The sequence below is a fragment of the Oncorhynchus tshawytscha genome, linkage group LG07 (assembly GCF_018296145.1).
Source record: "Oncorhynchus tshawytscha isolate Ot180627B linkage group LG07, Otsh_v2.0, whole genome shotgun sequence".
Classification (NCBI taxonomy): Eukaryota; Metazoa; Chordata; class Actinopteri; order Salmoniformes; family Salmonidae; genus Oncorhynchus; species Oncorhynchus tshawytscha.
This window is the reverse complement of record NC_056435.1, coordinates 9,194,830-9,339,008: the sequence shown is the minus strand read 5'-3', so window position 1 is coordinate 9,339,008 and position 144,179 is coordinate 9,194,830. Positions and strand designations below refer to the sequence as shown.

The 144,179-nt window shown below is 42.7% G+C and overlaps 6 protein-coding genes across 11 annotated transcripts in view; 2 read left to right on the top strand and 4 right to left on the bottom strand.

Moving 5' to 3' along the window:
• sts (steroid sulfatase (microsomal), isozyme S) overlaps window positions 1-5,569 on the bottom strand; it is a 12,864-nt gene extending 7,295 nt beyond the window's left edge. Inside the window, exons 1-5 of the mRNA XM_024425797.2 lie at window positions 5,497-5,569; window positions 2,249-2,417; window positions 1,847-1,968; window positions 1,287-1,409; window positions 585-751 (exon numbers count right to left, since the gene is read on the bottom strand). Coding sequence (XP_024281565.1) covers window positions 585-751; window positions 1,287-1,409; window positions 1,847-1,968; window positions 2,249-2,403 — 567 coding nt within the window. The 5' untranslated portion in view covers window positions 2,404-2,417; window positions 5,497-5,569. The remainder of the gene's footprint in view (window positions 1-584; window positions 752-1,286; window positions 1,410-1,846; window positions 1,969-2,248; window positions 2,418-5,496) is intronic.
• Window positions 5,570-38,701: 33,132 nt separating this feature from the next.
• On the bottom strand, window positions 38,702-56,879 carry LOC112253802 (anosmin-1). The gene is made up of 14 exons (XM_024425798.2): window positions 56,589-56,879; window positions 52,618-52,665; window positions 47,186-47,245; window positions 46,650-46,872; window positions 46,162-46,346; window positions 45,861-45,990; window positions 45,043-45,254; window positions 44,391-44,523; window positions 42,533-42,664; window positions 41,523-41,611; window positions 41,201-41,372; window positions 40,729-40,949; window positions 40,157-40,298; window positions 38,702-39,380 (listed from the first exon to the last, which is right to left on the bottom strand). The coding sequence occupies exons 1-14, from the start codon at window positions 56,784-56,786 to the stop codon at window positions 39,277-39,279; spliced, it is 2,049 nt and encodes a 682-aa protein (XP_024281566.1). The 5' UTR covers window positions 56,787-56,879; the 3' UTR covers window positions 38,702-39,276.
• A 20,943-nt stretch (window positions 56,880-77,822) lies between these two features.
• On the bottom strand, window positions 77,823-83,127 carry LOC112253803 (ras-related protein M-Ras). The gene is made up of 6 exons (XM_024425799.2): window positions 82,988-83,127; window positions 81,253-81,464; window positions 80,798-80,951; window positions 80,548-80,647; window positions 79,289-79,368; window positions 77,823-79,084 (listed from the first exon to the last, which is right to left on the bottom strand). The coding sequence occupies exons 2-6, from the start codon at window positions 81,443-81,445 to the stop codon at window positions 78,985-78,987; spliced, it is 627 nt and encodes a 208-aa protein (XP_024281567.2). The 5' UTR covers window positions 81,446-81,464; window positions 82,988-83,127; the 3' UTR covers window positions 77,823-78,984.
• An 831-nt stretch (window positions 83,128-83,958) lies between these two features.
• LOC112253877 (tyrosine-protein phosphatase non-receptor type 4) lies at window positions 83,959-124,831 on the top strand. Of its 5 annotated transcripts, none has more exons than XM_042324073.1 (28): window positions 83,959-84,366; window positions 88,712-88,866; window positions 103,330-103,437; window positions 103,525-103,542; window positions 104,138-104,180; window positions 104,277-104,355; window positions 104,493-104,537; window positions 104,631-104,683; window positions 105,924-106,044; window positions 106,338-106,425; window positions 108,121-108,209; window positions 109,089-109,152; window positions 110,067-110,239; window positions 111,404-111,472; window positions 111,709-111,855; window positions 112,075-112,233; window positions 113,732-113,882; window positions 113,994-114,134; window positions 114,262-114,421; window positions 115,290-115,492; window positions 118,215-118,305; window positions 118,453-118,517; window positions 118,791-118,937; window positions 119,113-119,241; window positions 119,419-119,567; window positions 119,893-120,028; window positions 120,661-120,809; window positions 121,062-124,831. In XM_042324073.1, the coding sequence occupies exons 2-28, from the start codon at window positions 88,729-88,731 to the stop codon at window positions 121,939-121,941; spliced, it is 3,795 nt and encodes a 1,264-aa protein (XP_042180007.1). In that variant the 5' UTR covers window positions 83,959-84,366; window positions 88,712-88,728; the 3' UTR covers window positions 121,942-124,831. The 5 variants fall into 5 exon arrangements, with proteins under 5 accessions (XP_042180007.1, XP_042180010.1, XP_042180006.1 ...); XM_042324076.1 differs by having other exon boundaries at window positions 112,072-112,233; window positions 121,098-124,831; XM_042324072.1 differs by having other exon boundaries at window positions 112,072-112,233.
• A 2,646-nt stretch (window positions 124,832-127,477) lies between these two features.
• On the bottom strand, window positions 127,478-133,251 carry LOC112253806 (ras-related protein ralB-B). Of its 2 annotated transcripts, none has more exons than XM_024425804.2 (5): window positions 133,103-133,251; window positions 131,648-131,829; window positions 131,261-131,469; window positions 128,634-128,811; window positions 127,478-128,384 (listed from the first exon to the last, which is right to left on the bottom strand). In XM_024425804.2, the coding sequence occupies exons 2-5, from the start codon at window positions 131,759-131,761 to the stop codon at window positions 128,274-128,276; spliced, it is 612 nt and encodes a 203-aa protein (XP_024281572.1). In that variant the 5' UTR covers window positions 131,762-131,829; window positions 133,103-133,251; the 3' UTR covers window positions 127,478-128,273. The 2 variants fall into 2 exon arrangements, with proteins under 2 accessions (XP_024281572.1, XP_024281574.1); XM_024425806.2 differs by having other exon boundaries at window positions 133,186-133,209.
• Window positions 133,252-138,954: 5,703 nt separating this feature from the next.
• The window catches only part of LOC112253807 (inhibin beta B chain-like), a 12,389-nt gene continuing 7,164 nt past the window's right edge, over window positions 138,955-144,179 (top strand). The window contains exon 1 of the mRNA XM_024425807.2: window positions 138,955-140,180. Coding sequence (XP_024281575.1) covers window positions 139,766-140,180 — 415 coding nt within the window. The 5' untranslated portion in view covers window positions 138,955-139,765. The remainder of the gene's footprint in view (window positions 140,181-144,179) is intronic.

The window sequence follows — 144,179 nt, the reverse complement described above, 5'->3', positions numbered from 1 at the left end:
CGCCCACCAGCATCCTAATAAGGAAATAACAGAGAGAGAATACGGCAGACAGAGTGGGAGGGTCGTCACACCAGCAACAGCCCCAAAACATCACTGCTCTAGAGGAGATCTACATGGAGGAATGGGCCAAAATACCTGCAACAGTGTGTGAAAACCTTGTGAAGACTTACAGAAAATGTTTGACCTCTGTCATTGCCAACAAAGGGTATATAACAAAGTATTGAGATAAACTTTTGTTATTGACTAAATACTTATTTTCCACCATAATTTGCAAATAAATTCATTAAAAATCCTACAATGTGATTTTCTGGATTTTTTTTTTCATTTTGTCTGTCATAGTTGAAGTGTACCTATGATGAAAATTACAGGCCTCTCTCGTCTTTTTAAGTGGGAGAACTTGCACAATTGGTGGCTGACTAAATACTTTTTTGCCCCACTGTACATGCGGTTTAGATTAAACCCTGCATTAAAGACAAACATGAATTGTCATTATTGTCAGCAGAACATATATTTTTGATTTTAATTTAAAAAGGTTCAACCAAAATAGTGTACGTCATAAACATGTATTGTACACTGTACATCACCTTGAATGGTATGTGTGCTTGGACATTGGTAAAGATGGAGCCGTGGCCGGGCTGACAGTCACGTAGGTTGGTCAGGGTTATACCGTAGAAGTGGTCGAAGCCGTGAGCACTGGGGTGGTGACAGAAGTCGTCGTTCCTCTCACAGTGAAGACCAAGGTGCCATTTTCCTACAGTGGAAAGAAGCGGCCAGGTGACGGACCATATAGACTGGAAACTTAAGGCATCTTCAAAGAACAACGACCTTGAAAGGCAACACAAAGTGTTTTCAACAGTGGAGAAAAAAGCTCAATAAAGCCAATTATTACATTTAATAATATGTCAACTTGGGTTACTGAAAAGCCTGTGAGGCATATTGCACATCAAAGAACAAGACCTTGAATGTCAACTCACATGTAAATGTGCTGTAGGCTGTTGTCTGGGCAACCATTGAGAAGCCAATACGAGTACGAAAGCTATTATACTGTTCAAATCAAATCAATCATGTAGCTATAGCTATACAGTCAGAATTTTAAAGACATTCAAACAAAACAGACACATTGCTGCAACCAATCAAATGAACTGTCACTGCTTCTGCGTGTTCCCTATTCCCAAAGTGAGAAGTATTGATACATACTCATGACGATAATAAATGGGTTATATGTAGAGTTTTTCATGGACCTAAAGACGCTTTACATAGTAACAAAGGAGAGGACTTTGGCTCACCTACGAGAGCAGTCTCGTAGCCCAGTTGTTTGGCCACCTTGGCAAAGGTGACTTCTTCACTGGGAAGACCGCCAGATGCAGCAGAGATGATATAAACCCCTAACTGTCCAAGGCCGGCCATACCTGTTCAAGACAAAAAAAAATAGGATCAAAAACGGATATCAAATCACAAAGTGGGGAGAGTAACAAAGTATAAAATTATACAGTGGAATGATGATGTACTATTCAACCTGCTGCATTGTGGTCAACATGCTAGTTATCCTGTCCTATGAACTGCTTTCTCCACATAGCCTAACTAATGCATCCCTAACACCACATAATACTAGTAAGGCCTATCAATACAAGCTAGTGATCTGTTAAGTGATCAAATTATAGTACTAGGCAAAGCTTTGTGTCAAAACACAGGAGGATAGGCTACACGTTGAGCTCTTGCTGTTGTTGTTGTTGTAGTATATTTTATTGCTATTGTGTTATTATTTTGACTATTTCACAGTAAAGTCTACGCCCGTTCGGCGCATGTGACATATAACATTTGATTTGTTGTTTATGACTCGCCTCACCGGATCGTATCGGGTATCGGCCCGTCAGGAAGGCTGCCCTGCTGGGCGTACAGAGGGGGGCCGCAGCGATGTGCTGCGTCAGCCTCACCCCCTCCTGAGCCAGCATGTCGATGTTGGGGGTCCTGCAGACACAACGACACAGCACATTACCACCCAGCTGGGCTCATCATCTGGAAGGAGGCGTTTTAGTTGTGTTTAAAAAGGTGAGCACTGAGGCACAGCAAGAATTAGAAGTCAGAATAAAAGGAATATAATAGAACGTTGTCTTCAGAGAATGTACATTTTTGTTTGGAATCACAGCTACAAGTGAGAAGTCTATGTAAATGCAGGAAAGCCATGCTTAGAAACATGGGAAAGAACATTCAAAAAAAGCCTGTTGCAGTTTATATCACTGTGACTTACCGCAAGGTTGTGTTCCCATAGCAGCCCAAGTCTCCAATCCCCAAGTCATCGACCATCATCAGGACAAAATTCGGCCTTTTGTCACCATTCAAGGCATAGCACGCATCAAACAACAACAGTAAACCTAGACAGCATGGGATCCATGGGGACTTCATTTTTCAAATGAACACTGGAGAAGCAAAGACAGAGGCAATACGAGAGATTGGATAGGGTCAAGCACTTCAAGTTCCTCGGCGTGCACACCACTGAGGACCTGAAATGGTCTCGGCACACCGACATCGTGGTGGCTGAAGAAATTCGGCATGGCCCCTAAGACTCTCAAAAACTTCTACAGATGCACCATTGAGAGCATTCTGTTGGGCTGCATCACCGCCTGGTAGGGCAACTGCTCTGCCCTCAACTGCATCATGGCTCTCCAGAGTGTAGTGTGGGCAGTCTAACGCATTACCGGGGTCACGCTGCCTGCCCTCCAGGACATTGACGGCACCCGAAGTCAAAGTAAAGGCCAAGAAGATCATTAAGGACCTCAGCCACCGGTTCACTCGGCTACCATCCGACAGACAGAGACAGTACTGGTGCATCAAAGCTAAGACAGAGAGACTGAAACTGCTTATATTTACCAGGCCATCAGACTGTTGATACACAAACACAAACCTCATACTCACAAACAAATGCACATACACGCACTCACACACATTGAACCACTCGTCACATCCCATTTCACACTGTCTATTTAAATACTTTATCCCCGACATAGCACATCATAATATTTATTTATCCTATTGTACATTGTTTTTCAGTTACTGTTTATACACAGGGCATATGTATTTATACACTGGATTCTTGACATAGCTTACTCTATATACTATATATATATATATATATATATACACACACACACACATACACAGTGCCTTCAGAAAGTATTCAGACCCCTTGACTTTTTCCACATTTTGTTAGGTTACAGCCTTATTCTAAAATATATATTTTTTTTTAAATGCTCATCAATCTACACACAATACCCCATAATGGCAAAGCAAAAAAATATTTTTAGAAATTTTTGCAAATGTATTAAAAAATTATTATTTCAAATTTACATAAGTATTCAGACCCTTTACTCAGTACTTTGTTGAAACACCTTTGCCAGCGATTACAGCCTCGAGTCTTCTTGGGTATGACACTACAAGCTTGGCATGCCTGTATTTAAGGAGTTTCTCCCATTCTTCTATGCAGATCCTCTCAACCTCTGTCAAGTTGGATCGGGAGTGTCACTGCATAGCTATTTACAGGTCTCTCCAGAGATGTTCGATCGGGTTCAAATCCGGGCTCTGGCCAGGCCACTCAAGGACATTCAGAGACTTGCTCCGAAGCCACTCCTGCATTGTCTAGGCTATGTGCTTAGGGTCGCTGTCCTGTTGGAAGGTGAACCTTCACCCCAGTCTGAGGTCCTGAAAGCAGGTTTTCATCAAGGATCTCTCTGTACTTTGCTCCACTCATCTTTCCCTCGATCCTGACTAGTCGCAGTCCCTGCCACTGAAAAACATCCCCATGATGCTGCCACCACCATGCTTCACCGTAGGAATGGTGCCAGATTTCCTCCAGATGTGACACTTGGCATTCAGGCTAAAGAGTTCAATATTAGTTTCATCAGACCAGAGAACTTTGTTTCTCATGGTCTGAGAGTCTTTAGGTGCCCTTTGGCAAACTCCAAGCGGGCTGTCATGTGCCTTTTACTGAGTGGCTTCCATCTGTCCACTCTACAGTAAAGGCCTGATTGGTGGAGTGCTGCAGAAATGGTTGGCCTTCTGGAAGAGTCTCCCATCTCCATAGAGGAACTCTCGAGCTCTGTCAAAGTGACCATCGAGTTCTTGATCACCTCCCTGACCAAGGCCCTTCTCCCCCGATTGTCAACTCTGGGACATTACTGGTGTGTGCCTTTCCAAATCTTGTCCAATCAATTACATTTTCCAAAGGTGGATTCCAATCAAGTTGTAGAAACATCTCAAGGAAGATCAATGGAAACAGGATGCACCAATGTCGAGTCTCATAGCAAAGGATCTGAATACTTATGGAAGTAAGGTATTTCTGTTTTTATTTTATTTTTATGTTTTCGCTTTGTCATTATGGGGTATTGTGTGTAGATTGATGAGGAAAATAATTCATTTCAATCCATTGTAGAAGACTGCTGTAACATAACACAATGTGGAAAAAGTCAAGGGGTCTGAATACTGTATACTGCTGTACATATAATTCTTAGTTGATCTTGTGTGAATCCTGTGTATATAGGTACAGATTGCATTTGATTACTGCTACAGGGCTATTTGGCTTGCTAATCAGATTTGCCCCGCGTTGTCTTTTTTCTCTCCTTACATTTTAATTGTTTGACATTTTACTGCATTTTTAAGAGGTAGTAACATAAGAATTTCGCTGCACCCGCTAATCTGTGTACGGGACCAATAAACTTTGATTTGAAGAAAGCTAGAGCAAGTATTCCCACCCATAATCGAGATATGTATCTGGTCGTATACAATTGTAAGCAAGATTTGAAATGATTATGTTTTAGACAAATATTATAGGCGTTTGGGCTTCTTGCTATCAATCTGCAGTATACAAATTATTTGTAATTATGTTCTGGCAACCTGACCATCAGCTCAAGAAAGAAAATCGTCCCGCGGCTGAATCTAGTTGATGATCCCTGGTAAAGGCTATGCCCTTCTGTGCCTTAATCAATGAAGGATGATATAATAGCATGCCTGTTTACTGAATCATGCTGTTTCTTCACCATGTCTGAAATCCCTCACCATCTTGCTCAGAAACCAATAACATGATGTGTCTAAGCTACAAAGCCAAATATGCATGCAGACAGTACATGCCTGCTGTCTCCATATACTCTTAAGTAGCGATCAATACTATACTGCCAAACTAGACTATAAATAGAGAGAGCGAGAAAGCCAGAGGGGCAATTGCTGAGCATAATAAGTAAAGTGGTTATTGGCTAAGCATTCATGTGTTTGTTCAAAAGTCAAATGTTGGTTCCTGAGTGTTAGCTGGCTACCAACCGGTAACAGAAAGCATAGGCCAGTCCAACTCTTAAAACAAGGTTTTGACGGTGGCTACTGCCTACTACAACTATCCTGCAAATTCAATAGGAACGCTCCTACAAGTGATACGCGTTTAACAATTTCCAAAAATACCAACATAAAGATATCTGTTGAATTAAGACAGAATACACGTCGTTCAAATCATACCTTCGTGGTTATACATGTCTCGAAATGTTTTACTAGAAACAGGAAGTACGTTTTTTGTCAACTGGCATGTGACTAGGAATGAAGCAGTCTCATTGGATTATGGTTAATCCAAATATTTTAAGTGACCTGTGAGCTGCCTAAACATAGTGCAATCAAGACTAAAATACTGTAGATTTCAACCCTCTATGGTGCAATCTACAATCCAATGTGCAGCCTTAATCCCTGCCCATATTTATTTAACATGTTTAGATACCCCTTGAGTCAGGAACATAAGGTCAGGAAGTCCACGCTAGTGGATCATATTAATAAAGTGAGACAATATTCTTCACATGCTGGTTTATTACAGATTACACCTTTACAATTCATGTTTTAGTAAATGTAATTTACTCTGGCATAGGCCTACAGTAGAACACTGCAACCAGGGGTTCCATCGTGGCTCTATGAGTAGGCCTACATTCACAATATTCACTTTTCAGTTTCAAATCAAATCAAATCAAATCAAATTTTATTTGTCACATACACATGGTTAGCAGATGTTAATGCGAGTGTAGCGAAATGCTTGTGCTTCTAGTTCCGACAATGCAGTAATAACGAGCAAGTAATCTAACTAACAATTCCAAAAAAAAACTACTGTCATACACAGTGTAAGGGGATAAAGAATATGTACATAAGGATATATGAATGAGTGATGGTACAGAGCAGCATAGGCAAGATACAGTAGATGATATCGAGTACAGTATATACATATGAGATAAGTATGTAAACCAAGTGGCATAGTTAAAGTGGCTAGTGATACATGTATTACATAAGGATGCAGTCGATGATATAGAGTACAGTATCAACGTATGCATATGAGATGAACAATGTAGGGTAAGTAACATTATATAAGGTAGCATTGTTTAAAGTGGCTAGTGATATATTTACATCATTTCCCATCAATTCCCATGATTAAAGTGGCTGGAGTAGAGTCAGTGTCATTGACAGTGTGTTGGCAGTAGCCACTCAATGTTAGTGGTGGCTGTTTAACAGTCTGATGGCCTTGAGATAGAAGCTGTTTTTCAGTCTCTCGGTCCCAGCTTTGATGCACCTGTACTGACCTCGCCTTCTGGATGGCAGCGGGGTGAACAGGCAGTGGCTCGGGTGGTTGATGTCCTTGATGATCTCCGACCAATGCTGTTGTCCCTGCCTTGAAGACAACGTTCCCGGTGTATGTTCTTGATGCCCCTCTCTGCCCCTCTAGCAGAATAGGACATGACTGTGTCATACATAAATAGGAGGCATAGAATAGAAATGCCCTTGATGTGCTGTAGAACCAAATGATGTTATCATCATCTGTGGTTGGATGAACTGAACTGGTCTACAGGCATTGACCAGTTATCTTTTAGATATTGTTGAAAGAGGAAACTGTGATGGTAGGTCAAGTCTGGTTTATACACTGGTCAGAGGATTGACCATAGAATTATAATGACTTCTAAATTCTACTACTTCTGGGATGACTTCACATTCAAATTATCCATGGTTGATTCTCATAACAGACTCTGATCACACTGTGATATGAGTAATATTGAATATTCACACTTGTGCTGTTTTTGGTCTATCAAATATTAATTATTCCCACTGTAAATCCCTCAGCAAAGTGATTAACTAGTATGCATGGTTGCAGATGAGTGTCCCTGAAGTCTAAATACTCATTACAAAATGTAGAGCTTTCGGGTGTGATTTTTGTATTGATGCTTGCAAGCTGATTAGTCGTTTGATGTTGAGCTGCATATTCCACAGGAGAAGCACATGACTGAGTGAAAAGAAAAGAGGGGTGAAATCCTACAAACACATCAATTGCTTGTCATGGAAATATTCCAACCATGTGAAATTGGCAATTGAGGAAATGGTAATACGACATTTCCATTGGAATATATACCCTTATGAAAAGCTAGCTTAGATTTAGATGATGGGGATGGGTGGGGGTGTTTGTTTGTTACACGGCTTTTCATTTATTTATTTTAATTTTTTTACAGCCGTTTGTAATACAAATTTGTTAAGGGATTTTCCATATATCCGTTTATTTTATCTGAAGTTCTGCAACCTATTCCTAGGAGAGAACTATGCCTCTGTGTCGCCTCTCTCCCAGGTCTGGTCTCCTATGGATAAATACTGTCATCTGTTGTCTAAGCCATATATTGCAGAACAGGGGACTGAGTCGGGATCTATATGCACGATAGGCATGTTTACACTAGGAGATGTTTGAAACTGTTAACTGATCATTTAATAGGCCTGTCCTACCCACTACCCAGTAAAACTCTACATTTTCCTGCCCACTTAGATATTGAACAGCAACAGATATGTTCTTTAGTCCATACAGTCAAACTTCTGTGAAGGTTGTACCATCTCAAACTAATTTTCCTATAAGTATCCAAGTGCAACGCATTTCCACCAATGTTAAATGTATAAATTGCAAGGCGTGTGTGGTGTGTCATAAATCACTCTGTATGCCATGCATACGTGAACTAGGCCCTGACAGGTTTGTCTCTCTGTATATTGTCTGCCTTAGGACTCACACCATTAGCTGTGTTCATGAGCATTCAGGGGACATCCTATTGGCTGTCTGGCCCCCACAGTCCAAGCAGCATAACACACGGCAAGAAGCGAGTATCAAAGCATTACGTCTGTTCTTCCTATCCAAGGCCTCGTCAAAGACACAATCACTGTCACAGACCTCTTTTTAACAGCGGTTTTCTCTCTGGCCACAGCATGGGTTATGAAAGTTATTCCAATTCAAGCTGATGTAAAAGCACCTACAGTACAACTCCAATACTGTATGATATTGTCAGTTTTAAGCTGTGTGTGAGCCCAGGTTTGAGCTCCTCGGATTCTGTGATCATCTCTGTTCTTCATGCATCCACACACAGCTTTGGTGGCGGCCACTCGTGAATTCAAAGTACACTCATCTACAGAAATAGAGAGAGAGTCTCTTCTGAATGTGTGTCCATTGTACATTGTTCACATAATGTGCGTCCCATAGAGATGAAACCAGTTCTATCTATGGTGTATCCGTGTACTACAATTCACAGAATCACAGGCCTGATGGTAACACGACAGCACCACAGGGAATCGAGTTCCAGACCAGAAAAAGTGTCTGTAATTAGGCTGTAATTAGGCTGATTATACACTAGCTGTCTGACAACACAGTAAATCAGGAGAGTGATGAACCTGAACAGTCATTCTACATTCACTAAAACATCACTTTGATGCTGTGTTAATTAGTGATTGGAGCATTTGTATTGGTTCTTATTGAGTCTGTGTATAAACAACGGTAATGTTGCTGATATTAGAAAAAATGTTGATTATTAAAAAATGCACATTGTGCACTTTACATTGTAGTCTTCTATTTTGATATTCAACGTGGTATGGACATGTCACCAGCAGGGAGCAGCATTGCACAGCAGAGCTGTGTAAAAACAACTTCACCACAGTATGCAGTGATTTATTTTGTGTTTGCCATTGAGTCAGCTTATGTCTTCCTCTTCTAATGGAGCTCTGTCGGCTTCACCAGCCTCTGTCAAAGACAAACTCTTCTCTACGTGCTTCTACATCTGCATTGCTTGCTGTTTGGGGTTTTAGGCTGTGTTTCTGTATAGCACTTTGTGACATCTGCTGTAAAAGGGCTTTATAAATACATGTGATTGATTGATACTCAAAGACAAACTCTTCATAATGTGGCTTGCAGACATGCCCCTCCCCCCAAGATGACCCCAATATGCAGCTCTATTTCTTTGGGTCTGGGACTCATTCACTCATCACCCTGTGAGGTCCAAGACTTCCCCAGGCCTCCCCCTATCAGCCTGGGCCAGGTTTCATTTGATATGTGATATGTGAATAGTTCATGACTGGGTCTCAGTGACAACAGATGACCTGTAAGAGTGGCTATAGCCCCTGAGGGCCTCTCCTCCTACTGGCTCTGGGGTCCTTCCTGCCCACCCAGGGTGATAACAGACTCAGGGTATGGTTAGGGTTGTGCATCTCTCTCTTGTTTTCGTTTTCTCTGTCTTTCTCTGTCTCTTTCTCTGTTGTCTCTCTCTCTGTGAGTCTCTTTCTCTCTGTTGTCTCTCTGTGTTGTCTCTCTTTCTTTCTGTTGTCTCTCTCTGTCTCTCTCTCTCTCTCTCTCTCTCTCTCTACCCCATCAAGATCTTTTCATACTGGTCATTAAAAGCACACCTGGATAGGAACAGCTCTGGCATCCCTCACTCATGGTGGTGACAGACCGAGAGGTGAGGTAGTGTTTGTGGTTATCTCTTACGGTACACCTCCATGACTCAGAAACATTTGCAGGAATCCTCATCGTTGGCATCCTCACATGTTGCCATATTGAAAACATATGATCTTGTCATTCATGCTCTCTCTTTGATCACAAATAGAGGACGCAGGAGCAATATGCAGAGATCTCTTTCAAATTGCCCCTCGTGTCAGGGGAGGAAAAATAACTAATAGGGTGGAGAAATGTCTAAAAACAAAATTCTATGATTTATATCTGATTCTATTTCTATAATGATCCTTCATGTTTGTTGCCTGGAATTCCACCGACTATACTGTTCCACTGTCAGTCATTTCCATACTTCTGTGGCATACTGGGGCATTCACACTGGAGCTATCACAATAAATTGGGTATCCGATGCTCTTAAGTTTCTCTGCCTTTGGTAGACCCTGAAGAGACTATAATGTTTTTGAGGGTATATCATACATTTTCCAAAAATGTATTGCAACTGAAAACAATTGTCTTCCTGTTGACATGTACATGACTATCAGAATAAAAGTCCAGGACAAACCGTTCAAGTGGTTTCACAGCGCAGTCAAAAGGGTCTGTTTCACTTGATGTTCAAGCCAGCGAAAAACTTTTGATTCGTGCATTCATTTGTCTGCAGCCCTCCGGTCATGCCGCAACCACAACAGATGGTTAGAGTGTTTGATTTAGTTCACAGTTATGCCGTATTTGAACTGGAATCAAACAACCTCTATGAAATCTAATTGGAATTATGAGAACTTACATCCCTATAAAGAACAAATATATAAAACAATAAAAAATAAACATGGTTGGGTGTGGGCAGATAGAAAATGCCAGATATGTGGACAGCAACTATCGATGTGTCATTTGAAGCCATTTATTTTGGAGAGTCGTATTATGTGCTATCCAGTCAAATATCTGAGGGTGTTTTGTGGTTTTCACAGTGGGGCGGCTAAACCTCAACGCTCACAAGCAGGGTTTAGGTCGAAGCCGTGAAAGACACACAAGGCCTTAAACTGTTTGTCAGAGCTGTGTGTGTGATAGATAGACTGTCAACAAAAATGAGCACTGAAGCACAGACCAGGATTGTGCATTAATGAAGATCACAGCAGTACTGCGCACACACACACACACACACACACACACACACACAAATATGAAATATTGAACATTGTAACAGCTTGGTGGTTTAACATTAACAACATCAACATGAAAGTTAACAAAATACTCCCTTGATTGGCAGAAGAGCGTTGGGCCGTTGAACCAGTAACCAAAAGGTTTCTATTTTGAATCTCCAAAATTACAAGTTTAAACATTTTGTCGTTCTGCCCTTAAGCAAGGCACTTAGCCCCAGGGTCGCGATCAATAATGGCTGATCCTTGGCCATGACCCCACTCTCCAAGGGTGTCTCAGGGGGAGTTGGGATATGCAAAAAAAAAACATTTCCATTTCACACCTCACACACGTACAGGTTACCCACTTGTACACGCAGCGAAGCAGGACAAATATAAGCACCCCCTATTTGACCTTTGGCACACAGAGCCTGAACTAACCACTGAACGTGAGGACTGATTTCCCAGTCTTACTTCCATTTGAAAACAAGTAGTTTGATTTCCATCTCCAATACCTCAGCAGCCTGCATCTAATTGTTTCAACTAAGTATTATTAAGTTACTGGTTCCACAGCCTTTTTTTTGTTTACTCAACTTTTCAGTCCAAGTGTTAGCTGAGTGTTACCCAAACTTACAGTACCTTCAGAAAGTATTCACACCCCTTTTTTCCAATTTTTTTGTGTTACACAATGGGATAAAAATGGATTTAATTGTCATTCTTTTGGTCAACGATCTACATAAAATACTCTGTAATGTCAAAGTGGAAGAAATTTTCAGACTGAGAATGAGACAGGTTTTCCTCTAGGACTTTGCCTGTGCTTAGCTCTATTTCATGTATTTTTATCCCAAAAACTCCCTAGTCCTTTCCAATGACAAGCATACCCATAACATGATGCAGCCACCACCATGCTTGAAAATATGAAGAGTGGTACTCAGTGATGTGTTGTGTTGGATTTTCCCCAAACATAATGATTTGTATTGAGGATTGCCAAACGTTTTGCAGTTTTACTTTAGTGCCTTGTTGCTGTCAGCATGCATGTTTTGGAGTATTTAAAAAAAAATGTACAGGTTTCCTTCTTTTCACTCTGTCATTTAGGTTAGTATTGTGGAGTAACTACAATGTTGTTGATCCATCCTTAGTTTTCTCCTATCACAGACATTTAACTCTCTAACTGGTTTAAAATCACCATTGGTGTCACGACTTCTACCGAAGGTAACTCCTCTCCCTGTTCGGGTGGCGCTCGGCGCTCGGCGTCGCCGGTCTACTAGCCACTACCGATCCCTTTTTCTTTTTCTGGTTGTTTTGTCTGTGTTCCTTTTCACACCTGGTTTCAATTGCTTTGATTTCTGTGGGTATATAGGGCACCTGTTACCTGCCGTAATTCGTGCAGGATTAAGCTTGTGAGTATTAGCGTTCAGTATTCTATGCTGTTTATTGTTTTCGCATTGACGTATGTGTAGGTAGTGTCGGAACTGTGGTTGTTCCTCCGTGTACTGACATGAGTTTGCATTCATTCGAGCGCGTTGCTTGGACATTCATCTGGGCCAATTTTGTATTGGTGGACTATGTGTACAGATCTCTACATTAAACACGCTTCTCAAAAAAAATCCCTGCTCTCCTGCGCCTGACTCCTACACCTCTCACCGAAACGCACTTTATCACAATTGGCCTCATGCTGAAACTCAGTTTCCTTCCTCTCTGTTTCCTTCCTCTCTGTCAACTGAGTTAGGAAGGACACCTGTAACCTTGAAGTGACTAGGTGTATTGATACCCCATCTAAAGTGTAATTAATAACTTCACCATGCTCTAAGGGATATTCAATGTACAGTATGCTTTACAAATGTTTTAACCATCTACTAATAAGTGCCCTTATTGGCGAGGCATTGGAAAACCTCCCTGGTCTTTGTTGTTGAATCTATACTTGAAATTCACTGCTTGACTGAGGGACCTTACAGATAATTGTATATGTGGGGTACAGAGATGGGGTAGTCATTTAAAAAATCATGTTAAACACCATTATTGCACACAGAGTGAGTCCATGCAACCTATTATCTGATATTGTGTCTTTGGCATCAATAAAAATACTTGTAAAAAGACATTACAGAAATAAATTCTCTGTAATTATTATTACAATCTACTCAAACCTTAACTCCCTCTGTGATGAGGTACTGGTCTCTACTCAAACCTTAGCCGTCTCGTAATTGAGGTAAGCTTAGTCTGAAGAGGATTTTCGTAGGTGGGGGTTATATTCGTAACAGCAGAATGGGGCTGTCCCATGACACCAGATCAATGTCTGTGCTCAAGGGGCGGGCCCATGATTTATTTAAACTCCAAAGGGAATTGGAGTTTCCTTCATTAAACAGTTTAAACTCACATTACATCATTTCACAAAAAGTTTCATCTTTACTCATTAATTTTATACAACAATTAGATGCAAGCCTCACAACTGAAACTCTTGTATAAACTGAGTTATGGTAATGTGGCTGTATTGTCTCTCCTGAGTTTCACAAAATTGTACCAAACGGACCAGTTCGTAGCTGGCTACTTCACCGACCGTTTATACATTCTCCAGAACATGAATATTGTTCAGTTCTCAAGTTCTGTGATGTGGAAGAAGTTCCTTTGTTCTCTCTATGAAAACTCACTCTCTTATACTCTGGCCATGAGGAGAGAACTCCTCAAGGAATTTATGACCTGTCTAACAGAGCCTGTTGGTAGGGGGTGAGAGAGAGAGAGGGATGTTGCAGAGAGAGGGGGATGGTACTCGCTATCCCCAAAGAGGGCAACGTCATGACACTGACTTGTTATTTAGGCTTGCCATAACAAAGGAGTCGAATACTAATTGACCAAAGACATTTCAGCTTTTAATTTTATATTAATTTGTAAAAATGTCTAAAACATAATTCTACTTTGACATTATGCGGAAATGGGATACCTTGTCAGTTGCACAACTGACGGCAGGCAGCCTAGTGGGTGGCAGGCAGCCTAGTGGTTAGAGCATTGGACTAGTAACCGATAGTTTGCTAGATCAAATCCCTGAGCTGACAAGGTAAAGATCTGTTGTTCTGCCCCTGAACAAGGCAGTTAACCCACTGTTCCTAGGCTGTCATGGTAATAAGAATTTGTTCTTAACTTACTTGCCTAGTTAAATAAAAAAAATGTGTCTTTGGAAATTTAACCCAACCCCTCTGGTTATTACAGGTGCAGGGGGCTGCCTTAATCAATGTCATCGGCACCCGGGGAGAAGTTGTTATTGAAGGTTAACAGCCTTACTCAAGGACATAACAGCAGGTTTTTCCATCTTACCAACTCAGGGATTTGAACCAGCAATCTTTCAGTTACTGGCCCAATGTTCTCAACCACTAGGCTTTTTGAAAGCACTGTAGCTCCAACTTGAGAAAACAAGCAAAAAAAAAAGATGTGTTTGATCAATTTGTCTCATATGTTCATTCAACTATAAATGATTATTTGGGTATCTGACCTAAAAAGGCTGTGGAACTGGTTCCACACACCTTCAATGTTATTATAGTGTGCATGTTCATTTAAACATTATTGATTATATAACACATTCTCACCTGGGATTTGAACTCATAACCTCTTGGATGAATGCAATTCCAATCTCCCTGCTACTCTGCCGCGTGTGTAACCGATCAGTTAGTCTGACTATTCTCTCCTCCTTGTTATCGTATAGTTGTCTGGAGGGGAATATTACTCCTGAATCACTATGATGAATAAAATAGTTTGTCTGGAGTGTAATTTAGCAGAACTGATATTTACTTTGAAGATAAAGTGCAGCAATAAAGGTGAAGACAATTATTGACACAGACATGGTGGCATAGCAAGAAGCTTGATGTGCTATGAACCAAGAGGTGTGACTTCAAATCCCAGTTGAGGACATGTTGAATATAAATGAGTCGATATGAACGTTCCCCTTCTAATCATGTGTGTCAAATATGTAAGTTGGAAACATTGTTAATACCACTGTGTGTGTGCAACTAATTTCACAGCCTTTTTCTAGCAAATAATATTTGCTAGTTGAATGAACATATGAGACAATTTGAGCAAACACATCATTTTAAGTTGACTGGGCTGTTTGTTTTCTCATGTTGGTGCTAAGTTTGGGACAACTAAAAATGTTACGTTCAGGTAACACTTTGACTGAAAAGTTGAGTAAACAAAAAAAGGCTGTAGAACCAGTTACTTAATAATATTTAGTTGAAACAACTAGATTTGTTTTTACAGTGTGGTCCACAGTCCCACTACTTAAATCTCACACAAATGCAGGACTTTACTAAGACAGCAGGCAGACACATATCTGTTCATCCTCTCCAACTAGAACAATCTGTTTGACACAGCTAGTCACACTGTGGAATCCTGAAAGTGTTCCCATGTTATAGTATATTCTCAAAATGCACCACCTTTGTCTGAAAGACCCTGTGGGCGGCCCACTTTCCTAGGTTAACCGATATAAATGTTTACTAGACCACTGCATACTGAACTAAAACTAACAGCAGCACTCTACTGTTAGTAGGTTAAATAATTAATTATAACTGTGACTAACTAATGACTTTTGTTCCATTTGTCCTTTGCTGAGCTGGCCAGGCTTCAGATGCCTGACTGCACATCATGTAGAAATCGATGAACACACACGCCTCTGGTGCTGACGTATATCCAATGGTGCTTGACATATCTATCAATAACTCAGAATTAACTGTCTTTAGGACTGTCTAACAACAGCGATATCATTACTGTAAAACAGGGCTTTTGAGCAATGACAAAGTGAACAATTATAAAAATAGACAATCTAGCTAACATGTACAGTTAAAGTCAGAAGATTACATACACTTAGGTTGGAGTCATTAAAGCTCGTTTTCAACCATTCCACAAATTTCTTGTGAACAAACTATAGTTTTGGCTAGTTGGTTAGGACATCTACTTTGTGTATGACACAAGTAATTTGTCCAACAATTGTTTACAGACAGATTATTGCAACTGCACATGGGGACAAAGATCATGCTTTTTGGAGAAATGTCCTCTGGTCTGATGAAACAAAAATAGAACTGTTTGGCCATAATGACCATCGTTATGTTTGGAGGATAAAGGGGGATGCTTGCAAGCTGAAGAACACCATCCCAACTGTGAAGCATGGGGGTGGCAGCATCTTGTGGGGGTGCTTTGCTGCAGGAGGGACTGGTGCACTTCACAAAATAGATGGCATCATGAGGAATGAATATTATATGGATATATTGAAGCAACATCTCAACATCTCAGTCAGGAAGTTAAAGCTTGGTCGCAAATGGGTCTTCCAAATGGACAATGACCCCAAGCAAAATGGCTTAAGTGCAAATAAAGTCAATGGAGTGGCCGTCACAAAGCCCTGACCTCAATCCTATAGAAAATGTGTGGGCAGAACTGAAAAACCATGTGCGGGCAAGGAGATCTACAAAATTCACTCAACAGTCTTAAATCATTTTCCACACACAGTCTGTGCCTGTATTTAGTTTTCATGCTAGTGAGGGCCAAGAATCCACTCTCACATAGGTACGAGGCAGGGCATTAAAAGGATAACGAATCCAGTTGTTTGTGTCATCCGTTTCTGGAAAGTACCTGTGTAATTGCGCACCCAACTCATTGTCCGTAAGCTTGAGTTCATTTGCACACAAAAAAATATAGTTGCAGAGAGTCCCTGTAATCCTAGATTCAGATCATTCAGGCGAGAAAAACCATCACCCAGATAGGCCAGTCGTGTGAGAAACTCATCATCATGCAAGCGGACAGGCGAGTGAAAATTATTGTTAGTAAAGAAAACTTTAAGCTTGTCTCTGAATTCAAAAAAACATGTCAATAATTTGCCCCTTGATAACCAGCGTACTTCTATATGTGTCACGAATATTACCGAAGGTGACTCCCCTTCTTGTTCGGGTGGCGCTCGGCGGTCGTCGTCACCGGTCTACTAGCTATCGCCGATCCGTTGTTCTGTGTTCCTTTGGTTTTGTCTGATTGGTATCACCTGTTTCTTGTTTGGTTGTTAGGGTAGGGTTATATATAGTTTGTTCAGCCCGCTTCTGTTTCGTGCGGGCTTGTTAGTCTGTTTTGTTGTTTGAGTGTATTTTTGTTTGCATTTGGGTTTCACGCTGTCTGTTTATATTTCTGATCATTTGTTTTTCTACTTTTGGTTCATGTCATGCTTCCGGGACATTAAAGCATGTTTTTTCCCACATCTTTTGCTCTCTGCGCCTGACTCCACACCTCCTCAATCATTTTTCGTAACAGAAGCCCGCACCACGATATGGAGTCAGCAGGAGCAGCGACCACTCCTCTTCCTACTATGGAGGAGAGAGTCCTTCATCACACGTCTATCCTCCATCGCCTAGGATCAGCGATGGATCAGATGATGGAAAGGATGGATCGTTGGGAGAGGAATGGTCTCCCTACTACCCCACCGACCCTCCCACCAGCAACTCTACCATCTCCCCCATCTGGATCCGGTTCCAGCGCTCTGCGCATTACGCCTCCGAGGGAGTACGATGGAGCAGCGACGGGGTGCCAGGGATTCCTGCTTCAACTAGACCTCTACCTGGCCACCGTTCGGCCGGCTCCCTCGGAGGAGGAGAGAGTGTGGGTTCTCATCACATGCCTTACCGGTAGAGCCCTGGAGTGGGCTAATGCGGTCTGGAACGGGCCCGACGCAGCGAAGGACAATTACCCGGAGTTCACCCGCCGTTTCAGGGCTGTGTTCGATCACCCTCCAGAAGGTTCGAGCGGCGGGTGAGAGATTGTTCCATCTCAGACAGGGGAGGAGGAGCGCGCAGGACTTCGCGCTGGAGTTCCAGACCTTGGCCGCTGGAGCAGGGTGGAACGACAGGGCCCTGATAGACCATTACAGATGTAGCCTGAGAGAGGACGTCCGTAGGGAGCTGGCCTGTCGGGATACTACACTTAGCCTGGATGGACTGATAGACCTGTCGATCCGGTTGGACCATCTGCTAGCTGCTCGCGGACGTTCTGAAAGGGTCCTGTCAGTTCTACCTCCTGACCCTCCTGCTCCTATCCCGATGGAGCTAGGAGGGACCGCGTCTAGGGAGATCGGAGGAGGAAGCTCCTCCTGTACCAGTTGTGGCCGGAGAGGGCACACGTCTGGTCGGTGCTGGAGGAATTCATCTGGGAATCGAGAGGGCAGGCAGAACACTCCTCGGTCACCCCAGGTGAGTAAGCACCACACTCTCCCAGAGTTTCCTGTTGGTCACATGTTCCTATTCATTTGTTTCCTTAATTATTGTCCTTCTCTCCAGCATAAGGCACTGGTAGATTCAGGCGCAGCTGGAAACTTTATAGATCGAGGACTCGCTCAGAGGTTGAGGATTCCGTTAGTAAAAGTAGACCCCCCTTTTGCCGTGCACTCTTTAGATAGTCGACCATTAGGGTCAGGGCTGGTGAGGAAAGCCACAGTTTCGTTGGAGATGATTACGCAGGGGAATCACCAGGAGCGAATTAGTTTGTTCCTTATCGATTCACCTGCGTTTCCAGTGGTACTGGGGATTCTCTGGCTAGCTATTCATAATCCTACGATTTCGTGGAAACAGGGAACTCTACAGGGGTGGTCTGATGAGTGTTCAGGCAGGTGTGTAGGGGTTTCCATCGGTGCGACAACGGTGGAGAGTCCAGACCAGATTTCCACAGTGCGCATTCCAGCTGAGTATAACGATTTGGCTATCGTTTTCAGTAAAAAGAAGGCGACCCAATTACCACCCCATAGGCAGGGGGATTGCGTGATAAACCTCCAGGGTAACGCTGCACTCCCCAGGAGTCATGTGTATCCTTTGTCCCAGGAGGAGACGGTGGCTATGGAAACTTATATCACCGAGGCTCTGGGACAGGGGTACATTCGGCCCTCCATGTCACCTGTCTCTTCGAGTTTCTTTTTGTGAAGAAAAAGATGGTGGTTTACGTCCGTGTATTGATTATAGAGCTCTAAATTCCATCACGGTGGGTTTTAGTTACCCACTACCTCTCATTGCTACGGCAGTGGAATCATTTCACGGAGCGCAGTTCTTCACTAAACTGGATCTCAGGAGTGCTTATAATCTGGTGCGTATTCGGGATGGAGATGAGTGGAAAACTGCATTTAGCACTACTTCTGGCCATTATGAGTACCTCGTCATGCCATACAGTTTAAAGAATGCTCCAGCTATATTTCAATCCTTCGTGGATGAGATTCTCAGAGACCTGCACGGACAGGGTGTAGTGGTGTATATTGACAATATTTTGATCTACTCCGCTACACGCACTGCGCATGTATCTCTGATGCGCAAGGTTCTTAGACGACTGCTGGAGCATGACCTGTATGTGAAGGCGGAGAAATGTGAGTTTTCCAAACAATCAGTTTCCTTCCTGGGTTATCGCATTTCCAGCTCTGGGTTGGTAATGGAGGGTGACCACGTAAAGGCCGTGCGTAATTGGCCGACTCCGACCACGGTAAAGGAGGTACAGCGGTTCTTGGGGTTTGCCAATTACTACCGGAGGTTTATCTGGGGTTTTGGTCAGGTAGCTGCCCCTATTACCTCACTGCTGAAGGGGGGGCCGGTGCGTTTACAGTGGTCAGCAGAGGCGAACGGAGCTTTTCATAAGTTGAAGGCGATGTTTACTGAGGCGCCGGTGTTGGCGCATCCGGACCCTTCTTTGGCGTTTATAGTAGAGGTGGACGCATCCGAGGCTGGGGTTGGAGCGGTGCTCTCACAGCGTTCGGGTGCGCCACTGAAGCTCCGCCCCTGTGCCTTTTTTTCGAAGAAACTCGGGCCAGCAGAGCGGAATTATGATGTGGGGGATAGGGAGTTGTTGGCTATGGTTAAGGCCCTGAAGGTGTGGAGACACTGGCTTGAGGGGGCTAAGCACCCTTTCCTTATCTGCACTGACCACCGTAACCTGGAGTATATCCGATCAGCTAGGAGACTGAATCCTCATCAGGCAAGGTGGGCCATGTTTTTTACCAGATTTCGTTTCACTATCTCATATAGACCAGGTTCCCTCAACACTAAGGCCGACGCGCTATCAAGACTCTATGACACTGAGGACAGGTCCATCGATCCTACTCCCATCATTCCGGCAGCTAAGCTGGTGGCACCAGTAGTATGGGATGTGGACGCGGACATCGAGCGGGCGCTAAGGGAGGAACCTGCGCCTCCACAGTGTCCGGAGGGTCGTAGGTACGTGCCGCTGGCTGTTCGTGATCAATTGATTCGATGGGCTCATTGTCTACCCTCGTCGGGTCACCCAGGTATTTTTAGGACATTGCGAGGTCTTGAGAGGAAGTACTGGTGGCCCACTTTGAGGAGGGATGTGCGATTCTATGTTTCCTCCTGTTCGGTGTGCACCCAGAGTAAGGCTCCTAGACACCTGCCAAGAGGTAAATTACAACCTCTTCCCGTTCCACAACGGCCGTGGACCCATCTATCGGTGAATTTTCTTACTGACCTTCCCCCCTCTCAGGGTAACACAACGATCCTGGTCGTTGTGGATCGGTTCTCTAAGTCCTGCCGTCTTATCCCATTGCCCGGTCTCCCTACGGCCCTACAGACTGCATATAGTTTCTGATCGGGGCCCCCAGTTTATCTCCCGTGTTTGGAGGGCATTTATGGAACGTCTGGGGGTCTCGGTCAGCCTGACCTCAGGGTATCACCCGGAGAGTAATGGGCAGGTGGAGAGAGTGAACCAGGAGGTGGGTAGGTTTCTGCGGTCGTATTGCCAGGACCGGCCAGGGGAGTGGGCGAGATATATTCCCTGGGCAGAAATAGCCCAGAACTCACTAAGCCACTCCTCTACCAACATGTCACCATTTGAGTGCGTGTTGGGGTACCAGCCAGTCCTGGCACCGTGGCATCAGAGCCAGACTGAGGCTCCTGCGGTGGAGGAGTGGGTGCAGCGCTCTAAGGAGACCTGGAGGGCTGTCCAAGAGTCATTACGCCAAGCGAGTATAAGGCAGAAGAAGAGCGCTGACCGTCACCGCAGTGAGGCCCCCGTGTTTGCACCTGGGGACAGGGTCTGGCTCTCGACCGAAACCTGCCCCTCCGCTTGCCCTGCCGGAAGCTGGGTCCGCAGTGTATAGGGCCATTTAAAGTCCTGAGGAGAATAAACAAGGTTTGTTATCGATTATTACTTCCTTCGTATTATCGTATTAACCCCTCTTTCATGTGTCTCTTCTCAGGCCGGTGGTAGCTGGTCCCATGCAGGAAGGTGAGGTTCCGGAGGTTCCTCCGCCCCCTCTGGACATCGAGGGGTCCCCGGCGTACAAGATACGAGCTATTCTGGACTCGAGACGCCGGGTGAGGGGCTTGCAGTACCTCGTTGACTGGGAGGGGTACGGTCCGGAGGAGAGGTGCTGGGTTCCGGTGAGGGATATTCTAGATCCATCTATGTTGAGTGAGTTCCATCGCCTCCGTCCGGATCGCCCAGCGCCTCGGCCCCCGGGTCGTCCCCGAGGCCGGCGTCGCGCTGCGGGAGCTGCGCGTCAGGAGGGGGGTACTGTCACGAATATTACCAAAGGTGACTCCCCTTCTTGTTCGGGTGGCGCTCGGCGGTCGTCGTCACCGGTCTACTAGCTATCGCCGATCCGTTGTTCTGTGTTCCTTTGGTTTTGTCTGATTGGTATGACCTGTTTCTTGTTTGGTTGTTAGGGTAGGGTTATATATATAGTTTGTTCAGCCCGCTTCTGTTTCGTGCGGGCTCGTTAGTCTGTTTTGTTGTTTGAGTGTATTTTTGTTTGTATTTGGGTTTCACGCTGTCCGTTTATATTTCTGATCATTTGTTTTTCTACTTTTGGTTCATGTTATGTTTCCGGGACATTAAAGCGTGTTTTTTCCCACATCTTTTGCTCTCTGCGCCTGACTCCACACCTCCTCACTCATTTTTCGTAACAATATGTTGTAAAAGCGTCACATGGTCGCTGCCCATATTATTGCATAGTGCAGAAAATACACAAGAGTTCAGGGGCCTTGCTTTAACAAAATTAACCATTTTCATTGTAGTGTCCAAAATGTCTTTCAAGCTGTCAGGCATTCCCTTGGCACCAAGAGCCTCTTGGTGGATGCTGCAGTGCACCCAAGTGGCATCATGGGCAACTGCTTGCACGCACGTTACCACTCTAACATGAGCAGCAGCTACGTTTGGCTACATACGGACTGTTAGTGGAATTCCCACGAGAGAGTAACGGTTCATGTGATTGGATGTTCATTATTTAACTAGGCTACCTGTATTTGACATTGTTTTGTTATTTCGCTGAATACTAGATGGTTTCATTTTATTTTTGGCAGTGAAACGTGGCTACTCGGGCGAGAAAAAAAACTCACCCAAATGTATAGCCCCGTCGGAAAATAGAAATTGACTTTTTTTTTGTGAATCACATTTTTATTTGGCGTACCCCCGACGATATTGCGAGTACCCCAGTTTGGGAATACCTGATGTAGAGTAAAGTAGCCTAGTGTTTAATGAGGTAACTGGCAGTGGATCATAAGCCTTGTACAAACCTGATGTGTATAACCACATCATTAGCGTTATAGGAAGGAGAGGGGAGAGAAACCAGGCACCCAGCTGTTTCATCATTCATCTCTCCTGAGGACAGATCTGACTCTATTCCACTATGCTTGCAAAGAACTACATTTGTTTCCTTATTGATGTAAAACACTGGTTGTGGCACGTAAACAAAGACCATTGAGGCAAGGGCAGAGACTCACGTTTGTCTTCATATTGTCAATACCGTAACAGGTCCGGGTTTGTTTGTGTGAACTAATGAGTGATTCTCCGAAGATGCCATTAGATAGGAGGCAGAGAGAGTTGGATTCATAATTTATAACAATCTGCAACTAATTCAGTGATTGTCTCTGCCAATTTTGTTTCAATACCTATAATATTATGATCACCTAAAATTTGATAGGCATAATGGAAATGTAGAGGAGAGGCCAGAGATCATGCAATACTATGTGATATTAAAGTCTATCAATATCTGTGGGTTAGGCTGCCTACTCTTCGGAAACATACTCTTCTGAGGCTCCATCCCAAATGGCACCCTATTCCCTATAGAGTGCAGTACTTTTAACCAGGAGTGCCATTTGGGAGGCAGCATGAATCTATCAGCGTTAGAAGCAGCTCTTCCAATGGGAATATCCTCTGCTAGGCCTCTTCCTGACTGTTGGAAGCATCCAAGTTATAGATCCCTGAAGATCACATACAGTAAATATGCCATGAAGCACACATCAGAATTATGAAACCGCCAAATTCTCTTTTCAAAGAGGCTGCGGATGTTCTGAGGGGAATTGTCGCACGTTAGAGTGTGTGTGTGTGTGTGTGTGTGTGTGTGTGTGTGTGTGTGTGTGTGTGTGTGTGTGTGTGTGAGAGAGAGAGAGAGAGAGCCTGTATGCGTGCAAGTGTGTCTGAACTTTGATATCCCTTCAACACTCAAGCTGAAGTTTTCTCAGACTTACTGCTATAACACTTGTAATAGTTCACTAATGAGGAAGGTGGCAAATACGGTATAGAATGTCATGCTCTTTGATTCATCTCGTCCTTGGTTAGGGTACAGTAACGGGGTCTGTGTTGATGTAAACCCCTAAGTCAGGTCACACTTTCATTCTCAAGTATTAGTTTTCCACATCAATACTCTGTCATCTCTTCAGAAATGCTGTCACAGGCTCGCAGCCACAGAATTATTCTAATTTCTATGGTCTATATTCTAATTCTACAGTCACAGTGAGTATGCTTCACACATCCTGTGCTGATACTTGCTCAAAGACATGTTAATCTCCATAAACGTGACAATTGGAGCTCAGATACCCCTTATGTGCAACAGACCCTATCAATCAATATCCATGTTTATTTAATGAGTTGGTCGGATACAACATTGACGTGCAGCGTTGTTGGCTTGTTGCTAAGGGAATAGGAATGCGGATCAATGAGGCCAAGGTCGTGTGGTTGGACGCCGGCACGGTAGACTTCTGTAGTGGTGACCTAGCTCTCACTGTCACCGTCACAAGGACATTCATGACTGGCTTAGTACACATAGCAGACCAAAAAGAATGAGGACATTTGGTTTAAGCTAGTCTCGCGATGCCATCCTTCCAAGTCTCATTGTTGATGAAGCCTGGAAATCAAGGCTAGGTTTAATTGTGCAGAGTATACATACTTCTACATACATATTTTATTATTTAGTTGTTTGTCATCTTGCATTGTAAAATGAACCATCCCTATGTGATATTGATCTATTGTTCCAATATACTTTTCTCTATTTTTGCATACATTTTTCCATCTCTTACAGACCTGTGTTAAACCCTGCTTTTGGCATAACGTCCATTTGTAATGTATTACCTTGAATCCCCCTCCCTTCTAACTGCTGCTGCCAGGCCCTCTGGTTTAGATTAAGTGCCAATGCATGTTTTATCAGCCTATCAGAGCTGCCATCATCTCCCCCCTCTCTCACTCTCTGTCTCTGTCTCTGTATCTGTCTCTGTCTCTGTCTCTGTCTCTCTCTCTCTCTCTCTCTCTCTCTCTCTCTCTCTCTCTCTCTCTCTCTCTGTATCCCTCTCTCTCCATCTCTTTCTGAGGTAATTCATCTCTCTCTTTCTCTCTCTGTTGGCTGATCACAGTGTACATTGTTTGAAAAGAAGAAACCCCCGTCAGGGTGGAAGATACAACACAGCTGAGTTGAGTGAGTTGACGACTTTCAGCACAGCGTTTCAAAACAATGGGAGACAGAGAACGCCTCGAGGTGAAGTCTGCTGTTTCATTGTTTTTGTAGGTCCAATGAAGAGTGAAGGTGAAGTATTTTACTCCCAGCCCACTTAATCAACCCAGCCAGGGTTATTCAGACAACACAGCATCTCCAACACCCACCACTGTTATACGGGGTGTTGCCATTGCTCCGTAGTTCCTAACCGCATACATATTCCATAACAACACAGTACATAAACCTCTTCAAGCTACTATTCATTCTACAGGTACTAAATGCAGTTACCATGGTGGGCTTTAAAAATGTGATCATAGAAAATGGTTTAAACCCTATACGTTATGCATGAGTGCATACCGGTACTATAAAAAATGGCTGCATGTACAATAAATCATTGTTGCCCTATTGCTGAGTTTTTAAAAACAATGAGCTATAAACCATGCCATAAATTACACACAATGCATTTCTCATCCATAACCACCTCCCTGGGATACCCCACAGCATCAGCTCTGCTTTTATTAGAGGGATATGGTGGGTCTGTCTGGACCTTGGACTGTCCCCCTTACTGACAGGCTGTGTCTCTGGATTAGAATTTCCAGCATCTCAATATTGAGCACACATCACAGCAGATCATGCATGTCCCCTAAGAGAGAGGGAGAGGGCAAGAAAGAGGAGAGGGAGAGAGAAGGGTGGTGAAGAGAGAAAGGCGAGAGAAACAGAGAGAGCAAGGGAGACGCAGAGAGAGAGAAAGGGAGAGACAGAGAGAGCAAGGGAGACACAGAGAGAGAGAAAGGGAGAGACAGAGAGAGGTCCCTCTTTACAGTCCAGAGCACATCATATTAGATTACATTGGAAATCACACTTCCATTTCAAGGACATTTTATTAATTAGAATAAACAGGAACGTTTCTAATTTAATCTGCTAGTCCTGCTTGACCTTGTACATTTTGGCGCTCACTACTCAACAAGCAAGACAATCACTCACTCATTCACTCACTCACAAACCACTTGGATAACATACTTGCTGTCTATATGTGTTGTAGGATCAATATTAAACACTATATGATTTGTAGTTACATGAAAGGTTCTAGTGTATAGTGCATTGGATAAAGATATAACCAACATACACACTACAGTAAGTATACAAGAAAAAACAAAAACAGGAAGTACCAGTGACTCGCTCAATACGAAAGTGGTCAGATGACACCGATGTTAAGCTACAGGACTGTTTTACTATCACAGACTGGAATATGTTATGGGATTCCTCCGACGGCATTGAGGAGCATACCACATCAGTCACTGGCTTCATCAATAAGTGCATCGATGACGTCGTCCCCACAGTGAACGTACGTACATACCCCAACCAGAAGCCGCTTTCATTTCAAAGAGCGGGACTCTTTATTATTTTACATTATTTAACTAGGCAAGTCAGTTAAGAACAAATTCTTATTTAAAATGACGGCCTACCCCGGCCAAACCCTAACCCGGACCAATTGTGTGCCGCCCTTTGGGACTCAAATCAAATCAAATCAAATTTTATTTGTCACATACACATGGTTAGCAGATGTTAATGCGAGTGTAGCGAAATGCTTGTGCTTCTAGTTCTGACAATGCAGTAATAACGAACAAGTAATCTAACTAACAATTCCAAAAAACTACTGTCTTATACACAGTGTAAGGGGATAAAGAATATATACATAAGGATATATGAATGAGTGATGGTACAGAGCAGCATAGGCAAGATACAGTAGATGATATCGAGTACAGTATATACATATGAGATGAGTATGTAAACCAAGTGGCATAGTTAAAGTGGCTGGTGATACATGTATTACATAAGGATGCAGTCGATGATATAGAGTACAGTATCTACGTATGCATATGAGATGAATAATGTAGGGTAAGTAACATTATATAAGGTAGCATTGTTTAAAGTGGCTAGTGATATATTTACATCATTTCCCATCAATTCCCATGATTAAAGTGGCTGGAGTAGAGTCAGTGTCATTGACAGTGTGTTGACAGTAGCCACTCAATGTTAGTGGTGGCTGTTTAACAGTCTGATGGCCTTGAGATAGAAGCTGTTTTTCAGTCTCTCGGTCCCAGCTTTGATGCACCTGTACTGACCTCGCCTTCTGGATGACAGCGGGGTGAACAGGCAGTGGCTCGGGTGGTTGATGTCCTTGATGATCTTTATGGCCTTCCTGTAGCATCGGGTGGTGTAGGTGTCCTGGAGGGCAGGTAGTTTGCCCCGGTGATGCGTTGTGCAGACCTCACTACCCTCTGGAGAGCCTTACGGTTGAGGGCGGTGCAGTAGCCATACCAGGCGGTGATACAGCCCGCCAGGATGCTCTCGATTGTGCATCTGTAGAAGTTTGTGAGTGCTTTTGGTGACAAGCCGAATTTCTTCAGCCTCCTGAGGTTGAAGAGGCGCTGCTGCGCCTTCCTCACGATGCTGTCTATGTGAGTGGACCAATTCAGTTTGTCTGTGATGTGTATGCCGAGGAACTTAAAACTTGCTACCCTCTCCACTACTGTTCCATCGATGTGGATGGGGGGGTGTTCCCTCTGCTGTTTCCGGACGGTTCTGATACAGCCTGGAATCGAACCAAGGTCTGTAGTGATGCCTCTAGCACTGAGATGCAGTGCCTTAGACCGCTGCACCACTCACTCTACCCCGGACGCTTATAAGAAATCCGACGAACCATCAAACAGGCAAAGCTTCAATACAGGACTAAGATTGAATCCTACTACACCAGCTCCGATGCTCGTCGGATGCGGCAGGGCTTGCAAACTATTACAGACTACAAATGGAAGCAAAGTTGCAAGCTGCCTAGTGACACAAGCCTACCAGACAAACTAAATTACTTCTAAGCACTCTTTGAGGCAAGCAACACTGAAGCATGCATAAGAGCACCAGCTGTTCCGGATGACTGTGTGATCATGCTCTCCGTAGCCGATGTGAGTAAGATCTTTAAACAGGTCAACATTCACAAGGCCGCAGGGCCAGATGAATTACCAGGACGTGTACCCCGGGCATGTGCTGACCAACTGGCAAGTGTCTTCACTGACATTTTCAACCTCTCCCTGTCTGAGTCTGTAATACCAACATGTTTCAAGCAGGCCACCATATTCCCTGTGCCCAAGAAAACCAAGGTAACCTGCCTAAATTACTACAGACCCGTAGCACTCACATCGGTAGCCATGAAGTGCTTTGAAAGGCTGGTCATGGCTCACATCAACACCATTATCCCAGAAACCCTAGGTCCACTCCAATTTGCATACCACTACAAAGACCCACAGATGACACGATCTCTATTGCACTCCACACTGCCCTTACCCACCTGGACAAAAGGAACACCTACGTGAGAATGCTATTCATTAACTACAGCTCAGCGTTCAACTCCATAGTGTCCTTAAATCAAATTAAATGTATTTATATAGCCCTTCTTACATCAGCTGATATTTATTTTATTTAACCAGGCAAGTCAGTTAAGAACACATTCTTATTTTCAATGACGGCCTAGGAACAGTGGGTTAACTGCCTGTTCAGGGGCAGAACGACAGATTTGTACCTTGTCAGAAACCCAGCCTAAAACCCAGCCTAAAACCCCAAACAGAAAGCAATGCAGGTGTAGAAGCATGGTGGCTAGGAAAAACTCCCTAGAAAGGCCAAAACCTAGGAAGAAACCTAGAGAGGAACCAGGCTATGAGGGGTGGCCAGTCCTCTTCTGGCTGTGCCAGGTGGAAATTATAAGAGAACATGGCCAAGATGTTCAAATGTTCATAAATGACCAGCATGGTCAAATAATAATAATCACAGTAGTTGTCGAGGGTGCAACAAGTCAGCACCTCAGGAGTAAATGTCAGTTGGCTTTTCATAGCCTATCATTGAGAGTATCTCTACCGCTCCTGCTGTCTCTCGAGAGTTGAAAACAGCAGGTCTGGGACAGGCTTAAAGCTCATCACTAAACTAAGGACCCTGGGACTAAACACCTCCCTCTGCAACTGGATCCTGGACTTCCTGGCGGGATGTCCCCAGGTGGTATGGGTAGGTAACAACATAGGGACCTGTCGTGCCAAATAATGTCCCCCGGCCAAATAGTGTCCCCCTCTATGTCACAATGGGATTCGATAAACTATTAGCATCCATTGCTATATCAACGGTGTGATGACCTAATGATTAGAATTTTGGAGATCATTACAGCCTAAATTACTTTCTTTTCATCATCGCTATGCAAACCAGGCTGATGTCTGTGACAATTTCAAAGTTCTGTATAGCTAATAAAATGAAAACATTAATTAACTTCTTTTGGGTCCCTTGTTAACATTACATGAAATCCATGTCTTAAACGTTGTTACGTGTCTGAAATGGCAACGAAAACGTGTCATCTGCTTGACACACTAAAGTGACTTACCTTACAGATCACGAAGTCAGCTAATTTCCACTCCATTCGTATGCAAATGTGTTTGATTCATACCCAGCTTGACTGGCTGTCATGTTTTTAATGTAACCTGCCCTTCCCTTGTCTACACTGAAATCATCTCATTTCACTACTCCTCTATTATGATTATTTATTTGTTCTATCTCGCATAGCTCATTAGTACATTTGTGTGGTTGAATATATATGTATCTATTGTAAGTCCTAGGATACAATAATGAATAATGAGGAACAAATAAATACCGTACAACTTACAATGATGAACACCTTGTGAAACAGCTGTGAAAACCATCCTGGCAATATTTAAGATTTGAATACATAAAATTTGATAGTTGTTTGAAACAGGTGTGTCATTTCATTTATTTTCACAGGTATTTTTGGGTACACTCACATGCCAATCAGACTGAAATACATCATTCTGGTGTGTGGACTAAAGAGGTGGCTGCTGTGTGGTTGGGAGGTTCTCCCTGTCACTTGTTCTCAACAGGCAGTCTCGGAAGGGGGATTTGAAGAGGGAGACTGCGAAGTCCAGGCATTGCAGCTCTCTTTGTTCTGAGTGCTAGTGGTTTTTTAGTTCATCTATGTATCTCACATATTATATGCCCAGTGTGATATGGCTAGCAAACTTTATTAGCAGATAATGACAATAACAGTAGCTTTAGATAATGTAATGAGATGGAGGGGATGGGATGAGTGGGCAGATTGTTGGGCAATCAGACGTCACTACATGCAGAATTTCGTCTGGAGGGAGAGAAGAGAAAGAGTTAAAGGATGAGGAGAGAGGAAACAGACAGCATCAAGAGATGCTCGATCAACTGCTGCAGTTAGTTTTTCCAGCCACTTGTCCTCGACAGGCAGCCAGTCTCAGTCAGGGGTTCAATAACATGGGCCTGGTTTATTTGGAAGCTCTCTCACCATGTCAAGGTATAGGCCGAGAGAAGGATTTTGTTTTTAATTAAGGCCTTTAACCCCCGACTCTATCTTTGTAGTGTTTGACCTGATGGGGCTTGGATAGGTGTAGCAATATGGGGATGACTCAACCCTGCTGTGTATTGGACTCTGGTATACTTCTGCCATATTACATACACAAATCTAGAACCTCCAGATATGCAAACACTAACTAGAAACCAATGTCCAATTCCATACCAAACCTGACCTAAAAATTTGATTTGGTTAAGGAGAGATTAATGGTTAGGGAGACGGAGTTAAGGACCAGTAAGGAACTGGGCAACTGAACTGTCAGTTGTGAGAGAAATTCTGGGGTTGTGTTCTGACCACTGGAGTCATACTCCTTAACAGTACCTATCTGGCAGCGAAGGCTACTTACCGTGACGGAGTAGTTAGCCTTGAGATCGACTATCTGGACAAACCCCTGGGCCAGGGTTGGTACTGCTGACAGCATGGCGATGCCACCCACCACGAGGCCTCCTACTTCTGGATGCTGCACCTGCAAAAGAGCTTGAGCATGATCAACTGTAAAATAGTCTAACCAGGAGTGTGACAGAACAGTTGGAAGTGTCCAACTGCTCCAACTGGAGAAGATAGTTGGCTTCCACTGAGGTAACCCTTATGAAGACATAAAGAGAAAAATGCTAGGAAAACTAAAACTAGCTTCAGGTTATTTTGTGTGCAAATTCAAATGGTTATGAGATTTTTTATATTTCATCAACCCTGACGGATGATGACCCTGGTAGCTCTCCTTCTGCTTATCCTGCGACTTGTTGATGTTCAGTCTCACCGTGATTGATAACAGAAATAAATGCAACTATTTTTCATAATAAAATGTCCAACATGCATCTCTGTCAGCACGGCCTCCTTCTCCTTAGTGAAAATCACCCTCCTGTGTGGCTGGCCATCCTTCCCGTGTAGGTTCATGTGATAGACTTGTCTTCCAACTTGTTAGGCAAAGTACATTTTTGCACTGCTGTTTCTCTTTCTCCATCTCTCTCTTCCACCACTCTCTCCCCCTCTGTCACTTTCTTCCTTTACCTCTTTCTGTATGGGTCTCTCTGTCACCTAGTGACACCTAGTTAAGGGCAGTTGGAGTTACCATAATTGTTTACACCTATCCATTTGATTGATCAGGGTTGACTTATAGCTGGATACCTCACTGTGACAGACATATAGCTGTATAGCTAGTGACATGTAGATGCGCAGAATACAGTGAAATGCTTACTTACAAGCCCTTAATCAACAATGCAGTTTAATGAAAATAAGAGATAAGAATAACAAATAATTAAAGTGCAGTAGTAAATAAAAATAGCGTGGCTATATACAGGGGGTACCGGTACAGAGTCAATTTCAATGTGCAGGGGCACCGGTGTCAAGGTAATATGTACATGTAGGTATAGTTATTAAATTGGCTATGCATCGATAATAAACAGAGAGTAGCAGCAGCGTTCTGGGAGGGGGAGGGCAATGCAAATAGTCTGGGTAGCAATTTGATTAGCTGTTTAGGAGTCTTATGGCTTGGGGGTACAAGCTATTTAGATGCCTCTTGAATCTAGACTTGGCGCTCTGGTACCACTTGCTGTGCGGTAGAAGAAGGAAACAGTCTATGACTAGGGTGGCTGGAGTCTTTGGCTTTGACTGGAGTCTTTTTTTTGACATCGCCTGGTATAGAGGTCCTGGATGGCAAGAAGCTTGGCCCCGGTGATGTACTGGGCCATAGGAACTACACTCTGTAGTGCCTTGTGGACGGAGGCCAAGCAGTTGCCATACCAGGCAGTGATGCAACCCGTCAGGATGCTCTCGATGGTGCAGCTGTACAACTTTTGAGGATCTGAGGACCCATGCTAAATCTTTTCAGTCTCCTGAGGGGGAATAGGTTTTGACGTGCCCTCTTCACGACTGTCTTGGTGTCCTTGTTAGTTAGTTTGTTGGTGATGTGGACGCCAAGGAACTTCAAGCTCTCAACCTGCTCCACTACATCCCTGTTGATGAGAATGGGGGCGTGCTCGGTCCTCTTTTTCCTGTTATCCACAATCATCTCCTTTGTCTTGATCACGTTGAGGGAGAGGTTGTTGTCCTTGCACCACACGGTCAGGTCTCTGACCTCCTCCCTATATTCTGTCTCATCATTGTCGGTGATCAGGCTGTTACGCACGCCTCTTGGAGGAAGGGTCGCAACACCCTGCTACACGAAAGAGGTATGTGACTGTAGGTACAGGTAAGGATGACAGAGGCAGAGAATATTACCGTTAAGGGGGAATTTATTCTTCCTTCACACGGTCATTTGGGGAAAAGGCCTCCTAGGTTTTGTATTGAAGTCAATGTATCAAGAGGAGGACGGAAGCTAACTTTCCTCTGGCTACACAATGGTGCTACCCTACAGAGAGCTATTTGGGCTACTGTAGACCATTGCAAAACAGTATGTTTTAATCAATTATTTTGCGACTTGAATATATTTAGTATAGTTTTATCGAAAAATGATACATTTTTTCATGTTTTTGCATTTTTATATTTATGAAATTCAGAGGATGGTCCTCCCCTTCCTCCTCTGAGGAGCCGCCACTGCCTGCATGAACTAGGTTTCCATCCAATTGGAGACAGATTTTCATGGGAATATTCTCATATCTGCATGAAGAAAATATAGCATTTTCCCACCAGTTGTTTCCATCAAACTGACTTGTTGCAGATAGAAAAAACAGTGCGTGATGACATAGCGCACACAAAATGTACTCTAGCTTTAGTTTTCATGTACCAAATGGAAATCTAGTGTTCAATGTGTTTCCATCGCATTTCAACTCTACCGATAGTTTTGTCACTAACGTTGTTGCGTTAAATAGCAAATGTGCCTACTCTGATCTTGGCACGTGCGATGTAGCCAACAGCTCGCAGATACAGTGCGGATAGGCGATGCAGGTAGGCTGGTCTACACGAAGAGATTATGGATAAGAGCGAGAATGTTTTTATTTGACAAAACGTTTATCAAGCGTCGATCATCATGTCACCAGAATAAGACCCTCGACATGTATTGGAAACGAGCATCAAGCTCATACAATGCACTTTCACCAACCTGTGAAGTTCATTATTATATATACCGAGGTAAACACAGTTTCAAATTAGATATTCGACGGATATTCGCGCTTTCAAACGTGTTATTATACATTTTTTAAATTGTTATTATTATTATATATATTTTTAAATCAACAATCGCGCTTTCAAACTGAGCCACAGACTCCAAATAAGTGTCACGATGTTGGAAAAAATTGCGCACAACATTGCACAGGTCTTATTTTCACGATTTGGACATTAATTCGCTTTCCAAAGCTAATAAACATGTGGAAATGTGAACAGCATTTTGTATTCCTAGTTCAATTAGTTAGGGAGCGTAAACAAAGTACAAACTTTTTTGTATTCGAATTTCAATAGCTCCTTGGTCATGTGACCTACTTGACTCAAACAAGGTTCAGAATGTCCAATGACTATCCTTCTATACTGCGCATGCTTTAGTTTGTCTATTTTCATCTCACACATTTTTACATTTCTAATTTCAATAGCTCCTTGGTCATGTGACCTACTGGACTCAAACAAGGTTCAGAATGTACCGTCAGTGGGCCTACATATTGCACACCTTTTAGTTTGTCCTTTCTCATCTCACAAGATTTACATGAATTTTTCTAACTTAACAATTTCAATAGCTCCTTGGTCAAACAAACTTCAGAATGTCCACGGACTAACCTTATATATTGCACACTCTTGTTTGTGCACTGTATAATCACTCAGTGTAACATACATTTTTCATAGTTTTACATTTTAATAGCTCCTAGTCATGTCAATTACACACTTAAGTAGCATGCAGTGAATATACACCCATACTGCGTAACCTCTAGTCATGTATCTTCTATATTGTTGTACATTAATATTAGTTTGACAATTAGGGGGTTCCGTCCAATATTGTGTTTACCCTTTTCTTCAATATTTATCTATAATAATTGGTAGTTCAAAGTACTTATTTTCCCAGTTTTTTTTATTTTGACACAGTATTTAACAGCAGTAAACAATAAGAAAGAGACAGATAATATCTCCTTTCATCGTTAACATCAACCATAAAGGAAAAGGGCATAGTACGAGAGTCATATAATTAATTGTCCAAAGCAGGGATGGAGAGTGAGCTTGTGAGGTAGGCTGCAGTGGGTTTGCTGGTCAATACATATACTGAACATGTAACCACAGTAATGGTGGCCATGCAATTAATGAATAAAAATGGAATATTGACAAATTAAACAAAAATTGTAGACCTTTAATCTTTTCCAACATGTCAACAGACACTACTTCAAATAAGTACAAAACATTTCAGTGTTAACTTCCTCTTTATCCCTGGTTGATGTACATTTCAGACCCTGTTCAGTGTGGATGGGGTATAGCATACATTTACAACAACAAAGACTGCCCTTCCCGTTTGTGTTCTTCACTCTGTTGAGCTCGTTTGTCTTCATTCCTAGGCACAGCACATGGAACCACCATTGGCATGCAAAACATTCAATCTAAAACAAAACAAAGCATAACACGTTATAAATAATATCAAATATTAATGCGGTATGGTGAATTAGCCATCCATTGTGTTATATCATAAATTGTCTTACATGCCGTCACTGTTGTCAAAAGATTATAAACATGTTAAATAAAGTGACTAACCCAGTCAGTCTTTCGGCCACATCCAGGTTCTTTATCAGTGGCACACATGAAGCAGTTGTTGGCCTTGTTGAACTCTGAAATCATAGGCATGAACTGAACATATGGCTGTTCCACACAACTACATAAACATAAAGAATTCACATTTACTTTGAATGAAATGTCATTACATACCAGACATGTTTAGTATATCCTCAGCCATTTCTTTTCGCAGTTGCTCCATGTGTTTTTGTGAAGGTTCTATATTAATTTGACAGGGGATGTTGGGGAAGTTCTGTCCAACTCCCTTTGCCATCTACACCAACAAATAAAATAGAGTTTTTGACCTAATTGCCATAGAACAGCTAACCAATCATTATTGAAAACATAACTATCAAACCTGCAATACAAAGACCCCGCAGCTGAAGGTGTCCTGCTGCATGGTGGGAGTTATTTCCCCTCCTTTCCACCCCGTCGTCTTTTCCATGGCAGGATCTTCTCATTTTGAAGTGTTCTCTTTTTTTTTATGTAAACATAATGGAATTCTGATTAGTTATAGGCAAACGAATACACATGCCAAAACTATGCTGATTTCCTTATCACTATAATCTAGTAGAGCTAATTTCCTTTATGCCCCATTCTACACAGCCTAAATTATAGGCACTGAACCATTTACAGGAGAATAATACAAGTAACATATTGGATCCAACCCTATCACAGAGTGAATAAATGTAGTGTTTGTAGACTTTAAGAAAAAAAATATTAAGTGACAGGTTCATCAGTACGTGCTTAAAGAAAGTCATATCACAAAGGTCACAGATGACAGTGCCCACCAAGTCTATGACAATATAGAATGAATTGTAAGCACCAAAGTATATTAAAGTGTGTCAAGAAAAGAGCCCCAATTAGGGGTCAGTGTACTCCAGTAAAAAAGGGCTGGTTTAGATTAGAAACTATTGTCCTGTGCCCCCATTCATAGGGGTATGAGAGACTAGTCAGTGGTAGAATTGAGTTGGCACTTTATTGGCCCAAACACCCACAGACCCACAAGGTTGAGGTTACTCATGGACAGTAATTAGTCATTTTTCCTTTTTTTGTTTGTTGCATTGACGCATTATGTCTTCTAACTGTCCAAGAATAGGATCCAAAGTGTTAGGATATATTTGTTCCCATAAATACAAAGGAGGATGTTTCTCCTCATACCTCATTCCTCATACCTGGCACTTTAGTCAGACTACCAGACTGTAAAAAACGTTATGATGGGGCCGGCAACAGAGTTCCCATTGACTAAGCACCACAGAGACCAATCAGGAGAGAATACATACAAGTCAAGGGTGCCAATTGAAAGTCAAGGGGTGTGTCTGTGCCTTTTGGATTACTCTCTCTTTACAGAGAACCCCTGTGGTTCAAGTCAAGAGCTACCCTTCCACTTTCAGTCTGCTCTGCGCATGTCTGAAAGTGACAGAGCCAGCAGCCAAGAGGGTTTTTCACAGTATGTCATAAAAAATGATTACACTTATGAATGTATGTAAAATGCGAATATGTATTAGATCCAGGAAAATTGAAGAAATATAGTCCACTGACTATATAAGGGTAGTCAGTGGACATTCTGAACCTTGTTTGCGGTCAGTAGGTCACATGACCAAGGAGCTATTGAAATTAGAAACATTGAACATTCATTATTAATTTAATCTTTAGCCTAACTTAAACTGCCAGGTTTCCCGAATAGTAGTGGCAGGACCACAAGTTTACTTTCATATGATGGCTATTTTATCATTAATTGCGCATTAGGCAATTTCCACCACCATTTGACGTATAATACATTTTACCGAAACAAAAAGATCCCACCATGTCGAACAAACAAATTATCTGTCGGCATTATTACAATTTTACCGTAAATTCCTGCATCCATCACAGCTGTCATTATTTTTGTATATACAGTGCCTTGCGAAAGTATTCGGCCCCCTTGAACTTTGCGACCTTTTGCCACATTTCAGGCTTCAAACATAAAGATATAAAACTGTATTTTTTTGTGAAGAATCAACAACAAGTGGGACACAATCATGAAGTGGAACGACATTTATTGGATATTTCAAACTTTTTTAACAAATCAAAAACTAAATTATTATTAAATTATAATTATTAAATTATTCAGCCCCCTTAAGTGAATACTTTGTAGCGCCACCTTTTGCTGCGATTACAGCTGTAAGTCGCTTGGGGTATGTCTGTATCAGTTTTGCACATCGAGAGACTGACATTTTTTCCATTCCTCCTTGCAAAACAGCTCGAGCTCAGTGAGGTTGGATGGAGAGCATTTGTGAACAGCAGTTTTCAGTTCTTTCCACAGATTCTCGATTGGATTCAGGTCTGGACTTTGACTTGGCCATTCTAACACCTGGATATGTTTATTTTTGAACCATTCCATTGTAGATTTTGCTTTATGTTTTGGATCATTGTCTTGTTGGAAGACAAATCTCCGTCCCAGTCTCAGGTCTTTTGCAGACTCCATCAGGTTTTCTTCCAGAATGGTCCTGTATTTGGCTCCATCCATCTTCCCATCAATTTTAACCATCTTCCCTGTCCCTGCTGAAGAAAAGCAGGCCCAAACCATGATGCTGCCACCACCATGTTTGACAGTGGGGATGGTGTGTTCAGGGTGATGAACTGTGTTGCTTTTACGCCAAACATAACGTTTTGCATTGTTGCCAAAAAGTTCAATTTTGGTTTCATCTGACCAGAGCACCTTCTTCCACATGTTTGGTGTGTCTCCCAGGTGGCTTGTGGCAAACTTTACACAACACTTTTTATGGATATCTTTAAGAAATGGCTTTCTTCTTGCCACTCTTCCATAAAGGCCAGATTTGTGCAATATACGACTGATTGTTGTCCTATGGACAGAGTCTCCCATCTCAGCTGTAGATCTCTGCAGTTCATCCAGAGTGATCATGGGCCTCTTGGCTGCATCTCTGATCAGTCTTCTCCTTGTATGAGCTGAAAGTTTAGAGGGACGGCCAGGTCTTGGTAGATTTGCAGTGGTCTGATACTCCTTCCATTTCAATATTATCGCTTGCACAGTGCTCCTTGGGATGTTTAAAGCTTGGGAAATCATTTTGTATCCAAATCCGGCTTTAAACGTCTTCACAACAGTATCTCGGACCTGCCTGGTGTGTTCCTTGTTCTTCATGATGCTCTCTGCGCTTTTAACGGACCCCTGAGACTATCACAGTGCAGGTGCATTTATACGGAGACTTGATTACACACAGGTGGATTGTATTTATCATCATTAGTCATTTAGGTCAACATTGGATCATTCAGACATCCTCACTGAACTTCTGGAGAGAGTTTGCTGCACTGAAAGTAAAGGGGCTGAATAATTTTGCACGCCCAATTTTTCAGTTTTTGATTTGCTAAATTTTTTTGAAATATCCAATAAATGTCGTTCCACTTCATGGTTGTGTCCCACTTGTTGTTGATTCTTCACAAAAAAATACAGTTTTATATCTTTATGTTTGAAGCCTGAAATGTGGCAAAAGGTCGCAAAGTTCAAGGGGGGCGAATACTTTCGCAAGGCACTGTATAGTTAGACTTTACTCGCATTAAATCTGTGGATGGAAACGGGGTTACAGACAGCAAATTAAATCAGCATTAACATATCAGTAAGCATGGCTTCGACGCTTGAACCAACAACTCCCTCATAAGATAAAAAATAAACAGGTAAAGGACCCTGAAGATGTAAAAAAGAGAGAGAGATACCATAGTAGTCACATTCAGGTGCATGTGCACACATAGTGTAGTTAGACAGGCAGAAACACAGAGACCGAGTTGGTTGGGTTGAATGGGAACAAGTGTGAAGCCATGCAGCATGGGTATAGAACGCTGACAGACTGCGTTGCCGGGTGGTGTGTGTGTTTGTGTTTCCACACGTCCCCAGCTAACCTTTTGTTTGCACACCAACAAATATATAATGTCAATAGAAACACAATGATCGTCCATTTTCTCTGGTTTATAACTATGGACTTTTGAACCATACAGTATAAAATATGCACAGACACAATGCTTTTTGACATGGAATTTACTTATACATCTCTATACAGGGTATGTCAGGTATGTCAGTTTACAAAAGGGTGAACTAGAAAGAACATACACCGTCAAAAGTAACACAAAGACAACTGTGTACAGTAATACATACAAATAAACCATTGTAGACATAAATAAATTATAGACTTAACTGTATGTACACCATTTACAGTACATGAGTTGGGGCACAAAATGACATCTTCAGCATATTAAAATGTCAAATAAATGTTTTTTTTAATTAACAGTGACAAGTCACTGTCTATTTGTCGGAGAGAGGGAGGTTGTAATACAAACCATTTCATGCCAGAAACACTAGGATTTTACATGCAAAGCCAAGGTCTCTAAGGAATCTTAATCTACTGTATAACGACTCATATCCACATGCAACATTCAGAAGCATTTCCTCATTGAAGGGTTGGGTGAACTGTTTATTGGTGGGCTACTTGTTAGCAATTTATTTAATTGGTAGGGTGTACATACAACAGTAGAGGCATGACTGAGTAGAGCCTGAAAGAGAACCCTTCTCCCTTCTGTTGGTGGCCGTTCTCTAGTGTCCTGAGTCTGGGAGGTTAGTTCTGTGCAGTCTGGTCAGCTGATCTCTCAGTGCCTCTATGTTGGGCTGGTGCTGGTGATGGTTCCTGAGTCTAGGTCCTGAGATAGGACAAACAAGTCAACAATATGGTCAGAGTTAGGGTTGCAAAGCTACCGGTAATTTACGAAAGTTACTAGATTCTTCAGTAATAATGGCAATTAACAGATAATCTATGGAAACTATAGTGATTTATACTTGAATAACCAAAACAAATTTTTATTCATAAATAAAGTATACATGTATTATATTTGTGTTCATATTGTCCATGAGTTTCTAGTGGATAGACCACATGGTCACAGAGAAAATAACCTAATTAATGAAAAAAGCATCTAATCAACAATGGCGTTATTTTCAGTGAACTCTGCAACTCCTCCAACTATTGTATTTTTTTCACAACTACAACCAGTTTGTACCCAAAACATTTACAGCAAAAATATAGTCAAATAAGTAAGTGAGTAAAAAATAGAAAGGATAGTTCATGCTGAAATCCTTACATTAAACACATACATTTACTAAGTTATATTTAGAATAAAGTTTTATAGCTTTGTCATTCATTTATTTATTTTCAAATCATCTTATTGGATTTGTTGTAATATATTTTACATGAGGCCACGCAGAGGGCCAGAGATAGTCAGCAGTACCCCAAAAGGCCACTAGATGTCATATGGTAAAATTCCATACATTTCTTGAAAGTTACAAAATTATAGTAGTTTACTGGTAGACTTTGAAAGTTTCCAGTAATATACTCTCCTTTTGCAACCCTAGTCAGACTGCAACATCATAAATCTCTTTTAGCGTCTGGAAAAGAGCAAGATAATCCAATCCATGATCTTACTGTGCTGCAGGACTGGTGAGATGTCGGGAGTGCAAAAAGTCTTGGTGGTGGCAGGACCCTCTCCTCCGGCTCCAATCACCTGGATCTCCAGGCTGTAGAGGGTGGCTAGCTGCAGACCTGACACTACCAGGACATTACGCTCCTGACAGACGAGGGAAGACAACAATACAGGGGCTCATTAACTGTTAAAAGGGGCTGGTTGGCTTTTTCCTATATGGATGTTTTGGTCACCTTACTCTACTACCCCCCCCTTTGCCGTGAAACTACTTATTTAAACTGCAACAAATCATGGGAATTTGTGAAAATTGATTACTTGGACATTTTTTGGTTATTTATGAAAATTTTGATTTCCTGAGACAAATGGTCAGATTTGTTGCATAACGGTGGGCTAATTCATTGAGTTAATATGGGTTTCCAGTTATGGTGGTACCCCACTGGGGAGACACTGGTTGAATCGACGTTGTTTCCACGTCATTTCAATCAAATTATGTTGAACCAACGTGGAAAAGACGCTGAAATGACGTCTGTGCCTGGTGGCACAGCACTATTTGGTTTTATACTGATGGACTTACTGGTGGTAGTATCTGGGACTGTGAGATTAGGCTGTTGGGAAGGTTGTTATGGCGACTGGCTGAGGTCACTTCCGCCCATGTGACCTGGAACCCGTGGAGCTGTCGGGGTGGGAGTGGCGCAGACACCTCCCATGTAAACACAGCTGTGACGTTACCCTTGTGGGCCATGAAGGAGGCGGTCAGGTTCTCTGCCTTGGACAGCACCTTCGGAGGAGAAGTTCCTATGGGACAAACATACAGAGTGTTTGAGGGGACCAGTTTGAGCAAAGCAGTGCGCAGAATTGCAAATCTTGATCACATAATGACGAGTCATTTAGGATGCAAGGTGATATGGAGATCAGTGATTCAGTCCGACTTCAATGTAGTTCATCTCAAACATAGAGAGGTACACCAATGGACATGTGAACTGAAGGGTCACTAGGTCAATGACAAAGTGTCCAAAGTGGTCTTTGGGTGGTCAGTGGTGTCTCACCTTCCTGGCCGGGACAGGCTATGTGTTTGGGGCTCTTGGCCCTGATGCTGGCGCAGGAGGGGGTAAAGAAGAAGGTGGTTTCTGCTTGGGCACGTCCGTTAGTACCCAGTGGCTGGAGGTTCACTCTGTACTTACAGGAGAAGAGCAGGCCGGGGAGGCTGGCAAAGCCCTCCTATAAGAGGTTGAAGACAGCGGACACAGATATGATGAGAGCAGCCTATACTGTAACTCCAATAGAGATAGATACCCTTTGCCTTACTTGAAGTTTCACCATAACTTGTTTCACCATAAATCGGTTGTATGGCTGAATGAAACTGGTTACCTGTGTGATGATATTGTCCACTCCTTTGGTCTGGTTGTGTCCACAGTACTCTGGTACCCACTGGACACGATAACGAACTACAGTGGGATCTGAGAGAAATTGAAAGTAGTATAAATCAATAATCATTCATCATCATCTGCCGATTTGTCGCATAACACTGGTGACGAAGCACACATTGTCCTTTCAAAATAAGGACAATAAAGCTCAACTTGTTCAGACAGAACAGATTATTTGATGCAAAATGTAAGAAAAGCTGTTCCTCAGTTGGCTCTTTGTGTAGCCCAGTGTGTGTGCTCTGGGTAGCCCAGTGTGTGTGCTCTGGGTAACCCAGTGTGTGTGCTCTGGGTAGCCCAGTGTGTGTGCTCTGGGTAACCCAGTGTGTGTGCTCTTGGTAACCCAGTGTGTGTGCTCTGGGTAGCCCAGTGTGTGTGCTCTGGGTAGCCCAGTGTGTGTGCTCTGGGTAGCCCAGTGTGTGTGCTCTGTAACCCTGGGCTCTAACCCAGTGTGTGTGCTCTGGGTAGCCCAGTGTGTGTGCTCTGGGTAGCCCAGTGTGTGTGCTCTGGGTAGCCCAGTGTGTGTGCTCTGGGTAGCCCAGTGTGTGTGCTCTGGGTAGCCCAGTGTGTGTGCTCTGGGTAGCCCAGTGTGTGTGCTCTGGGTAGCCCAGTGTGTGTGCTCTGGGTAGCCCAGTGAGTCAGCGATGCTAGCTTACTGTGCTCATGTTCCTGCATGAACAGGATTCAGGATATACTTCTGTGCATCTTAACAGCTGGTAAGAAAGCAGCCTTTTGTTTGTTTAATTACCCACAAGCAGCCTGTACATTTACGATAATCTCTCTGTTTACATCACGATAGGGAGGTGGTGGTTAGAGGATTATTTCCTCAGCAGCACTGCTGTTCTTATCAAAGGCCAAATCAAATGTGTGTGTGTGTGTGCTTGCGTGCGTGCGTGTGCGCCTATGAGTGCGTTCATTCATGCGTGTGTGCCTGTGTCTAGGTTTCTCCCTGCATACCTGTGCTCCTCTGCCAGTAGACCCGGACCTGCAGCTGGCCATCCTGGTAGAAGGGGGTGCCCACATCCAACACATCAGGGATAAGGCCCTCGGAGACGGGGACCGGGCGGGCGCCAGGCCTCTGCTCCTCCCCTGATTGTGGAACAATGAAAATGGGAACAAAGCGATGTCAGATCAGATGCAAACATACACTACATGCCAACACTATAGCTTTCCCTTTTTACCCTCATTTTGACAGGGTGTAATGCTGAGACGAAGGTCTCTTTCACAGATCAGCCCTGTATACACACCAATATACACATCAATATTCACATCAATATACACATCAATACACAAAATGCTAAACACATTCATAGGAAACAAACACACTCTTCAGTAAAAAGGTCCTCAATTAGCCTTTTCCGTCAATCCAAATACCCAGATAATTTTTCAGCTGGGACATGATCAATGAGGGCACCATCCAATGTATATACAAAAGTATGTGGACACTCCTTCAAATTAGTGGATTTGGCTATGTCAGCCTCACCCGTTGCTGACAGACGTATGAAATCGAGCACACAGCCATGCAATCTCCATAGACAAACATTGGCAGTAGAATGGCCTTACTGAAGAGCTCAGTGACTTTCAACGTGGCACCATCATAAGATGCCACCTTTTCAATAAGTCAGTTCGTCAAATTTCCGCCCAACTGTAATTGCAGTTATTGTGAAGTGGAAACGTCTAGGACCAACAACGGCTCAGCCACGAAGAGGTAGGCCACATAAGCTCACAGAATGGAACCACCGAGTGCTGAAGCGCGTAAAAATCGCCTGTCCTCGGTTGCAACACTGACTACCAAATTTCAAACTGCTTCTGGAAGCAACGTCAGCACAAGAACTGCTAGTCTGGAGCTCCATGAAATGGGTTTCCATGGCCGAGCAGCCGCACACAAGCCTAAGATCAACATGCATAATGCCAAGCCTCGGCTGGAGTGGTGTAAAGTTCACCACTCCACCAAGTTATTTGGCCACTTTAGTTGTAATACAAACCTTATCAAAACAGGCCTATGGGCTATGTGTGCTACTATGATTAGAAAAAGTCGCAAAAAAAGGCATTGTTTCTTATGCTGGGCATCATTCACAAGTGATAATGTAGAATTCACAAGTGATAGGCTAATATTGTCACCCATCAGACTATTCTTAATTTAATCTTGTCTTTACATGTACTAAATAATATATGTGTGAAATTTGTTTTGATTTAAAATGGTCCATTATCAGGCACCTGTCTCGAAACAAGCTTTTCCCGTGGTTAATTTTCACGCCAGCAAGGAAGGCTATACCCCTGTTGTAAAGATAAACAATGTGCTTATTATTAGGAAAGTTGAGAAATAAATATAATAGGCCTAGCCTATAGAAAGCTGATGGGGTCCTCCTCTTTTTAAGAGGCCATCACTCTGTTTTCTCACGCAATTGCATAGCCTATAGAAATTTTGCGCAATATGAGCTCATTGGCTCTCATGAAGTGTTTGATTAGATCTTTGATTACAATTGCATTGATGCTGAGTACCAGGCAGTTTGCAAGTTTGGTAGGCTAATAACGACCATCAGCAGCATCAGAGCTTGGAGAAGCCTAATTACCGTTATAAACAGTATTAGACTGCAGTCATGATACGTGACTGGTCATGTAGTGTATCACTCTTCCAACCTCAATATACTGGGTAAATATTTAATAGAGTTGCAAAATTCTGTAAATCCTCCAACTGGGATTTCCTAGAAAAACCAGGGAACTTTGAGAATGTTCCCAGAATTTGGGGAACCTAATTATCAAAAATTTTCCTTAACAAATGACAGCTGATAAGCTTTGACTGTTGTTGACGTACTGTGTCGTGTGTTGAAGTGCAGGGTGGCTTTGGGACTCTTCAGTGGGGTCTGTCCCCAGTAGGACACGGCCTGTAGCTCCACACTGTAACTCCTTTTAGCTCGCAGACTCTCCAGCTCCACATAGCTCTGCCCCTGGATACACACACAGGACAGAGGGGTTATGGGGTCAGGAAGACCGTGCTGTGTCCTCTGCATCCACACAACAAAAGGTACAAAGTAGGTCCAATAACCACAGCAATAACTTGCCGGGAAATTTTTCATTTTCCAAAACAGACAACAACTATACAATTGCTTGGTTGGGTGTGTAAGCACTAAGCACCATGCGATTGGAAGGTTTATGCCATCAAAGCCACACACACTGCCATTGTTTATCCTTACAACAAGCCATTTGTTGTGGCTTGAGGAAAGAAAGAACAGGCTTCCACTCTACATTGTCCCAGGGAATGTCCCATGTTAATGAATGCCTACATGTCAGGGTAGAAAAAGGGTTCCAAAAGGGTTCTCTCCTATGGGGACAGCCGAAGAACCCTTTTAGTTTCTAGAACTCGACCGCCAAAGCCCCTCAGACCACATCATTCCATTTCTATTGGTATGACTGACCTACCACATGGGCCCAACATGTCAAGGTAGGGGCCTTACTCTACGACTTACCCCATTGACCATCTTCCTCCTCTTTGTCTTAGGTGGTGCTGTGGCCCCAGTGCTGCCTGTGTCCCAGCTCCAGGACACCTTGTAGTGGTGTACAGGGACATCCAGGTCTGAGGGGATGGACCAGCGCAGCCGGACCGACACCGCCCTCCCGCCAGGGCCAAAGGTCACGTTGGACACCCTCAGCTCAGATGGGGCAGGGGGGCCGGAGGGGTCTGGGGACGACATCATTAATCAATCAGGTGTCATTGGTCTGAAGTAGACATCAGTAGTGTTTCTGGTGTTTCTATGTTAAACCGTTTTGTTATATTTCAGTCTTCTGTGATGTATATAAAGTGTAACATTGGGATGCAAACTCAAAATGTAATACATTTAAACTCTATATCTGACATGGTACATTTGTCTTTTTTTTTTAAGCCCATAACCATGTGTGTGAGGTGTATACTTCAGTTTCAAAGTAGATTTGTACCAAAAATCAGCCTGTGTGACCCTGATTTAACCTACTGCAGTAAAAAGGTCAATCAATCATGGAGGCATTCTCACTGACAAATGCAGCACAGCTAACCCACACCGCACATTACAGCTGCCAAATACATGAAGCTTTAGTAACTGTCTAATAAAGCTATTCATACATTGACTGGAAGGTATTACAGCTCTAGGGGGCTTAAGCACAATAAAGCACTTCGGAAATGGCCAAAAGCCAATGTAATTAGTCTGTATTCATCTTCATTACAGCCAGTGCAATATCACCCCAGATTGTTTAAGCCAGCCTCACACACACACACACGCAAACAGACACACAAACAAACACACACGCACACCTTTCTTGGTGTGGATGTGGCGACTGGGAGTGGTGAACCCTCTGGTCCCGTGGACATTCACTGCTGCCACTCTGAACTGGTACCACCGGCCTGCCCGGATGTCAGCCAGCCGCGCTTTCTCCTCTGTGGTCTAGAGACAGAGAGAGACAGAGAGAGAGAGAGACAGAGAGTTGTTTAACTTCACGAGCAATCAATACATTGCCACACAGTGAACTCTAAGTAGATTACATTAATTTGTCCCCTTATAATCAACTAAATCCAGTATTAATAAGTGAGCATCCCCAAAAAAAGGCTGACTAACCTGTGCTACCACCTCCCACTGCGTAGCAGCATCCTCACTAGGTTGTATCCCGTAGTTCCACCTCCTCTGGACCACGTAGATGACCGGCTCGGCCGACACGTTGAATCGGGAGGACCAGCTCACCTCCATCTGGCCAGACCTCAGCTCCTCAAAACTCAGCTCCTTCCTGGGCTTCAGAGGGGCTCCTAGAAGGGTGAAGTGGGTCGTTTCAAGGTCATGTGATCATTCGATTTTAGTCATTGGGCAGATGTTCTTATCCAGAGCAATTCTTTTTTTTTTTACATAGTTAGCTCAGGGAATCGAACCTTCCACTGACATCAGTGAATTATCTAAGAGAAAGTTCGTTTTTTTAATCTCATCTTTGAATTGGCCGACAAATTGGTTGGAGATAATATATTGGTTAACCAACCTACAAAAAATGTATGTACTGAAGTTTCCCGTCTATTTTACTAAACACTAAATACTGTGTGTACTGGAGGTTGCTGTACCTTTGTTAAGGTTCTTGGGAGGTTGGCAGGTGTGCCCACAGCCGTTGGAACAGCACTTCTTCTGGGCAGAGCACTCTCTGTCCTCCTCGCATCCCTCCACACACGCCGCCGCAAATCCGCTGGCCTTCTCAGGGGCAGGGCAGTCGCCCTGCTTCACTGCCACCACCGAGCGCAGGAACTCACAACTCGTTACACACTCCCAGTGCTTCTTGGGAATTGAGCGCTGGGGTGGAGGATTGGGGGACAGAGAGAGAGAGTGTTAGAAAGCATAGATGCTTTACTAATAAAATAACATGCAGAAAAACTGTACAGAAACTGTAGGAAAAAGATCAGTTTCTGATTACTTACTGATTAAGGAAATTGAAGAAGCACTGAGGTAAAATATGCCTGTGTCAGATTACTTTTGCCAAGAAAATGTCTATGGAGGAGAATCTGAACTGAACTCTACTAATTTAGCCTCTCAACATGAAGCCTCTCCTCAGCGTGTTCCTCCCCCCTAACTTAACGAAGTGGGAGGCTGTCAAAAGTCATCGTACCTCACAAAGCTCCCGACACTGGCTCTTCAGGTCCCAGGAGGCCTTGCAGGGTTCCAGGCACTTTGAAGGTGAGAGAAACAGAGATGGAGGTGAGGGCTTGTTACACCTTCCATGCCACCACAGGAGATTTCTGAAGCAGCTTAATAAATTAAAAACGTGTCACCACGGTATTCAAAAAAAATACTTGAATACTTCTTCTGCCCTCAATCTCCCTCAATATAACAGCAAAAAGTGTTACCACAAACTTTAGCAGCTTGAGATTTATTGGGAGGATTCTTTGTATGCATCTGACATCTGTGGCTTTGTCGGTGTTCCTGACTCTATTGAGGAAAGAACAGCTAAAGAACTTGACAGTCGGTTGCTGGACCCACATTTAATTTGGGGAACATCAGTTTAAGGGAAATAAATAGGATGTTTGAAAATCAAAGAACACCACTCTTCCACAGTGTGTTTGTTATTAACTATGTGCTTCCTGTAGTGGCTTGTAAATCTGTCCTGCTGTCCTTGTCCCCTGAGAGACACTCTTCCTGCATGAGTAACCCAGGATAGGCTGCCCAGGGGAATATTCACATTTCCAATTTCATGCTGCAATGAAACACCGTGGTTGGTAGCCATGGAGGAAGGCAGTGGGGAATGTTGCATCACAATGTACAGTAAGGCTGGTGGCTCTAAGGGTAATTTGAAAGTTACCATATTAGAGTAACAATATCCATTTGATATCCAGGTTTAACTATGCTGAACACAAATATAAAACGCAACATGCAACAATTTCAATGATTTTACTGAGTTACATTTCATATGAGGCAATCAGTCAATTTAAATTTAAAAAATTAGGCCCTAATCTATAGATTTCACATGACTGAGAAGGGGTGCAGCCATGGGTGGGCATGGTAGGGCATAGACCCACCCACTTGGGAGCCATGCCTAGCCAATCAGAACAGGTTTTTCCCCACAAAAAGGGATTTATTACAGACAGAAATACTCCTCAGTTTCATCAGCTGTCCGAGGGGCTGGTCTCAGATGATCCCACAGGTGAAGAAGCCGGATGTGGAGGTCCTGGGCTGGCGTTGTTACACGTGGTCTGTGGTTGTGAGGCCGGTTGGACGTACTGGCAAATTTTCTAAAAAGACGCTGGGGGCGGCTTACGGTAGAGAAATTAACATTAAATTCTCTGGAAACAGCTCTGGTGGGCATTCCTGCATTCAGCATGCCAATTGTACACTCCCTCAAAACTTGAGACATCTGTGGCATTGTGTTGTGTGACAAAACTGCACATTTTAGAGTGGCTTTTTATTGTCCCCAGCACACGGTGTACCTTTGTAATTATCATGCTGTTTAATCAGCTTCTTGATATACCACACCTGTCAGGTGGATGGATTGTCTTGGCAACCTCTGGGATCTTTTTCAGCTCATGAAACATGGGACCAACACTTTACATGTTGTGTTTATATTTGTGTTCAGTATATAAACTCAGTATGCTTATGGTTATCATTTCTTACTTACTTATGCCTTGACACAAGTATAACAGCATGTCCAATACACTCCTACAACCTTCTAGAGAAAACCTCAACCATGTAATGCGTTGTTGAAGGTTTTCAAGGCGTGAAGATCGGAGTTGTCCTGGGGCAACGTTTTGGTCGGAATGAGAGTGGGAAACACATTTACCTTCAGTTGCTGTGAAAACATGAGCGTGTGTGTGTGTGTGTGTGTGTGTGTGTGTGTGTGTGTGTGTGTGTGTGTGTGAGTGTGAGTGTATGTGTGTGTGAGTGTATGTGAGTGTGAGAGTAATTGTGTGAGGGGTGGAATGGGGTGGAGAGTGCTGGTAGTTGTCGGAAACTCTGAATAACGTGAAGGAAGGAGGCACACGTTTAAATGCAGCTGAGGTGCCCACTTTATGGTGGGGAAAATGCGGAGACCCTGCCGAGCTCGCGCCAGGCCCCACTGCTACTTGTATGGAAGGAACATCCTGAAACTGCTACAGGCTGACATTGTACCCTTTCCCATTCACTATCACATGCTCATACATTGCTCATACATTCAACTAGCTCTCTCTTACCCCTCTACTCTCCTGTAGTACCCTGTCCTTGCTTTATCTCTCCTACAGTCCCTCCATACTACAGTGTACTGCATGTCTAAAGCTCTCCCATAGTGTCTAGATCCTCGGCTCCCTGCCATAACCTAGTACCATGTCGTACTATGACTGTCCCTGTCCTGTCATCTCTTATCTCCCTTCTCTGGTCTCCAACTTGAGATTCTTCCTCTAATCCCAACTGACGCTCAGACTCTCTCGTCTCCTCGTTGTTATTGTGCCTCTCGGCTATGCTTCGTTTTCCGCCCCATTTCAAACTCAAACCAGGCATTCCTTTCCACTAGCGACCGACCGCAAATAAAGCAGAATTCTAGGACTCTAATAGAATGCCTAGGAATTTACAGAACACCTAAGGACTCTCTTCCACTGATGGAAAAAGACAAAGGAGTATTACCCCTTGATGGCAGAAATTTGATAGACATTTGAAAGTCAATAATGCTTACTCTTAATTTTGAACACAGGAAAACCTGCTCTGTTTTTACAAAGGAACCAGGGAAAACACGAAAAGCACCAGCAGGGTGCACATGGCCATTTCAGTATGCAGTAGGACAAGACTGAACCGTTTCCTCTCTGAACGACAGTAGATAATGGCCTCAGTGACTTCTGACCGTGCATAACGCTGCTGTTCTGTTTGCGTGGTGAAGACTGAGCCTGCTTCTCAAACGGTACCCTGTTCTCTATATAGTGCACTCATTTTGACCAGCGCCATATGGGCCCTGGTCAAAATAAATGCACTAAACAGGGAAAAAGGGTGTCGTTTGGGATGCACACTGGCTGTACTGTAGCACACAGCAGTGTTTGATACCGTGCCCAGATGACACCCTCCCTGGAGAAAAAAAAGACCCTGCCTTTGTCTCTCCCTTCCTGTTTCTACAAATTGAACAGGCTTTGGGGGAGTTCCAGAGTCTTTCACAAGAGGACAAGCCTGTGCCAGCTCTCTGTAGTGCTAACACTGTTCATTATTTCACATGGTCATGTCTGTGGTGGAAGGAAGAAGATGTGGTGTGTTAGAAATGGCACCCTATTGCCTGCATAGGGCTCTGGTCAAAAGTAGTGCACTATATATGGAATAGGGTGCCATTTCAGCCTTGTTTTTAGTCCTTAGGGCCACATCATCCCAACTGCTAGACCAGTAAGTGTTAGTTGGTACACTAATGACTCCCAAGTGGTGCCTAAATGCCAATCTGAAAGAGCCTTGGCTTGTCGTGAGGTGATAAAAAAATAATGACTTCAACTAAGCATTCATATCTGCAGAGCTGAGAGGCTGACGGGCAGCCCGGTGTAATGGCATGGCAATTATAACCGTCGCGGCTCTCCTAAATGAGGCACTGAAGCGATCCTGTCATCCCCTGCTAAGCCTTTGAATGAAGATGTGACCGGACTCTATTGTGTCAGACTATGGTAATCATCTATAGTAGCCTTAATTGACTGCCTGCCTCGACGAGATAGTGACAGGCAGATTAACAGTCACTCATCATTACCAGGGAGGTCCATAGAGACAACGTGATGCTGAGTGTGCATGGGCAAAGTACAGGATGATCGGACTATTGTGACCAAACATTATCATAGCTCTACTGGATGTAATCACTGAGGGCATTAAAAAATAGAATCACTGTTGTTGTCTCCGATAAGTTGTGGGTGGACTTTTAGGGTAGCCGTAAACACTGCTGCAAGCAATCACCAAATGCAGACATGCGATGGCTTACGCAGCGAAAACAAATCATCGCCTGTAATCAAATACTGCAAAACATGAGGGTCTGACTTCCAATTTTGTGGTTGAGTTGGAACTACAGATTACATAGTAGGCAGTGGCATTTCAGGAAGACCTTAAATCAGACTGAAATCCTTGAGCAGCCAATCAAATCTAATGTTGAGTTCTGGTGCTATACTGAACCATTGGTGATATGTAACTGAAAGCAAAGCAAGATTACTTTTAAAGTGAGACCGCAGAGACATTAAGATCTCCTTAGTGAGAATAAATTGATTCTTCATCTCCACTTCAGAGCCTCTAATTTGGCAATTAGCTACCATGTAATGAACATTCCACAACGAAGAGGATTCTAATTGGCTGTGTTCTTTCTTAACGAGAATAGAATATCATTATTACTTTCTTAACGAGAATAAAATAGCATTATCATCACTCCTCAAGAAAACAAGGAGTGCGCTGAAATGTATAATTGTATTATTTATTATATGCTCAGTTTCACCATTAAAAACAGAGCAAAAAAAACAGCACATCGGTTTGGGCCTAGTGTGGAGAATGCGATCATGCTACAGGGATTGACCTGGTTTAAAGTTTGAGTGAAAACTCTCTCTGGAGTTCTGGAGAAATCTGCTGAGCAGTTGGCCAAATGTTTTCATGGATCCACCAAGAGAGGTCAGAGAGGTCACCCTGGGTTCTGTCTGTCTGTCTGGCTGTCTGTGTTTCTGTCTGTGAGCCTGTCTGTCCTGGGTGTCTGTCTGTCTGTCTGTCTGTCTGTCTGTCTGTCTGTCTGTCTGTCTGTCTGTCTGTCTGTCTGTCTGTCTGTCTGTCTGTCTGTCTCAGAAAGAGATGCGTGTTGTTGTGCTTCTCTCCCACACGGTGACACAAACACACAACTAACCAGAGTATTATACTGTAGTAAACAAAGTAACAAAACAATCACAACAACAATTCAAACTAATTAGGAATGTGGCTTCAGAATAAATAGCTACGAGTGTGAATGTGTTATTGAAAAAAACATTCAATTTATCAAAAACATATGAGATAATATTGTTCATAATGGTGTTTGACTGCTGTTTGCATGATGAGATATGACAACTGTGCAACCATTCTATTGGCGTATACTACAATATACTGAAGCCTGTGGAAAAAGCACACAGGCAACATGTCAGCTTCACTTCTGTACACTGTGGGGATAGTATACTGAAGGGCTGTTAGAGAATGTTACTGTCCTCATTACCAAAAATGAGTGGACCTCTGTACCCAAAGACAATTATGACTTCCAGAAAGGGATATACAGAAATGTATTTGATGAAAATACAAAGTGGAGACTAAGAGCTTAACAGCCAAGCATCCATCTAAAGCACCTGTCGCTATACGTTGCAATCATATATTTTGTAGGCTCTATGATCTACAGAGGAACAGTACATAGCTAGCTGCAGTATATTGGCTGACAGTGATGTATGGTATTGCATGGTACATAGAGTACTGTGTAAGAACCAATATGACAATGATTTATCCTGCTATTTGTTCAGCTGCTGACTTTCCCTGAGAGCTTTTCCTCTCTGAAAATAGAGCATTCAGTTTTGTGCGATTTCCGTCATGTTAGGTATGGTATGCATGTAAACATCAGTACGTTACCTTGGCACACTGTCTATGATTTTGACACCAGCCCAGGGATCCATTGTTCTGAAAGGAAAGAAGAGAGTAGAGGACAGTCAGTAGTATAATTACTAGGGGGAGAAGAGAGTAGAGGACAGTCAGTAGTATAATTACTAGGGAGAGTAGAGGACAGTCAGTAGTATAATTACTAGGGAGAGTAGAGGACAGTCAGTAGTATAATTACTAGGGGGAGAAGAGAGTAGAGGACAGTCAGTAGTATAATTACTAGAGAGTAGAGGACAGTCAGTAGTATAATTACTAGGGGGAGAAGAGAGTAGAGGACAGTCAGTAGTATAATTACTAGGGAGAGTAGAGGACAGTCAGTAGTATAATTACTAGGGAGAGTAGAGAGTAGAGGACATTCAGTAATGTAATTACTAGGGAGAGAAGAGAGTAGAGGACCGTCAGTATTAAACTCTGCAAAAAAAGAAACGTCCTCTCAGTGTCAACTGCGTTTATTTTCAGCAAACTTAACATGTGTAAATATTTGTATGAACATAAGATTCAACAACTGAGACATAAACTGAACATTTTCCACAGACATGTGACTAACAGAAATGGAATAATATATCCCTGAACAAAGGGGGGGGGGTCAAAATCAAAAGTAACAGTCAGTATCTGGTGTGGCCACCAGATGCATTAAGTACTGCAGAGCATCTCCTCCTCTTGGACTGCACCAGATCTGCCAGTTCTTGCTGTGAGATGTTACGTCACTCTTCCACCAATGCACCTGCAAGTTCCCAGACATTTCTGGGGGGAATGGCCCTAGCCCTCACCCTCCGATCCAACAGGTCCCAGACGTGCTAAATGGGATTGAGATCCGGGTTCTTCGCTGGCCATGGCAGAACACTGACATTCCTGTCTTACAGAAAATCACTCACATAACGAGCAGTATGGCTGGTGGCATTGTCATGCTGGAGGGTCATGTCAGGATGAGCCTGCAGGAAGGGTACCACATGAGGGAGGAGGATGTCTTCCCTGTAACGCACAGTGTTGAGATTGCCTGCAATGACAACAAGCTCAGTCCGATGATGCTGTGACACACCGCCCCAGACCATGATGGACCCTCCACCTCCAAATCGATCCTGCTCCTGAGTACAGGCCTCGGTGTAAGGCTCATTCCTTCGACGATAAACGCGAATCCGACCATCACACCTGGTGAGACAAAAACCCAGACTCGTCAGTGAAGAACACTTTTTGCCAGTCCTGTCTGGTCCAGCGATGGTGGGTTTGTGCCCATAGGTGACATTGTTAACGGTGATGTCTGGTGAGGACCTGCCTTACAACAGACCTACAAGCCCTCAGTTCAGACTCTCTCAGCCTGTTGCGGACAGTCTAAGCACTGATGGAGGGATTGTGCGTTCCTTGTGTAACTCGGGCAGTTGTTGCCATCCTGTACCTGTCCCGGAGGTGTGATGTTCGGATGTACTGATCCTGTGCATGTGTTGTTACATGTGGTCTGCCACTGCGAAGACGATCAGCTGTCCATCTTGTCTCTCTGTAGTGCTGTCTTAGGCATCTCACAGTACAGACATTGCAATTTATTGCTCTGGCTACATCTGCAGTCCTCATGCCTCCTTGCAGCATTCCTAAGGCACGTTCACACAGATGTGTACAGTGCAGGCAAGGCTAAAGACAGATAGTCATCTGACCTCTCTGTCATTATCAGGTCAATGAATGTCTTCATCCCAAATGGCACCATATTTCCATTATAGTGCACTACTTTTGAACAGGGCCTATAGGGCTCTGGTCAAAAGTAGTGCACTGTGAAGGGAATAGGATACTATTAGGGAATAGGATACTATTTGGGACTCATACAATTCATCATACCCATGTTATGAAGGCTCCCATGGCAGCCCAAGGGACATGAAAGTCAGAACAGATAAAGGTGGAATAAAACTTTTTTTTTAAAGATAAGGACATTTTGTTATGTCACTTTGACTAAATGAGTGGAGCACAATGTGACCTCTGACGCAAATCAGAACTAGTCTCACAAGTCAGACAATTGTTTTCCGAAATATTACATGTGAAAGACTGAAAATCAATGGTCAATGGCTACACCCTAAATGGCACCCTATTTCTTATATAGTGCACTACTTTTCACCAGAGCCCTGTGGGCCCTGGTAAAAAGTAGTGCACTACATAGGGAATGTGTGTCATTTGGGATGCAAGCCTAAATTTGAACCACCTCAAAGCAGACTCTAATGGTACTGTCCAACAACTATAATCCAGATTGATGGTGGCATTAACATGATTTGAATTCACTGTCTGACGTAGATTATGTCATGTTAAAAAAATCTCAGAAAGGGACTTTTCAATATGGAAAGCTTACGATAGGTTCAACAATCTGTGCCAAGATGTATTTCCATGGCTGCTTCCAGCAGAGACCTTTCAAACAATATGCTTCATTTTAGTCACGTTCACCTGTCCATTACTATGTGTCGAATTGATGAAAACGTATAGCTGAAGCGTACTGTAGCTAAACCCAAGTCTGGCAATAAGAATTAGCCATTTTATAGGCTGACATGACATAGTATCCTATCCACTCCTACAACGGGTAGACTTGATCTACGATCTATGGCAGGAATTCCATCGCAGAGGGAATAGATGGGCTGCCCTTGCAATCTAACATTGACCCTGCTACATGATCCGTGGGAAGTAGTGATTAAACAGGTTAAAGGTCATATCCTGACCCTTAGAGAGGTCACAAGTGCTTAACAGTGTGGCTAATGATGTGATGTCAGTGCAGTTCCAGTCCTATGATAATAAACCATAGCTAATAGCCATGTGTCTCACTAGTTCACCATTCCATATTCCCTATGGAGCAATTCATTCAGTCAACTATATAGGCCTACTATATGGGAGTATACTAGTGGGTATTCTCACAGGACCATCCCTCTGAATCCTGAGGCTGAATAGTGAGTAACTGGGCATGTTCACTGCTAAGGCTTAGTTATCTCCATGTACTGTCTGTTTTATTTGATTTGATTAATTTCATCTTTATTTAACCAGGTAGGCTAGTTGAGAACAAGTTCTCATTTGCAACTGCGATCTGGCCAAGATAAAGCAAAGCAGTGCAACACAAACAACAACACAGAGTTACACATGGAATAAACACATATACAGTCAATAACACAATAGAAAGAAATCTATATACAGAGTGTGCACTTGAGGTAAGATTAGGGAGGTAAGGAAATAAATAGGCCATAGTGGCGAAGTAATTACAATTTAGCAATTAAACACTGGCGTGATAGATGTGCGAAGATGAACTTGCAAGTAGAGATACTGGGGTGCAAAGGAGCAAAAAAAAAAAATAACACTATGGGGATGAGGTAGTTGGATGGGCTATTTACAGATGTCATCTGTAAATCCAAGGAGGAGAACATGAACTTGATCATGTGACCTGGGTGGCTCAGTCACAGTGTCATAGGCTTGGGACTGGAGGGGTAGTGAAGGGCTTGATATGGACGTAATTTGGATAACAAGCTTCTCTCTCTCCATCAGCCAGTAGGTTGCTCCAATTCTCAATGCAGAATCAGATTTAAAAATGGGACATGGTGAAGAGAACGTTCTAATGAGGAGTATAGTGTACAGACAGTTTCCTCTGTCAGAACATGATACTGAACTCATTCCATTGATTGTGTCTAGTTTGCTTGCAAACTTACCAAATCTAAAGCACTTATTGTGAGGCCAAAACCAAACTTCAGTTAGCAGTTAATAATCAACTAAATAAATAAACCAAAAGCAAAACAAGAAAAACAAACATTCTCTTATCAATAATGGGATGGTCTATTTCAAGCACATTCTGCTTTATTAATTCATTTGCGCATAAAAAGCAAAGGGAATATTATCTAATGCAGTAGAAACAAATCGGATTGCCTGCGTTTCATCCAACTTTGACTTTATTCCATGAAGAGAGCAGCATGCTCGCCCGCTTGTTTTGGCCTTACCTCCACCTGAGATTGTTTGGAGAGCGTCGCTATGCGCGTGCTGTGCAAGCTGAGGCACCTGGACGCACATCTCCCTCGGTAGACGTCGTTCATCGACCGGGTCTCGTCTTCCCTCTTCGTCTTCGCATTGACACTCAAGAACAAGATACTCCACCAACAAAGACTGGCAAATACACATCGACTTTTGAATAATGACATGGTCTAGGCCTTTTCTCCTGCGTGTGTTTCCCCTCGTAGCAACCGGACGGGTTTGTGACAGTTTGTGGATGCAGCCCGGGAAACTGAGGAAACTTCTACGTCGAAGGGAGGAGCCAGGGTCTGAGCTCAGCCTGCCATTGGAAGACATCTACCATAAAACGCAAATGATCTCAGGCATGATGTGTGTGATGAGTTTGGACCGTTGCCATCTAGTTGTTTAATTGCTGACATATTTGAAGTTATGACTGGCAAATAGCCTCCAAAAATTACAATCTAAATGTAAGGGCTAATCTACCTCACGCGATAAAACCAGGTCGAGTATTATCTTTAATGATACTGTCCTGCTTCAAATGAAGAAGGCATTTTGATAAAGGGTAATAACACGTGAACAAAATCGACAGATTCCACCCATCAGCGCTCCTGTTCACCTGCCACTCACTACACCTGTTTATGGTCTTTCCCAATACATTTTCTGGGGCCAAAAAAACAACAACATAGAACTGCAACAATCACTTCATAATCTCTTAAATGTTATCCTTGACTGTACTGAAAAACTCATTTTCTACATATTCATTGTGTCTTATTTGGGATTCCTCCCTTCGTTTTCACTAATTCATTCATTAAGTAATTCATCCATTCTTCCATTCATTCATTCATTGAAACTTACCTGACTAACAATAGTTAGTATAGCATAGTAGTTCTCTAGTAGAATGAGTTTGTTGCCTCATGGAAACCTATCTGGGGGGTGGGAAGTTACACAGCTTCCAGGGAACCCCATCATTTTCACCGGTAGCAGAAAACAACATTTTAATGGGCAAAACTATAAAAACTAACCACTACCATATCTCACAAAGTATCTCTCCACGTTTTGGCACCGTTTTCTTGCCCACGGAAAGGAGAGAATATGACGTGTAGGAAATATTGAAGAAATCCTCCCGTAGTTGGTATTTTTTTGGTCATGCTCATTGAAAAATAGTCTCTGCTTGGAGCATTAGCCTCCTGTGGTGATAATGACTGGCCCATACCTCTTCTATGTTAGGTTTTATAGAGTGGTGCTGTGCTGAGCTGTGTGGAATCACAGCAGCTGTGCTGTCTACTAACTACAGTGTCATAATTAGTCTACAGGTGAGGAGTGTTTTCTGACACTGGCTGCAGTTCAGAACCAGAGTCAGGTTCAATCTGTCCATTCACAGTAGCTTTAGTTTACACAGAGGGAAGATTGCGGAGAGTGAATGATGAAGGGTTTGGTAACTCAGTCTGTCTTCTGTCATTTGGACCACAATTGCATGTTTAAATGCAATCATGTATTTAGTAGAAATGGCATGGGGCCCCTCTCAAGTCAAATCAAATCAAATCTAACTGTATTTACCACATGCGCCAAATACAACAAGTGTAGACGTTACCGTGGAAATGCTTACTTACAAGCCCTTAACCAACAGTGCAGTTCAAGAAGAAGAAAGTATTCAACAAGTAGGCTAAAATAAACAGTAATAATAAAAAGTAACACACTAAGAATAACATTAACGAGGCTAAATACAGGTGGCACTGTTACCGAGTCAGTGTGTGGGGGTACAGGCTAGTTGAGGTAATCTGTACATGTAGGTGGGGGCGAAGTGACTATGTATAGGTAACAAACAAACAGCGAGTAACAGCAGTGTACAAGGGGGGGTCAATGTAAATTGTCCGGTGGCGATTTTTATGAATTGTTCAGCAGTCTAATGGATTGGGGGGTAGAAGCTGTTGAGGAGACTTTTGGTCCAAGACGTGGCGATCCAGTACCGCTTGCCGTGCGGTAGCAGAGAAAACAGTCTTTAACTTGGGTGACTGGAGTCTCTGACAATTTTGGGCTTTCCTCTGACACCGCCTATTATATAGGTCCTGGATGGCAGGAAGCTTGGCCCCAGTGATGCAATGGGCCATTCGCACTACCCTCTGTAGCGTCTTACGGTCAGATGCCGAGCAGTTGCCATACCAGGCGGTGATGCAACCGGTCAGGATGCTCTCAGTGGTGCAGCTGTAGAAACCTTTGAGGATCTGGGGGCCCATGCCAAATCTTTTCAGTCTCCTGAGGGGGAAAAGGTTTTGTCGTGCAGTCTTCACAACTGTCTTGGTATGTTTGGACCATGATAGTTCGTTGGTGATGTGGACACCAAGGAACGTGAAACTCTCGACCCGCTCCACTACAGCCCCGTCGATGTTAATGGGGACCTGTTGGGCCCGCCTTTTCCTGTAGTCCACGATCAGCTCCTTTGTCTTGCTCACATTGAGGGAGAGGTTGTTGTCCTGGCACCACACTGCCAGTTCTCTGACCTCCTCCCTATAGGCCGCCTCATCGCTGTCGGTGATCAGGCCTATCACTGTTGTGTCGTCAGCCAACTTAATGATGGTGTTGGAGTCGTGTTTGGCCACGCAGTTGTGGGTGAACAGGGAATACAGGAGGGGACTAAGTACACACCCGTGAAGAGCCCCAGTGTTAAGGATCAGCGTGGCAGACATGTTGTTGCCTACTCTTACCACCTGGGGGTGGCCCGTCAGGAAGTCCAGGATCCAGTTGCAGAGGGAAGCTAAGGACTCCCAGAGTCCTTAGCTTAGGGATGAGCTTCGTGGGCACTATGGTGTTGAACGCTAAACTGTAGTCGATGAACAGCATTCTCACATAGGTGTTCCTTTTGTCCAGGTGAGAAAGGGCGATGTGAAGTGGGATTGAGATTGTGTCATCTGTGGATCTGTTGGGGTGGTATGCGAATTAGAGTAGGTCTAGGGTGTCCGGGAGGATGCTGTTGATGTGAGCCATGGCCAGCCTTTCAAGCACTTCATGGCTACCGACGTGTCCTTGGTCATGCAACGCTGAGTCACAGCGTGTGACTATATCTTAAATGGGCAATCCACAGATGCTACATCCATTTTTGGGCTTATAAAATAAGAAGACTATAACATATACAGTGGAGCAAAAAAGTATTTAGTCAGCCACCAATTGTGCAAGTTCTCCCACTTAAAAAGATGAGAGAGGCCTGTAATTTTCATCATAGGTACACTTCAACTATGACAGACAAAATGAGGAAAAAAATCCTGAAAATCACATTGTAGGATTTCGAATGAATTTATTTGCAAAGTATGGTGGAAAATAAGTATTTGGTCACCTACAAACAAGCAAGATTTCTGGCTCTCACAGACCTGTAACTTCTTCTTTAAGAGGTTCCTCTGTCCTCCACTCGTTACCTGTATTAATGGCACCTGTTTGAACTTGTTATCAGTATAAAAGACACCTGTCCACAACCTCAAACAGTCACACTCCAAACTCCACTATGGCCAAGACCAAAGAGCTGTCAAAGGACACCATCAACAAAATTGTAGACCTGCACTAGGCTGGGAAGACTGAATCTGCAATAGGTAAGCAGCTTGGTTGGAAGAAATCAACTGTGGGAGCAATTATTAGGAAATGGAAGACATACAAGACCACTGATAATCTCCCTTGATTTGGGGCTCCACGCAAGTTCTCACCCCGTGGGGTCAAAATTATCACAAGAACGGTGAGCAAAAATCCCAGAACCACATGGGGGGACCTAGTGAATGACCTGCAGAGAGCTGGGACCAAAGTAACAAAGCCTACCATCAGTAACACACTACGCCGCCAGGGACTCAAATCCTGCAGTGCCAGACGTGTCCCCCTGCTTAAGCCAGTACATGTCCAGACCCGTCTGAAGTTTGCTAGAGAGCATTTGGATGACCCAGAAGAAGATTGGGAGAATGTCATATAGTCAGATGAAACCAAAATAGAACTTTTTGGTAAAAACTCAACTCGTCGTGTTTGGAGGACAAAGAATGCTGAGTTGCATCCAAAGAACACCATACCTACTGTGAAGCATGGGGGTGGAAACATCATGCTTTGGGGCTGTTTTTCTTCAAAGGGACCAGGACGACTGATCCGTGTAAAGGAAAGAATGAATGGGGCCATGTATCGTGAGATTTTGAGTGAAAACCTCCTTCCATCAGCAAGGGCATTGAAGATGAAACGTGGCTGGGTCTTTCAGCATGACAATGATCCCAAACACACCGCCCGGGCAACAAAGGAGTGGCTTCATAAGAAGCATTTCAAGGTCCTGGAGTGGCCTAGCCAGTCTCCAGATCTCAACCCCATAGAAAATCTTTGGAAGGAGTTGAAAGTCCGTGTTGGCCAGCAACGGCCCCAAAACATCACTGCTCTTGAGAAAACATTTGACCTCTGTCATTGCCAACAAATTGTATATAACAAAGTATTGAGATAAACTTTTGTTATTGACCAAATACTTATTTTCCACCATAATTTGCAAATAAATTCATTAAAAATCCTACAATGTGATTTTCTGGATTTTTTTTCTCATTTTGTCTGTCATAGTTGAAGTGTACCTATGATGAAAATTACAGGACTCTCTCAATTTTTTAAGTTTTAAGTGGGAGAACTTGCACAATTGGTGGCTGACTAAATACTTTTTTGCCCCACTGTAAATGCCTCATTTATAATGCCTCAGAACCAAAGCTTGTTTTACTTCAATGTGTGCAAACATTGTAAATGTAAACAAACACTTTATAGCCTCCAAATAACCTATATTTTTTCATTCCTTGCATCAAGAGCTCTGCATTTTTACCAACACAGTGGCAGGGTAGCCCCTTTGTTATTGTTTCAACTACGGGTTACACCTTTAAGCTCTATCGCAGGAAATGCCAGACTTACTTAATAAATTACGCATGTACATTTTATTCACCTGGTGGTCCAACCACACTGCAACTTTCAGGAGGAGGAATACCCCCTGCTCCATTTAAAAAATGGTTAAAGAATATGTGCTTATATGCATGCGTGTGTGCAGAGAGGGGATCCTTGCAAGCATGTGGTGGAGGAAGTAGGTAGTTGGTGTGGGGTCTTGTAGTCTCCTGCAGGCTACTGAATGGTATTTTCCACAACCCTGGTGGTTTCCTTCCCCCCTGACTGGGGGAAGCCTCTGCCAATGGGGTGTCCCCTACAGTATGGGTCATAAAACCAGGGTCGGGGAACCCCTGTGTCTACGTGGGAAGGTAGTAATGGACGTTATACGAGTTGCCTACTTTCAGCCATCGACGTATGTGTGTGTGATTGTGTGTGTGTGTTTGTGTGATTGTGTGTGTGTTTACGCATCCGTGTGTGAGTGTGTGAGTGAGCGGGGGGCTTTCCGCTGGCAACTATCGGTTATCGGAGTGTAATGAATTAAATAATTAACTATTGACACAGACGGAGCTTGTCTCTCAGCATGGGTGTTTCAGTCAATACACTGCTACACAGAGTCTCTTGACTCTAGGGCTGAGTCCCAAATGGCACCCTATTCCCTACATAGTGCAGTACATTTCACCTTATGGGCCCTGGTCAGAGTAGTGCAAGAGCACTATGGGCCCTGGTCAAAATGAATGCACTATATTAGGGAATAGGGTGCCATTTGGGACACAAACAAATCATCATTATCTGTATAGACTTTGAATTATTAATACATTTTGGTTTAATTCATGTCAAATGCATGATCATGATGTATTGTTGGGAACTGACAAATGTAGTTTCTTTCAGCCTATTAATAATGCATGTCTGTCACTGTGGAGTGATCTTCATGCTGTGCCCAGCTAAACCATAAACTATTTGTATTGGACTATACCGTAAGTAGGAGCTCTGTTGACATCTAGTGGATGAAATATGTATCCGTTTATATTCATTGTTGACAAATCGGCCCTGCAACCTAAAAAATATCTGTAACCTAAGACTATAACCTAAAAAATATCTGTAACCTAAGACTATAACCTAAAAAACATCTGTACCCTAAGACTATAACCTAAAAAATAGCTGTACCCTAAGACTATAACCTAAAAAATATCTGTACCCTAAGACTATAACCTAAAAAATAGCTGTACCCTAAGACTATAACCTAAAAAAGATCTGTACCCTAAGACTATAACCTAAAAAAGATCTGTACCCTAAGACCATAACCTAAAAATAATCTGTACCCTAAGACTATAACCTAAAAATATCTGTACCCTAAGACTATAACCTAAAAAATATCTGTAACCTAAGACTATAACCTAAAATATATCTGTAACCTAAGACTACGGTGTAGTGTTCTGGGAATTGTGACATGGCAGGCTGCCATGGGAATTGTTCTAGGATTGCCACCTGGAGCTTTCCTACTTGGTCACTATAGTAACAGCAGAGCAGCTCAAGCCTTGGGTGGTGGCAAATAGTGCTGCTCAGTGCTCATGTTTTATGCCATCAACTTACCTGACCAATCACATGCTAAAGAGTCAGATGATATCTGTATAGGCCCATCTATTTTATCAAACTGAATCATGCTTTCAAGTTAAAGCTGACATCAATAAACAAATGCAAACTGTTGGGGAACGAAGCAACTTTTGTTTTGTAACTACTTCACAACAGTAACGGATGGTAAATGGACTACATATGTGGTACTCTTGCGCTGCCAGACATCACACCAAATTACAGAATCAACTATGGTAGTCAACGGTTGTCTCAGTTGCATAGGTCAGAGGAACAGCACCAGACATGAATGTTCTCACTCGTCTCCAAACATCCGGGCATTCTGACATCTGCATGCATCTCTTGAATGTTGAGGGAGCTGTGGAGAGAGGATTGAAAATACCAGATACCTAAGAGACAACCTGGGCCTGTATTTATAAAACATCTCAGAGTTCTGATCCAGGAATAGGTCCTCCGTGTCCATATAATCTTATTCAGTATCATCTAAAAGGCCAAACTGATCCAAGGTCAGCACTACTACCCCAAAATGTGTGTGTTTTAGTGATAATTTAACCTTGGTAGGTCACACAGATGAAGCACAAGGTAAAGTGGCCAAGTGAAGGAGGGAGCTACATATGAAGTGAGTGTTTGAATGTGATTCTCGAGCAGATGTTTTTTCTCTCGCTTTGGCAGGTCTCCAGTGTGTCTCAGCTATGGTCTCCACAGCCACTGTCAAGATGTTTGTTTCACCTTAGGCCCTCTCCTGGAAATACAGTAGACCAGCATTATCTATGGTGTAGTTTAGTAGCTTGGTTAAACCTGACTGAACGAGTCACGTTTAACAATGGTGAAAACATTTGTTTAGTAGCTTGGTTAAACCAGCCTGACTGAATGTTCCATGTTAAAAAAAATGAAAAAAATGTGTTTAGTAACTTGGTTAAACCTGACTGAATGCTCCATGTTAAACAATGATGAAAAAATGATTTCACAATGGTTCAGTCTGGTTAATAACCAGGCAAGTATTCAGTGAGACAGTTTATCATACCTAGTAAGACACAGAGTACTCTTTTTGGGCAGACTCGCCATAGTTTAAAGCCAGCAGCAGGAGAAGGAGAGAAACACACACCACTTTCATCTTTCCTTCTCTTCAGGTGTTTTTTGAGCTGTCGTTTTAACGATAGAACATATGTCATCAAAGAGTGCTTAGTGTGACTAACATATATAGTCGGTCCTGTTCCACTGCTTCACATGCAGGCTTGTGTATAATGATAGACATGGTGAAACCCAAGTAGCACAATTTAATTGAGACAAATATTTGTAACATTTTACAACTTTTTAAGCATTTTAGTGTTTGTGTTTGTTCTCGTAGCGTATTGTTATAGTGTGTTGTTATGAGCAATAAATAGTGAAGTAGTTGCAGGTAGGCTACAACTCAAACAGACTCTCTGACCTGGTTAAATTTCATTTAGAGACGTTCTTTCTGGTCCAATCAATTGTATTTTGATTCTAGCTTTCCTTTCCTTTCCCTTCTCCTCTCCATATGTCATGAAGCAGCTAATATACTTGAATCTATTCTCTGATATTCATTAGGCAATGTTTCATTTATTCAGGTTTAGCACAGAATTTCCCAGATGTCCTCTTGTCTGGATCTGAATATCAGAATGGGAATTCCTGGTTTTCAGAAGAGATTACGCAAGACAATAACGTTTACAGCGATCAGTGCCACAAAACAGGGACTGTTCCAGATCTGGGCCGAAAATCGTTACATTTGGTACTTTATTTGAAAACACAAATAGTTTTAAAAAGCAGTCATTTTTGGGATCTGTATTCAAATAGTTGTAGTTACCTCCAAAGAAGCTATTTGCTCCACCAGATTAACTTTCCACAACTCAGCTATTCAAGGTCTGCTCTGTTCCACATTGGGACATTCACCGTTGGGACAGAGTGTGTAATGACACTTTTAAGCTGAATGGAGTCTAGTTTATAGCTGATAAATCACATACAAGTCATATACAGGACTAGTTTATAGGCTATATGATGTATTACCCTGTACCACCACAGAAAATATAAACTTGCTCAGTACAGTGCTCATGTTTCACCTGGCTAATCACAGTTTAATTATGTCAAACATAAATAATAATTAAATGCAAACTATTTGGAACAAAGAAGCAAAAGTACAACTTTATTTCTGTTACTTCTTGACAGTTTCAATCATGTGCATTGATTAGTACAATTAATGGACTGTATAGTATACAGTATGGTAGACAGAGGATGTGTCTCTCAGTTGCATTGGTTGGTGGTGCAGCAATAGGCATCAATGTCCTTGTTGCTTCCCAGCAGCATGCATTCTGACATCTTCATGCATCTCTTGAAGTATGAGATAGCTGTGGAGAGAGAGAAGTGAGACAGGATAAAACACCAGATACAGAAGACACAAACCAGCACATTTTCTTGATTGGATAAAGCAAACGTTTTCCTTAGATGTCAATCAAAAGGATCAGGTATTTTGTGTTTTCCCGATTGGTTACTGATCCTAGGGTTAAACACAGTAAAGTGCCTAGTGAAGGGGTATATACAGATGAAACTGAGGGTATACTGCCTAGTGAAGGGGATAATAGATGCAGTACGTACGAAGTGGGTACTTGAATATGACCATGGCACAGGTGTCATGGTCAACACGGCAGGTCTCCACCGTGTTACTGCAGCCATTGCCAATACATCGGTTGCATCTCAGGCCCTCTCCTGGAGAAAACAGAAGAAGAGCATCATCTCTTTTATTGGAGTGTGTCTGGTTATCCATTGTGTATAATGATAGAATGGAGATGAGAATAATCTAGCTTTAATCTGGTACATGTGTTTATTTGACATTGTCCCTGTCAAATAAAGAAATAAAATTAGATGGTAATTGTACATGAAGTTTAATTGGTGGGTGTCCAGTGAATGTAACACGACAATCAACAGTGAAAAGAAGGACGCCTGTACAGAATAAAAATATTCGATAACATGCATCCTGTTTGCAATAAGGCACTAAATTAAACCTGAAAAAAATGTGGCAAAGAAATTAACTTTATGTCCTGAATACAAAGCGTTACTGTATGTTTGGGGCAAACCCAACACAACACATCACTGAGTACCACTCTTCATATTTTCAAGCATACTTTCCTTCGGCAAGGACTAGTGAGTTTTTAAGTGTAAAAATAAACAGAATAGAGCAAAGTATAAGCAAAATCCTAGAGGAAAACCTGGTTCAGTTTGCCTTCCAACAGACCCTGGGAGACAAATGTACCCTTCAGCAGGAAAATAACTAAAACACAAGGCCAAATGTAAACTGGAGCTGCTTACCAAGACAACATTGAATGTTCCTGAGTGGCCAAGTACATTTTTTGACTGAAATTGGCTTGAACATGGCTGTCTAGCAATGATCAACAACCAACCTGACAGAGCTTGTATATTTTTTTAAAAGAATATTGTGCAAGTATTGTACAATCCAGGTCTGCAAATCTCTTAGAGACTTACCCAGAAAGACTCACCGATCTAATCGCTGCCAAAGGTGATTCTAACATGTATTGACTCATGGGGTTGAATACTATTGTAAATGAAATATTTCTGTATTTAATTTTCATCAAACTTGCTAAAATGTCTGAAAACTTGTTTTCACTTTGTCATTATGAGGTATTGTGTGAAGATGGGTGAAATAAAATATATATTTAATCAATTTCGGCAGTAACAGTGGAATAAGTCAAGGGATATGAATCATTTCTGAAGGCACTGTAGTAAAATGATTGCTTTGATTGCTTTGCTAGACGACCATATCAACCATGTTACACTGGATTGCGGGGCAGCTGTATCACAAAAATGTCTGAACTACAGTTGTTGCGTGTGAAAAATAACAGCAGAAAGACAGGACAATGCGAAGATGTCAGAAGGTGGGAATAAAAAGCAGGATCACGTGGATAACACTTAGGAAAGTAAAGCAACTCCAAATCATTCACGCTGTGGGTTTTAGACAAGTCGATGCACAATTTACTTTTGTAAAATGTTCAGTGTGATTGAAGTTTGATTTTAGTTGAATGATTATATAATGATTAGAACGTATTACGATATTATTTGGCGGGAGAAATGTGATGGTGCCCCTAGAGATGACAGCTCTTTAAAAGTATTTTTTCTGGTCATTGAAGAACTAGGTAGAATAGGTTTGTATTCAGGCCTACTGATAGCTAGCTGTAGTTGTATCTAATAAATAAACTCTTTAGGCTAACAGTGATCACTGGAAAGTACATATCCTGAAGAAAATGTGCTGTGTTTGCTAGCTTGTTTCAAAGTGTGTATGGTTTTGAAATACATTATAAACTCAGCAAAAAAAGAAATGTCCCTTTTTCAGGACCCTGTATTTCAAAGAAAATTTGTAAAAATCCAAATAACTTCACAGATCTTCAATTGTAAAGGGTTTAAACACTGTTTCCCATGCTTGTTCAATGAACCATAAACAATTCATGAACACGCACCTGTGGAACGGTCGTTAAGACACTAACAGCTTACAGAGGGTAGGCAATTAAGGTCACAGTTATGAAAACTTAGGACACTAAAGAGGCCTTTCTACTGTCTCTGAAAAACACCAGAAGAAAGATGCCCAGAGTCCCTGCTCATCTGCGTGAAAGTACCTTAGGCATGCTGCAAGGAGGCATGAGGACTGCAGATGTGGCCAGGGCAATAAATTGCAATGTCCGTTCTGTGAGATGCCTAAGACAGCGCTACAGGGAGACAGAACGGACAGCCCGTTGTCCTCGCAGTGGCAGACCATGTGTAACAACACATGCACAGGATCAGTACATCCGAACATCACACCTGCAGGACAGGTACAGGATGGCAACAACAACTGCCTGAGTTACGCCAGGAATGCACAATCCCTCCATCAGTGCTCAGACTGTCCACAATAGGCTGAGAGAGACTGGACTGAGGGCTTGTAGGCCTGTTGTTAGGCAGGTCCTCACCAGACATCACCAGCAACAGCGTCACCTATGGGCACAAACCCACCGTCGCTGGACCTGACAGGACTGTCAAAAAGTGCTCTTTACTGATGATTTGCGATTTTGTCTCATTATGTTCATAGAAATATTTATATATGTTAAGTTTGCTGAAAATAAACACAGTTGACAGTGAGAGGACATTTAGTTTTGTAGTGGTAGTGTCTGCAGTAGTAATGGTGGTACTGTAACTGGTCATAGTTGACAAAGTAGGGTAAAGGAAATGTTAGGATAGCCTGAACATGTGAAAATTGGTTTGGTGTATCTAGCTTCAACGGTTCAAGAGTTACTGTTGGTGGGTTATTATATACAAATGTATATAGTTACAGTTTGTCAAAAAGTCATTATCATTTAGGATAGCCTGAACATGTGAAAATTAGTTTGGTGTATGTAGTTTGAACAGTTAAAGAGTTGCTGTTGGTGAGTTATTATATGCTAAAATAAGACCTTGTTGGGCAGACTCACCAAAGCTACACACCAGCAGCAGGAGAAGGAGAGAAAAACATACAGCTTTCATCTTTCCTTTCTTCAGGAGTCTTGAGATCTGTCATTCCAACAATAGAAAATAATGCATCACCAAAGACTCCCTTTCTATGGAGGGATTATCCTGTCCAACAATTACAACATGTACTGTAAGTCTATGTAGGTCTACACACTGTAGGTCTACCTCTTATTTACTTTAAATGTGCAGAAACATTCTGAAACCAACCATTTCACAACCCAAGTAGCACAATATCACGAGACAAAGTTATGAAGAGCAATAGATTGTGGAGTAGTTGCTCACCTGATTGTATTTCCTTTGGATGTGTGTTGAGCTCTCTTTTACTTAACTTTCCTCTCCCTCTCCTTTTATACAGCATAATATGCTAATAAAGCTGCTATCTGTGAGTCACTTGTGTGAGATAATGGCAATATTTACTTAGGTTTAGCACAAGTAGTTCCCTTAGCCTGCTCTATATACAGTGGCAAGAAAAAGTGTGTGAACCCTTTGGGATTACCTGGATTTCTGCATATATTAGTCATAAAATTTGATCTGATGTTCATCTTAGTCACAACAGTAGACAAACACAGTCTGCTTACACTAATAGCACACAAACAATTATACGTTTTCATGTCTTTATTGAACACACCGTGTAAACACTCTCAGTGCAGGGTGGAACAAGTATGTGAACCGTTGGATTTAATAACTGGTTGACCCTCCTTTGGCAGCAATAAACTCAACAAAAAGTTTTCTGAAGTTGCGGATAAGACCTGCACAACAGTTAAGAGGAATTTTGGACCATTCCTCTTTACAAAACTGTTTCAGTTCAGTAATATTCTTGGGATGTCTGGTGTGAACTGCTCTCTTGAGGTCATGCCACAGCATTTTAAATCGGATTGTTTATTGCTGCCAAAGGAGGGTCAACCAGTTATTAAATCCAACGGTTCACATACTTGTTCCACCCTGCACTGAGAGTGTTTACACGGTGTGTTCAATAAAGACATGAAAACGTATAATTGTTTGTGTGCTATTAGTGTAAGCAGACTGTGTTTGTCTTTTGTTGTGACTAAGATGAGCATCAGATCAAATTGTACAACCAATTTATGCAGAAATCCAGGTAATTCTAAAGGGTTCACATACTTTTTCTTGACAATGTACTTTTTGAAACAGTTGCTTTCTCAGGTCTGTATTCAAATAGTTAAACAAAAGTACTTACTTTCTGAGATGTGTATTTAAATATGTTTAAAAAAGTAGTCGATTTCTGAGATCTGTTTTCAAATAGCTTAGAAAAGTAGTCAATTTCCCGGATTTAAAAAAAAAACTTTACGGAAGCATAGTTAAAACTATAGTTATCCATTGTCTGCTCTGTTCCACATGTGGACAGTCCACATCGGGACAGAGTGTGTAATGATACATTTAAGATATCAAACCCTCAACAGAACAACTAAATGTAGTCTATATTTTCTGTGGAGGTATTGGGTAATACATAATATAGGCTGTATATGACTTATCGTGTATAAACTGAACTTGCTCAGTGCAGTGCTCATGTTTCAGGCCATCACCTGGCTAATCACATGTTAACGATGTCAAACATAAATAATCAATAAATGCTAACTGTTTGGAGAAAAAGTACAACTTTATTTCTGTTACTTCTTGACAGTTTCAATCATGTGCATTGATTAGTACAATTAATGGACTGTATAGTATACAGTATGGTAGACAGAGGATGTGTCTCTCAGTTGCATTGGTTGGTGGTGCAGCAAAAGGCATCAATGTCCTTGTTGCTTCCCAGCAGCATGCATTCTGACATCTTCATGCATCTCTTGAAGTATGAGATAGCTGTGGAGAGAGAGAAGTGAGACAGGATAAAACACCAGATACAGAAGACACAAACCAGCAAATTTTCTTGATTGGATAAAGCAAACGTTTTCCTTAGATGTCAATCAAAAGGATCAGGGATTTTGTGTTTTCCCGATTGGTTACTGATCCTAGGGTTAAACACAGTAAAGTGCCTAGTGAAGGGGTATATACAGATGAAACTCAGGGTATACTGCCTAGTGAAGGGGATAATAGATACGTACGGAGTGGGGGCTTGAATAAGACCGTGCCGCAGGTGTCATGGTCAACACGGCAGGTCTCCACTGTGTTTCTGCAGCCTTTGCCAACACAACGGTTGCATCTCAGGCCCTCTCCTGGAGAAAACAGAAGAACAACATCATCTCTGTTGTACTGGAGTGTGTCTGGTTATCCATTGTGTTGACTGGGAGACTGGAGCATAAAGAATGGAGATGAGAATAATCTAGCTTTAATCTGGTACATGTGTTTATTTGGCATTGTCCCTGTCAAATAAAGACATGAAATAAGATGAAGACCTTGTTGGGCAGACTCACCAAAGCTACACACCAGCAGCAGGAGGAGCAGAGAAAAACATACAGCTTTCATCTTTCCTTTCTTCAGGAGTCTTAAGATCTGTCATTCCAACAATAGAAAATAATGCATCATCAAAGACTCCCTCTATGTGGTGGGATTATGCAATGTTCAACAATTGCAACATGTTAAGTCTGATTTATTTGAAATTGTGCAGGAACATTCTGAAACCAACCATTTCACAAGCCCAGTAGCACAGTATCACGAGACAAAGTTATTAGGTGCTGTAGATAGTAGAGTAGTTGCTCACCTGATTGTATTTCCTTTAGGTGTATTGAGCTTCCTTTACTCTCCTCTCCTTCTCCTTCTCCTTTTATACAGCACAGTATGCTAATAAAGCTGCTATCTATGAGTCACTTGTGTGAGATTTTGGGCAATGGATTTACTCAGGTTTAGCACAAGCAGTGCCCTTTGTCTCTCTGTAAAAGAATGGAAATTCCCGGATTTCACGAGACAAAGGTTTGCAGTGTCGCGTTCCATACTGGGACATTCCAGGACAGGGGGTAAAGAGAATTTCGAAATATTAAAGCGCAACAAAACAACTGACTGGTGTGCGAGGTTTATCTAAGAGGTGGTGTTGGATGATGAATCATTCATATCACATGTAAACAAGTTCTTATTATGACATTTAGACATATTTTGAAATCAGGAACAAAAGGTTAAAATATCCTTTTGCAATACTGAATGTATTTCATTGCCATTTGAACTGGGCTCCAGCCACACGCATACCAATGATACAGAAGGTGAGTAGAGGCCATGGGTCTTATACGTTGCAGTTGTCCCAGTTGCAGCAGGTGACTCTCAGACCCTCGGTCACACCAAGCTTCAGGCACTCCATCATCTTGAAGCAGGACTTGTGGAAGGTGTTCTCTGGAGAAATAGAGAGAGAAAGATAGAGAGGGGGGAGAGACATGATGATGACGATACCCACAGGGCACAGACGTCAGTTCAACATCTAGTTTTGATTTACATTTGGTTGAGTTGTCAACTAACGTGAATTCAACACGAAATCAACAAGAACTGTCACCGTGTCATTGGATTTAGGTTCAAAGCTGGGTGATAAAAAGAGGAAATGCCCTTACGTTGATGACCTTTTTCCAACCCAATCAGTTTTCTATGTTGATTCAACGTCATCACCTAGATTCTTGTGGGGTTAAAATGACACGGAAGCAACATTGACTCAACCAGTTTTTGTCCAGAGGGTAATGACTTTCGACTGAGTGATAATCTTGTAGGCCTAACTAGTAAATAGATTTCTGTTGTTTGTGTGTGTATGTCTTTGATTGATTTCTGGTTGGATTAATAAGGCGTTGTGACAGTGATTGTGGCTGTATGCCATGCCGACTGAATGGTGCTGGGACTCACCATAAGGGGAAGGGTAGGTCACTTTGGCACAGGTGTCCAGCTCGGGAGGACAGGTCTCCACAGTCCCCACACAATCACCACTGCCTGGCGTGGCCCGGACACACTTATGGCCCTGCAGGGCCTCACCTGAGAGAGGGGGGAGAGAAAGAGAGAGAGAGAAATAGAGAAACCTTAACGAAAACCTGAGTAAACCTTGAAAGTCACTGGCCACAGTCATAGTGTGTAGCCTAGTGCACACTACTGACCTACTATCGAGGTTTTTATTTAATTTGAACTTTTGAAAAGAAAAACATTAGGATGGTTCAACATGAAGAGATATTTACCATAGATGACGGCCACCAGGAGCAGGAGACCAAAAGCAAAGACTTTCATGTTTGGATGTAGTTCTAAGAGAAAGAAAGACACATTTCAACAGTGTAACCTATATAGACATGACAGTTAACATATTGTTCAATACCTTACAAGTCTTTGTGTCCTAGGCTCAGACAGACATTTCAAACAGGGTCAAAAAAAGTGTGATGTCAGTGCCCTTTTTGTCCATCTTACCTTCTGTACCTCTGCAGGTTTCAGTGTAACTCTCCTTCCTCCGGCCCCTCCTTTATTCAGAAATATGAGACTGATAAACACAATGCTTTGGGAAAAGAACCCGATAAGAAAAGACATGTTATTTTTAAAGCACGGACACAGGTGCAGTGTCAGACATGAATACGTACAGTACTGGAATGGGTAGCCTACCACTCAAATGAAAGGATCATTGGGTTTTATAATCCTTAACTGTCATCGGCTGTAATTGTGATGTAGCTATGTGATTGCGCTGCGTAGCAGTTACGGGAGCTAAACACACTTCCACCTACTTTTCATTTTTTTTTAAAGGGTTGAAAAAGGAGGTGGGGGAGTAAAAAATAAGATGAACTATTTGAAATGAACCTGTAAAGCTTTGAAAATGACAACAAAAACAATGAATTTTGTTTTTTATAAATGGGGAAATATAAAGAAACATTAGGCCTTCCTAGCAAGCCAATGTGGTGAGTAACCTTGAAGAGAAGCCAAACCAAAGGATGAGGAGGCTGTGTAGCTTGCGCTATGAACCTACCTGATGCTGCAGGTCAGAGATGGGTCCCATTATGCCTGGCAAAAACCAAACACTGCATTCCACAGTAAGCATGGTGGTTGTCGTGTGATGGTTTGGTGATGCTTTGCTGCCTCAGGACCTGGACGACTTGCCTTAATATAGAAGGAACCATGAATTCTTCTCTGTATCAGAGAATTCCACAGGAGAATGTCAGGCCATCCGTCTGTGAGCTGAAGCTGAAGCTGAAGCGCAGCTGGGTCATGCAGCAAGACAATGATCCAAAACACATATGAAAATGGCTAAAAAGAAAGAAATTTGAAGTTTTGGAATGACCTAGTCAAAGTCCAGACCTAATCTCAATTGAGATGTTTTGGCAGGCCTTGAAACAAGCAATCCATGCTTGAAACCCCACAAATGTCACTGAGTTACAGCAGTCCTGCATGGAAAGGTGAAACAAAATTCCTCCACATTGACGTGAGAGACTGATCAATGACTACAGGAAGCTTTTGGTTGGAGTCATTGCAACTAAAGGTGGCACAACCAGTTATTGAGTGTAAGAGGAAAGGTACTTTTTCACATTGAGTGTTGGCATTGAGTGTTGCAGACTTACATAACTTTGTTTATGAAATTAATGAAATAAGTATATAATTGTTGTGTTATTGGTTTACTCAGGTTCCCTTTATCTAATATTAAGTTTTGGTTGAAGATCTGATAACATTCAGTATCAAAAATTGGCAAAAATAGAGAAGATTAGAAAGGGGGCAAATGCTTTTTTACAACTCTATGCTGACAATATGACAAATAACATGGGAGTATACTGTACATTTAAAACAGGTTAAAACAATCATGTTCTCACTTTATTCGATCCCAGAAAACTAGAATATAGAATAGAATAAAATACATATAGAATAACATGGATATATAAGCCTAGCAAGCAAATATGAAAAATCTGATATATTCTCAATGTAGCAAGGTGGTAAAAGCGCATAGCTGTATTCATTTATATCCACTAGATGGCACTGTCCCTTTACGAGATTCATAAATGAGGTGTGCAAGCAGTTATGGGATTGCGCATGCGCAGTGTGTGAGTGAGAGCAAGCAATTAGACTGGAGAGCTGTTGAAATCCATCGTTGGTCGAACATTACTTTAGGTGGGTAAATCTTTTTTTATTTTTTATCTTACTCTTGTACCGGAATATATCACAGTTTGCATGATCTGCAATGTATAAGAGTTTGTTTTGTAATATTGATGCCAGATGGTCATGTTAGCCTGTTGATACTTTCAGATTGACATGGTCATGTTAGCTTCTTTCTCAAGAACTCCTTGACATTATGTTGGCCTATTTAAAGAAGCATGTTAATTATCTACGCTGCTGTTGGTCTTTGTACTGTGTGTCGTGCTCTGCATGATCCATTGTACTACTCTTTGAGCTGGACCATTTCCCCTATATTACACTTTTAGAGGTTGATCACAAAGGATCACATTACTCATCATCAACCCTCTTCACTACGACGCACACTTAGTCACAAGCCTAATTTGGATTATCGTGAATTGAACAACACTGGCTAAAATGCAGCATGCTTAGAAAAAGGGCCACATGAATAGGATTTGATATATTCAGAAGATTTTCAGTCTCTAAATCTAAGAAACAACAAATTGATCCATTACATAAACTAGATTTGGCTATTTCAGTGCTTAGCTTTCTGTGGGATACAGTGCCTTCAGAAAGTATTCATAGCCCTTGAAAATGTAAAATGGTTTAAATCTTCATATGTTTTCTTACCCATCTACACACAATTCCCCATAATGAAAAAGTGAAAACATGTTTTCAGACATTTCTGCACATTTATTGAAAATGAAATACAGAAATATCAAATTTACATAAAATATTCACAGCCCTGATTCAATACAAGTTCGAATCCCTGTTGGCAGCGATTACAGCTGTGAGTCTTTCTGGGTCTCTAAGAGCTTTGCACACCTGGATTGTACAATATGCGCACATTATTCTTTAAAAAACTCTTCAAGCTCTGTCAAATTGGTTGTTGATCTTTGCTAGACAGACATTTTCAAGTCTTGCCATAGATTTTCAAGCGGATTTAAGATAAATCTGTAACTAGGCCACTCAGGAACATTCGATGTCGTCTTGGTAAGCCACTCCAGTGTATATTTGTCCTTGTGTTTTAGGTTATTGTCCTGCTGAAAGGTGAACTTGTCTCCCCAGGGTCTGTTGGAAAGCACTCAACCAGGTTTTCCTCTAGGATTTTGCCTGTACTTAGCTCTATTATGTTTATTTTTACTCTTAAAAACTTCCTAGTCCTTGCCGAAGACAAACATACCTATAACATGATGCAGCCACCACCATGCTTAAAAATATGAAGAGTGGTACTCAGTGTTGTGTTGGGTTTGCCCCAAACATACAGTAACACTTTGTATTCAGGACATAAAGTTAACTTCTTTGCCACATTTTTTTGCAGGTTTAATTTAGTGCCTTAGTGCAAACAGGATGCATGTTTTGGAATATTTTTTATTCTGTACAGGCTTCCTTCTTTTCACTCTGTCATTTCGGTTAGTATCGAGTTAAAAAGGACACGTCTTTGTAGTGGCCAGGGCTGGATCTAGGCTTACGGGCCCTAAGTGAGATTTGGTTGAGGGGCCCCGTCACCAAGAGGGCAAGATGTTTTAGTAGACCCCCTCTTGACGGCAGAGAGAAAAAAATGTACGTTTTAAAGTTCATTTGTAATTCTACCCATTTTGCCATGAAGCGTACAGAAAATGTTGCCGTTTTCAAGCAAGTTTTCTGTAGTTCTACACATTTTGCCATGGGGTGGAGAGAAAATGTGGCAATTTTATAACACATTTCATGCAATTCTGCTCATTTTGCCATTTGGCAGAGAGGGGTTTAGTGGTTCTAAAGCACAATTTCTTCAATTCTACCCATTTTGCCATGGGGTGGAGTGTTTGAAATGGATATTCTGCCACTTTTCAACCTTGTATTCATCATATTCATCACAGTGTCTACATACAGTGCCTTCGGAAAGTATTTAGACCCCTTGACTCTACACACAATACCCCATAATGACAAAGCAAAAATGTATTACAAATAAAAAACAGAAATGCCTTATTTACACCATCCCTATGGTGAAACATGGTGGTGGCAACATCATGCTGTGGGGATGTATTTCAGCGGCAGAGACTGGGAGACTAGTCAGGGTCGAGGCAAAGATGAATGGAGCAAAGTACAGAGAGACCCTTGATGAAAATCTGCTCCAGAACGCTCAGGAGCTCAGACTGGGGTGAAGGTTCGCCTTCCAACAGGACAACAACCCTAAGTGGCTTTGGGACAGGTGTCCTTGAGTGGCCCAACCAGAGCCCGGACATGAACCCGATCGAACATCTCTGGAGAGACCTTAAAATAGCTGTGCAGCAATGCTCCCCATCCAACCTGACAGAGCTTGAGAGGGTGGTGTGCCAAGCTTGTAGTATCATACCCAAGAAGACTCAAAGTTGTAATCACTGCCAAAGGGTCTGAATACTTATGTAGATATAATTTTTACGTTTTTTTACGTTAAAGAAATTAGCAAAACATTCTGAAAACCTGTTTTTGCTTATTCATTATGTGGTATTGTGTGTAGATTGATGCGGGGGGGGAACTATTTAATCACTTTTAGAATAAGGCTTTAACCTAACAAAATGTGGAAAAAGTCAAGGGGTCTGAATACTTTCCAAACGCACTGTATGTGAAAACAGCGCGCTTCTAGGATCTGTGGTTAAAAAGATAAGGTCCTAAAAAAGGGCCTCTGGGCACATGCCCCAAGTTTAGATAATTGGCCAGACAAACTTAGTCATCTAAAAATTGTTCGCTGACATGGCTAATTGAGTGACTGTCAGTGACTGACAAAATAAGAGGAAAACCTGCTGATGCACAACCACACTTTTAACTTGCACCTTGTGTATTCTACTATTCTAACGTGCAACAGTAAGTTCAGACCCCGACCGAGTTCCAAAAAACCCCACACATAAGCGACTGCTTATGTTGCTTATGCCTGGAGCCGGCCCTGGTAGTGACTTGGTACTGATACGCCATCCAAAGTGTAATAATAACTCCACCATGCTCAAAGGGATACTCAATGTCTGCTTTTTTCAAGTCTGACTGTAACACAACAAAATGTGGAAAAAGTCCAGGGTTGTGAATATTTTCTGAATGCACTGTATATCCCCCAGAACAAAGGGCCAAATGTACAACCATGCTAAATGTTGTTCCATTCTTGCAGTTACATTTATATCCACTGGAGGGCACCATCAACTCACTAATATTCACTGAGATTGACAGAGACAGACAGTCTTCTGTTTCATTATAATTACGGTTTTATCCAGACAAACCAGTTGACCCAAGATGTGTACACATAACAGAACACAAAATGTATTAACACACATTTATACTTTGCCTACACGTCTTTTGTTCCATCAATTTCTTAGTTAAGCTCTGTGCTTTGTGCCTCTCTGGGGTAGCCTTGTACTAATGATAACACAGCAATAAATTACTTATATAAAATAAATAGTGAAATAGTAGCAAAGAAATCTAATATTCACATGTAAAAATTAGATTTCATCGTCTAGGACATGTTCATATCCAGGGCACTCACGCACGCACGCACACACACACACCACAATAGTGTGTTTAAAGCGTTTTGAGAAGTGCACAACTACATCCAGTGAGCACTGATGAGTCAAAATGGTCACGGTTCATAAGTGTACATTCAAATAAGACATTTGGTGTGTTCAATAAGCTACAATACAGTTCTATGACAGTCTTGTTCGGAGATTATAAAGACGTTCTCCATGTAGAAATTATGGGGCTACACATTGGCTGCCTCCCAGGCTTTGACACAATGTCTGGAGTCCCTTTGCCAGATGCTATCCATTTGGAATCTCTCTTTCTCTCTCTGTGTCTCTTTCCTCACTTTCCCTTCTTCTCTCTGTTGTCTGACAGGCCCACTGATTCCAACACAAACAGACACATCCTCTCCCCTCCTCTCACTCCCCTCTCTAATATACTCCCCCTCACTGGGGAAAGCTCTCAGTTTCCTCCCTCCTTCCAGTGCTTTACGCAATGGCCTCCATCTTAATGATAGGGACTATAACAAGAAAGCCATTTAAAAACAACAAGGACCAAGTTTTAAAGGCCTACCTCTTAGTAAAACGATGTTTGTGTGACCCTGCTACAGTATGTCCTAATTATTTACAGATTATCTTTGTGAGCCCATATGTCCAGTTTCTCTGCCAAAGAGCTTCATTGGTAGATAAAGGCAGTATTGATGCCACTTTATCACCATGTAGTTGAGTAAGTTAGTGCACATTCCCAGAAGAGCTGTAAATAATTCCACTCGTCCTTTTAGGGCGAGTCAGTCACATCCCGTGTCTGGGAAACTCCTGTGCTGTTGGACCTGACCCTTCCACCTAACTCATGTGCCAGGATAGAGGGTACAAACTGCCTCCTGGAACTCTGTGTAGAGAGTAAACACTCCTAAATGTAATCATCTTCCCCCTGTCCTGTAGGGAGCAGCTGTACAAGTAAAAACCATCATAGGACAACACAGTGCAGTCGGTGGGAGACAGTGGACCTGTCGGCTCGCCACTTGGTTTTCCTCTTCTTCTTCAGGCTCCTCTCTGGAATCTGTTGCCTGGGTGTGAGAGAGAGAGAGAGAGAGAGAGAGAGAGAGAGAGAGAGAGAGAGAGAGAGAGAGAGAGAGAGAGAGAGAGAGAGAGAGAGAGAGAGAGAGAGAGAGACAGAGAGACAGAGAGAGAGAGAGAGAGAGAGAGAGGCTCTCATAGCTTTTGTATCAAATAGACAACCCTTCTCTAAATAGTCTGTGGCGGTAACATACCTGATTACTCTAACTAACTCGTGGAACGCCTTGTCAACATTCATGGCTGGGTCCTTAGCACTGGTTTCAATGTAAGCTATCTGTAAATCAAAAAGCTCAGAATTGAGTATGGAGATCAAACAATATCTGTAGATTACATACAGTTGCAATACAATGTACCTGAACCCTTTGGAATTACCTGGATTTATGAATAAATTTTACATAAAATTTGATCTGATCTTCATCTAAGTCAGAACAATTGGCAAACACAGTGTGCTTAAACTAATAACAAACAAATGATTGTATTTTCTTTTCTTGTCTATATTGAATACATAATTTAAACATTCACAGTGTAGGTTGGGAAAAGTATCTGAACCCCTAGGCTAATGACTTCTCCAAAAGCTAATTGGAGTCAGGAGTCAGCTAACCTGGAGTCACTGCTGTCCAAAAAAAGTTTGCAAAGGTCACCTGGATTTTCAACAGCGCCACTGGCAAAATATTCTATGGACAGATGAAACTACAGAGGGAAAAAAGGCACAGCACACCAACATCAAAACCTCATCCCAACTGTAAAGTATGGTGGAGGGAGCATCGTGGTTTGGGGCTGCTTTGCTGCCTCAGGACCTAGACAGCTTGCTATCATCGACAGAAAAACAAATTCCCAAGTTTAGCAAGACATTTTGCAGGAGAATATAAGGCTATCTGTCTGCCAATTGAAGCTCTACAGAAGTTGGGTGATGCAACAGGACAACAACCCAAAACACAGAAGTAAATCAACAACAGAATGGCTTCAACAGAAGAAAATACGCCTTCTGGAGTGGCCCATCCAGAGTCCTGACCTCAACCCAATTGAGATGCTGTGGCATGACCTCAAGAGAGCGGTTCACACCAGACATCCCAAGAATATTGCTGAACTGAAACAGTTTTCTAAAGGGGAATGGTTCAAAATTCTTCCTAACCATGTGCAGGTCTGATCCGCAACTACAGAAAACGTTTGGTTGAGGTTATTGCTGCCAAAGGAGGGTCAACCTGTTATTAAATCCAAGGGTTCACATACTTGTTCCACCCTGCACTGTGAATGTTTACACGGTGTGTTCAATAAAGACATGAACATTGTTTGCATGTTATTCATTTAAACAGACTGTGTTTGTCTATTGTTGTGACTTAGATGAAGATCAGATCAAATTGTACAACCAATTTATGCAGAAATCCAGGTAATTCTAAAGGGTTCACATACTTTTTCTTGCCACTGTACATGTAAAGTTCACACATTCACTCACACTGTGTTTACTAGCCATCTCCCTCCCCTGATCACTGGGTATTTTACGTAAGTGCAGCAGATCCACTTTGTTGGCCACAAGAACCATAGGAAAGGATTCCCTAAAAAAAATAAGGAAAATAACAATGAATAAATGAACGAATGGATGGATGGACAGAGTAATAAATGCATGAATGCCTGAATAATGGAATGCAGGATTGACTGTTGTCCTGGCCACGGCCACCAGTGGGAAGTTAAGTAGTAAATCCCACCGGTCCTTCACCCTGAGGATGAGTTGATGGAAGCGGTCCACATGTTCAAAGCTGGCCTTGTCTGTGACAGAGAACACGATGAGGAACCCGTCCCCAGTCCTCATGTACTGTTCCCTCATGGCACTGAACTCCTCTTGGCCTGCTGTATCCAGAACTGCAGAGACAAACACATGCACGATCAGACAGGTCCCACATATAACATCTACACTGATAACAGTGTTATGAATGATCCTGGTTATTCATAAATACGTGTAACTGTGTGCTGATCCCTCACATCTAACAATGGCAGCACAATAATGCTCTCCTTTTTTTCTCTCCTCATAACAGAACATTCCATCTTGTTCTTTAGTACATTACAAAGGTTATTTCTGGGGGAAACGATATAGTACTTTTGGCCAGGTTAACAGGTTGTGCTTCTTATTTGTAATGTATGTGCTATCTATAAATCCATTTACCGTCCAATATGGCCCACTGGGCATCAATCTCAGTGTGTTTGAGGTAGGAGTCCTCGATGGTGGGGTCGTAATCAGGGACAAAGATCTTCTGAAAGAACTGAATGGTGAGAGCACTCTTCCCCACTCCCCCATCCCCCACCACTACCAGCTTATACGTGGGGAGATTGTCACTGGGAACAGCGCTCGTTGCCATAGTGACAGCTATGCTATACCTGGAACACAGAGGGAAGACGGAAGATGGTGTATGTCTGACTGATGCCATTTAGAATGGGCTTTTTGCCCCTCTCTTGCTCTGGACAAAAATACATGACACAAATCACAAATGAAATGGCACAGGTAATAGTGTGGTAATAGATCAATATACATCTTAAATGAATATTATAAAAGCAGAGATCCTTCTTTTTCACTGCAATGCATAGAAAACATGGTCATTTATCTTCCATCCCTTACATGGTTGCTTACTCACTGGGCCAAAACAGTATCATTCTTATGTTGGAATACCCACTCTTTTTTTCCACTGAAAACATCAAACACTCAAACAAGGCTGAGGTCTGTACTGTAGCAGTCTAGTCCTTGTCTGCTGTATCTTTACTGACGTACTTAAGTCAGGGAATCACCCACCCACACACACACGCCATGAGTAAGGAAACCTAGCCTGCAGCTCCATACAATGGCACTGGCCTAACAGGATGAGGTCACACAGAGAGTTCTTCCTTCCTGCAGTCAACAATGGCGGGAAGTGGATGGTTTCCTTTCTCAGTGGATACTGTGGCCTGCATCGCTGGCCGGAGCCGGAACGGAACCCAGATACTTGTGGAACTTACAGGCCCTCCAGAACAATATTGTAGCCAGAGAATGGGACAAGGGCAGACCAACCAGTAACAATTCTCAGTCGAACCTGGGGCCTGAGGAGACCTTATGATCTGATTTGTCCCCCAAAGTGTTCAGAGCAACAACAAAAGCACTTTTTTTTTTACATAAAAGGCTGTAAAAACACCAGGAAATCAGCTCCAAGTGATTTTAATTTAAGAAATCTGTTCCCAAGTATTCCCACGCACAATAGAGAGACATGTGATCTTATACAAACGACAGCGAGTTATTAAATTACTGTTTTATATAACATTATAAAACAGTAATTATAACATTATATATTTTTGGGGTCCTTGTGGACAATTTGTAGTCTACAAATGATTTGTAATTATGTTCCAGCCCCCGAACACCAGCTCAAGTACAAATCGTCCCGCGGCTGAATTTAGTTGATGATTTAAGTTATTTTTCAGTTATATGTCGTCAAATGCTGTTCTAATCGCATATTATGTAGGCCTACCTACCCAGCACATCCTGTTGATCGAGGACTATGTTGTCTGGGTGATTCCTTATTTCTCAGACACACTTCGCGCACACATACACCTCATTTGTGATCAGTCAGCTCTGTGATTCATAAATCCCCATTCATCTGTGATTCACAAAATCCCATATCCCCACTGAACAGTTTTGTTTTTATAGTGCCAAATTCGATCCCATAACAAAGTTGAACAATTCTTTGCTTAGGCATAACCAGATAAAGTGCGATTCGGTATTGTAAAATGCCTCGCCATACCATATTATTCCAAGGTATAATCGGACGTTCACACACATTTCAGTAGGATACAGCCATCCGTGACTTTACATCTGAAAACACCAGACATCCCAAAACATCGCAATATGTCGTAGCCGATTAAATAAAATAGCTTACCCCAATATATTTACTGTAAAGTCGCTTGCATGAAGTCACATTTCATGCCTTCTCATGTTGTGAAGCTGACCTCATTCAGAGCTGTACATTTATATCAAATCTATTTCATATCACAGCTGCTGGAAAGTCCAGCATCTGCCACAAAAATGTAACAGTTACTTTGCGTTGCAACAGCTGATACGATAGGTTTGCTTCACGCGGGAGAAGGGGGGTCAACATTTGTTATTTTAGCGCAAATAAGCCCTTATTTGAATGATTATAGGTCCCATTTAGAGTTTGTCGCGCTTAATTTAAGTGCTTCAATTATTGACTTTCAATGTGTTATGGTTTTAACCTGCCATTTTTGGAGGTAAAGTATAACAACATTTGAACAGCTTCCCCTTGTTGTAGAAATGGAGCGTTCCATAGTGACTCAAATCCAGATGTGACCATATAAAAATAATTATATTTTCAACCAATGTATAGCCTATTGCTTATTTACAAAGTATCTATAAACTATCTACAAAAACGAATAAATAACTATTTATTAACAACTTACAAACTCCCCATTAATCATTTTAAGTGGGCCATACCTTATTGTTACTTACGTGTTACCTAAAAGTGGGCAGTTCTAAATGGGAGTGTACAATAACGGGGATCACTATCAAGAGTTTCTGCGTTTCATTTTGAAACTATATACAATAATCCAGTTATTACCATTAATCTCAAATAGAAGTGGCATGGACATCGAATTGGCCACAAGATGGGAGTATAGGATATTTATTTGCAAAAGTAACTACATGTTTACTAAGCTTTTAATATATCACACACAAACTACATTCATGGAAAAATATTTGAAGTTACCTACAATCTAATAATAATAATAATAGTATTCATATTTCCCCCATTTCTCACAATGTAGGCTGCGCGCGTGCGTGTCGTGAAACCTGCGCCTCAAATGCCACGCCTACTAGTTTGACAGACATCAACCCCCGTTCAAAAAAATGTGTTGTGGAGTTCACGCCATGTTTCGTTGATGCCCCATGGTTTATGCTTCAGCGATATAAATGATAAACGTCTTCAAACGGGGTTGTCTTTGAATTGAACTACAGTTTGGGGACCGCGGAAAGGAAGTTCTGTTTTTTTGTGTGTGATCATACCTACCTGCCAGTGCTTGCCTTGCCCGCATTACAATGGTTGCGTCCTGTATTGACGTTTGCCTGGATCCATCATCGCTGTGGTGCTGAAAAGAAACGAACCCGTGCGGCCGTAGCGAGTGCATGCTGCTGCGAACGATGAGGAGGTTTCTGTGGACCTGCAGCGGTTGAATTGCACCACCTCGCCCACTTCTTGATTTTATCCCTCAAAAAACCTGGACTCTACCGGCGCAGTTTATGAAGGTAACATTAAGCAGCCTGCATAATAATAACGTCATGCCATGGTTAGCTTGCTAGCTTGCATAGCACAGCTGATGTAGCAAGTTAGCTAACTAGCTGCCCATCTATCCAGAGACAGTATAGCTACACTTCTGCGTTAGCTGATGCTAGTCTTAGTGACAGTGACAAGTATGTGATGGCCTGGTGGCTAGCTTTCTAGCTAGCTAACATCAATGTGTTGTTATTTTTCTGTCCCTGTCATATGCCAGTTGACAGGCTTATGGGCTACAGTTAACTAGAATGGAACCGAACAGAATAGAGTGTGCACTTCTAACCTATGTCTGGTTCTGGGAGGGAGTGCAGGCCAGGGGAGAAGGTAGAGGCTAAATATATGTCTGGGTCAATAGATGGATAAACCTCTTTCTTGAATCAGTACACAGAGAGACCCCACTGATTCTGATTACAGGCTACACACTGTTTTAGCTGGTTGACATAATGAACTCCACTCAGAATTACATACAAGTCTTGTTTGTCTGTAATAATGCTGTTAAGACACATTCATGTCGTATTCATGCTGCTGGATGCAAGACCCCATGCTCGGTTCCTATCACAAGAAATATGGACGCTCTAGTTTAGTGCACCGACTGACTTGATAGAAACACCAGGCTTCTAATCTACCTGCTGCTACAAAGGAAGGCTGAGCGAATAGAGCTTCACAGAAATGGCACCGTCCCTGGAATCTATAGAATCCCCACTGATGTCATCATAATATTCCCTCCCCTGCCTCCTTGCTGACCATAGTGGAATATAGAGGAGCAGCCATTTGCTATCACACAATCTCAACTGTCTCTCTCTCTCTGATAAAGAGCTGCAGGGCTATAGTGGAGAATGACGAGAAAGAGTGGAAAGAAGAGGAGGATTGTATCCTACCCACACGGCTCCATCTCTCTCCATCTGTCCAAAGCAGCCTCACATTTTTAGAGACTGGGTCAGTTATTGTCAAGTGCACGGCTTTTTTTGACAGTGCAGTGAATGAGAGTGATGGAGTACATGGGATTTTATTGGGGAGAAGGGGGAGTGTGCTGAAACAGATGAAACCGAGCAACGGAGTGTGTGCTGCAGACAACGGAAAAGTGTGTGGTAAATGACAAACACATATGTGCTCATGAAGCTCTAAAACAGGATGAATCACTAGGGGGTCTACACTGTAGTGTCCCTACCTCCACATTTCGGGGTGGTGAGTTAGTAGCTACACTGCTGCTGGGTCTAAATATCTGAATGAATGAGATGTGTAGCAACAAATGCCAATGGAGCTTTAAGAATGGGAGAGGAGGAAGGAAGGAATCAGGGAGAATGAGAATGGCCTCAAAGGGGGTTCTATCAATGGCAACGCTCTCTAACCTCTAGCTCACAGCCATCGACAACATAATTGTGTTTGTTAGGCTATTCATCATTATGCTCAATTCTGTGTGGACATATGTTGCAAAGGAATGCAGCTGATTTAATTTGCGACCCAGAATCCTTTTCAGAGTGAATCTCTTCTGTCGTGAACAATGTTGTTTAGATTTGTGCCCAGGGTTAAATGGCTTGTTAGCTACTGTTGGCTTTAGCCTCACAATGTTAAGAAGGCTTACTAGACCACGCACGGAAACCACGCACGGAAAAAACTGAGAATAGTGGAAAGAGAGAAAAAAAGAGGGCATACGCTCTCTAGTGTCACGCATGAGTGTGTGATCTGTGATGCATGTGTGGTGCTCCACAGTTGATCTAATGATGGTAGCCCTCCAAATGGCATCCTATTCCCAACATAGTGCACTAATTTTGACCAGAGCCCTATGGTGAATATATGCCATTTGGGACTCAGATGTGGTGACTGAGGTCTGCAGAGTGGAAGATCTGAGAGGAAGGGGAACTCCCTTTGTGTGTGGAACATAACCTACCAGGGTTGTGTTCAGTAGACCACACTATAGCAAAACGTGTTGAAACGAAAATGAGTGTTTGTTATTGGACAAGTCCAAGCAGTCCCTCCTTGTTTTAGTCCATTTTTTTCCTGTTTCGTGCCTAATGAACATGACCCTTGTTGTTTGTACTGTATTCTCTTGGGGGGAGAGATGTGTCTGAAATGTACACACAGCATGCTAATCCAGTGCTGGAGTGGGTGGGAGTGTTTCAGGAGCCAAGGTTTAATAAAACGATTATGTCCCTTAGCTGTCATAACAGTTTATTGTACACAGATGCTTTGAAGAAGGAATGTAGCCTAAGTACACAAGATATTTCTGCTTTATAACCCATAGTTATACCGTGTCAGATATGTAATGCTGTCCTGTTGTACTTGGTGTGAAAATACTAAGACAACGGTAGGTCATTATATCACCTGATTGATCTGTAAAGCAATATGTAGCCTACTTTATTCAGGAGTTAGGTTACTAACTTCGGTCTAGGGCCTAGGAGTTGCATTGGGATTCAAGGTAGCTCCTCTGCATTTGGCATGGTGTCTGTCTGGTCTCTCCACGCAGCTCCAGCAATCCAGAGCTGTGGCTCTATTACTGAAAGGTCACTCAGCCCCAGAGACTCAGCCTATGATTTGAACTCTGTTATGGTGGGTGGTGGTGTTGGCAGGCGAGCCAGGTTGGAAGCGGGTTACACTGACACTGACACACAGTCTGTCTGTTCCCATCCCTCAAGTTCATGGTTATTGGATGGACCCACCCCACACTCAAGGCTAGCTGCCATGGCCATTCACTGCCAACTTCGTGTGGTTGTCCTGGATGCTATGGTGACAGAAAGTGCAGTAAACAAACACAGTGATAGACAGTAAAGGTCAAAGTAGGTATATATGGATCAGTATGTTTATTAGGATTCTACTGTGACTGTTCCATGTGTTGACATCTGCACACTGGAGGTGATGTTTTTGGACTGCAACTTTGTTCAAAGAAGGGCCTACATTGTAAATAACCTTAGTCTAAACCTGAGACTCATTGGGACATTTGACCTTTTTCTATTGGTAGGCGTAAACAAAAACGGTCATGTCCTGAATAGACTTGAGTAGATAATAAGGTCTGATTCAGGCCAGGACAGCTGCACTCCCTAGATATTGTTTAGGCCTAGTTTGACCATTTCATTCAAGAATTCAGAACATGGAAACCATAGACAAAGTGCATGTGAACTGTTAAAAACACATTTAAATAATGGGAAGGATAAACATGATAGAATAATAGCTAGTAGGTTTTGAAGCGTCTGATCCCCCTGATTTAACCTCTAACTGTGAGAAGTGGGGACCCGTGACAGGGTATTGGCCCATGTGGGAGTTCTGGAGACGGGTCCAGTGTGACAACACCGTACAGCGACTCAGCGTGTCTTTGTGTGTTGCACTGTGACATTCACAGGAACACCATTGTCACTGACAAAAGCTCTGCTGCTGGTGTGGCCATTGTTTATTTTGGGACCTTTCTGAGTGCAGTCAATGGATGATGACATGCAGGAAAAAGGTCAAAGGTGATATAGCCTAGTTAGTTGTTTTAAAACAATTTCTATGTTTCTGCAGTCACTTTTCTCCCTAAAATTTGATATGATTGTGAAATATGATTTTAATAAGTATTTATCACCCTTCCCCCTGTTATTACAACTTTATAACTCAGAATTAGGCCTAACAGCATCCATCAGAGAGAGAGAGAGAGAGTGTGCATGTGTGTGTCTGTGGGGACTCTGGTGGGGACGTGAAGACAGCTAACCCTCTTGGGGAAGTCCTCTTTAGTGTGTGTAGCTCTCTTCCTCCCAGCAGCAGTGAACTGGGTCATGCCTCACTGAATCCTTTCATTGTACTGCAGCCTGACTGTAAGAGCATGGACCATAAAGGATCAAGGGCCTTGCATCTGACGGGGATCTCTTTCTAGATATTACTAGAATGAAGTATGTATGACATCATCAGCGTCAGTCACAGATTTAAGGAGGAGTGCGTTGTCTTTCTTCTTTTTACTTGACTCAATTATGCCGTTGCCGACTGTTTAAAAAGAAAAATGAAAATGAACAACATCTTGAAAAATGGTATACTGGTGTTGAAGAGGAGGTTAACCATTCTCCATTGCAAATTTTTTATTTAACTAGGCAAGTCCGTTAAGAACAAATTCCTACCCCGGCCAAACCCTCCCCTAAACCGGATGACGCAAGGCCAATTTTGCACCGCCCTGTGGGACACCCGATCACGGCCGGTTGTGATATAGCCCGGTATCGAACCAGGGTCTGTAGTGACACCTCTAGCACTGAGATGCTGTGCCTTAGACCGCTGCGCCACTCTGGAACAATGTAATGTATTTAAATGCAGTATAATATAAGGTCCCTAACCCTGCTGTTTTGTTTCTCTGTGTTGCAGAGCCAGTGTGGACAGTAATGACCTCACGCTCCCGGTTGCCAGCTGGCAGTAACGACAATGTCCGAGCATCAGAGCTGGCACAAGACAGGCAGCACACAGAGGTGGTCTGTAATGTTCTTCTGCTGGATAACACAGTTCAAGCCTTCAAAGTTAACGTAAGTACTGTACTATACTACTCCCGGCATCTACACTGACTGTACAGCCATACATCTCACCATAGAAAATGACTGGGTTAGGGCCTTCTCTCTCTTCTCTAGACCAGTTGTCTATCAATAGGCTACGCAATAACCAAGTAGGCCTATAAAGGTAAATTAGACTTTGTTTAAAGGGCAATTCTGCCACTTTTCAACCTCATATTCATTACCTCCAGAACCATACCAGTGTCTGCATATGTGAAAACGGCGTGATTCTATGATCTGTAGTTAAAAAGATAAGGAATGTCTTTAAAAAAATGCTTCTCTAACATCACAGGGTAGGATTAAAACTAAGAAAAATTGTGATTTTCGTAACCTGCAGTGAATTTCTAGCCAGAGGGAGGGTATTTTCTTGCTCCCCACAAATCTTAGTGTTTAAAAATGTCATCGGGTAGAACTTTTTAACTTAAATATTTTTCTACAATATGTTTTTCACATACAGTGCATTCGGGAAAAGTATTCAGACTAGTGATGCACCGATATGACATTTTTGGCCGATAGCGATATCCGATATTTTCCTTGCCCAAAAAACAATACAGATATTTAAAATTTTAGCTCCCTTTTAAGCCTTCTAGTACAGTTAAATAGTTAACACACACACATGGACTCAGCGGTCTAAGGCACTGCATCTCAGTGCAAGAGGCGTCGCTACAGTTCTTGTTCGAATCCAGGCTGTATCACATCCGGCTGTGATTGGGAGTCCCATAGGGCGGTGCACAATTGGCCCAGCGTCGGCCGTGTTTGGCAGGGGGTAGGCCGTCATTGTAAATAAGAATTTGTTCTTAACTGAATTGCCTAGTTAAATAAAGGTTACACACACACACCACACTGACCAAAAAGGTATTTTATTGGCATTTATGTATGTCCCCATTACCAGTAAAACATTATCAAAACATATTTATTTCACTTATTTGCTGTGCTGTTTCGTGGTTCATTTGTTAAGTTGTTTCATTCTCAACCAGGATTTCTATGGAACGCCGTTTGGGTCTTTGCGTGTCAAAAAATATCATATTTAACACTACTAGACGTGTCAAATAAGCTTGTTGACCAATCAGGACCTGAATATGACTGCACGTCACCTAATAATTTAACGCGTTCATACATTTTTTACGTAGTTATTACACATTGATTACACTATCACTCGTATTTAATATGTCACAACGATTCATATATACGTATATATATACGTATGCTATGATGCTGGTAAAGTTGTCTCGCACACCTACAGTGCTGGTCATTTAAAAAAAAGCTAGATAGCTCATGGATGCGAACAATGTTCTTCCCCAAAAACATAGCAAAACGACATCTGTTTCAGTAGCTATAGTTAGCTCGTTAACTATATAGCTAGGTGTCATCATCTAAAATAACCCTAATTTATAAGACAGTTCTTATTTGATTAATGGTGGTCGGACCCATCTATGTGAAGCTAGCCACAATAAGGATTAGCCACAATAGTGGACTTTGCTGTTAGCCTTCAAAATAAAAGTATGACAGAATTCTACTATTTGTATTCATTTGCATCACTGTCAATGACATACTTTTATTCTGAAGGCAAACCGCAAATTCCACTATTGTGCCTAATCCGTATTGTGGCTAGCTTCACAACACATAACCCGGTCTGGTCGAGCCTCATTAGCCAGATAAAGCTAGCTGGCTGTTTATAACGTTCGCTTTGGGCAACAGGGTTAAGTAGCTGGCTAGCTATTTATTTTCAAGAACTTAAATTTCAATAGGCGAACAACAAGTGGCAACCTAGCTAATACTTACAAGGATTCCTAAATCATTGCTAAGAATAATGAAAATGACTGCAGTTTCTACATGGTCATTGTTTTCAGGCAGGTTGTATTGGTGCTAGCAGCTACCCCAGAAGTTGCAGTACAACAAAGTATGCTTTATTACCAACGCGGTATTGTAAACACATCGTTCGTGGCCGGTGTTTGCTTGTTTGCAGACTTTTTTGTACAACTTTGACAGTGCTACTGAATCTTTTTTGACACGCAAAGACCCAAACGGCGTTCCATAGTATGTATGTCGTGAAGCTAATAGCAGTGACGCTATTACTGTGTAACTCTGGTAGGGCAACTTCTGAAAAATATCTCACTTGGTAGTGTGTACCGGTGCTCGACCAGTCGGCGAAAGCCAACACCACCCACGGCAGAGAACGGTTGATTGCCAAGGGCAATGAATGCCATTATCTTGGCTTTAATCGATTTCGCCTTTGAGTTGTCTCTCTGAAATCGTGTTACTCTTTCAAATGACTGCTCGACTTGTTGACTGCTCAATCCACACAGCAGTCATTACGTCATGTACCTACGTTATATAGGTATGCACGTCAGCTTTGACATCGGTTTTGCACTTCCGCGTTAAACTAGACATCAAGATATGTTCACCGATATATCTGCATCCCTAATTCATACCCCTAGACTTTTTCCAGATTTGGTTAAATTACAGCCCTATTCTAAAATGGATTAAATCTTCTTTTTTCATCATCAATCTATACACAATATCCAATAATGGCAAAGTAAACACGTTTTTTTGTATTTTTTTGCATATTAAAAAATTACAAATAATGAAATATCACATTTACATAAGTATTCAGACCCTTTATTCAGTATTTTGTTGAAGCACATTTAGCAGCGATTACAGCCTCAATTCTTCGGTATGAGCTTGGCACACCTGTATTTGGGTTTCTCCCATTCTGAATTTCTCTCATTCTTCTTTGCAGAACTTATCAAGCTCTGTCAGGTTCAATGGGGAGCATTGCTGCACAGCTATTTTAAGGTCTCCAGAGATGTTTGATCGGGTTCAAGTACTCAAGAACATTCAGAGACTTGTCACAAAGCCACTCCTTCGTTGTCTTGGCTGTGTACTTAGGGTTGTTGTCCTGTTGGAAGGTGAACCTTCGCCTCAGTCTGAGAAACTGAGCACTCTGGAGCAGGTTTTCATCAAGGATCTCTCTGGACCTTGGTGGTTCCAAACTTCTTCCATTTAAGAATGATGGAGGTCACTGTATTCTTTGGGATCTTCAATGCTGCAGGCTAGAGGTCGGCCGATTATGATTTTTCAACGCCGATACCGATTATTGGAGGACCTAAAAAAAAAAGCTGATTCCGTATTTTATCCAACGGGTGGCATCCATAAGTCTAAATATTGCTGTTACATTGCACAACATTCAATGTTATGTCATAGTTACGTAAAAATTCTAGCAAATTAGGCGGCCCAAACTGTTGCATATACACTGACTCTGCGTGCAATGAACGCAAGAGAAGTGACACAATTTCACCTGGTTAATATTGCCTGCTATCCTGGATTTCTTTTAGCTAAATATGCAAGTTTAAAAATATATACTTCAGTGTATTGATTTTAAGAAAGGCATTGATGTTTATGGTTAGGTACACATTGGAGCAACGATACGCACCGCATCGATTATATGCAATGCAGGACACGCTGGATAATCTAGTAATATCATCAACCATGTGTAGTTAACTAGTGATTATGATTGATTGATTGTGTTTTATAAGATAAGTTTAATGCTAGCTAGCAACTTACGTTGGCTTACTGCATTCGCGTAGGCAGACTCCTCGTGGAGTGCAATGTGGTTAGAGCGTTGGACTAGTTAACTGCAAGGTTGCAAGATTGAATCCCTGAGCTGACAAGGTTGTTCTGCCCCTGAACAAGGCAATTAACCCACCGTTCCTAGGCCGTCATTGAAAATAAGAATGCATTCTTAACTGACTTGCCTAGTTAAATAAAGATGAAATAAAGGTGTAAAAAAAAAAATAATAATAATTAAAATCGGAGCCCAAAAATACTGATTTCCAATTGTTATGGAACATGAAATCGGCCCTAATTAATCGGTCATTCCGATTAATCGGCTGACCTCTACTGCAGACATTTTTGGTACCATTTCCCAGATCTTTGCCTTCACACAATCCTGTCTCGGAGCTCTACAGACAATTCCTTCGACCTTGTGGCTTGGTTTTTGCTCTGACATTCACTGTCAACTGTGGGACCTTATATAGACAGGTGTGTGCCTTTCCAAATCATGTCCCATCAATTGAATTGACCACATGTTGACTCCAATCAAGTTGTAGAAACCTCTGAAGGATGATCAATGGAAACAGGATGCATCTGAGCTCAATTTCGAGTCTCATAGCAAAGGGTCTGAATACTTATGTAAATAAGTTATTTATGTTAAATGTGCAAACATTTCTAAAAACCTGTTTTCGCTTTGTCATTATGGGGTATTGTGTGTAGATTGATGAGGAAAAACATTTAATTTAACATGTAACGTAACAAAATGTGGAAAACTTCAAGGGGTCTGAATACTTTCCGAATTCACTATAGTATATAGACACTGGTATTGTGCTGGAGATAATGAAAATGTGGCTGAAATGTGGTGGAATTGCACATTAAAGTACAGATGCATTGTAGTAGTAGGGACCAAAGGAGCCTGGGTAATTTTAGATATCTGTCATTAATAGCAGCATAGCAGAGACAGCAGAATGTCTGGCATTCTGGTTTTAAAGGAGACTCCAGGGGTCACTAGCCAATGGAGTAAACACTTACCAGGACTGAACTGCAAACCTCACAATGGCTTTTCCGAGCCAAGCATAGGGGTTTTCTGTCCCGTGTGGTGTACTGTGGGGAACGGGGGCAGAGAGGCATGATGTTAGTGCATTCCCCCTAATTATAACACATACCCAACAGCACCTCAGTCTAACCCACGACCATCTCTGTTGCCCCGATACTTTTTGTTCTGTCCTGGGTCAAATCTACTCTGCTGCAGCCCACTAATCCCCTGGTCATGAATTAAGATGAGTCCATTTCAGGGACTACAGAGCTGCCATTATGGAGTCCTTTGTCTTTACTAGTGCCATGCGGGGCTAAACCAGGTCAACGCTTCACTGCCAGTCAGGATTAGGTGAATACAGGCCCTCATGTTTGTGTGCATATGTGTTTCATATGGTTTGTTGGCGGTGATGTCGGTTCTTTCCTCTGGGAACCATCCAGTGTGCACAGACACGCATCATGTATACACAGGTGAAGTCAGTACTGAATGACAACTGACAGCTCCTTTATCATGCCCACTGGCATTCTACTGCCATGCATGCACCACCTCCAATACTTGCACTGTACAGGGAATCTACAAGAAGGCTTCTAACAGGCATCTGTTTTAACTACTGGAGCTGGAGAGCTTCAGTGTTTTAGTAAAGCCCCTTGTTGGCTGGTAGTTTGGTTCCCCAACGTGGCTGCTGTGCATTAGCCTAGTGGTTGGAGAGAGTATGACCTGATAGCTGCTGACCTCTATGGTCATGATGACCGTAGTAAAATTCCACGTGACTCGTAATCTCCTCTCATGCACTCTGGACATTTTATTTTATTTTTATTTTACCTTTATTTAACCAGGTAGGCAAGTTGAGAACAAGTTCTCATTTACAATTGCGACCTGGCCAAGATAAAGCAAAGCAGTTCGACAGATACAACGACACAGAGTTACACATGGAGTAAAACAAACATACAGTCAATAATACAGTATAAACAAGTCTATATACAATGTGAGCAAATGAGGTGAGAAGGGAGGTAAAGGCAAAAAAGGCCATGGTGGCAAAGTAAATACAATATAGCAAGTAAAACACTGGAATGGTAGTTTTGCAATGGAAGAATGTGCAAAGGAGCAAAATAAATAAATAAATAAAAATTAAATACAGTTGGGAAAGAGGTAGTTGTTTGGGCTAAATTATAGGTGGGCTATGTACAGGTGCAGTAATCTGTGAGCTGCTCTGACAGTTGGTGCTTAAAGCTAGTGAGGGAGATAAGTGTTTCCAGTTTCAGAGATTTTTGTAGTTCGTTCCAGTCATTGGCAGCAGAGAACTGGAAGGAGAGGCGGCCAAAGGAAGAATTGGTTTTGGGGGTGACTAGAGAGATATACCTGCTGGAGCGTGTGCTACAGGTGGGAGATGCTATGGTGACCAGCGAGCTGAGATAAGGGGGACTTTACCTAGCAGGGTCTTGTAGATGACATGGAGCCAGTGGGTTTGGCGACGAGTATGAAGCGAGGGCCAGCCAACGAGAGCGTACAGGTCGCAATGGTGGGTAGTATATGGGGCTTTGGTGATAAAACGGATTGCACTGTGATAGACTGCATCCAATTTGTTGAGTAGGGTATTGGAGGCTATTTTGTAAATGACATCGCCAAAGTCGAGGACTGGTAGGATGGTCAGTTTTACAAGGGTATGTTTGGCAGCATGAGTGAAGGATGCTTTGTTGCGAAATAGGAAGCCAATTCTAGATTTAACTTTGGATTGGAGATGTTTGATATGGGTCTGGAAGGAGAGTTTACAGTCTAACCAGACACCTAAGTATTTGTAGTTGTCCACGTATTCTAAGTCAGAGCCGTCCAGAGTAGTGATGTTGGACAGGCTGGTAGGTGCAGGTAGCGATCGGTTGAAGAGCATGCATTTAGTTTTACTTGTATTTAAGAGCAATTGGAGGCCACGGAAGGAGAGTTGTATGGCATTGAAGCTTGCCTGGAGGGTTGTTAACACAGTGTCCAAAGAAGGGCCGGAAGTATACAGAATGGTGTCGTCTGCGTAGAGGTGGATCAGGGATTCACCAGCAGCAAGAGCGACCTCATTGATGTATACAGAGAAGAGAGTCGGTCCAAGAATTGAACCCTGTGGCACCCCCATAGAGACTGCCAGAGGTCCGGACAGCAGACCCTCCGATTTGACACACTGAACTCTATCAGAGAAGTAGTTGGTGAACCAGGCGAGGCAATTATTTGAGAAACCAAGGCTGTCGAGTCTGCCGATGAGGATGTGGTGATTGACAGAGTCAAAGCCTTGGCCAGATCAATGAATACGGCTGCACAGTAATGTTTCTTATCGATGGCGGTTAAGATATCGTTTAGGACCTTGAGCGTGGCTGAGGTGCACCCATGACCAGCTCTGAAACCAGATTGCATAGCAGAGAAGGTATGGTGAGATTCGAAATGGTCGGTAATCTGTTTGTTGACTTGGCTTTCGAAGACCTTAGAAAGGCACGGTAGGATAGATATAGGTCTGTAGCAGTTTGGGTCAAGAGTGTCCCCCTTTGAAGAGGGGGATGACCGCAGCTGCTTTCCAATCTTTGGGAATCTCAGACGACACGAAAGAAAGGTTGAACAGGCTAGTAATAGGGGTGGCAACAATTTCGGCAGATAATTTTAGAAAGAAAGGGTCCAGATTGTCTAGCCCGGCTGATTTGTAGGGGTCCAGATTTTGCAGCTCTTTCAGAACATCAGCTGAATGGATTTGGGAGAAGGAGAAATGGGGAAGGCTTGGGCGAGTTGCTGTTGGGGGTGCAGTGCTGTTGTCCGGGGTAGGAGTAGCCAGGTGGAAAGCATGGCCAGCCGTAGAAAAATGCTTATTGAAATTCTCAATTATGGTGGATTTATCATTGGTGACAGTGTTTCCTATCTTCAGTGCAGTGGGCAGCTGGGAGGAGGTGTTCTTATTCTCCATGGACTTTACAGTGTCCCAGAACTTTTTGAGTTAGTGTTGCAGGAAGCAAATTTCTGCTTGAAAAAGCTAGCCTTGGCTTTTCTAACTGCCTGTGTATAATGGTTTCTAGCTTCCCTGAACAGCTGCATATCACGGGGCTGTTCGATGCTAATGCAGACCGCCATAGGATGTTTTTGTGTTGGTTAAGGGCAGTCAGGTCTGGGGAGAACCAAGGGCTATATCTGTTCCTGGTTCTAAATTTCTTGAATGGGGCATGTTTATTTAAGATGGTTAGGAAGGCATTTTTAAAAATATCCAGGCATCCTCTACTGACGGGATGAGATCAATATCCTTCCAGGATACCCCGGCCAGGTCGATTAGAAAGGCCTGCTCGCAGAAGTGTTTCAGGGAGCGTTTTACAGTGATGAGTGGAGGTCGTTTGACCGCTGACCCATTACGGATGCAGGCAATGAGGCAGTGATCGCTGAGATCTTGGTTGAAGACAGCAGAGGTGTATTTAGAGGGGAAGTTGGTTAGGATGATATCTATGAGGGTGCCCGTGTTTAAGGCTTTGGGAGGTACCTGGTAGGTTCATTGATAATTTGTGTGAGATTGAGGGCATCAAGTTTAGATTGTAGGATGGCTGGGGTGTTAAGCATGTTCCAGTTTAGGTCACCTAGCAGCACGAACTCTGAAGATAGATGGGGGGCAATCAGTTCACATATGGTGTCCAGAGCACAGCTGGGGGCAGAGGGTGGTCTATAGCAGGTGGCAACGGTGAGAGACTTGTTTTTAGAGAGGTGGATTTTTAAAAGTAGAAGTTCAAATTGTTTGGGTACAGACCTGGATAGGAGGACAGAACTCTGCAGGCTATCTTTGCAGTAGATTGCAACACCGCCCCCTTTGGCAGTTCTATCTTGTCTGAAAATGTTGTAGTTTGGAATTAAAATTTCTGAATTTTTGGTGGTCTTCCTAAGCCAGGATTCAGACACAGCTAGAACATCCGGGTTGGCTGAGTATGCTAAAGCAGTGAATAGAACAAACTTAGGGAGGAGGCTTCTAATGTTAACATGTGCTAATGGTCTGGTACTCAGGGCTCTGTTGTCCCGTCATCAGGTACGAATGGTCTGGTACTCAGGGCTCTATTGTCCCTCCATCAAGTCCTAATGGCCTGGTACTCAGGGCTCTGTTGTCCCACCATCAGGTCCTAATGGTCTGGTACTCAGGGCTCTATTGTCCCTCCATCAAGTGCTAATGGCCTGGAACTCAGGGCTCTATTGTACCTCTAACCACTCTGACATCAATGCAAATGCAGTCGAAAATCACATCAAACACTTATCATCAAAACAGTATGTGATTTTAAACCCGTCTCACTGTGATGATCAATTTGAAGAAAGGAGTTCAACAGCAGGTTGAAACTGAGTGTGAAACATGGTCGTTGTGGATGTTGTTTCCAAGCCGAACACAAAGTAATGGACAGCGCTTTCTAAGGTTGATGATTCATTCAGAACACCCATACGCATATTAAGAGCTTATGAATCAAAATTATATTTGTGCCGTTATACAACTTAGCCTACCGCATATTACACATGGGAAAAAAAACTAAACAGATTTAAGATGTCTTTGGTCCATAATAGGTCTAGCCTATACTCCAAAATTAAACACATTCGAATAATCGGCTTTGAGTGTATCATCATCCATACTGGGTAGACTGGTTACCTTATGCTACGCTCCAACATTTCTATCCACAAGTCTGGGAGGGAACCTATAGCCCTAGGCGATGCTGTTGGTTGTGCAGGGTAGCTAACAGTTAGCCTACAATTATAGTGCATTTTTATTTTGAATGCCCTAGTAATAGTTTTACTTTATTTTAAATGTATTATTGTTAATTGTGTGACATGACCTTTTAGCTACATAATATCTCACCACCCTGCGTTTCCATCTCCTCCTCTCTCCTTCATTCCTTTAGCTACAGAATATCTCACCACCGTGCGTTTCCATCTCCTCCTCTCTCCTTCATTCCTTTAGCTACATAATATCTCACCACTGTGCGTTTCCATCTCCTCCTCTCTCTCCTTCATTCCTTTAGCTACATAATCTCACCACCGTGCGTTTCCATCTCCTCTCTCTCTCCTTCATTCCTTTAGCTACAGAATATCTCACCACTGTGCGTTTCCATCTCCTCCTCTCTCTCCTTCATTCCTTTAGCTACAGAATATCTCACCACCGTGCGTTTCCATCTCCTCTCTCTCCTTCATTCCTTTAGCTACAGAATATCTCACCACTGTGCGTTTCCATCTCCTCCTCTCTCTCCTTCATTCCTTTAGCTACAGAATATCTCACCACCGTGCGTTTCCATCTCCTCTCTCTCCTTCATTCCTTTAGCTACAGAATATCTCACCACTGTGCGTTTCCATCTCCTCCTCTCTCTCCTTCATTCCTTTAGCTACAGAATATCTCACCACTGTGCGTTTCCATCTCCTCTCTCTCCTTCATTCCTTTAGCTACAGAATATCTCACCACCCGTTTCATCTCCTCTCTCTCCTTCATTCCTTTAGCTACAGAATATCTCACCACTGTGCGTTTCCATCTCCTCCTCTCTCTCCTTCATTCCTTTAGCTACAGAATATCTCACCACTGTGCGTTTCCATCTCTCTCTCTCCTTCATTCCTTTAGCTACAAAATATCTCACCACTGTGCGTTTCCATCTCCTCTCTCTCCTTCATTCCTTTAGCTACAGAATATCTCACCACTGTGCGTTTCCATCTCCTCTCTCTCCTTCATTCCTTTAGCTACAGAATATCTCACCACTGTGCGTTTCCATCTCCTCTCTCTCCTTCATTCCTTTAGCTACAGAATATCTCACCACTGTGCGTTTCCATCTCCTCCTCTCTCTCCTTCATTCCTTTAGCTACAGAATATCTCACCACCGTGCGTTTCCATCTCCTCTCTCTCCTTCATTCCTTTAGCTACAGAATATCTCACCACTGTGCGTTTCCATCTCCTCCTCTCTCTCCTTCATTCCTTTAGCTACAGAATATCTCACCACTGTGCGTTTCCATCTCCTCTCTCTCCTTCATTCCTTTAGCTACAGAATATCTCACCACCGTGCGTTTCCATCTCCTCTCTCTCCTTCATTCCTTTAGCTACAGAATATCTCACCACCGTGCGTTTCCATCTCCTCCTCTCTCTCCTTCATTCCTTTAGCTACAGAATATCTCACCACCGTGCGTTTCCATCTCCTCTCTCTCTCCTTCATTCCTTTAGCTACATAATATCTCACCACTGTGCGTTTCCATCTCCTCCTCTCTCTCCTTCATTCCTTTAGCTACATAATATCTCACCACCGTGCGTTTCCATCTCCTCCTCTCTCTCCTTCATTCCTTTAGCTACATAATATCTCACCACCGTGCGTTTCCATCCCCTCCTCTCTCCTTCATTCCTTTAGCTACATAATATCTCACCACTGTGCGTTTCCATCTCCTCCTCTCTCTCCTTCATTCCTTTAGCTACATAATATCTCACCACCGTGCGTTTCCATCTCCTCCTCTCTCTCCTTCATTCCTTTAGCTACATAATATCTCACCACTGTGCGTTTCCATCCCCTCCTCTCTCCTTCATTCCTTTAGCTACAGAATATCTCACCACCGTGCGTTTCCATCTCCTCTCTCTCGTTTATTGCTTTCTTCAGCGCGCAGAGGGGCTGTCAACAGTTTAATGAAATATGTTTCATATTGATGTTCCTGAACAGATTTCACTTGGTTTCCCAAATTAAGTCCTGGGCAGGAACCGGGTTGGAGAGCCCGTGGCATACAGAGTTTGGGCGGAATATCACCTGTCTCACAGCGAGAGCATGTTCTTCAGACAGAGGTCGATGTGTGGACTGAATTAAGTGTTATATTTATTTCTCAGCTGCTCATACAGTTGAAGTCAGAAGTTTACATAAACCTTAGCCAAATACATTTAAACTAAGTTTTTCACAATTCCTGACATTTAATCCTAGTAAGAATTCCCTGTCTTAGGTCAGTTAGAATCACCACTTTATTTTAAGAATGTGAAATGTCAGAATAATAGTAGAGAGAAGGATTTATTTCAGCTTTTATTTCTTTCTTTACATTCCCAGTGGGTCAGAAGTTTACATACACTCAATTAATATTTGGTACCATTGCCTTTAAATTGTTTAACTTGAGTCAAACGTTTCGGGTAGTCTTTCACAAGCTTCCCACAATAAGTTGGGTGAATTTTGGCCCATTCGTCCTGACAGAGCTGGTTAAACTGAGTCAGGTTTCTAGGCCTCCTTGCTCGCACACGCTTTTTCTGTTCTGTCCACAAATTTTTTATAGGATGAGGTCAGGGCTTTGTGATGGCCACTCCAATACCGTGACTTTGTTGTCCTTAAGCCATTTTGCCACAACTGTGGAAGTATGCTTGGGGTCATTGTCCATTTGGAAGACCCATTTGCGACCGAGCTTTAACTCCTGACTGATGTCTTGAGATGTTGCTTCAATATATCCACAGGACTCGTTTTACTGTGGATATAAATACTTTTTTACCTGTTTCCTCCAGCATCTTCACAAGGTGCTTTCTGGATTGATTTTCACTTTTCGCACCAAAGTACCGTCATCTCTAGGAGACAGAACGCTTCTCCTTCCTGAGCGGTATGATGGCTGCGTTGTTCCATGGTGTTTATACTTGCGTACTATTGTTTGTACAGATGAACGTAGTACCTTCAGGCATTTAGAAATTGCTCCCAAGGATGAACCAGACTTGTGGAGCTCTACAATTTTTTTTCGGGGGTCTTGGCTGATTTCTTTTGATTTTCCTACGATGTCAAGCAAAGAGGCCCTGAGTTTGAAGATAGGCCTTGAAATACATCCACAGGTACACCTCAGATTGACTCAAATTATGTCAATTAGCCTATTAGAAGCTTCTAAAGCCATAACATAATTTTCTGGAATTTTCCAAGCTGTTTGAAGGCACAGTCAACTTAGTGTATGTAAACTTCTGACCCACTGACATTGTGATACAGTGAAATATAAGTGAAATAATCTGTCAGTAAACAATGTTTGGAAAAATGACTTGTCCTAACCTAAGATGTCCTAACCAACTTGCCAAAACTATAGTTTGTTAATAAGACATTTGTGGAGTGGATACATGCATACGGATTGTTCCCCCCTTGCCCCTGTTCCCGCCCATTTGATAATGAGCCAATCTAAATCAAAACTAATTTTACATATTAGACAAGATTAAATTTAGAATTGTCTGATGGGTGAAAATAGGATCACTTGATGAGAGAACAGCTGTGCAGTGCAGCCTGAGGCAAGGGACAGAGCTTCTTTTTTTCTGCGACTCTCTCAGGTCATCAATTGCCTATAGTCTCATCGTGCATCCCATATATATTTTAATTTCTGAGACATTAAGGTTTGTATCATTCCCAACTAAAGTTGCCAAATAACTGAACATCTAGTGTATAGGACCTGTTTCAAATGATCACTTTTACCCTCAACATATCCACTTAATGGGAAAAATGTCCTTCTATTTTATTCAGCTAAATTCAATTACATCCTTCTTACTATTGCACGACAATAACCGGATGACAAAATGTCATGACTGCCACAGCCCTTGTGGTGTTTACTTATTTATGCAGATACTGAAGGTTTTCAGTCATTATTCATTTCCTCTACATTATTCATCACTTAATGCCAGTGACACAGTCAAACACAGTCAGAGAAGTACTTCCGTTTCAGTGCATGGGGGTCATAGTGAAGCTCCATGGAAATCACTGTTTCACTGAAACATGCCAGTCAACCGGTTGGTCCAGTTTCTTTACATTACTGAGAGATTGGCGTATGTAGTTAGGTGATTGAAGCATGCTTTTTTTCTGCTTTCCTGCCTGGTTGACATTACAAGGTAGACTGTGATTGCGGAGCCTCAGTTGAGATTGAGAAGTATGGTGTTCCTCAAGGCTCCATGTGCGGACCAATGGTCTTCCTACTACTAGTAGCCTATGTGACATGGGCCAAACAAATCAGGCAAAGTCACTGTGTGTAGTATAGTTTGTGTTCCTTCCTTCTCCCAGCTCTCTGTAAATAATACATGGTCTGGTTCTGTGTTCCGGATGCCTGTGGTTGCACATTGCCCTGACACTTCTGTGAGGCCTCAGTTAGAAACCCAGTAGGGTAAGCATTACACATAGTTGTCCAACCTCCAGTTAGAAACCCAGTAGGGTAAGCATTACACATAGTTGTCCAACCTCCAGTTAGAAACCCAGTAGGGTAAGCATTACACATAGTTGTCCAACCTCCAGTTAGAAACCCAGTAGGGTAAGCATTACACATAGTTGTCCAACCTCCAGTTAGAAACCCAGTAGGGTAAGCATTACACATAGTTGTCCAACCTCCAGTTAGAAACCCAGTAGGGTAAGCATTACACATACTTGTCCAACCTCTAGTTAGAAACCCAGTAGGGTAAGCATTACACATACTTGTCCAACCTCCAGTTAGAAACCCCAACCATAGTTGTCCAGTTAGAAACCCAGTAGGGTAAGCATTACACATACTTGTCCAACCTCCAGTTAGAAACCCAGTAGGGTAAGCATTACACATAGTTGTCCAACCTCCAGTTAGAAACCCAGTAGGGTAAGCATTACACATACTTGTCCAACCTCTAGTTAGAAACCCAGTAGGGTAAGCATTACACATAGTTGTCCAACCTCCAGTTAGAAACCCAGTAGGGTAAGCATTACACATAGTTGTGTGATAGTTTTGCAACAGCCCTCTATCAATTAAGTATTTTTGCGCTACTCTTTATTGGAGGTGTCAATCACTTTATGGCCAACACACTTCTCAGTCCTACGTTGCTTCAGTTGTCTGTATTATGAGATGGTCATATATCTGTACTACAGGATTGTGACGGTCTTGTCTGGTTTCTCTCCCTGCAGAAGCACGATCAAGGACAGGTCCTGCTGGATGTAGTGTTCAAGCACCTGGAGCTGACGGAGAGCGACTACTTTGGCCTACAGTTGGCCGACGACTCCTCAGACAGTCAGGTGAGGCCTCTTCTCAGAGCCCAGAACCAAATCTTGCGTACGCTAGGTAATTAACGAGCTGCTCCATTGTATCGTTTATTTCAACAGGCTGTCGCAACAGGTCAGGTGAGGCCACCTGAGATTGTGCACGTCGGACTACATTGCAGTCGGACTACATTGCAGTCGGACTACATTGCAGTCGGACGGCGCAGAATCACTGATCTCCAAATCAACTGGCTTCCGAAATGACTTATTATTATGTGATCAGGATTAGCGGATGTACGCCGAGCCCTGCTCTGGCCGATCCCCTCAAACACTCTGATTGGCAGCATAGCAGCATCTCATGAATGGGCTCTCTCCAGCCCAGTCAGCAAACTGTGGCGTTTCTGCAGCAAACAGTTTGAGATACTAAGAAGGTTATGGGTCATGATCGGCAAACGATAGAGTTGAAACAGCGGCTAGAATAGTGTTTAGAGGCTACAGATTGTGTTTATTGAAAGTTCACAAAATAACAATGCAAATATTAATTGGTGACAGCTGAAATTCAGACTTTGATACGTATGTATATTTTTGATGATTCTATCTCGCAGGACAGTTTGATTTCTATTCTGAACTTGCTCTAATGTTTTGAGTAAAAATGTATCTTCATTTTTTTCCCTATGGCCTATTTTCCCTCTTGTCCCATACTGTGTCTGCGGTTGTCTCTATCCATATTTTACAGAGGTGGCTGGATCCAACCAAACCGATTAGAAAGCAATTAAAAAGTATGTTTGATACATTTGGAATATTCTCGAGTATTTTCAATATTCTATTTATCGCTCGTTTTAGTTCCATTAATCTGGTTGTTTGTTTTCCTTCAGGGGGGTCTTCACACCGTTTGAATTTTAGGGTTAAATTCTTTGTAACCGACCCCAATAAACTCCAGGAGGAGTACACAAGGTAAGTGCTTAATGGGTGGCATTGTGACAGAAATAAGCAGTACACTATAGGCCTTCCTCTATGCTATTCTCCATACAGTTTGATTAAAGTGGACTTAAAAGCTCTGTTTTCACCTTACTGTTTTGGGTCCCCTTTAGGTACCAGTACGTTTTGCAGGTTAAACAGGACATACTTAGTGGAAGGTGAGTGTGGATTTGTATCTGGTTGGTTTATTCAAACATTTGAATAATCTTCATGTAGTGAATTTGAGTTCTAACTGATTCCTCGGCTCGCAGGCTGCCGTGTCCGTACATCACAGCCGCTCTTCTTGCTTCATACGCCGTTCAGTGTAAGTACTTCAGTTATTCCTCTCAGCTATTCAACTACAACTGTACGACTGACTTACAGCTATTCAACTACAACTGTACGACTGACTTATGGTCGCATACATTCTGCCTGACACCTTGTAACTAACTGTACTAATGACAGAATATGTTCCGTAGTGTATTTTCCCTATCTCCCACCTAATATCCACCATGGGATTTCAAGGGGGGTCAGGCTATTACAGTAGCTTGGAAACCCCAGACCGCAAATACTACTTCATACTGTACTTGTCTTGTAATGATGCTGCTTTCATGTGGCCTGGCTGCTGCGGGTCTTTGTTTACACATTGACCCCAATACGCTGCTGAGAGGGGAGGAGTAACAGTACAATCGCCACAACCAGGCTGGCTGCAGGGCAGAAGAACACTGCTCATTGGTTGTTAGCTTAGTAGGCTGGCTGACTGACTGGCTTGCTGGCTGACTGACTGGCTGGCTGGCTGACTCTCGTGGGGTTGTAGTAAACGTATCACGCTATGTGGGAGGTATAGAGGTCACAAGAGGAAATGGAAAGTGGCCATGGTGGTCTCACCGCAGTTACTGTAATAACAACAAAGAATGGAGGACATTTCACAAGTGCCAGTCTGTCTGTCAGTCACAATTCTGACCAGGATAGTTAGTGTATACTGGGCTATTACTGTTCATTTTTCCCACTGTTTTCACATACTGATGTAGTTTCTGTTCAAATGAAAGAGCAAGGCTCTTTATTAATTGATTCACATTATTGTGCTACATACTTTTCTTAAAGTGCTTCGGAAATAGAGTCACTTAACCCCCAACTTCCTCATGTCTGCTCCCTTTTCAAATGGCGCCCTGTTCCATATATAGTGCACTATTTTTGACCAGAACCCTATGAGCCCTGGTCAAAAGTATTGCACTATAGAGGGAATAGGGTGCCATTTGGGAAGAAGGCAGACTGTTTATACAGTATGGAAACACTGAGACACTCAGCAGGACGACTCGTCTCTCTGTCTCTCTTTTCTAAACATTGACAAAAAAAGTCAAGTGTTTGGCTCCTCTCAAGCTGCAAAAGTCCTGCTTCTTTCCGTTTGCACACAAAGGAGAAGTTTGACCAGAAAATGTGTGAATGAATGGGAGCTGTGCAGGAGGGAGAGAAGGAGAGGAGTAAAGGCTTCATTGTGCTTTGTGTCACACACACACACACACACTTACACACTCACACACTGTGTGCTTTGTGTTGTGTTGCAGCTGAGCTAGGGGACTACAGTCAGAACGAGAACTTGCCCGGCTACCTCTCCGGATACTCTTTCATCCCCAACGCACCACATGACTTTGAGAAAGAGATTGCCAAACAGCATCAGCAACACAAGTAAGAAGCAATCTCTCAACTGATATGGTGTGTGTGTGTGTGGATACATTGGTGTAAAACGGGAAATGCACAGAAAATATCAAATAACTTGTAGATTAAACAGGGATGGACTCTGCTCATTCACTGCAGCTGAGGTTGAGGCGGCTCAGACTTTGTGCCCAGGTCAGAACAAGGGCTGTCATTGTTTAGCCTCTCACGTAGATGGTAGCTTGGCCTACTCCCTGAATGGCCTGTGGAGCCAACTAAAGTCCTTCTCTCTCCCTATCTCTCACTCTCACTCTTTTTCCTTTCAGGGGACTGCCTCCTGCCCAGTCAGAGTTCAATTATCTAAACACAGCACGGACGCTAGAGCTCTATGGAGTCGAATTGCACAATGCAAGGGTAAGTGTTCAGTTGTGAAATGGAGTGATGCATGCATCTGCAACCCATCATGCAACCCATCTGGACAAGAGGAATACCTATGTGAGAATGCTGTTCATCGACTACAGCTCGGCATTCAACACCATAGTACCCTCCAAGGTCATCAAGCTCGAGACCCTGGGTCTCGACCCGCCCTGTGCAACTGGGTACTGGACTTCCTGACGGGCCGCCCCCAGGTGGTGAGGGTAGGCAACAACATTCCTCCCCGCTGATCCTCAACACTGGGGCCCCACAAGGGTGCGTTCTGAGCCCCCTCCTGTACTCCCTGTTCACCCACGACTGCGTGGCCATGCACGCCTCCAACTCAATCATCAAGTTTGCGGACGACACAACAGTGGTAGGCTTGATTACCAACAACGACGAGACGGCCTACAGGGAGGAGGTGAGGGCCCTCGGAGTGTGGTGTCAGGAAAATAACCTCACACTCAACGTCAACAAAACTAAGGAGATGATTGTGGACTTCAGGAAACAGCAGAGGGAACACCCCCATCCACATCGATGGAACAGTAGTGGAGAGGGTAGCAAGTTTTAAGTTCCTCGGCATACACATCACAGACAAACTGAATTGGTCCACTCACACAGACAGCATCGTGAGGAAGGCGCAGCAGCGCCTCTTCAACCTCAGGAGGCTGAAGAAATTCGGCTTGTCACCAAAAGCACTCACAAACTTCTACAGATGCACAATCGAGAGCATCCTGGCGGGCTGTATCACCGCCTGGTATGGCAACTGCACCGCCCTCAACCCCAGTGAGGTCTGCACAACGCATCACCGGGGGCAAACTACCTGCCCTCCAGGACACCTACACCACCCGATGCTTCAACCACCCGAGCCACTGCCTGTTCACCCCGCTGTCATCCAGAAGGCGAGGTCAGTACAGGTGCATCAAAGCTGGGACCGAGAGACTGAAAAACAGCTTCTATCTCAAGGCCATCAGACTGTTAAACAGCCACCACTAACATTGAGTGGCTACTGCCAACACACTGTCAATGACACTGACTCTACTCCAGCCACTTTAATCATGGGAATTGATGGGAAATGATGTAAATATATCACTAGCCACTTTAAACAATGCTACCTTATATAATGTTACTTACCCTACATTGTTCATCTCATATGCATACGTTGATACTGTACTCTATATCATCGACTGCATCCTTATGTAATACATGTATCACTAGCCACTTTAACTATGCCACTTGGTTTACATACTTATCTCATATGTATATACTGTACTCGATATCATCTACTGTATCTTGCCTATGCTGCTCTGTACCATCACTCATTCATATATCCTTATGTACATATTCTTTATCCCCTTACACTGTGTATAAGACAGTAGTTTTTTTGGAATTGTTAGTTAGATTACTTGCTCGTTATTACTGCATTGTCGGAACTAGAAGCACAAGCATTTCGCTACACTCGCATTAACATCTGCTAACCATGTGTATGTGACAAATAAAATTTGATTTGATTTGATTTGATTTGATACTATGCTCCCCAATCAACCTTCTTCAACGTGGTTTCATTAGACAGTGTGGCGGTTAGCACCCTCCTCCATTGCCCAACTATAGGGTTTCTGTTAAGTAGAACCCATCCACAGGAAGTCTGGACACCTTTACAATCCTCCCTGCCCTTTTTCCCCTCCTCCGTTACAGGATCAAAGCAACACTGAGATTTTAATCGGAGTGATGTCAACTGGGATTGTCATCTATAAGAACAGGGTTCGAATCAACTGCTTTCCATGGTGAGTCAAATCAATTGAGTATATTTCCACATTCAGCCACATTCTCCATATAGGGGAGCCATTGGATGGGACACACAGATCCTAAAAAGTATTATAAACTGGGTGGTTCGAGCCCTGAATGCTGATTGGCTGACAACTGCGGTGTATCAGACTGTATACCACGGGTATGACAAAACATGTATTTTTACTGTTCTAATTACTTTGGTAACCAGTTTATAATAGCAATAAGGCACCTCGGGGTTCGTGGTATATGGCCAACATACCACGGCTAAGGGCTGTTTTCAGGCACTCCACGTTGCATCGTGCCTAAGAACATTGTATATTGGCCATATACCACTCCTCTTCAGGCCTTATTGCTTAAGTAACAAACAGTAGTAGCAAACATAGCATGAAAGCGGCATTTACGATGCTCTACTTCTTTTCGTGGCCCAGATTCAGCCATAACTTACTCTAGCTCTACTGTAAAGTGACAACATGAGCCCTCTCCCCGCTGTCTGATCTTGCCCTACTCCCTTTGATGGGTACAGCACAGTGAGAGTTTATCTTCATGAAAAGAGACTTCTGTAGAAATGAGTAATAGCGTAACTGTGTCAGGTTGGGACACAGTGCGGTCTACATTTAGACTCTCTCTCTCTCTGAGTCATGCTTTAAGGAACCAGGGAAATAGGCCTGCAGGCACAATGGAACCATAGAACACTGAGCATGATTTGTTTCTGATTAAAGAACCGAGGGGATTCTTATGGATGATTAACATGAGGAGTATGTATTCTCTAAGCTTATCCAGTGGCTTCAGAATGCTGGATAAGTTCGCTGTTGTGTAGGAAATAAAGGAGAGATTCCTTCCTGTGGGTGACAAAAGCTTCTTTTTCTTTCTTTCAGGCTACAGATTGTAAAGATCTCGTTTAAATGTCGACAGTTTTTCATTCAACTCAGAAGAGAATTGGTAAGTATGTCCTGGTTTCAACTGGGATTGCATCCCTACTATTGTGCGAGCTCAAATTCTCTCTCGTCATTATGAATAATACAAAATATACATAATGCACTTTGTGTGTGTACTAGGCTGGTCATATGAAACTAAATCTAAAATGATTTGATCCCAACTAGGGTGTCTAGTAGTGGAAGACACACAAAAACACCTGGTTGAAAAATGCAAGCCAAGGAGACCTTTAAAAGCAATTGTACAGTACTTGATATCTAGATGAATTGATGTCATGCGCTTATAATTCATGTATCCGAGTAGAGAAGTACTACAGTGCACACCATAGTGTCTGGCCTAGAAGAAGCCATCTCATGGCCAGCTATGCAAGTCGAAGGGTGATTTCTTCCCCAGTATCCGTGTTCTTTTAGCTAGATCTGTGTGACATCAGTTGATCAAGTGTGATAATCCAATCAAATGTTATTGGTCACATACACATGGTTAGCAGATGTTATTGCGAGTGTAGCGAAAAGCTTCTTGATCCGACAGTGCAGCAGTATCTAACAGGTAATATCTAACAATTCCACAACAAAACCTAATATCTAACAAATTCCACAACAAAAGCTAATACACACAATCTAGTAACGGAATGGGATGAGAATATATAAGTATAAAATATATGGATAAGCAGTGACAGAATGGCTAAGATGCAATAGATAGTAAAGAATAGATAGTGTAGGATAGAGTATACAGTATATACATATGAGATGAGCAATGCAAGATATGTAAACATTCTTAGTGGCATTATGAAAGTGACTAGTGATCATGCTGATCTTGTGTGTACTGTACGCCTAAGTGTGCTGAGCCCACCACTAACCTCTCGCTCTCTCCCTCTCTCTCTCTTTCCCTCGCTTTGTCTCCCTCCCTCCCTCCCTCTCCAGAATGAGAGCCGTGAGGCGCTGTTAGCCTTTAACATGGTGAACTACCGAGCCTGTAAGAACCTATGGAAGGACTGTGTAGAGCACCACACCTTCTTCAGACTGGACCGACCCTTACCACCACAGAAGAACTTCTTTGCACATGTCTTCCAACTGGGCTCCAAATACCGCTACTGGTGAGTGGGCCTGGGGAATGTTTGTTTGTATCCCAAATGGCACCCTATTCCTTATATAGTGCGCTACTTTAGACCAGGCCCTGGTCAAACGGAGTGTACTATGTAGGGAATATGGTGCCATTTGGAAGTGCATAGTCTCTGTTGACGTTAGCCTTTAGCAGATTTGGTCCTTGGAGTTGAGGTTGCATATTAAAATGTGTTTTGAAAGAGAGTCAGTGATCAAGTTGGGATCCCAGCAGGCAGAATTGGCTAATGATGCCGTTTCAACCAGCTTTTCCCACTAAGATTATGTTTATTTGTCAATGTTTACATGAGTCTTGTCAATGATAGTGTGTAACTGTATATAGCTGCTGTCTAAAGGTGTCTAAACCTCACCAGAGAAAACAGTATCTCTTAGAAAAAAGGGTTCTGCGGTTGTCCCCATAGGAGAACCCTTTTTTGGTTCCAGGTAGAACCCTTTTTGGTTCCAGGTAGAACGCTTTTTGGTTCCATGTAGAACCCTCTGGGGAAAGGGTTCTACATGAAACCCTAAAAGGTTCTACCTGGAACCAAAAGGGGTTCTTGAAAGGGTTATCCTATGGGGACAGCCGAAGAACCCTTTTTGATTCTAGATAGCAACTTTTCTTCTAAGAGTGTAGGCTACACATGACCTAATCCTTTCAATTTCTCCTGACTCACTCCGTTCAGATCCAGTCCTTCCTAATTTGTGTTGCCCTCAGGATAACACCATCATCATTTTGCTGAAGCATATTTACATTTTTGTACCAATCACGACGGTGCCATTTGACCCATTGTGCCGCGTATCACAGAAATCGTGTGGGCTGGTTTGCATAACACAGGAATATGTTTACTGTGCCGCCTACAACTGCCAGTAGAGACCCAAAGCACCAGTCCTCTCAGCTTTGCCAATGCCTTGTCATGCCGTGTGAGTGACTGACTAATAGTGTGAGAGTGAAAAGAGCTGTGGTTTCACACACTGGGGTGTGTCAATATTAATACTTCCTGCTGGCTCACAACACACATTAAAATGTCTAAATGGTAAGAGGTGCAACATTGGTTTGGTCCCCTCTTACTCCAGGATATGACAGTGTGAGGGGCAGATGTTGATGTATGACTGTTTTCCGTTAAATGTTAAAAAATATAATGTTTCTGTGTTATATGCAGTGGTAGGACAGAGGTGCAATCTGTCCAGTACGGCAAGGAGAAGGGCATCAAGGACAGGGTGTTTGCCAGGTAAGACACTTTCTGAAGCCCAAATGAAGTGACACTGGTGCTTACTGATAACTAAGAGAATCAGAAATGTGAGAACATGAAGAGACAGGGATGGAGGAATCTTGCACTGAATAATGAGCAAAAGTCTAGTGAGTTGTAAACCGTTTTCATCCTGCTAAATTGAAATCTGGTGAACGTTTTACTTGCTGCAATCCAATCTAACAATGACAATGACCTCCATATCATCTACCAATCAGGTCTCCCAGTAAGCCCTTGGTGCGGCGGCTGATGGATGGAGGGATGGACTGGGAGTCAGTCAGCCGGAACTCCAGAGCCTCTCTGTCTGACGACCGCCTGGAGACCCAGAGCCTGCCCACACGCTCCCCACCAGGCACCCCCAACCAGTGAGTAGCCCTAACCCGTAGTGTAAGCAAACAGTACATTCCTTAGTTTCAAATCCATGAGCGGGACTGAACAAGTGCACACTTCGGGGAGACGGAGGGGGAAGGAAATTGGGCTAATCTACAGTTGAGGAGGAGGAGCGATGTCAAGTAACTCTAAATAACCTTGGATGACAGTACACTCGGGTACCTTACATCTCCCTCCTCCTTTTGTCTCAGCAGGAACTCCAAGTTTGCACAAGAGCGCCTACGGCCGTCCTCCGTGGGACACCTGCTGGACCATGTGAACTACCACGACCATGCCTCGCCCTGCCAAACCTTTACCAATCACAAGTCAGCCTCCTCAACCCAGGCCAACTCCATCAGCCTAGATTCTACCCCGTAAGTCTGTCTGCCACACACGCCCACGGACACACAGCCCTGAGTCATTTCAAACCAAAAGAACAGAAAAAAAGAAGAATCCTGCACACTGCTCTTGATAGTATCGCTGCTCTTTAATAAGCTTTACATATCAATCCTCAAGGCCGATGTCATGCACCTGCAACAAAGATAGCTCAGATGTGCCTTCAGAGTGCCTTTTTGAATTTTCAAACCAAAAGACCGGGCCATGAGCATCTCTTTCATCGAGACTTGATTGGGTTGAAGCGCGCACGCACACACACACACACACTGCCCTCTAATTTCAATGTCTTTACAAACCGTTTGTTTTTATTATGTAAATACCCCGGGGCTGTAGCACCAAGCTCTGCTTGCCTGAAGACTACAAAATAGGCCTCTTTCATGGCTGTCATTTAAGCGTCCATAATGAGGTTGGAGCTCGGCAGGCTGGCCGAAGCCAAGGAGCTGCAGCAGGTAGGTCGGGGCTGCAGGCTCATCACAATGGTGAATGCTTGTTATGTTACTAACACAGATAGTGTGGGCTGAACCATTGCAAATCTTCTCATAACATCAAGGAAATATGCCATTACCCTGTTTCTCTTTCACTCTTGTAAAGTGAAGGATGGTGACACACAGACAGTATTCTCTGCATGTGAATTTGAGAAAGAACAGAATTCTTTGAAGTGGTTTGGTGCGTTTGTTTCGTCTTGGATAGTTTTTTTCTTCTCCCTCTCTCTCTCTCTCTCTCACCTCTCTCTCTCTCTTTCCCTCTTTCTATGGATAGGCACTTCTTCAGTCTAACTGTGCATATTGTTTTTGACCTCATCGCTCTCTGTAGTCCCTCTGTGTATCTCCGTGTAAACTCCTTTTTGAGGGGTCCATAGGGCTCGACGCCGTTTGTTTTGGTGAGAGCTGCCCCAGCCAGTTAACCTCCACCAGGGTCTGCTCAGGGCTGCTCCGAGGTAAACAGCAGGCTAAACAACATGGATGTTCTCTGACTGGGGGAAGTACATGAACAGTACATGAACACATCGAGCTGAGGGTAATATGCTGGTAGGACACACAGTGCCTCTCCCAAGGGGCTCGTAAGCTGCTCTAGTCCACAGGTTGAGGCTATAGCACTGAGCAATGATAGGAGATAGGGGGGAAGAGTTCCTATGAACAGAGAAAGCCCTCTGCTCTGACTGAGCCCTGTAATGATTCAGTGGACACAGAAGATGATCATTGCCTTCTGAGAAATGGAGTCACGTGAAAGGAACATATTCCATTGAGAGGTTAAGCTCTGGAACATCACAGCTTCCACTGTGTAGTTAACGTTGAGTCAGAGTGTGTTTCCAGGTTCATATATAACCCTCAGAAAGGGGAAAGCACACGCAATAACACGCTTCATTTCTGTATTTATTGACTTGTTCTCAATAAAGCCAGCACCGGGGTTGATGTTTGGATATATACTGTATTCGTATTTTGCCGCAAGGACTCATTTGGATTTGCCTGTGTCCAGGTCAACAGACTCGACCATCGACGGCCTGCCGCCCGCTCTGCCCCCTAAGCAGACCAGGAGGCCTCTGTCCAGCCAGTCCCACTCTCAGCAGGAGTTGGACAACCACATCAATGAGCTATATGACACGCCTCTGTCAGAAGACAAGACTATGGTAGGAGAGAGACCTACGTGCACACAGACGCACACTCACGCACACACACTGTGATTTTGTTTTACTTAAACGTTGTTTTGTCCTCTGTGTTTCTTCTTCTCCCTCTCACAGCCCAATGGAGTGCTTCCTCATGACAATCTGGTGTTCATTAAAATGTGCCCCGACGAACAAGGACGATTTGGATTCAATGTGAAGGGTGGGCTGGACCAGAAGATGCCTGTGATCGTGTCCCGAGTGGCCCCGGGAACAGCGGTACGTGTCCTACTACCTGGGCCACCGTCACTGCCAAACCCCTGAACTTCTCAAATGACCTTCACAGGTAATGAATCATGAAAAAAAACCACTGTTCTCTTCTATTCTGTTTTAATGCCCTCCCCAGGCTGACCTGTGTGTTCCCCGGCTGAACGAGGGAGACCAGGTGGTGCTGATCAACGGTCAGGACATCTCAGAGCACACCCACGACCAGGTGGTCATGTTCATCAAGGCCAGCTGTGAGGAGAGCGACTCAGGAGAGCTGAACCTGCTGGTCAGACCCAACGGTGAGGAGAGAACAGAACAGGCCTCTTAACAGGCCTTGTGGTCCTTTACGTTCATTTATAATCTTTTGCGGTCCGCTGTAGCTCAGTTGGTAGAGAATGGCAATGCCAGGGTAGTGGGTTTGATTCCCGGGACCACCCATACATAAAAAGTAACTTTGGATAAAATCTTCTGCTAAATGGCTTGCTTAATTATTCCATTTTTTTACAGCAGGGTTTGTAAAACCATAGCTTGCCTGTCCCCGAGATAAGAGGGAGTGAGGGACCATAGTGGACCCCAGGAAGAGTAGCTGCTGCTTTTGCAACAGCTAATGGGGATCCTAATAAAATACCAAATAGCTTGCCTGTCCCTGAAACAAGAGGGAGTGAGGGACCATAGCTTGCCTATCCTATATCGGTTCAATACACATCCACTATACTATGGGCATTGGTTTGATTAAATTTGGAGTCCTTTGCGGTGAAACTGCCACGTCCGTTTGGGATATTACAACAACAAAGACATTACTTCAAATGACAAACACTGTTTTATTCCCTCGGACATCGTTACACGCGCGATAGATCAGAAGAGTATGTACTACGATATATATATTTTTTATTACGTTTCTTCTCCTTTTCAAAACAAAAACAATAACAAGTGTGCCTGAGGCAGCCAGTGGCACTGAGCCTAATGCGGATCTCAGCTTCTAAGTCAAAGCATCAGTCTGACAGTGTATTCATTTGGGATGGACGTTTTTAATGTGGCTCCTGCCTTTCTGCCGTTCCCTTTTCTTTGTTTTGCTGTTGTTGTTGCTTCGTTTTTTCTGACTTCCTGTCACCGGCATTGGATGTGCAATGTTCAATCACGCTGTCATCCTTCCTGTCGTTCCTCCAGCCATGTATGACCTGGTGGAGGAGGAGAAGCTGGAGGATGGAGATACAGAGTCTAACTACCAGTACTCCCCAGAGAGAGCGCCCCAGGACCCGCCCCAGGACCAGCCCCAGGACCAGCCAGACCACCACCCATCCTGCTGGAGAGACTCCATACTACAGCTGAAAGAAGGCTTGAACACTGGGGCCGTACAGCAACAGTTTGATGTTAGTCCACATATACTACAAAATATAGTTTACAGTGGGGCAAAAAAGTATTTAGTCAGCCACCAATTGTGCAAGTTCTCCCACTTAAGAAGATGAGAGAGGCCTGTAATTTTCATCATAGGTACACTTCAACTATGACAGACAAAATGAGGAGAAAAAAAATCCAAAAAATCACATTGTAGGATTTTTAATGAATTTATTTGCAAATTATGGTGGAAAATAAGTATTTGGTCAATAACAAAAGTCTATCTCAATACTTTGTTGTATACCCTTTGTTGGCAATGACAGAGGTCAAACGTTTTCTGTAAGGTTTTCACACAATGTTGCTGGTATTTTGGCCCATTCCTCCATGCAGATCTCCTCTAGAGCAGTGATGTTTTGGGGCTGTTGCTGGGCAACACAGACTTTCAACTCCCTCCAAAGATTTTCTATGGGGTTGAGATCTGGAGACTGGCTAGGCCACTCCAGGACCTTGAAATGCTTCTTACGAAGCCACTCCTTCGTTGCCCGGGCGGTATATTTGGGATCATTGTCCATCTGAAAGACCCAGCCACGTTTCATCTGCAATGCCCTTGCTGATGGAAGGAGGTTTTCACTCAAAATCTCACGATACATGGCCCCATTCATTCTTTCCTTTACACGGATCAGTCATCCTGGTCTCTTTGCAGAAAAACAGCCCCAAAGCAGGATGTTTCCACCCCCATGCTTCACAGTAGGTATGGTGTGCTTTGGATGCAACTCAGCATTCTTTGTCCTCCAAACACGACGAGTTGAGTTTTTACCAGAAAGTTCTATTTTGGTTTCATCTGACCATATGACATTCTCCCAATCTTCTTCTGGATCATCCAAATGCTCTCCAGCAAACCTCCGACGGGCCTGGACATGTACTGGCTTAAGCAGGGGGACACGTCTGGCACTGCAGGATTTGAGTCCACATAGTGTGTTACTGATGGTAGGCTTTGTTACTTTGGTCCCAGCTCTCTGCAGGTCATTCACTAGGTCCCCCCGTGTGGTTCTGGGATTTTTGCTCACCGTTCTTGTGATCATTTTGACCCCACGGGGTGAGATGTTGCGTGGAGCCCCAGATCGAGGGACATTATCAGTGGTCTTGTATGTCTTCCATTTCCTAATAATTGCTCCCACAGTTGATTTCTTCAAACCAAGCTGCTTACCTATTGCAGATTCAGTCTTCCCAGCCTGGTGCAGGTCTACAATTTTCTTTCTGGTGTCCTTTGACAGCTCTTTAGTCTTGGCCATAGTGGAGTTTGGAGTGTGACTGTTTGAGGTTGTGGACAGGTGTCTTTTATACTGATAACAAGTTCAAACAGGTGCCATTAATACAGGTAACGAGTGGAGGACAGAGGAGCCTCTTACAGGTCTGTGAGAGCCAGAAATCTTGCTTGTTTGTAGGTGACCAAATACTTATTTTCCACCATTATTTGCAAATAAATTCATTAAAAATCCTAAAATGTGATTTTCTGGAATTCTTTTTCTCATTTTGTCTGTCATAGTTGACGTGTACCTATGATGAAAATTACAGGCCTCTCTCATCTTTTAAGTGGGAGAACTTGCACAATTGGTGGCTGACTAAATACTTTTTTGCCCCACTGTATGTTTAGCTGGAAGGCCTGAGTTCTTGGAAGGTTGACGTTTATGGGAATGAATCTTGTCCTGGAGGCAGAGCTGAGTGATTTCTGGTAGATGGGCCAGTTACAGTCAAAATTGGCTATATTGTACAAATGTATGAAAACAAACATTTATTTTTTGGTCTTAATGTAAGGTTAGGGTTAGGCATAAGGTTAGCAGTGTGGTATTATTAAGATTTTTTTGTGGTTAATAAAAAAAATTTGTGTGTGTGTGGTTATTAAAGTTAGAGTTAGGTTTAAAATCAGATTTTATGACTTTGTCCCTATGCCAGCTGGTGACTTCCCTGCAGAGCTGCCTCCAATACATGAGTCATCCCAATAAGAGATTTAATTGATGAGGGTTGCAGGTAGCCTAGTGGTTAGAGCGACAAAGTGAAAAATCTGTCGATGTGCCAATGAGCAAGGCACTTAACCGTTGACAATGGCTGACCCTGGTCGTAACCTCACTCTCTAAGAGGTGTCTCAGAGGGAGTTGGGATATGCAAGAAAACACATGAAATAGGACCAATATAAGACGCCACCAAATGATATTACAATTAAATTCCAACCTGCGAGTACTGGGTCCATACAGGCACGGTTTGATCAAAAGATTTGTATAACTATTTGCATAATTCCATTGGGGAACGCCTACTCTGAAGTGCTCATGTGTAATAACTACATTGTATATGCTTGTTGTTCACATGGGCCAAGTAACTAGCATTGCCTCTGTTGCCCCTGTGTCTCTGAACTGCTCCCAGTCCACTTTGATGTTATCAAATGCAGTTGGTTATTCATCGCTTCCACCAGTTCACATTGCACATGGCTAAGACCGATCACATAGCATGTAAGTCATTTACCAGAAAGAGAGACGGGCGAGAGAGAAATAGAGAGATGAAAGGAAATATTGAATGTCTATTGCTTCCTGTTATTGCTCCACACTGCCTCAAATGTTTCCTGTTTGTGTTCCACTGGTTATCAGTGAGAATTGTGGTTTAGGTGTAACCTAGAAACCAAGCTCATGTCACGGCCCGGTCTGAACTTCAGTTAACTTGGGACAAATGTTAACCATTGTTTTTTGTTGTTGTGATGTTTCTCAGCAACTCTACCGGAAAAGGCCTGGATTGACAATGTCATGTGCCAAATTACCTCAGAACATTTCCAAAAATCGATATCGAGACATTTCACCGTGTGAGTATACTGAACCATCAGAACTGACCTCTTCTGTCACATATGCTGTACTTCCTTATACAGTGACGTAAGTAAATGCCCTCTGTCTCAACTGCCACCGCTTTCTTCTCTCATCCTCTCTCTCTTCCTGTATCTGCCGTCTCACAGATGACGCCACCAGGGTTATTCTGAGGGGCAAGGACGGGGACTATATCAATGCAAATTACATCAATGTGAGGGCCTTCTCCCTTCTTCTTTTCTTGATACTCAACACTCTTTGATTTTATTACCAAGACCGGACACCTTCCTTCGACTAGGTAATGAATATCACAGAGACAAAAACACCCCTGGAAAGAGATGATACTTTTCTTGATAGATACTCAACACTTCTTAAAGTGTGTGTACATAGACTGAAACATGGATTATGCTTACATATATAAATTTGCCAATATGCAGCTGTACGTATGTGTATATTTGCCAACCCATGCCATTCTCCTGGCCCATAGATGGTGATCCCAGCGGCCAGTGCTGTAAACCGCTACATCGCGTGCCAGGGCCCGCTGCCCGCCACCTGCTCTGACTTCTGGAGGATGACTTGGGAACAGGGCTCCAACATGGTGGTCATGCTCACCACGCAGGTGGAGAGAGGACGGGTATGTCACATCCCCAACCAGGGTTCGCTCTCTCCATTTCAGCCCCTTCCCAATGCTTGTGGTCTTGTTTTGGAAGTTCTTGTGGTGAAAATTGAAGACGTTTCCAATCTCCACAAAGAAAATAGACAAAATATTCCTCCTCTTATCTCCAGTGTTCCTTTTGTTTCGTTCCAAGGTGAAGTGTCATCAGTATTGGCCGAACCCTGGTGCCATTGCTACCCATGGGGACTTCCAGGTGTCCTGTGTGACAGAAGAAGAGCAATCAGCATTCCTGGTCAGAGAGATAATTCTCACACACCTGGAGGTAAGGACCATTTCTTGTATCGTCTCTCGTGGACAGACTACGTAAACATCGAGCATCTGACCAAAATGACTTGAGATTTTATTTCTGGGTTAACCGAGATTACTTCTTGCACTTAGCGAAAACTGTATGGAAAAAAAGTATAAAAACATCCAAATACATTTGATGGATTTTATTTAGAGTGAGGAGAGCAGGTCGCTGACTCAGATCCAGTACGTGGCCTGGCCTGACCACGGTGTACCAGACGACTACACTGACTTCCTGGACTTTGTCAGTCTGGTCCACAGAAAGAGGGAGGGCAAGGAGGAGCCGGTCATAGTACACTGCAGGTAAGGTTCTTACACAAATACTGCATAAACTAACGAGTAAGCTCTTATCCCCTCAACTAACATCTGTAAGCCATCTCGCTGTTGGTACAGCTTTGAAGTAGGTCTAAGGAATTTTACACAACATCTTTGAAAAATATAAGCCTTTGTACATCTGCCTCACAACTTGGCTTTTTCTTCGAATCAGACGTTAAGACACTTTGCACGTTGTTGTAGCAACAGTGATTGATTGTAGTGTAAGTGGCGGGAACGAGGATTTGAATCCTCTTCTGTCATTGCTGCCATCTTCAGCCTCATCTCACTCACCTCGTCCTCTGTGTCTCTGCAGCGCTGGGATTGGTCGGACGGGGGTGCTCATCACCATGGAAACAGCCATGTGTTTGATTGAGTGCAATCAGCCCGTGTATCCGTTGGATATCGTGAGGACAATGAGAGACCAGAGGGCCATGATGATCCAGACTCCGGTAATCTGATCTGTGATGCATAGAAATGAGACTAAGAGAAGAGCAGAGGCTCTATCCTCAATACGGGTTGGTTGTTTAGCAACAAAGCCGACACGTGCGCAACTATGGGGCAAAACAGACGGGGTTGACTTAGACCAGGGGTCTCCAACCTTTTCGAGCATAAGAGCTACTTAAAAAGAAATTAGCATGTCGCGAGCTGCTAATTTGTTATTTTATAGCTTTCAAATCGGCCCATTCTTCTCTACACAGCAACTCTTCCCGGGTCCTTGGTGTACAAGATATGTATTTTCTGCCAATATACCTGGTAAAATAATGGTTAATAAACGATTCTAAGTGGGCCCAAATTGGAAAAAAATCTTCAGTTTTAAACTTGCAGCATTACAATTACTCATAGACAAACAACGGAAATTGATGTTCTAAGTCCATGTCAGTGCCTAAATCACATCCGAAGCCAAAAAAATACTAACAAATTCGGATTTGTGTATAATTCTAGCGCATCTATCAACAGAGGAATGTGTTGGCCTAAGCTATGTTTCTGCTGCTAGGATGAATCTAGTTACTCTATGACCTTGCTGTCGTCAGTACTGTTCACTCCCATTTGACCTCGGTCTCTTTGCTCTGTTTGCTTCCAGAGCCAGTACAGGTTTGTCTGTGAGGCGATCCTCAAGGTGTACGAGGAGGAGCAGGTCAAACCCCTGACAGCCACAGAGCCCCTGACACCTGTAGAGTCTCTGACGCCTACAAAGCCCCTGATACCCGTAGAGTCTCTGACGCCTACAAAGTCCCTGATACCCGTAGAGTCTCTGACGCCCACAAAGCCCCTGATACCCGTAGAGTCTCTGACGCCCACAAAGCCCCCACAAGTCTCTGACGCCCACAAAGCCCCTGATACCCGAAGAGTATCTGACACCCACGCCCACAAAGCCCCTGACACCCGTAGAGTCTCTGACGCCCACAAAGCCCCTGACACCCAAAGCCCACAAAGCCCCTGACACCCGTAGAGTCTCTGCCCACAAAGCCCCTGATACCCAAAGCCCCTGACACCCGTAGAGTCTCTGACGCCTACAAAGTCCCTGATACCCGTAGAGTCTCTGACGCCCACAAAGCCCCTGACACCCGTAGAGTCTCTGACGCCTACAAAGTCCCTGACACCCGTAGAGTCTCTGACGCCTACAAAGCCCCTGATACCCGTAGAGTCTCTGACGCCGACAAAGCCCCTGACACCCGTAGAGTCTCTGACGCCTACAAAGCCCCTGATACCCATAGAGTCTCTGACACCTACAAAGCCCCTGATACCCGAAGAGTCTCTGACACCTACAAAGCCCCTGATACCCGTAGAGTCTCTGACGCCTACAAAGCCCCTGATACCCGTAGAGTCTCTGGCGCCTACAAAGCCCCTGACACCCGTAGAGTCTCTGACACCTACAAAGCCCCTGACACCCGTAGAGTCTCTGACGCCCACAACGCCCCTGATACCCGTAGAGTCTCTGGCACCCACAAAGCCCCTGATACCAATAGAGTCTCTGAAGCCTACAAAGCCCCTGATACCCGTAGAGTCTCTGACGCCTGCAAAGCCCCTGATACCCGTAGAGTCTCTGACGCCTGCAAAGCCCCTGATACCCGTAGAGTCTCTGACACCCGCAAAGCCCCTGATACCCGTAGAGTCTCTGACGCCCACAAAGCCCCTGACACCCGTAGAGTCTCTGACGCCCACAAAGCCCCTGATACCAATAGAGTCTCTGAAGCCTACAAAGCCCCTGATACCCGTAGAGTCTCTGACGCCCACAAAGCCCCTGACACCCGTAGAGTCTCTGACGCCTACAAAGCCCTTGACAACCTTAGAGCTCCTGACACCCACAGAGCCAGAGGTAGAGACAGAGAGAATCGGCTTTATCCCTCCTGGGACTGACTGACTGACACAGGGCTGCATGGGCCTAAGCACCACCCTCTTCTTCCACAGCCTGTCTATCTGTCTGTCTAGAGTCTGTCTGTCTAGAGACTGTCTGTCTGACTCCCTCAGTCACAATAGTTTCTTCCCACATCCGCCATCTTGAGCCTGGCAAGAGAGACTACACAAGCATGGAGACGACTACCAACAACCACTCGAACTGCCTGGGAGGGGAAACAAAGCACTGTTGCACTTTATGATGACAAAACGCCATACTTTGGAGAATTAACGGAAGAAGAAAAAAAGAAACAAAGTTACGATGATCAACTGGAATTTGGGATATTAGCAAGTGTCCAGGATCAAGAGCGAAGTGAGAAACAGAACAGTAGCTGGGTTGGATAATATTGCTGCAGTGCCATTACTTTCAGACAAACCTTCATAATGAACACGACAACTCAATGGAAAATGGACTGACGTTTGTTTTCAACCCATCAGTGCATCATCCCCAAGTGTCTTATCAGTGGTTTCTTCAGACTAGTCTTTCTGGCTTTGATTACTCCGTAGACTTAAAGAGTCCATTTTCTTTTTGAAATCGAAAAACTATTCATCGTCAACTGAAGATCCGTTCCGAAAGTGGGTTGACCCTCTATGTAAGGTCCTGGTAAAGCGCTCTGACTTCTACCCTATGGCACTACTCATCTTATCATCTCATTTCTCTTATTGAGACTGTAGGTTGTCGGATGGATACTTTTGGGCTTTTATGTGTGTCTACAGATTGGAATCATCTCCAGGGAAGGTGTTTCCCAAACCAAGGTCAAAGGCGGGGGAAGGTTAGGAGCGGTGGAGGCTGCAGAGGGGAGGACGGCTCATAATCATGGCTGGAGTGCAGTCGTTGGCATGGCATCGGCCACATGGAAAACCACGTGTTTGATACCATTCCATTGACTCTATTCCAGCCATTGTTATGAGCCGTCCTCCACTCAGCAGCCTCCACTGGTTAGGAGAGGCCTCCCTCCTCCTTTACCATAATCTCATTAGCTGATTACCTGCCATTGAGCTCGGCGCTATGTGGTGTTGTTGTTGTTGTTGTTATTTTTGAGGCAGCTATTCAACTTTGATTCAGATGGCTCAACATGTGACGGTACATCGGTCTCTCGAAGATGCTATACCACTAGCCCAAAACGGGCAGTATTTTAATGCAGGTTTTGTTATTGCTAGTAACATAGAATGACCTTGCCATGCGGGATTGGGTTGGTACAGTCCATAGGTGGTTTATCAAGTGTCATTGCATCAGATTTTGAAATTGAATATGAGGTATTCAGAGCTCTCTGATTAAGAGCATCGGGGTATTTGGTACCATGGTACTGTACATCAGGATTTTAGACAGTTGGTGTATATTACATTCAGATGGTACATACATTACATAAAATGACTGAGCTTTCAGGACCAATAGGTTTTTAGCCTTGTGAGTAAAACAAAAAGTTTTCAAATTGTGTTGAAAAGCTATAAGGCTCAAGCTATAGATTTGCTTCTGATATTTTTTTTATTAGAGACCCCTTTTGCTTCTTGGAGATGGTCAGCACTTTTCAGCTGAACTTGTAGCATATTTGCTGCTATGTATGATTAGACCCCCCAAAAAAAAAAATGTTGGAATTGTATTTAGCATTTTCTTAATATTTGTTGGATATAGACACCCCTATGGGAAATTTAAGCTATATGGTGTCATCTAGATTTGTGTAATGTAACTAGTATACATTGACTATGTTAATTTATAAGGTTTAATGAAATGAAATGAATGTGAGACCAAGTTATTTTTATAAGAGAAGAAAAGTCCCAAACTTTTCCACTTGTGTAAAGTCCTGCTGGAATTAGAAAGGATTGTTATGGGAAAGCATTGCAATAGATGCATGCTGTGTAAAAGTCCTCTCCTTAAGTCCAGTGACAGTGGAAAGAGTTGGGACTGGCAACATGAAGCTCTGTACACTGACTAATAGATTAATCACCATTAATACTGTTCTTTTTTTATGACAATTGAAACCCACAAAGTGATTTTCTTCCCATGATTTCCGGTTGAATCGATAGATGCGATTGTGCTTTTGAAATCAGAAAGCTGGCTTGGTCAAACTTCATCTTGCTGATACTTCTGCAGTGGGTTTATGCGGTACTATTGCTGACCATGTTTACAGTGGTCCGTGAGTTGGTTTTGTGATTTGGAAAGGACGTGTATCTACTGAAAGTCGGCGTGTTTACAAAAAGCTGTTGTGCGACGGGGAACTTCGGCCCAATCAGATCACTCACCCTCTGCGTCCCAAATGGCACCCTATTCCCTATACAAGTGCACCACTTTTGACCGGGCTCTAGTCAAAAGTAGTGCACTGAATAGGGAGCCATTTGAGACTCAGACGGTGTCTACCACTTCACCATGAAATAGACTGAGGCACTGGAATGTTATTTTACAAGGTTGTCCCCGTTAAGGTCAAACGCCTCTTTTTCAAGGGAGACCTGGGTGGTATGTTTTTTTGTTTTTGCACGATGCTTTTCGATCTTATCATCACTTAGTAATAGTACAACATTCTGCACAACTGTGATGTAAATATAAGCTTAAATCTGTGAACTAGTGAAAAAATATTTAAAGATGAAAATCAGGAGGATGTACAAATGTAATGTTTGTTGTGAAGCTGTACAGAAATTGAATGTATCGATCTCAAGCTTTTAGTTGTTCGAAAACGTACGGGATGTATAATTTGACTTTTGAGGGGAAATATTTTTCATACTACTGTACTTGTAAATGCAGGTAAATATCAGTCTGGGCTCTGCCTGGTCTGCGACCTGCTCTGTGTTTTTGTTGTAAATAGGAGCAATATCATGTCAGTAAGGTGCCAATGTTCTGTAAGTAAAGTCAAATTTCTGTTGTATTTTTTGGTTGACATGGTCCTTTCTTTCTATGCCTTGACTGTGAATATGTACACAGCAACAACAACAGACTCATTTGCCTTTCCACATTCACCATTCTAGATTCAACACCACAGCAACAATCACCATAGAATCAACATCCATTGAAATCAGAATTCTGGCCATTCTATTTCTACTGTATACACAGTCTTTTCTATGACAGTATGTTTACAGTAACACTAATAACCAGGTCAGGATAGGGCAGTCAGCTGGTAACAGACAGGCCTAGTTGTCCATGTTCAGCAGAAGGAAACAAAAATAATTCTTACCTTTCTATCAAGACTCTCTGCCTCCACCTAGTGTTCAATTTCAGACTGCTGTGGCTGATGATCGAGGCAAATGACTCAACTAGGCTACAGCAAAGATGTTGTATTGTATTCCTCTCTGACCGCAGGAGGACATGATATTGCAAAATCTACAGAGAGGCTATAGGTCTGACGAAGCTGTGGCTCGTCTCTTATTTTGTGTTTAGTGACTGAATGACTTGAGCCAGTAGAGGGCTCTCTTGCCAAGCTAGAAGGGTCTTCAGAACTAGTTGAGGTTTCTCAGGCCATAGGTGTTGTAGAGTGTAAGTGAGATAGGATGTACTTGGGGTCTGGGAAGAGGTTAGCCAGCCGTCAATGGGACATGCCATCTGCGTGCTAAGGCTGACCTGGATCGTATTCATTAAGCACCAAACAGAAGAAAGCAGGCTAAAACAGGGAGGAACTACCTGGACTTGTCCAATAAGGTACACTTTAGTTTGGTTTAGTTTTATGCCGCAAAAATGGTTTGCTACAACGTGCACTAATGAATATGTCCCAGTCCTGCCGCTTTGCAACAGAGTGTTAACAGACTGAAGGCCACATAAGGCCTCTGTCGTCCAGTCATTCAAAGTCAAGTTGTACAGCACCAGAATGGTGTTTTATGACACTCAAACATAAAACCTTTTGGTGCTCTGCTGCCCTCAAACACATCAAAGGCACTAGTCAAACCACACCAGCAACAAAAAGTCCAGCACATCCGACAAGGATGCAATTCTTTACTGCACTCTTCATGCACATTTTGAACAGCACCTTTGACCTTAAATAACTGGCGACTGATACTCAGGAGGTGACAGACCCAGAAGTTGGACAGCAGGGTTGGGGTCAATTGCATTTCAATTTAGGATATACAGGGGCTTCTTTTAAAAACTGAGCCACACTACAAATTCATTACAAAAGAGAACTTTATTTGGTAACACAAAAACGGTTTGTATATAACCCATAATAAGTGTGCACACAAACAGTAATTTAGTTTAATGCTTCAGTTTCAAGTGTAGAATTAGAAAGGCAACACTGAAACATTGACATTTTTGTGGAGAAAAAGTGCAGTCGACAAAAGTCAAAAGTTTGGACACACCTACTCATTTTACAGCTTTTCTTTATTTTTACTACATTGTAGAATAATAGTGAAGACAAACTATGAAATAACATATATGGAATCATGTAGTAACCAAAAAAGTTTTTTTTTAATCAAAAATATTTCATGAGATTCTTCAAAGTGGCCACCCCATGCCTTGATGACAGATTTGCACTCTCGGCATCCTCTCAACCAGCTGCATTAGGTAGTCACCTGGAATGCATTTCAATTAACAGGTGTGCCTTGTGAAAAGTTAATTTGTGGAATTTCTTTCCTCAATTTTTTGGAGCCAATCAGATGTGTTGTGACAAGGTAGGGGTGATGTGCAGAATATACCAACTAGGGCTAAAAGACCTTATGGCAAGAACAGCTCAAATAAGGAAAGAGAAACAACAGTCCATCATTACTTTAAGACATGAAGGTCAGTCAATACGGAACATTTATTCAAGAGCAGTTGAAAAGACCAAGCGCTATGATGAAACTGGCTCTCATGTGGACCGCCACTGGAAAGGAAGACCCAGAGTTACCTCTGCTGCAGAGGATAAGTTCATTAGAGTTACCAGACTCAGATTGCAGCCCAAATAAATGCTTCAGAGTTCAAGTAACAGACACATCTCAACATCAACTGTTCAGAGGAGACTGCATGAATCAGGCCTTCATGGTCGAATTGCTGCAAAGAAACCACTACTAAAGGACACCAATAATAAGAAGAGACTTGCTTAGGCCAAGAAACATGAGCAATGGACATTAGACCGGTGGAAATCTGTCCTTTGGTCTGATGAGTCCAAATTTGAGATTTTTGGTTCCAACCGCCGTGTCTTTGTGAGATGCAGATTAGGTGAACGGATGATCTCCACATATGTGGTTCCCACTGTGAAGCATGGAGGAGGTGGTGTGATGGTGACACTGTGATTTATTTAGAATTCAATACACACTTAACCAGCATGGCTACTACAGCATTCTGCAGCGATACGCCATCTCATCTGGTTTCCGCTTAGTGGGACTATCATTTGTTTTTCAACAGGACAATGACCCAAAACACACCTCCAGGCTGTGTAAGGGCTATTTGACCAAGAAGGAGCGTGATGGGAGTGCTGCATCAGATGCCCTGGCCTCCACAATCCCCCGACCTCAACCCAGTTGAGATGGTTTGGGATGAGTTGGACCGCAGAATGAAGGAAAAGCAGCCAACAAGTGCTCAGCACTAGATGATTCCATGTGTGTCGTTTCATAGTTTTGATGTCTTCACTATTATTCTGCAATGTAGAAAATAGTCAAATAAAATAAAAACCTTGAATGAGTAGGTGTGTCCAAACTTTTGACTGGTATTATATACACAATGTGGATATAGTACATGTTGGATTGTACATGTGGACAATATGTTGGATTATGAATGAGGTGACTTAATTATCTGACTGATTTTCATGCGGTGGACCATAAATACATTTTAAAAAGTGGTGTAGTAGTGGTAGTAGGAATATAAAATTGATTGCAGTGCAAACAGTAAGACATCAAACAGCATAGCCAATTTCTCTTGGTGATGAGGCTACCTACTCCTACAAGTGAGCATCAAACCAAGGCCATATTTAAGTAGTGTGCGAGTGAGTGATTGTCTGTGATCATAACCTATATATTCACGATCAATGTTGAGGCACTTCATCTAAACAGTCCCCTCTGGACCCGTCCCCAACAGTGGCACAAAGGATGGTTTGCATAACTAACATAGGTTAGGCCACCCCTCTGACTGCCACAATGTGAGAGGTACTGTGTATGGATTTGATGTGTGTTAAAATGGCAGAAGGCTCAGTTCAGTGGGAAGGATCTGTAGATCTGGTTTGTGTTCAGTAGGCAAGAAACTGAAGAAAATGCTCCAAAGGGAGACGTAATATATTGTCCAATAAGAAAGGTTTTGAAATATTTTGCTACAGTATGTCCTAATGAACATGTCCCTGTCTAATGCCACTGTGCTGCGGAGGCTCTAGTCTGGTTTGGCTCTGTGTGTCTGACTGAAAGGTCTGGTCTAGATCAAAGCAGACAACATTTGAAAGCCTTCTTGATCTTGCCTTCTTTTCCACCCTTATCCTTGCTCTCTGACATTTTCTTTTTTCGCACCTCCCTCATAAGATCAAAGAACACCTGAAAAGGATGGACAGCTGTTAGTTCAACACTATAGTTACTTTGACAATGGAAGTTGATTTACTGTAAAAGGTTGTTTCTAATCATGCTTGCAGTTTCTGATCTCTTGTTCCCAGAAACATATTTTGATAACATAATCCCCCCCCCCATCTAAAAAGTATAAATCCTAAGTAAGAAATTACACAAAGGTATATTGTTCCTAGTCCTACTGTAGCAAAGTGGACAGTACGTTTAAGTTTGGTTACATACCTTGTCGACGTTGGCTCGTGTCTTGGCTGAGGTCTCCACGTACTGCACCCCCCACTCCTCTGCCTTGGCCCGGACCTCGTCCAACGACACCTGCCTGCGGTCCTCCAGATCCGACTTGTTCCCCACCACCAACAGAGGGATGGTATCGTTCTCTGCTTTCACCCGCATAATCTGCTCCCTAGGAAGACACAACACATTAGTCCTGATGAAGACCCAGTTCATCAGGGGGTATGAACACTTCCTGAAGGTACTGTACGTTCCCGTCCACAGACGGACCAAATCTGAACCCATCACAGACGTATGTTTCACAAGTTTGGATAGCACAGTACAGTGAGTAGAGCGTACAGTAGCAGTACAATAACATGGGTCACATTAGCTTTAGTTCAATAAGAGGTTAAATACAATTTACACAAAAGAAAAGTACAGTGCAGTAGAGTATATTGTACTTTACTGCAACTGAACTCTACCTTACTGTATTAAGTTGCACCCTACTGTACTGTGATGTCCAGACTCGTAAAACAAGGAGAATGACATATCCATAATTATGCATTTCTGTGTGGTACAGATCAAGGACCCATGATGTAATTCCTGTACCGGGTGTAAATCCACTTCACTTACTGTAGTTCTATTACCAAAAGAGATTTTTTCCCCCAACGCAAGATGCCACGTCATAGCTGACACCACATTCTTTCTGCAAACATCTTTGAATCTTAAATTAGGAGCAGATATTCAACTGTTTTTGCCAAACGTGGTCGCATAAAAACCGGAGGGAGATTCATTTTTGTACATTATTCAGTGGAAAATGTTCAAAATAGTCCTTGTGCATAAAGTTGTATGGTTTCTTAAACTTTGAAATGGTTTTTGTTTGGCATACGTTAAGTGAAAAAACAGTCAAAGCCTAATTCCTTTACCATGGAATTGCCCTTCTACATTCAATACATAGATCTCATGGATTGTGGATCACTCAATGATAACATATATAAAGCACTTAATGTTCTAACTAATTACATGTACAGTGGCTTGCGAAAGTATTCCCCCCTTTGCATTTTTCCTATTTTGTTGCCTTACAACCTGGAATTAAAATGGCTTTTTGGGGTGTTTGTATCATTTGATTTACACAACATGCCTACCACTTTGAAGATACAAAATATGTTTTTTATTGTGAAACAAAGACGAGGAAAAAACAGACAACTTCAGTGTGCATAACTAGTCCCCCCCACCCAAAGTCAATACTTTGCAGAGCCACCTTTTGCAGCAATTACAGCTGCAAGTCTCTTGGGGGTATGTCTCTATAAGCTTGGCACATCTAGCCACTGGGATTTTTGCCCATTCTTCAAGGCAAAACTGCTCCAGCTGCTTCAAGTTGGATGGGTTCCGCTGGTGTACAGCTATCTTGAAGTCATAACACAGATTCTCCTGACCCCTCCTGTCTCAGTCTTCAGTATTTATGCTGCAGTAGTTTGTGTCGGGGGCTGGGGTCAGTTTGTTATATCTGGAGTACTTCTCCTGTCCTATTCGGTGTCCTGTGTGAATTTAAGTGTGCTCTCTCTAATTCTCTCTTTCTTTCTCTCTCTCGGAGGACCTAAGCCCTAGGACCATGCCTCAGGACTACCTGACATGACACCTTGCTGTCCCCAGTCCACCTGGCCGTGCTGCTGGTCCAGTTTCAACTGTTCTGCCTTATTATTATTGGACCATGCTGGTCATTTATGAACATCTTGGCCATGTTCTGTTATAATCTCCACCCGGCACAGCCAAAAGAGGACTGGACACCCCACATAGCCTGGTTCCTCTCTAGGTTTCTTCCTAGGTTTTGGCCTTTCTAGGGAGTTTTTCCTAGCCACCGTGCTTCTACACCTGCATTGCTTGCTGTTTGGGGTTTTAGGCTGGGTTTCTGTACAGCACTTTGAGATATCAGCTGATGTACGAAGGGCTATATAAATAAATTTGATTTGATTGAGGTCTGGGCCTTGACTACGCTATTCCAAGACATTTAAATGTCTCCCCTTAAACCATGCAAGTGTTGCTTTAGTATGCTTAGGGTCATTGTCCTGCTGGAAGGTGAACCTCCATCCCAGTCTCAAATCTCTGGAAGCCTGAAACAGGTTTCCCACAAGACTTCCCCTGTATTTAGCACCATCCATCATTCCTTCAATTCTGACCAGTTTCCCAGTCCCTGCAGATGAAAAACATCCCAAGAGCATGATGCTGCCACCACCATGCGTCACTGTGGGGCTGGTGTTCTCGGGGTGATTAGAGGTGTTAGGTTTGCGCCAGACTTAACATTTTCCTTTATGGCCAAAATGCTCAATTGTAGTCTCATCTGACCAGAGTACCTTCTTCCATATGTTTGGGGAGTCTCCCACATGCCTTTCGGCAAACACCAAATGGTGTTAGCTTATTTTTTTCTTTAAGCAATGGCTTTTTTTTCTGTCCACTCTTCAGTAAAGCCCAGCTCTGTGGAATGTACAACTTAAAGTGGTCCTATGGACAGATACTCCAATCTCCGCTGTGGAGCTTTGCAGCTCCTTCAGGGTTATCTTTGGTCTCTTTGTTGCCTCTCTGATTAATGCCCTCCTTGCCTGGTCCTTAAGTTTTGGTGGGCGTACCTATCAGCGTAGACGTACCTGAACTCTGAGGTGGCAGTGAACGACTCGTGTTCAGTGATGGAGAAGACTAGCAGGAAGCCCTCTCCGCTCCTGAAGTAGTTGTCTCTGATGGCAGCATAGTCCTCCTGTCCAGCTGTGTCCAGGATGTCGATCTGGACCTCCTCTCCATCCAGCACCACCTTCTTCCTGTAGCTGTCTGCCTTGGTGGGCTCGTAATCCTCCACAAACTAGGAGAAGGGAAGGAATTATTTTATTTACAGAATCGTAAACTCTTTTCAATGGAAAAGCAGTTTTGGAGGTTTGTGTGGCAGCTTGCCCAAGTCTCTCTTTAGCCTCAGTGTCCACCACATGCTACAAAGGGAGCAATGTACAGAGTCTGGTAACAACCAGACTTATCGCTCTTACCTCGTCATACATGAACTGCAGAGTGAGGGCTGACTTCCCAACACCTCCACTTCCCACCATGATCACCTTGTGCAGCACCAGAGAGCTCTGGTTCTTACTCTTTCCCGTAGCCATCTTTGGATTTGGACACTGTCCACTGCTGCTACACTAATGGAAACTGCCTCCACCAACACCAGAACTTCCTACAGTTGGACACAAACATGTAAATTAGCCTACAAAACTAAACATTAAAAAAAGTTGCAGAAAAGTGTTCAGAGAAAGAAGGCAGGGTTTTGTATACGCATGTACATCTAACGTCAAAACAGATCCACATGGACCTAAAAGGTTGACAAAACAGCCAATTTCAAAATGGCAGCTGGCTGAAACAGGCTGTCGAAAAATCCTATTCAACTGACCCCTATAATTTAATTCATGACGGCAGCAGTGGTGTAGCAGCCTTCAAGGGCAAAATTATGAAGGTTACAATGATAACACAGGCATGTTGTAGCCTACTACTACCTAGCCTACTGTACTTTCAGTACATACCTTCACAGCAGTTTTTTTTTTAATGAACCTCTGATTCGCTATGCAGTCGATACGTAAAAAAGTGTATATTGTTAAACCCTTACCGTGTACCTATGTTTGTCATCTGTTGAAGCGTGTCTGTTTGCTGACCCCCCCCCCATTTAACATTTTTATGGAGTAGAGACGTCCCAAGGACCCCAGATAGCAAGGACCATAGTTAAAATAATCTGAAGGAATGATATCAGTAGATCATGCAATGGATTTATAAATCAGGCATACAACAAGAGGAGGAGAAAGCAAAAGAAGAAAGTGTGAGAGAACCTCTTGTAAGTGTCATCAACTGAATGTTGGCATCATGTCAAGTGTAGCTGCTGCTTCTGCAAAAGCTAATGAGGATCCAAATATGATTTTTTATTTTTTATTAAATGAACAATGTATTGCAACAAGACCCGAGGAAACATTCCCACAACGTAATAGGCCTTATTGTCAGTTCCAAAACAGAAACTAAAATCGTAATAAAACACTGTTCACAACTATAAGCCATAACTTCCCCATAACTTTTGGCTATTTTTAAAACAAAGCAGCTAAACATGTCGCTTTTAAGTGCCCTAACTTCTGCCCAAGGGGGCTTTTTTTTATCCAGTCAGATAAACACTCCCAACAGCCTACCCGACTGCACCTCTACCAAAATCAAAATAGATCCAAATAAATTGATTTGAGACTTCTGCTACGGTCTACCTGCCACTTTCTCTCAAGGAGCAGCTCTCGATTGGATAGATACAAATTAGATGTGGTCAACCGAATATTGGATGAGAATATGTCAATCGACAGACGTTGCGCAAACAGTGGTATGTTGGACCAAGATAAAATATAAATAAAAATCCGCTTCTGATATCGATTTCCACTTGTACATACTTCTACAAAAGTGCATAGAGATAGCAAACGTCTCACCTCGTAATGTGTTTGGTGTCTTTCTTTGCTGTTATCCGGTATACACCATGGGAAAGCTAAAGTAGAGGGCAAGTTCCACTTACCAGCCGCAAATGCGGATATTTTGACCACTCCCGGACGTCGTGTGATAACGATTATATGAACCGGATGTGACGTCATATGGAATTGTGCCACCAAAGATCGTACAATATGAACAAGATTGGCTAGGACTGCTTCTCTCCGATCACACTTGTAGGCGATGTCATGGCGACGTTGATGCCGCGTTAAAAATAAACCATGATGTCAGTGATCTTCACGTCGGAATGTCGAAGCTCTAGAAAGAGGCCCGAGTTCCCGAGTTGGAATTCCGAGTTGGATGACCGTTCAAAAGGAATGCGCCATTTTTTTAAAGACTGTGCATGTAAAAAATATGAATGTTTAGAAAGTTGGCGCACACCATACATATGCATTTTTGCCTTTATAAACCAAACTAGCATTAAAACTCCGCCTGAAAAACGCCCATTATTCACCTGTTATGGTGACAATAATGCCCTTGTTTGCTGCATGCTTTGGATGTATTGAGTAGGGGAGATATGGTGGTTTTAACACTTTTCGTCAGTTTCTCAGTTTATGGTGGTGTATTCGAAACTTGATACAAACAACCTACAGCTGTCCACACAAATTGGTGTGGTTATTATATATGTAAATCAAATTGCAAATGCATGGTGTTGTCTTAAATACAAGGAGTGAAAGTGTTACAATTTACCCCATGGTCAGGGTTAGTAACAGTGCTTGGGGTGAATTGTAACAGAATGAAAAGTGCGTGAGAGCAACATTGCCATGTTAAACATTTTGTTGGGCAGAAATTATAATAACCTTAAATAATAAAATGTGTATTATTTTACCCTCCACTAAGTGGTATTTCTCAACCAAACAACAACTAGGCTAAACGAAACACCTACACCTGAACGTTTGTGGTGTGTGTCTGTGTGTGTGACTGTTGGACATGCTCACTTAATCAGAGTCACATTTGTGACAGTTGTATATCTGTCCTGGGGTACAAGCTTGGTGGGCCCATAATTTGCATTCCCAGCAATGCACCCAGACCTCTTTGGAATTGTTAAAGTGCTCCATGCACACACATTTTCCTTCTGGAATATTCTGGTTCAATCTGCTTTGTTTTGCCTTTTTTCTTAGGCAGGGTCGTTTTTTTGTTGTTGTTCAGTGTGGTTTGTCTTGGCTTGCTTCTTTCCAGCTATTGTTTTCATCAGGGCAATTTTTATTTTTGCCTTCTGAGTTCTTGACTTTTTATGCTCTTCTTCCAGTGCCTGCGTGATGGGTGTATCTGTCAAAATCACAGTTTTCTCCTCTTCCTACCCCTTTTTGTAATTTTCCTGAACCCTGCTTTTAGGAAGGGGCGTACATCAACTGGGTTGAAATTAGAAGAGAAATCAGGTGTTTCCCAACCACAGCCTGATACATGTGGGGAGGTGCCCTGTGAAGTGACTGGAGAGGTGGCCTGGAAGGCAGTTGGAGGGGTGGCCTGGAAGGCAGTTGGAGAGGTGGCCTGGAAGGCAGTTGGAGAGGTGGCCTGGAAGGCAGTTGGAGGGGTGGCTTAGAAGGAAGTTGGAGAGGTGGCCTGGATAACTGTGGGCACAGGGGCCTGAGTGGTGTCTGAAGAGGAGATCTGGGAGGCAGGTCTTTCCGGGCTTCATCCTCAAACAGGCATCACTGGCTGAGTTCACCATTTTCTTCAATGGCCCGTACATGCTCCTGTCCAGTAGCTTCTTTCTCTCTTTGCAGAATCTGTACAGAGTGACGTGACATGTGCCATACAACTTTGATCTGATAGACTTCCCCTGCTTTGCTACATGATCTGCTACATCTCTTTTCAAAGTGTGGAGAGGTACTCCATTGTCTGTCTTTCTATTCCATAATCTAGGCATGCTGAAAGTATAAGAAAACATGTACCAAAAACATTCCGTTTTCCTCAGGGTTAGGTGGAAGATTTTCTCACAAGTTGTTACAACTAGGGCCTCCTAAGTGGTGTCACCATGTCCGAGAGAGATTTACATGGTTATCAAAACGTCACGCCAGGTTAAGCCTCCACAAAACACAGCCCTTATTTTAAGTGTTTTTAAAATCCCCTATGGGAAAAAATGAATGGTGTAAAAACAATTGGAATCATTACCCTGTTGACCACTAGGTTTTATGGGTATTATAACAACCCCACTGTGGGGCTCTATAGAGCTTGCCAGCTTCTAGTCCCAAAACCCAGAAATGAGTTACCTCTGGTTTGTTCAGCCATCCCTAGGGAAAGATTAATGAGTAAAGAATAGGGTTTTGGAATAAATTATGAAAATAAGGTCTGATGAAACCTCTACGGGACCAGTGTCCCCCCAACGGGACGGTTGTAGTTAACATGAAAACTTCCCAGGACATAGACATGTCTTATATGGGCAGAAAGCTTAAATTCTTGTTAATCTAACTGCACTGTCCAATTTACAGTAGCTTTTACAGTGAAAGAATACCATGCTATTGTTTGAAGAGTGCACAGTTATGAACTTGAAAATGTATCATTAAACCAATTAGGCACATCTGGGCAGCCTTAATACAATATTTTGAACAGTAATGCAATGGTTAATTTGATCAGTCTAAAACATTTCACGTACACTGCTCCCATCTAGTGGTCAAAATCTAAATTGCACCTAAACTGCAATAATACAGTGGGCTTTCTCTTGCATTTCAAATATGGAAAAATACAAAAACAAACAAAAAATGTTTTTTTTGTATTATCTTTAACCAGATCTAATGTGTTTTATTCTCCTACATTACTTTCAGATTTCCACTAACTTCAAAGTTTTTCCTTTCAAATGGTATCAAGAATATGCATATCCTTGCTTCAGGCCCTGAGCTACAGGCTGTTAGATTTGTGTATGTCATTTTAGGTTAAAATTGGGGAAAAAAGGGTCCAATCCTTAACACAGGCTTAGGAGATCTTATACGTTTTGTTCTATGAGATAATAGCAGTTAACATGACCTTTATGAATTATGAAGCCTTTATGTGCTTTTTCTATAACATCAATTCTTTTAAACTCACAAAACGTATAAAATCTCATAAACCTGTCTGCCACAGACCTTGTTTTCGGGGTTTATCCAAAAACCCTCCAAAAACACCATTCATTTTCTTAATTTTGTCCAACAAACCATGGCGGAGTTAGTGCCTACAAAAAGTGTAACGCTCGTTGGAAGAAGTGGACAAAGATGCAGCGTGGTAGGTGTTCACACGTTTATTACAGCTGCCCACTAAGCAAAATAACGTCACGTTCTGAAGGCTACACAGAGCTAACAAAAAAAAACATCCCACAACCTAAAGTTGCAAAACAGGCTGCCTAAGTATGATTCCTAATCAGAGACAACGATAGACAGCTGTCCCTGATTGAGAACCATACCCGGCCAAAACATAGAAACACAAAACCTAGAAATAAAGAACATAGAATGCCCACCCAAATCCCACCCTGACCAAACCAAAATAGAGACATAAAAAGCTCTAAGGTCAGGGCGTGATAAAAAAACCTCCATTAGGCTACTATTTCTCTTTATTGCAATTAGGCCAGGGCAGTTTCTTAAGGAAATGGCAATGGCGAATGTGATCAAATGTCTCTGGAGGTGTTGGCAGAATGTTTAAAACTTTTACAGTAACATTTGCTGTATCTGACCATTTCTGAAAGAAAAAAAACAATTGAAAATTGTTGTGGACCTGTAAACAGATTGTTTGAATTCGATAATGTTTTGCATTTACTTTTCCCCAAACCTAAATATGCTGCACTTCCCACAAATTCTGAAACGTTGTCTAGTATGCTCGACAAAATGTCAAACCTAGTAGGCCAATTTAAGGTGGTATCCTACACTTTTCAAAGCAAAAGATCAACTGTCTGTTAATCTCTTAAATTCTACTGTAGGCTATATTATAAACCGCGCTCCCTTTTGGATGCACAGAGCAAAATACTTGAAATAATAGCCTAATTTATAGGCCCAATTAAATGAGAGATGCGCGTGGTAATTTGTTGTTGGTTTAAACTTCTTCTGTAACATGAACCTATCATGGTCAGGAAAGGTGGGGAGGAAATTATTCTGCATAAAAATATGTATTATGTATTATGTTTATAAATTAAATGTTGTTTACTTGAGGCATATGAAATTACAGTAGGTTATTCAGATACACAGTAGCCTAGCCTAAAAAAAAATGTAAATGGAAAAGGTGAACCGCCTGTTCTACCCTGAAACTGCGCTCCGAATCGGATCGCATGGAGCAAAATTGGGTACTTGAAATCGAATTACTACTATAAAGTGGGTCCAATTAAAATAGAGATTGGACGTTGTAAGCCTAATAGGCCTATGGGCAGGGGTGCAACTTTCACTGGAAACAGGGGGGACGTCCCTCCCACATTCTGAAATTGCATTTTTCGCAGGTCAAGTTCAGTTTCTTTTTTTATGGCGCACGCATGTTTATGGGTAGCCTATGTAGTTTGTATGTAGGCCTACACAACATTTATAAATGAGGCCCCATGGTTAATTCCAAGTAACTACAGTTAGAAATAGAATCCAAAAGTGTTTCTGCCCTCCAGGACCGGAATTGCACAGACCTGCATTTGACAAATACATTGGCTATAGGTCTGTAGGCCTGTAGGCCTATGACAATTAGAAACAGTGCAAACGTTTTAATTTATCTATACTAGCCTACACAGTCATTGTATGTGCATTGTTTTCCCTCAGTATTATCCGGCATATTTCATGATTTATGCTGTAAATTCATGTTTTATTTTTAAACTGTTGGATAGAAATGCCTATATAAGCTATATGGCTCAGGCCTATCGGTGTATTGCCTGGATGCAGATTGCAAAAAATGTGTGCGGTTCATGCAATGTGTAGTTGCAATATTTAGAAGAAAGGTGGCAGCATTTAACAACTTTCAACTTGATCTGTTTGTTGTAGTATTGGGAGAGCGCACCTAAAAAATTGCGTTAAAATATGTTGGGCATTCACAAATTGCCGTGTTGCCAATGTTAGGTCAAATGTATTATGTGATATATGTATTTAGGCATATAATTCACTCATATTTGAGTGACGACAAAACAGACTTGAATTGGTCAATGTTTTTGTGTCACTTCAAATAATGAAAGTGGTGCCTTTGGTAGTGTCACCTTTGGCGCTTAACTCTTTATGACCTTGGTGTTGTTTCCAATACAATCAGTATTGTTTAGGAGATGCTTATGGTCGCCATGCTGTTTTGCTTGAGCCACAACAAGAAAGGCCTGTCAAAGATCTGTCGGTACCATTCATTTTAAATTGTTTCATTAGGAGCATCTATAGGGGACACGTTTTCTGTTTGTTTAATTCATGAAAAAGACACAAAAAAGAGCATTTGGATAGCATGTGTTGATGGAAATGTTTTATATTAAAGCATGGCCTTGTCTAGACTATTAGACCTACAGGCTTTATAAGGAACATATTAAATGTTAATTAATTTTATAATGGAAGTTTATTGACGATTGTAGATCGTTTCCACTGTAAAGATAGCCTATGCTAATGATTATATATCTTGTGCGCAAATCAATTCATTATGCACAAGTCATTAGTCAGTCTGGTAAACAATTGGTTACTCGAATTCTTAAGTCATTTTTTTATCTCTCCTAATTCGTTTTCCATAGGACATAAGCATTTTCTCTGGACATGAGAGCTAAGGAGGATAGTTCACCTTAAGCCTAGGCATAATCTTCTACCAAATACTAGGAGTCTGTTTAGTTGGTGGGACGTCCCACGTGGTTTCAACTCCCTGTATAAAAACTTTCAGTCTATGGAGGGCTCCTAAATCGACCTAGCAAGAGAAAGGTTCGTCCGATCATCAGACCTCTTTATGCTCAAGTATACCAGGGCAATTTCATATCGGGAATACAAATCCAATTAAGATGCATTTTAATAAGGATACACAGGAACAAAAACTGAAGGAATAAGTCCAAAGCAAATGACAAACTGGATGCTACAATATGCGATAAGTTATTATTTGACCGACCCTTCAGCTTTTTCCATCTATGGAATATCCTGACTTGAGTTTATCAACCAATGGGTGGTTTTCTATTCGTTTAGTTTGTCCTCTTCTATTCGTTTCTAAATGATGGTTATTGCGGATTGCAGTTCAATTAAACCATGGCATGATACGTCAGGCATTGAACTGAAGCTCAATTGACGGATAATGGTAGCCTACTGGTTTTTAAATTGTGTTACCTTGAAAGGGTGAAGCAAAGGCATTGAGACAAGCAGAACGGACTTGACTCCCAATGTGCCCCTGAAGTGAAGTCAACTGAGTGACAGACATCGGGAATGAACACAGACACGAAATAAGGGGAATATTTCAAGTTACGGTGAAAGGAATATTTAATTCCATCAAAACGCGCCTGAATTGAGTGAAATATGTATTATTGCATGGACTCCTTGCAAATGTATACGGACTAACGGGATTCTACAACTTTATATTTATTTTCATTCGAAATCGTATTTTCTTAAAAACGCCAAGTGAATAGCCTACATTTGACAGCAATATTGTGCATACTTTTTTCTAGTAGAAAACGAATTATAGGCTTATTGCACTTTAAATATCACGACTTTTTTTTCTTCATAAAGAAAATGATTAACTGTATAATCAAAGTGGCATTATTTGTGGCTTGTGTGTTGACTGTCCGCTGCAAAGAAGCGGCGCCGGGATCCTTGAAACCTTTGCCGGGAACGGAGACGCAAACCGTAGCTCAGGAAACTTGCACTTCGTGTGGCATCGGTCAGCCCGAGGAATCGGGACGGGTGGACATGGACTTTCTGGAGGCGGTGAAAAGGCATATCTTGAGCAGGTTACAGATGAGGGTAAGACCCAACATCACCCATCCTATCCCGAAGGCGGCGATGGTGACTGCGCTTCGGAAGCTCCACGCGGGTAAAGTCCGCGAGGATGGCAGAGTAGAAATCCCGAATCTGGATGGACACGCGACCAGCAATGCCAATGACGTGCTGGAGGAAAGCTCGGAGATAATCAGTTTCGCAGAGACAGGTGTGTAATTATTGTATATTACAGGCAAGCTACCGTTTACTCTATTGTACTAGGCAAAAAAACTACAAATAAAACCAATTTTACGCAAAGACCAACCTGGGTCTGGTGCGCGTAAAGTTTGGACCACACAATTGATCAAGGTGACGTCTCGCATCATCCCCGGCCCCGCTAAAAACAGAAAGGGTCTGTGATTTGAAAACAATACAGTCACAAATTCCTTACAGTAGGCACAGTATTAGCCTACTTTTGGAATATTGTGTATTTGTATTTAAAGGGTAGGGAGCATGAAACCAGAAATCAACTGATGGGGGTTCCACGCATAAAGGAAAATTCAGTCAAATAGCTTGAAATATAAAACGAAACAAATCCAAATGTTGCTTGTGTTTATCATTTATAGATGTTTTAAATTATTATTTTCCCCAAGCTGTTCTGCAAACACTTTGGGATATTTGGTAACCCAGCGCTGGTGAACTTGTGGACAGAACACATGTTTGGTTATTTTGACCCAGCCAGTTGGGTTGGGTGAATAATCCAACATGTTGGTTTGTTGGGATTACCCAAACATGGGTTAATTTAACCATCAGTTGGGTTTTTGTTACTCTCATACTGGGTGTACCTAGCAGCTGGGCCCTTTTGAATGTAATCCTTAGGTTATGTTCAGGAGGCGTGTCTTACTAGGGGCATGGCTTTCAGCTAAATCTTATTGGCCACCCATGAGTTTAGTTTATTAGGATCCCCTATGGTCATCTCTAAAAGGGATCCAGGTTTTGTCAAATTAACAGTTGCCATTTTTTGGAAAGCATGTGTTTGTTATATTTGATACCATCCCACCTATGCCGCTCCAGCCATTACCGCAAGCCCATCCTCCCCAATTATGGTGCCACCAACCTCCTGTGGTCCACATAGAAACCTACAAATAAATGACAAAGTACAGAACAGTAATAGACAAGAACAGCATAAAATATTACAATAAATTCAAAACAAAAATAGTTTTATATATAGGAAAGACACCAAGATTCAACAAAAACACTTTTTTTCACCTTTATTTAACTAGGCAAGTCAGTTATGAACAAATTCTTATTTTCAATGATGGCCTAGGAACAGTGGGTTAACTGCCTGTTCAGGGGTAGAACGACAGATTTGTACCTTGTCAGCTCGGGGATTTGAACTTCAAACCTTTGGGTTACTAGTCCAATGCTCTAACCACTAGGCTACGCTGCCACCCTGCACTATTCACATATACAGCTGAAGTTGAAAATTTACATACACCTTAGCCAAAAACATTTAAACTCACTTTTTCACAATTCCTGACATTTAATCCTAGTAAAAATGACCTGTCTTAAGTCAGTTAGGATCACCACTTTATTTTAAGAATGTGAAATGTCAGAATAATAGTAGAGATAAGGATTTGTTTCAGCTTTTATTTCTTTCATCACATTCCCAGTGGGTCAGAAGTTTACATATACTCAATTAGTATTTGGTAACATTGCCTTTAAATTGTTTAACTTGGGTCAAACGTTTCATGTAGCCTTCCACAAGCTTCCCACAATAAGTTGGGAGAATTTTGGCCCATTCCTGCTGACAGAGCTGGTGTAACTGAGTCAGGTTTGTAGGCCTCCTTGCTCGCACACACTTTTTCAGTTCTGCCCACACATTTAATATAGGATTGAGGTCAGGGCTTTGTGATGGCCACTCCAATACCGCAACTTTGTTGTCCTTAAGCCATTTTCCACAACTTTGGAAGTATGCTTGGGTTCATTGTCCATTTGGAAGACCCATTTACGACCAAGCTTTAACTCCTGACTGATGTCTTGAGATGTTGCTTCAATATATCCACATCATATTCCTTCCTCACGATGCCATCTATTTTGTGAAGTGCACCAGTCCCTCCTGCAGCAAAGCACCCCATCAACATGATGCTGCCACCCCCGTGCTTCACAGCTGGGATGGTGTTCTTCGTCTTGCAAGCATACCCCTTTTTCCTCCAAACATAACAATGGTTATTATGGCCAAACAGTTCTATTTTTGTTTCATCAGACCAGAGGACATTTCTCCAAAAAGTTCTTTGTCCCCATGTAGAGTTGCAAACTGTAGTCTGGCTTTTTTATGGCGGTTTTGGAGCTGTGGCTTCTTCCTTGCTGAGCAGCCTTTCAGGTTATGTCGATATAGGACTCGTTTTACTGTAGATATAGATACTTTTGTACCTGTTTCCTCCAGCATCTTCACAAGGTCCTTTGCTGTTGTTCTGGGATTGATTTGCACTTTTCGCACCAAAGTATGTTCATCTCCAGGAGACAGAACGCGCCTCCTTCCTGAGCGGTATGACGGCTGCATGGTCCCATGGTGTTTATAATTGCATACTATTGCTTGTACAGATGAATGTGGTACCTTCAGGCGTTTGGAAACCAGGCTTGTGGAGGTCTACAATTTTTTTCTGAGGTCTTGGCTGATTTCTTTTGATTTTCCTATGATGTCAAGCAAAGAGGCACTGAGTTTGAAGATTAGCCTTGAAATACATCCACAGGTACACCTCCATTTGACTCAAATGATGTCAATTAGCCTATCAGAAGCTTCTAAAGCCATGACATCATTTTCTGGAATTTTCCAAGCTGTTTTAAGGCACAGTCAACTTAGTGTATGTAAACTTCTGACCCACTGGAATTGTGATACAATGAATTATAAGTGAAATAATCTGTCTGTAAACAATTGTTGGAAAAATGACCTGTGTCATGCACAAAGTAGATGTCCTAAGCAACTTGCCAAAACTATAGTTTGTTAACAAGAAATGTGTGGTTCAAGTGGTTGAAAAACGAGTTTTAATGACTCCATCCTAAGTGTATGTAAACTTCCGACTTCAACTGTACATATCAATATTCTTATTTTCAGTACAGTTAAATGAGATTTTTAGAAATAGGAGAGGCGTTGTGAGATGATATGTTTTTTAAATCTGTCTTTTGAAGCTAGACTTTCTTTTGCCTGAGTAACCTCTGGTGGAAGAGCATTCCATGATGACATGGCTCTATACATACCTGAGCTACGCATTCACTCTGTTTTTGGTCTGGGTACAGTGAAGAGACCCATAGAGGCGTGTCTGGTGCGGTATGTCTGTTTGAAGTGTATGCAAATAGATTATACAAGTGGTTAGGCATTTTCAACACACAAATGTTTCTTAAAATGACTACAAGAGAAGTAATCAATTTCTCCTCAACCCCCAACCATGAAAGACTGTCATGCATGTTGTTGATGTTAGTTCTGTGTGTGCAGTTAAGGGCAAGGCGTTCTGCTTTGTTTTGAGCCAGCCGCAGCTTTTCTAGGTCTTTCTTCGCTGCAATTGACCATATTACCTGACAGTATAATCAAGATGGGACAAGAGCCTGAACAACTAGTACAGTTGATCTTTGTTTCGATAATGAGGAACATGTTTTTTATAACAGACATACCTCACTCCATCTTCACAACAACTTTGTCATTATGACTTTACCATGATAACTGATCATCCAATGTTGCTGCTAAGAGTTTCAGCTTCTTCAACTCGTTGAATGGTCACACCCTTCATGCACAACTCCAGTTGAGGTTTAGGTCTAAGAGAATACTTTCAACCAAATAAAATGCTTTTGGTTTTAGATGTATTTAAGACCAGTCTGTTGTTTGTTACCCATTCTAGCACTGACTTTAACTCCTTGCTAAGAGTCTCAGTGAGCTCACTGGCTGTAGGTGCTGATGCGTAGAGTGTGCAATCCTCAGCACACATAGTGATTTTAGCTTCTTGTAAGACAAATAGCAAATAATTTATAAAAATAGAGAAGATTAACAGCCCAAGGCAACTGCCCTGAGGGATACCACACTGTACATATCTGATGTTAGAGAAGCTTCCATTGAAAAATACTCTCTGAGTTCTATTGAATAAGTAACTCTCCAACCACGTAATGGCAGGTTATGTAAAGCCATAACAAGTGATTTTTTTTCATAACTAATTATGATCAATATCATCAACGGCTG

Coding starts and splice junctions, on each gene's coding strand:
- LOC112253802 (XM_024425798.2), bottom strand. CDS start 56,786: ATGTCATTATTCAAAAGTCGATGTGTATTTGCCAGTCTTTGTTGGTGG. Junction 46,347..46,649: donor TCCCAAGAACCTTAACAAAG/GTACAGCAACCT, acceptor TCACCCTTCTAG/GAGCCCCTCTGAAGCCCAGG. Junction 40,950..41,200: donor AGCCTGTCCCGGCCAGGAAG/GTGAGACACCAC, acceptor TTTGTCCCATAG/GAACTTCTCCTCCGAAGGTG.
- LOC112253803 (XM_024425799.2), bottom strand. CDS start 81,445: ATGGCAACGAGCGCTGTTCCCAGTGACAATCTCCCCACGTATAAGCTG. Junction 79,369..80,547: donor AGATGGCTAGTAAACACAGT/GTGAGTGAATGT, acceptor TTTGATTTACAG/ATAGCTTACATTGAAACCAG. Junction 79,085..79,288: donor GAGTTAGTTAGAGTAATCAG/GTATGTTACCGC, acceptor TCTCACACCCAG/GCAACAGATTCCAGAGAGGA.
- LOC112253877 (XM_042324072.1), top strand. CDS start 88,729: ATGACCTCACGCTCCCGGTTGCCAGCTGGCAGTAACGACAATGTCCGA. Junction 104,684..105,923: donor TGCTTCATACGCCGTTCAGT/GTAAGTACTTCA, acceptor GTTGTGTTGCAG/CTGAGCTAGGGGACTACAGT. Junction 111,856..112,071: donor CCACCAGGCACCCCCAACCA/GTGAGTAGCCCT, acceptor CTTTTGTCTCAG/CAGGAACTCCAAGTTTGCAC.
- LOC112253806 (XM_024425804.2), bottom strand. CDS start 131,761: ATGGCTACGGGAAAGAGTAAGAACCAGAGCTCTCTGGTGCTGCACAAG. Junction 131,470..131,647: donor TGCAGTTCATGTATGACGAG/GTAAGAGCGATA, acceptor CCCTTCTCCTAG/TTTGTGGAGGATTACGAGCC. Junction 128,385..128,633: donor CACGAGCCAACGTCGACAAG/GTATGTAACCAA, acceptor CATCCTTTTCAG/GTGTTCTTTGATCTTATGAG.